This window comes from Microtus oregoni, unplaced genomic scaffold, assembly GCF_018167655.1.
Source record: "Microtus oregoni isolate MIOR12 unplaced genomic scaffold, Mior012 000147F_ref0000457, whole genome shotgun sequence".
NCBI lineage: Eukaryota > Metazoa > Chordata > Mammalia > Rodentia > Cricetidae > Microtus > Microtus oregoni.
Window position 1 is genome coordinate 69,848 of NW_024544797.1, and position 142,729 is coordinate 212,576.

A 142,729-nucleotide genomic window follows, 5' to 3' on the forward strand; every position below is an offset into this window, starting at 1 on the left:
TGCCTCCTGGTTGCTGGGATTAAAAGGCATGCACGCACACATACCTTGGAGGCCAGAAGAAGGCATCGAGTCCTCTGGTTGAGCAGTACTCTTAATCACTTGCCGTCTCACCAGACTGAAAACATCTTTCGAGTGTGGGTGAAGGGGCATGTATGTGCACAGCGGAGGTCTTCCTCTCTAGAGGATAGAGGTCTTCCTCTCTAGAGGATAGAGGTCTTCCTCTCTAGAGGATAGAGGTCTTCTTCCTCTCTAGAGGATAGAGGTCTTCTTCCTCTCTAGAGGATAGAGGTCTTCCTTTCTAGAGGAAAGAGGTCTTCTTCCTCTCTAGAGGATAGAGGTCTTCTTCCTCTCTAGAGGAAAGAGGTCTTCCTCTCTAGAGGAAGGTTTTCCTCTACTGTTCTTCACTTCATTTTGGGAGACAGAGTCTCTCTGAACCTAGAGCTCACCTTTTTAGCTAGACTTGACTGGACTAGTCAGTGTGCTTCAATGATCTACCTGGCTCCACCTCCCCAGCTCCGAGTTTACAGGCATGTGCTACCTTGTCTGGCTTTGGCATAGGTGCTGTGGAGTCCAAACTTGGGTCCTCATAATTTCTTTTTTTGTTTTTGTTTTGTTTTGTTTTTTTGGATTTTTGAGACAGGGTTTCTCTCTAGTTTTTGGTGCCTGTCCTGGAATTAGCTCTTGTAGCCGAGGTTGGCCCCGAACTCACAGAGGTCCGCCTGCCTCTGCCTCCCGAGTGCTGGGATTAAAGGCGTGCGCCACCACCTCCCAGCTGGGTCCTCATAATTTCATGGCAAGCACATTACTGACTGAACCATCTTCTCAGCCCCTGAAAATTAACTTTTAACAGCAGTCAACAGTTCAGCATTGTGCCGGGCGGTGGTGGCACACGCCTTTAATCCCAGCACTCGGGAGGCAGAGGCAGGCAGACCTCAGGGAGTTCGAGGCCAGGGAGTTCGAGGCCAGCCTGGTCTACAAGAGCTAGTTCCGGGACAGAGAAACCCTGTCTCGAAAAACAAACAAACAAACAAACAAACAAACAAACAAAAACAGTTCAGCATTGCATTTAGATAGCAATTGGAAGTCAGGGTACAAATCTCCAAGGAAAATGTACTTCCACCCTAGACAAGCAAAGGGAGCCCTTTAGTGATACTGAGGATGCTGAGGATGGACCAGGGCCTCGGGGCCTCTCCCATGCTAAGCACGCACACACTCTGTCAATACACCACACCCCAGCCTCTATCCTATATAAAATTGCCATGACAACTGAAAATCCAAGGCCATACCCTTCAGATGTAAGTTTTTTCCTAAATTTCAAGTTTCAGGTTTAAGGAAAATCCTAACCTGATTCATTTTTTTTTTTTTTTTTTTTTATATTTATTTATTAATTATTTATTTATTATGTATACAATATTCTGTCTGTGTGTATGCCTGCAGGCCAGAAGAGGGCACCAGACCCCACTACAGATGGTTGTGAGCCACCATGTGGTTGCTGGGAATTGAACTCAGGACCTTTGGAAGAGCAGGCAATGCTCTTAACCACTGAGCCATCTCTCCAGCCCTAACCTGATTCATTTTAACACTGTCTCTCAGCTCTGTCATCTGGCAGAAGGAAAAGAAAATATGTAGCTACCACCCGTGTTGCTGAAATACTTGGTTGGGCTCAATTAGCCTGTTTACTGTCTGCACTGGTTTGAAAATATGTACACAAATTCTTTGGTACTCCTCCCTCCAAAATGTGGAGCCCAATTTTCCTCCTTGGAGTTGTGAACTGTATTTAGTGACTCACTTTTAATAAATAGATTGTCGCAGAAGTGACTGTGTGACCGCCAGTAGTAGGACATAAAAGGCATTACAGCTTCCTCTTGGCAACCTGGGGGAAGCTTAGCGGTCAGATGACCGTGGAGAGAAGCACAGGCCAACAGCCCCAAGAGGGAGCCATCTTGGAAAACACATCCTGAAGCCCCTGGTTGGGTCTTCACATGACATCTCGGTAGCAATAGCATGGCATGATAAGAGTCAGAACTGCCTAAATATGGGGCTCATTATTCCCTGACCCCTAGGAACTCTGGGAACTAGATCTGTGCTGTTTTGAGTCACTGAACAGTAGGGTGCTGTGTTATACAGCAGTAGTCAGTCTTGCATGTGGACACTTGGCTTCCACCCATTTTTCCTACCCCCACACATGTATTAAATGTTATTTCTTTTGTTTGTTTGTTTGTTTTGATAAAATCCCTCTATGGAGCCATGACAGTCCTGGAACTTGATATGTAGCCCAGGATCACCTCAAAATACCAGAGCTATTCCTGCCTCTGCCTTCCAAATGATGGAACTAAGGGAGCGCACCACCACACCCAGCTATCACACACATTCTACAGCGCTGAAAATAGAATTTCATGCACACTAGGTAAGTGCTTTTTTACTGAGCCACATCCTCTGCCCTTCTAGGCCATTCTAATAACTTTGAAACTGTTTAAGGCAGTAGAGAAGCCCTCTTCCAATCTTTAAAGCAGGAACGTTACCAACTTTAAAAAATTACACTACATTTCTCTACTGTGTGCACGTATGAGTGTGGGCATACACATGCATGGCATGCTAAGGATGTCAGAGGACAGCTTGCAGGGGCGCTGACTCTCTCCTTCCATCATGTAGGTCACAAACTCACGCCCTCAGGCTTTACAGCAAGAAGGTTTTGACTCACAAGGCCATCTCACCATTCCTTCACCATCTTTTTCCCCCTCAACCTCGAGAGCCATTTCCTAAAACCTTGTGAGGAGTAACCTACATCACATGGCTGGGAGTGAGAGAAAGGAGTGAAGGAATGGAGCAAAATCAAGTTTCCCGTGACTATAAACTCAGAAGCAGAGGCGGTGAAGCAGTTTTAAATAGTTCTTTTGATCACTTTGCAGTTGCAAGTCGGATCTCTGTAAGAACTCATTAGCATTTCACTTACTGCGAGGAGCCATTCTTGAGGGGAGAGTCAAAATGAAAGCAAACACACCCAAAGTCTGAAGAGGAAGCAGGATCATTCATTTCTGGAGGAGGTATGCCCCCGGGTGCTGCTTGCTGAAGAGGCAACTTCCTTTCCCTCCTTCTTGGTAGTTTTTCAACAATTACAATGATAAAATGTTTGGTGTGTGACCTAAATGACTAAGATTGTTTCCTGTCCCCAGAAGGGGCACATTACAGAGTCAACTTAAGACTTCTCACTCCTGTCTAGTCACTCACATGAGACGAGAAGAGATAAGGACAGAGAAAAGGAAAGAGAGAGAGAGAGAGAGAGAGAGAGAGAGAGAGAGAGAGAGAGAGAGAGAGAGAGAGAGAGAGAATATCATCCACAGAAGATTTGACAAACATGGGGATTTGGGTTCAGATCCTCATCACCCAGGTAAAAACCCAAGCATGGCCACGACTTCCTGAAGCTTGCCGGCTGAATCACTAAATTGCATCACTGAGTGAGCTCCAGGGTCAGTGTCAGTGAGAGACCCTGCCTCAAAATAAAGTGGGATATGTTTTGCTTGTTGGTTTGTTTGTTTTTTGAGACAGGGTTTCACTATGTAACCACCCCAGCTGTCCTGGAACTCACTTTGTAGACCAGGCTGATCTCAAACTCAGAGGTCCACCTGCTTCTTCCTCCCGAGTGCTGGGGTTAAAGGCATGTGCCACCACCACCCGGCGGTGGGACACAATTTAAGGTGACACCTGGCATTGACCTCTGGTCTCCACACACACACATGTAAGCATATGTGCACACGCACCCACACATATATGTACTCACCCCATGCACACGTGTACACACAGGAACACATATACATCCACACACAAAATGAAGGAACCTACAAGTACATACCTGTAATTCTAACACTCAGGTGGTAGGAGGAAGACCAGGAGTTCCAAGTTATCCTCCAGTACCCAGAAGGCCAGCTGGGGCTTACATGACAATGTGTCTCAATAAGCTAAAAGCAAACAAAACAACAAACCCCACAGAGTCAGGGAGGGGCTTTTCTTGTTTGTTTTTTAGGCTGGTAGTGATGGAAGCTAGGGCTTTATGCACGTTGGGCAAGTGCTCTATCTCTGAGCTACATCCTAAACCCAGGGGGAGTCCAGGGAGGCAATGATAGGAAAACCATTGGGATGGTACTTTCTTCTATCAGTTTGGAAACACCCAATATTCATTCATTTGAATGATATTTATTGAGCAACTATTGTAAAGTAGAAGTTAATGATTCAAAAATATGTAGGCAAGGGGGTGTGGCTCATGAGTATAGTGCTTGCCTGGCAGTCCCAAGCACAAAACAACCAAGATGCTCAGAGTGGAGTAGAGTGTGCTGTGCAACCTAGTGTTCTAGCTACTTCCACAAACGTCTTTGGAGCCAGGTATGGTGATATATGTCTTTTATATGAGCATTCAGAAGACTGAGGCAGAAGGATCAGCAAGTTTGGGGCCCAGTTGGACTACCGAGTCTCAAAAAGCAAAAGGCAGGAAACCAGAATTACAAACATATCTTCTCCAAGTCATGGCTTATACTGGCACTGTTGGTAATGACCCCAAGCTAGAAACTGCCCAACTGCCTATCAATACCAGGATGAGCAGAGAAACTGTGGTGAGTTCATATAATGAACTACTATAGAGCAGTGAGCGCCAACAATGGACACTGGCACACTACAGCGTGAGGAATCCCTTCGGCATGGCATAGGGTGGGAGAATCCAGACTTAAGAAGGTAAGTACTGTATGGTTTCCCATAGACAGGGTTTAAAAACCAAGCCAAACTGCCCCATGCAGTCAGCAGTCAGGAAGATGGTTACTTCGATATAGGGAGGGACAGGATGAGGAGGCGGCCACTGAGGGAGCCTAGGAGTCAGGGAATGTTCTGTTCCTTAACTGGGTGCTGCTTATGTCCAAGTACAACAAGTCTCTTCAGTTTATGAGACACCATTGGTAATACCTGCACTTTCTACCTCTCTTCAGTACATCCATAAAATGTGCTTTTTAAAAACCCACAAAGGTCCTCCCTTGGCTGGAGGGGATGGGTCAATGAGGAAGAAAAGAGGGAACAGGGCGGGAAGTCTGCATCCTGCAAAATGTGATGAGTTCTTGGTTTTTGTTGTCGTTGGTTTGGTTTGGTTTGTGTTTTTTGTTTGTTTGTTTGCTTGTTTTTGAGACAGGGTTTCTCTGTGTAACAGCTCTGTGTGTCCTCGAACTCACTTTTTAGCTCAGTCTAGCCTCAGACTCAGAGATCCACCTGCCTCTTCCCCGAGTGCTGGGATTAAAGGTGTGTATCACCACCAACAAATGGGCAATCTTTTATGATTCACAGTGTCCGTTGTATGTACCACATCCATCTCAGGCTTGGTCTACACCTTCCTGTGTAGACTTTAGCCCAATACATAGATGGGTAAATAAGTGTTCAAGTAAGAACTGAGGGACTGGAAGTAGTCTAAGGAAGTAGTCTTAGGAACCAGAGGTTAGGGAAGAAAAGAGAGCTGTGGCAAACACTTCTTAGCCCTTCCTTACCAGCAGCATTTGGCAGTGCAATCTGGTCCAAGTACAAATGCTGACCAAAGGTTGACCTTTAGCTAAACCCAGTGTGTACAGAAAATATCCAGTGCGTCTTCCTTTTAGGGTCTGGATGCTGATGTTGCATGCAGAAGCTTCCCAGGTTCCCTCCTCCAAGATGACTCCAACCTGAGTCAGCTCCCCTACAGAGACCTCATACCATGTTTAAACCTCCACCTTGGTTCATGCTATGCATAGCAAATGCTCTGAGTTCCCGGGTTTTGTCTCCATCAGAGCACACAGCCCACTCAGTTCGAGCTTTTTGTATTTGTGTCTGTCCTTTCTTCTTTCCTTGTGGCCCAAGTTAAGCCAATCTCTAAGCAACAAAGGTCCTGGAAAGGACATGATGACATTTGAGTTCAAAGAAGCTCACTTCAAGAGTGACGGCAGAAGCCATCGGTGGCGGCACAAGCCTTTGCTGGAGAATCTCTGAGTTCAAGGCCAGCCTGGTCTATGGAGTGAGTTCCAGGATGGTCAGGGCCACAGAGAGAAACCCTGTCTCGAAAAACAAAACAAACAAAAATAAAATAAAATAAAAAATGGCAGAGAACTGAAGACCTAGAACTTTCCTAAATGTGGTCTGGGTAAGAAGAGAGGTGGGGTGGGGGAGGGGCAGAACAGATGATTGTAAGGGGCAAGTCAATGGAAGAATGAGAAGGACTCTAAAAGCAGAAAGGAAAATAAAATAGATATTTTAAAGCTTCTGCTTACACATACAAAAATACAGTGTCTTTAGCTTTCTATAAAGACGGTGTCCTTGAATTCTTAAGGATGGGATCAACCATCAAAGTGATGCCCCGATTTCTCTCTGAAATGGATTCTTACCTTGGCATCCACAGCTCGAATTCAGGAGACTCTTGAACTTGAATGGCAAACATTTTTTCGTTTTCTTTTCATTACCCTCGAATTGCAAGTTAACACTCCCTTTGGGGTATACCGTATGCAGCAACTACAACCATGGCAGAAGTGCCCCAGACTTTATTGCCACTCAAAATCACCAAGATTTTCATATCAGTTTACAATTGATTCAGATATCGAAATATATTGATCACATGCATCACTAATTCAAAATTACGATGTTTGCTGGGCCTGTGAGCTGATCTTATTTAATTTAGAATCTTTGCAAATTCCTTAAGTGTTTGTGGTTATCTGCTTTATGTAACAAAGTATCCTGCAAATTTAGGGGCTAAAACAATAGGGCTTTTACAATTTTTCTTTCATACTTTTTATTTATTCTTTGATAATTTCATGCATATCTATAATGTATATGAATCCTACCCATCCCAATGCACCCCTCCCACAGTCTGTGGTCTTCCTCTTCTTCTTCATCTTGTAACACCTTGAATCCAATTAGTGTCACTTGCTGGAATCTTGACTGATCTTGTTGGCTTGCTGTTGAGCAGATCTTGTGCAGGTGATCATAGCAGCAGTGACTTCAGGACTACAATGGTCAGGTTATATCCATAAGATGTTTCAGAATGGGCTGGAGAGATGGCTCAGAGGTTAAGAGCATTGCCTGCTCTTCCAAAGGTCCTGAGTTCAATTCCCAGCAACCACATGGTGGCTCACAACCATCTGTAATGAGATCTGGTGCCCTCTTCTGGCCTGCAGACATACACACAGAACATTGTATACATAATAAATAAATATTTAAAAAAATAAAAATAAAAAACGATGCTTCAGGGTACTCTTCCCACCTTCCTGCTCTCATTTCTTCTCAACCCCCTTTTCCTCCATTGTCCCTGAGGGGTTTGATTACAGATGTCCCGTTTAGGGTTAAGCATGGAATGGTCACTTCCATGACCAGTTCTGAGTCTTTGCAGTCACTGCTGCCCACGGCAGAAAGAGGCTTCTCTGACCAAGGTTGAGAGCAGGTCTCTGAACGTGCACATGTATATTTAGAAGGCAGTTTGTCAGCATGTTCATTTAGCAACACCACAGCGGTAGGTTCTACACTAGGGCCTATGGCCTCTTGGCGTAGGGTTTCAATCAGGTTTATTAGTACCAGGTATGAAGTCCCTCTTGTGGAGCAGGCTCCAGATCCAATCAGATAACAACTGGCTGTTGTTGTAACCTTTATGCCACATCAGTGGACACATCTCGCCTGGCAGGTCGGTAGTGTAGCATGCAGAGTGCAGCACCGACTGATAACCACTGATAGCTTTTCACCCCAGCGGTCTGCGCGGCACCTGCTGACACTATGAAATCCAGCCACTAGGGAAGACGTTTTCACGTCAGTTCCAGCTAGGTTTCTCTGTGCTTGTGACCAAAGTGTGCTATCCTCAGCAGTAGTCTTTTGCTGCGTGATTACGGTGGGCAGCCAAGAGAAAGGCCGATAGCTGCTGTTGTTCTAGAGGTCACTGGGCCCTCCTTGACTATTCCTAGGGAGGTAGCCTACACGTGGTACTGAAATTTTCATCTGATAACTCATGCCTTCTGGGAGAAGTATGTTCCATGCATACTTGTGTTCAAAGTCCTTTTGGGAAACAAGGAATGTATTGACTCTGTATATAAACTTCCGACAGTTTGTGGGAAAATAAGAGAAATGACATTGTTAGTTGGTTGCATCTATAAGCTTAAAATTGATAGAGGAAAGCTATGAGCTCAGTGAAAAAAAAATTAACCAGCTCCAGATTTGCATAAACAGTCTAAAGATTTCTCAGCAAGCCCTGGAAAAGAATCTTCTCTCTAGCAGACAAAGAGCTTACGTTTTAGAAAATTAAACCCAAGCCTCATGATAAGATTGTTTAACCTACAATGAAAATTCAAGTCCCAGTCTCAGAGAGTGTTGGCAGCTAAAGTAAAGGCATGGAGTGGTAAGAGGGATCCTGTAACTTGGGATGGAGATGTGTGGGAGGACCATAATGAGACTTCAGATTTTGAACCTTCAGATTCCAATAGATTTAGCTCGTCTGAGGATGTAGTCCTTCTATTCCTAGCAAAAGATACACACACACAGACACACACACACGCACGCACGCACGCACGGAGTGGAAGGGGTGTTTTTTGAGACAAAGGTCTCAGTATAGCCTTGGCTGACCTGGAACTCACAATGTAGATCAGGCTAGTCTCAAACTCATAGAGATCTGCCTGCTTCTGCCTCCTGAGTACTGGGATTAAAGGAAGCAAAACATAACCATACCTCCCCTCCCCCAACCCTCATAAAACAGGGTGGTGGTGGTGGCGCACAACTTTGATCCCAGAATGTGGGTGGCACATGCAGGTGGATCTCTGTGAGTTCAAGGCCAGCTTAGTCTACAAAGTGAGTTCCTGCACAGTCAGGGCTACACGGTCAGATGTTGTCTCAAAGAACCTAGGCTGAAGAATGGTAGGATATTTCCTTTCTGCTCCAACAAACATTAGGGGCCTCAGATGGGATGGCCCAAGTGATTGGGGTGGGAGTTGGGGTTGGGAGCTCTTGGAACATTTCTGCCTCTTTCTTTCTCTTGACAATCTTCAGACCTCTTCAAGTCCTCTCGTTTTCTTTTAACTGGTGATGTTAAGGATTGAATTCAGGTCCTCACACATATTGAACAAGTCCTCAACCAGAGCCCTGTCCTCAGTCCCTTTGTTTACTAGCTCGCTTTTTGTTTGGTTTTGTTTGTTTAAAGCAAAGACTCAGTTTGTTACCCAGGCTTTCCCACAACTACTGGGTTCAAGTGATTCCCCTCACCTCAGCCTCCATAGTATCAGACAGAACATAGAATTCTAAGGCTGTAGGCCCTGCTGCCTTGGGGAGATCACAGCTCTGAAACTGCACTGGGCCTCTTAACTCTAGAAAGACTCCGGATAGTTTAATTAACTCAAAAACAAAGACAAATGAGTAAAAGGGGTGGCATTTGTGCACTAGGCTTCCTGGAGGGAACAGGAGCACATGTCTTCTCTCTTTGCTAACTAATGACAATTCCACACACGAGACAAGGCTTTCCCCCAGCTGGGTCTGGTACCAGGGCCCAGGGGACACAAAGAAAACTCTCAGCCACCAAGATCTCCAATTTAGCAACAGACAATACAAATTCCTTCAGGTAGGTTGCCCGGGATACGAAGTAGCCAGTGTACAGAGAGTAACCCAGGGCAAAGAGATGGGATTGTCTCTCCCCTTTAAACTGGCAATTAAGAAACCCAGGCCAAGTCTGTCCCCATCACTGATGGAGGGCCCATTGTGCAGCAAGGACTGAGGAGACCTTGGTGCCTACCTTCAGGGAACTTAGGACACCCGGAGAAAGAAATGTAGGGCACCTGGAACCAGAAAAGAAAGTGGACACAGCTTTGTGTGGGTCTCTAGAAGTTTCATTTGAAACATGGAATTCTTTTCTTGACAGAGTTCCACGATCCCAGGCTGGCCCCAGAGTTGCTAGGTAGCCAGAAATGACCTTGAACTCCCAATCCTTCCAGATTAGAGCTAGAAGCCCAAGCTCCAAGACTCTCTCATACTATCCACTGAGCTGTGTCCTTTGCCGCTAAACTTGCAGAGGCCTCAACTGCATCTCACTTCGTGTTGTTTATTTTCATTTTATTTATTTATTTATTTATTTATTTATTTATTTATTTATTTATTGGTTTTTCGAGACAGGGTTTCTCTGTGGCTTTGGAGCCTTTTATTTATTTTTTTTTATTTTTTATTTTTTTTTTTTTTTTGGTTTTTCGTGTTGTTTATTTTCAGAATGGTGGTGCTGAGTCAAAATGAGAGAGAAGCAGGTTTGGAGGTGGAGTGCAGGAAGAGGGGACTTTTGGAAACATTCCCCTACGTGGCTGGTAGCTGTGCTCTGTATGACAGAGAACTTTGGAAAGGGGGCTGGAGAGATGGCTCAGCAGTTAAGAGCCTTTGCTGTTCTTGCAGAAAGAAGACTGGAGATGGGTTCCCGGCACTCATGTCAGGGGCCTCAAAACCTCCTGCAATTCTGTATCTAGAGGCTTTGGCGCAGATGGCTGGGGGTCGTGGGTGTATTACACTACCCGGTCTCTCTCCAGCTGTATATTTTTGTTTTTGAGGCAGGGTCTTGCTGTCTGGCTTGGTCCTTGCAATGTAGTCCAGCCTCAAACCCAAGCTTGTGCTCCTACTCCGTACTCCTGAGGTTGAGATTACAGGCCTGTGTCACTACCATGGCCTGCCCTTATTATTTTGGTGGCTGTCGTTACTATTCACCTGTTTGTTTTTAGCACTCAAAGTCAAAGCTCTGAACGACAGATAAAGCATGGTATTGGGCTAGGCATGGTGGCACCTACTGGTCTCTGTCATCCCAGCACTTGGGAGGCAAAGCAGGAAGATTTTGAGTTTAAGGCCAGTCTGGGCTCCATAGTGAGTTCCAGGCAAGACTGAGCCACAGAAGATCCCGTCTCAAACAAGTCATCGTCAGGCATAGTGGCTAGTCAGGATTATATATATAGTCAGAACTTGTCTCAAAACTAACGTGTTTCACATGCTTCACCCAGTTGTTAGCCAGTCCCAACCAGTTGGAGATGGGGTAAAGGAGCCTCCAGAGTCTAGAAGCTTCTAGTCTAGAAGATTTCAGCCAGTCCTTGCACCACTCCAGCTGACGCTTAGTGGATCAGAGGTGAGCTGTCCCCGGGACAGCTGCTCAAACTGCAGCTTCACAAGCAAACAAATTGTTTCTGCTTTGAGACATGAAGCTCCTTTTAAACAAAATCTTTATTGAGATATAATTCACATACTGTAAAATTCACTCATTCAGTTGTGCAACTGAGTGGTTTTAACATATTCACAGGGTTGGGAAACTTCATAGGGAACTAAGGACACATCACTGCTCTTCTGAAAGCTGAAGGTTCTCCGTGCCCTCCGCTGGCTCCCCACTCCCTGGGACTTACCAGTTGGCTTTCTGTTGTGCATTTCCCTGCTGCAGACATCTCCAATCAATGCTTTTCCCTGCTCTGTGTAGCTGCTTTCGCTCAGTGTGCTGTGAGGCTCACCCCTGTGGTAGCGTGTTCTTACTCGAGTACTTCTTTCCTTTTTATTGTTACATATTCTTACTTGCATGGCTACACCACACTTTTTTAAACCATTCATTAGACCGATTTAGATCATCTCTCTCTCTCTCTCTCTCTCTCTCTCTCTCTCTCTCTCTCTCTCTCTCTCTCTCTCTCTGTGTGTGTGTGTGTGTGTGTGTGTGTGTGTAGGCCAGGGGTGGACACTAAGTGTCTTTCTCAGGAGCTCTCCACCTTGTTTTTCAGTTTTTAATTATTTGAGATTTATATTTTGGATATATGGATGCTTTACCTGCATATGTGCCTGAGCACTGCATGCATTCGTGCTGCCCAAGAAGATCAGAAGAAGGAGTTGGATTCCCTGGAAGCAGAATCATGAACGGTTGTGAATCACCATCTAGATGCTGCAAATCTAACCCAGGTCCTCTGGAAGAGCAGGCAGTGCCTTTAACCACGGAGCCATCTTGCCAACCCCTTCCTCCCTTTTTGACAGGGTCTTACTGTATAGACTTAGATGGTCAGTGAGCCCAAAAGGACCTGCCTCCTCAACCCTGGTGTTTACCACCATGCCTGTCCCAAGATTTGTGTGTGTGTGTGTGTGTGTGTGTGTGTTTTGAGACAGGGTTTTCATAGAGCAGGCTTTGAATTTGCTGTGTAGTAGACAAAACTTTGAATTCCTCCTGATCCTCTTGCTTTCACCTGGTTATGTGGTGCTGGGGAATCAAACCCAAGACTTCAAGAAGGAACATCCCCAGCCCTATTTTTTTTAAAAAAATATTTCTCTTTATTTTGAATTATGTGTATTAGTGTGTGTCTGTGAGTGGGCATGTGCTCATGCGTGTAGACCTGAGATGCAGGTCCCCTGCTCATGTGTGTGGACCAGGCGCAGGTCCCCTGCTCATGTGTGTGGACCTGAGATGCAGGTCTCCTGCTCATGTATGTGGACCGGAGGCGCAGGTCCCCTGCTCATGTGTGTGGACCGGAGGAGCAGGTCCCCTGCTCATGTGTGTGGACCGGAGGAGCAGGTCCCCTGCTCATGTGTGTGGACCGGGCGCAGGTCCCCTGCTCATGTGTGTGGACCGGGGGCGCAGGTCCCCTGCTCATGTGTGTGGACCGGGCGCAGGTCCCCTGCTCATGTGTGTGGACCGGGCGCAGGTCCCCTGCTCATGTGTGTGGACCGGGCGCAGGTCCCCTGCTCATGTGTGTGGACCGGGCGCAGGTCCCCTGCTCATGTGTGTGGACCGGGGGCGCAGGTTCCCTGCTCATGTGTGTGGACCGGGCGCAGGTCCCCTGCTCATGTGTGTGGACCGGGCGCAGGTCCCCGGAGCTGGAGTCGCAGGCAGTCATCAGTCCACATGCCTCCTTTTCTTGCTTTTACATCATCACTAGCTAGTCAGAACCACATTAAGAATGTAACGTGGTATTTTGCCTATTTTTAAACTTTATATGAATGTGTCACATTATACGTATTCTTCTGCAATTTGCCTTCTATTTTGGTCGCTATTATGTGTGTGACATTTCTTTTCTGGAGTGGTGCAGCTGGGATACAGCATCTTGTTTCACTAAACGCTCATTTCTATGTCCACTTGTCTTAGTCAGAGCTTCCCTCTCTAGGTCCCTTTCCTAACCCCAAAACTTACCTAAAACACAACATTTTCAGTCTTTTCCCCACCCTACCCCGTTTTCCCCTTTTCTTTTGTTATTTTGGGAGAAGGCCTTAGTCTGAGCTCAGGCCTGTCCCGAATGTATGTGACACTGGTAACCCGCCCCATGAGCTTTGACAGGGCAGGCATCTAGAAGGGAGGGAGAAAGGTGGGTGGAGCTTCCAGCCTTGGTGCCTTCTGAGGGAAGAAAGGAAAAAAAAGATGAGTAGGGAAAGTCTCAGAAGGCAGTCAACATAGTTCTTAGAAAGGTCAGCTGGGCTGAGGAGGATTCCTCAAGCCAAAGTAGCTAGGCTGGACTTGTATCCTATCTGGATGAATGAGTTGGGCACTGGAAGTGATGGTGGGCGAGTGGCCACGCCTAGCTAAGAGTGCTGTGACCCTACTATGGTGGTGGTGGTGGGGGGGCAGCCTTTCTCTAGTAGCTGGCTTCTGCGGTCCTGGCTTTAGTGTGTTCATGAGGACCTTTCTGATCAGGAGTAAATCTGGCTAGTTTAAACCAGAGTGCACTAAGAGGAAGGCAGCTTCAATGTGAGAAAATACCCTTCCCCCAAACCAAATTTACATGGAAACTTTGAACTGATTCTGAACTCTCTCTCTCTCTCTGTCTTTCTCTCTCTCCAAGGTGTACCTGGTGTGCTCAGAGGTCAGAAGAGGGCAGCGGATCCCCTGGAACTGGAGTTGTGGATGACTGTGGGCCAGGATGGAGATGGTCCAGTGGAAGAAGTTAGTGCTCTTAATTGCTCAGCTGTCTCTTTAGCTCCAAGAATTTAGTGTCTTTATTTCAGCTTCCCATTTGGATGCAACCACATCAGTGTGTGCATGGGGTAAAGGAGGTGTTGAAAGAACAAGGTCATAAAGGAACTTTGGTGTTGACAAGTTTTCTTTCTCCTTCCTTCCTTCCTTCCTTCTTTCCTTCTTTTTTTCCTTTCATCGAGGCAGGGTTTTTCTGTGTAGCCTTGGCTGTCCTGGAACTCACTCTATAGACCAAGCTGGCCTTGAACTCAGAAATCCTCCGGCCCCTGCCTTCTGCCTTCTGAGTCCTGGGATTAAAGGCGTACGCTACTGCAGTGTGATGAGTTTTCTAGTGGATTCTGAACTGGGAATACTTACATGGGTGTAAAACTTCCAAAATGAAAACAGGACATTTACATGAGTTTTTATTTTGTTTATTATTTATTTTTTGTTTGGTTGGTTTCTTTTTTGAGACAGGGTTTCTCTGTGCAGCCCTGACTGTCCTATAATTCACTTTGTAGACCAGGCTGGCCTCCAACTTCCAGAGATCTACCTGTTTCTGCCTCCCAAGCATGGGGATTAAAAGGGTGCACCACCACCACTTGGCTGTTTTTTTTTCTTCTTCTTGTTGTTGTTTTGTTTTTGAGACAAGGTTTGTCTGTGTAGCCCTCTCTGTCCTGGATCTCAGTTTGTGACCAAGCTGGCCTTGAACTCCCAGAGATCTGCCTGCAGAGGAATGCTGGGATTAAAAGCGTGCTCTACCACATTCAGATATGAGATCTTTTTATTACCTATGAATAAGACCTCAGCCAGGTGGTGGCAGATCATGCCTAGAGGCAGGTAGATATCTGTGAATTTGAGGTCTACAGAATGAGTACCAGGATAGCCAAGGCTACACAGAAAGACCATCTTGAAAAATCAAAAAAGTGACTGTGTATCTTACAACTATTTACTCCCTGTCTGCGTCTAGTCCTGTCAAGGTTTGTGCTCTGTGCTGTTGTCCTTTCTTTTTAGCCTTGTCTGATCTAGGATATTCTCCCCTCCTTAAATTTCTTTCCCATGACACTGATTTTTAAGGAAGGAGAAGAAGGAGGAGGGGAAGGAAGGAGGGGAGGAGGAGAAGAGGAGGAGGAAGAAGAGGACAGTGACGAAGTCAGCACATGGTGTAGGAGGTCCTTTTGTATTTGTGTTGCTTTCATTGGTTATTAAAGAAACTGCCTTGACCTAGTTGATAGAGCAGAACTCAGGTAGGTGGGGAAGACAGAACAGAATAGAACAGAATGCTGGGAAGAAAAGCAGAGTCAGGCGGACACCATGAAGCTCCTGCCTGCGACGGACACAGGTTAGAATCTTTCCCAGTAAGCCACGACCTCATGGTGTTACACAGATTATTAGAAATGGGATAGATCAAGATGTGAGAGTTAGCCAATAAGAGCCTAGAAATAATGGGCCAGGCAGTAATTTAATTAGTACAGTTTCTATATGATTATTTCAGGTATTAACTAGCCAGGTGGGACAGAACAAGGGGCCCAGCTCCCTTCAACAAGCATAGATTAAGAAGCAGCCAAGCTAGTTGTCTAACAGAATGGCTTACATTCTGGGTTTGTCTCCTCAAAACCTGATTCATGTCAAACATTTCCTGACAAAAATCCTTTCTTCCTTCCTTCCTTTTCTTTCTTTCTTTTCATTTTTTTGAGACAGGGTTTCTCTGTAGCTTTGGTGCCTGACCTAACTAGCTCTGTAGACCAGGCTGGCCTTGAGCTCACAGAGACCTGCCTGCCTCTGCCTCCCAAGTGCTAGGATTAAAGGTGCCAGAGTACAACTGCCTGGCATCTGGCTCTTTCTTAATGGTCACCTCAGGGGGCATATGGACCCCAACTGGCCAGGCTTGCCTGTGTGTGCCCTGCTACAGACTTAGGGTTAGCTGTCTACAAAAGCATAAAAGTGTTGACAGTGGAGATTAGAGCCTGGAGACCAAGAACCTGGTCCGAGAACTCTTACTGCTGCTGGGCTGTCAGGGTTTCTTGGGCACTTTTTTTGTGCTTGGAAATCTTGTTTATTTCTGAACTCCAAGTCACCTGTGGCACCCTAAGATTCTTTCTCCTTTCCCTACATTCCCTATGAGCGTGTCCCCAGTCACAGCAGCTCTTATCCCCATCATGTTGAGTACTTGCTCTGCCTTATAATGTAACAAAAGACATTTCAGTAGTACAATACAAATACTACTCCAGGGCCAGCACAGTAGATCTGTGCCCTTGTCTTATTTTGTGCTTTGATTATAGCCCACCGAGGATTAACATGCAAGAGTGCTATGTTCTGGGATAGAGATGTAGCTGTTGGTAGATGCTTGCCTTTGAGTCTACCATGAAACCTTGAGTCTGATCCCCAGCACCCCAGGGCATCATGGTACTATAATCTCAATACATAGGAAGTGGAGGCAAGAAGGCAAGTTCAAGGTCATCCTTGGGCTACATTACATCCATTCTCAAGCAACAGTCATCAATTAAAGTACCCAACAAGGTAACAATAAAGAAAAAAGTACCGTGTTAGGAGAGAGGTAAGCCTGGAAACCCAGCACTACAGTGCTGACTCGGAAGGACCACAGTGGTAAGTTTGGAACATCGGCTATGTCTTTCTGCCATGTCATCAAGGTGACACAAAACTTTGTTTTAGCTTATAGTCAAATTTGGTTTTTGTCTTGGTTTCTCTATTTTCATCCAATATCTTTTTTTTAAAAAAAATTAAGCATTATTATGGTGAGTTTTCGCTTCAGCAGGCAGCACTGGTGGGCTGGTCTCGCTTGCTAGCCAATTCTCTCCCTCCCACGCTTTGGCCCTCTTATCTACAGTTTAAGGAGACTCTAGGTAATCAAATCTTATCCGTTTGGAGTGGGGAAAGAGTACTCTGTCGAAAAATGTGTGACAATTTGCTTTCATGATTAGAAAAGTTCACCAAAATACAACGAACAGAAACCTTACTTGCTTGTTTTCAATACACATTGTAAATTTCACTTGGCAATCATCTTCCTAACAAAAATTTCTCACTCCCAAGCATGCGTTGATTGTCTTACCCGTCAGGCCACGCATTTGTAGGCTTCCCCATCACAGGGTACTGAAGACTCCACCTGATAACCAGATGTTGGAATGCTATGACAGTGACTGGAAGTGTCTTCTCATAACCCATCTTCCTGTTTTGATTGTTTCTGGTGTTGGAGGGTAAAACCAGCTGCAAGTGAACCCAGTAGTTACAGCTTTCCAGTCTGTCTTTAGGAGGATGGACTAATTGTTAATACCAGTAGATGGTTCTAGCGAAAAGGAGAAGTAGCACAAAAGCTGAAACTGTAAGACTTGCTGATTAGGGTTTTAAATACAGCAATAGAACGAAAGGAGGCCTAAGGGGGACAGACGTGACAATAAATACAGCATTTCAGAGAAAAACACTCCGAAAGGACTAAGGGCTGGCAATGGCATGGGACTGCAACTGATGAAGGTCAACAGCAATACAACTCAGCTTGGCAATCAAAAGAGCAAGGGCAACAGAAGAGCTGAGAGTCGGATGTGCCAGTACATGTCTATAAACCCAGGATCTCAGGAGGGTTGAGGCAGGAGGACTGAATTTGAGCTCAGGACGAAAGTGAGCACTGTCTCAAAAAGAGGTGGGGTGAGGCTCAATAGTAGTATAGTTGCTTAGCATGTGAGGCCTTGGGTTTGATCCTCAGTACCTCAAAAAAGGATCAGAGAGATAGATCTAAAAATCAGCGCTCAGAGTGGGATGACAGATCAGATTCTCAGCACAGTTCCCCTGAACTCTGTATTCTACCTTAGTTTACAGAAACAAAATCGGTTGCAAGTTGGAATCCATCACTAACAGTTAAAGGAAACTAGTAACATTCTAGAAATACAAAGGATGTACTGCAATGTGCTCCTTTCCTCAACAGGTTTATTGCCTTTTAAGAAAATTTTTGTAAAATATAAATACAAAGGCAGAGAATTTACTTACAAAGTTAAAACACAGATCTCAAACATAAACACACAATTCAGAAAATTTTAGTTTTATGTGCATTTTCAAGCAACCTCAACATATTATGTTAGTTCTCAATATTTTACAGGGTACAGAAAAAAATAGCTCAAAGTCTTCTTTAAATAAGAGCATAAAATGTTTAAACATATAAACAATCCGGTTTGATGTGTGAAAAGTAATTTCACAGCTTTTAAATTAGGATACAAAAGTTTCATACAATTAGTTGTTGTGTGTGGATATCGTTTGAATTTATATTACATACTACTGGATTGCCTCCAATAGCATTTACCTGGCATGAGCAGGTAGTCTGTAAACAAAACATAAAGGTACATTGCCACCAAGTGCCTTTGCCCAATCCACTCCCCCAAACCAACCACACAGTTCTGACCACATGCTGCGGTCATGGCCTACCACCAAAGCTTTGTATGAAATTATACAATAAAGTATGGGGCTCCTTTTTCTTTTTTTCTTTTGTTTTATTTTCTCCTTAGAAAAGAAAAATGTTCCAAGTAAAAACAAACATACATATCTCAAAGCATGTGTGCACTGAAAAATAAAGACATTTGAACAGGTTCATAAAAACTGACTTAAAAGTTTAGAAAGAAAACACAGACTTCTAGGTTCTTCTGACTGGAGTAACTTCTCTTATATAAAGAAGAGATATTTTAATATGTAATAGTGTCCTTTCTTTACAGAAATCGTCGTATAATGACATATATGCACAAGGATTAACACCATAACACACTGTACACAGTGGCGGGCAGGGCGGGCGGCTCACCAGTAGCCCTCAGGGACTGTGTCACTAGGGTGGAGCCACTCCACAGTGGAGCCCAGCAAAGTCTGGAGCTCATTTGTGAATTCTACCAGATCCAACAGTTCCTTGCTTTCAGAGTTGAAGGCTTCCAGGTCCTTGGGGCAGGAGAACAAAAGACTTGCAGAGACCTGTCGGTAAAACTCCGCTTCTGCGATGGTGACAATTTCCATATTGGGAAAATTGCAGCGGAAAGTCCGGGAGGACATTTTCAACCTCTTGAGCACATCTGAGAGCAGTAGCCAGTTTCGTGGCCTAGAAGATAAAAAGGGATGGGAGTTAGATTTCTGGAAAGGTACCTCTGTACCCTGACTAGCTGAGTACTAACCAGGGCCAGGGATCTTCTAGCCAACTCTTCTGCCCTGTCCTACCACACCCCACCGCTGGTCTTTAAGATAAGAAGAACCACAGCCTAAGAATTTGGAACAGATCTGCTTTTTATAAAGAGAGCATCTACTAGAATTTGCACAAGCTTCACTGTGCCCACCGCCATGGATGGAAACAAATGGGGATAGTCTTGCACACCTAAAACTTGCATCATGCTTCTCCAGTGGACCCTGTACTCAGTGAGGAAAACCAGGCCTATATCCCAACCTCTTTGACCTCTCTGAGGACCCTCACCAACAGATCACTAAACATAGAAGGCTACCTCTCCTCCCCTTTCCCAGTTCTATCCCCATCCTTCAGTTATCTGGGTTGGGACACCTTTGAGAAGGGATGCTTAGTAAGTCTTCTGAGCCTGACACAATTTAGAATTTCTGTCACTGTTAGTAATGGCATACGTGTTTATACCTTCAGAGCAGAGGAGGACATTACTCATTAAACACCTTTGTTAACACAAAGCACAGCAGCTTCTTGACATGGACACCCCAAAGAACTGATTATTAAGGTGCAGTGGCACACCCATAGGGAAAACATGGGATCTAACCAAATCTGATGACACATTAAGGACTCCAAGTGTCCTCCTAGATAATTGTCCTATTCTTAGGTGAGGAGGTAGTTTATCACTATAGTCCAATTATATCTCAAGTGCCTGGGGGAGACCGTAGGCTGACTCGTTGGGGGATGGGATGACAGCTGCTAGGGGAAGACTCATTTCTTCACTGTTGGCTGCTCTACTATCCAAGATGGCGGCTTTTCCGTGACATTTCAGTTCCCGGCTTCAATGCCCACTGGCCCCAAGAATGACTTGAAAAGATACACTTACTCACGAGGGCAGTTTGTACCATGTTATAGGTAAGCTCTACCTCCACTGGGCATAAATAACTGATCTGGACCCTTAGCCAAGGTCTGAGGACAGCTAAGAAGCCACCCACCATTCACCTGCCTAAAGGGACAAACTGCTTTTCAAGCAGCTTGGTAATTTGTTCCACAGAGAGCCATGCTTACCCCTGAGCGACGGACACTTGGACATTGTAACACGGCAAGAGAGAGTTTTCCGAAAACTCAAACTCAAACAAATCGCTGTAGGCATCCTCCTCCTCATCTTGGTCTTCCGGCCCTGGGGGGTTAGCCAAAACGTCATACCCACTTTCATCGTCTGGTTCTAGTGGAAGGCAAAGGAGAGAGGGGGCAGTTAGCTGAAGAGTATGAGCTGGCTGTGGTGACAGCCAGAGCAACCAAATCATTGTGCCAGTGCCCATCCCCTGCCTTCTTCACCCAGAGCAGGCAACAACATTCTCACTGGAGCACGCACGAACAGTGATGCTTACCACACACACAACTGCCATAGAACTCCCAAGCGCCACTGGAGTCATCGTCACTGCGACCCTGTAGGTCATTTAAGTAATCTGCAGAGAGAGGGGGCGACAGAAGATAAAATATACTGGCAAGTTCTGTGGGGTATCACACAACTATAATCTCAGAACTTGAGAGGATTCTACCTTTGAGGCCAGCTTGGGCCATACAATGGGATCCAGTCCCCACACAAAACACAATCCTATCTGACAAGAACAAATGTTAAAGCAGTTAGGATGCCTTTTCCCTAGAAATTCGTAATAGGCTGGTTCGTGACTGTGCCTGCAAGTCACCTCTCAGTTTTTAGAAGCCCTCTGTAGTTCCTGACTTGCTGAGGGACAGGCTACCCTGGCTTACCAAAATGAGAGCAAAGAAGCTTGGGAGGCTTATAAAACTGAGGAAGAAATGTATTTTCCAACTTGTCTCCAATCCACCAGACAACTTCTTTCAGTAAGCACTACTTAAGGTGGGCATGGATGGACCGTGAGCCAGCTGAAGGAACTCTTTGGCAGTGTCTGATGAGGAGCTTAACCACAAGGGTCCGACAGTCACGAAACTGAGCTTGTTTTCAGGATCTTATAACACCGGGGGGCTTCAAAGATGGGTTTATCCTAAGACCAAACACCACAGCGCAAAACTGCAAGCCTGGGAGCTTGGGTAATTTCAGAGACTTGCTATGTAAACCCATGGGCCATACTTAAGTGAAAAATGGATTTGTAGAAAATGAAACTAACTATGTTAAAAAACAAAACAAAAACCAAAAAACAAACAAACAAACAAAAAAATAAAGCCAGGCACGGTGGAGCACGCCTGTAATCCCAGCACTCAGGAAGCAGAGGCAAGCAGATCTCCTATGATGTTGAGGCCAGCCTGGTCTACAGAGCAAGTTCCAGGGCAGTTACAGTCTGTTACAGAGACAAACTCTGTCTCAAAAAAGCAAAAACCAAATCAAAACAACAACAAGAACAAACAGAAAACTTTAAAAATATTATGGTGAAGAAGCCAAGTGGCTTCACTACAATAAGATTTCCCCATAGAAAAACCTCTGCTTTCGGCATAGTCACACTCAAATCTAAAATATGCAGTTTCCATCTCTGCCCTTTGGTGAAGCCCAGGGTTTCATACATGCTCAGTGTTCAACTGCTAAAGGCACGCACACGCGCACCAGGCCCAACCTAACCCCCCCCCCCCCCAACAGCCTTTGATAAGTTAATCAGATGGCCTTACACATTCTTATGTTCTCAGAGTACCTAGGACTGGAGTTGAGCACCATATGCCCAGGTGAATTAAACTTTTGAATAAGATCATCCATTGAACTCCATCATACCTGTTAAAAACTTCTCCATAAGTTCACTGTGGGTCATCTTCATGATGGTTCTACCTGAGTACGTGGCTAAAGTGGGGTCAGCACCATAGGAAAGAAGCAACCGGACAATTTCTAAGTGGTCATTCTCCACAGCATCATGCAGAGGCCTGGAAAGAGACACACAGTGGCATTAAGCTTGTGCACAGCATACTTATCTGATCTAGAAGCAGGGAAAACAGAATACATGCACGCCTCCTACAGTGAGCATCCTGGGTACCACTACATACAGAAGAAAACCAAGGCACAGTGACGGGAGCAAAGTCTAAACAAGCAACTGTTATGGATAGCTAACCCTCAAAGGGGCCAGGGAAGGGACTACCTCAGGGTCAGTTCTCAAGTATACACCTATTTTATCCTTAGGCCTAAGGAAGATCTTAAATCTATGATGAAAATATCTTCAGTGAAATGAGGTACAGACAGTAAAATTTCCACCACTGTAGAAGCCAGTGCAACAAGCAATTGTTATACAAAAACCCCCAAACCAACAAAAAGCCAGTCACCTTTGCTATTAGCAGAATTTGCTAAGAGAAACATTCTCTAAGTCCTGCTCCAGCACTATCTGTCCGGAAGCCAAGTGCCTGGCAGTGGCATATTCTCAGGAGGACACATACCATCCCCAGGCCCCTGAGCTAATGCTATTATCAAAGTATGACACTCAGGAGGCAAAGGCAGGTAGAACTCTGAGATTTTAAGGCCAGCCCGGTCTAAATAAAGTTTCAGAACAGCCAGGACTATCTAAGAGTGACCTGGTCTCAAAAGAAGAAAGCGTGAAAGATCCACAGGTTACCCTTTGGGTGTTTCTGACCATCAGGGGAACCAGGGTCCTGAATCCCAGAGTGTCCTGTCACAATGTCAGCAAGATGCCTGTGCTGACTCAGATGTGAGTCTTATTGATCAAACAGAGGTCAAGACAAGGTGACTATTAGGGCCCGGATGGATGTGGGTGATGACCGAAGAACCAGTGGAAGGAAGCATAGATGGCCTTCAGTCTGTCCCAAGGGGTGTTTCAGCTCACAAATACTTTGAATGGTGATTTCATAGATGGCAATGAACAGCTCAAGGATCTATAAGGCAGTATTTGTCTCCCTGACTCATGGATGGCCATGGCCTTCTGGGAGGCTTTGGTCTGTGGGAGAACTACAGAACTGGTCAAGACTGGGAGGTTTTCATCACCTACCAGAAAAATCTGTTCAATTCAGTTCTAGGCTACAATCAATGCAGGTGCAATTTGCTCTCCATCTTTCCCCCCTGGGGTTTCTGCATTCCCTGAGAGCTACTGTCTGCTTGACAGCAATGCCAGGAAGCAGGAAAAACAAGATACACCACTGACCTGGTTCCATCCTGGGCACTGCAGTTGACATCAGCGCCATATTCAAGGAGGTGGCGAACGATGTTGAGCCACCCCCTGGCACAAGCTTCATGTAGTGCACAGTAACCAGCATTGTCACGATGATTCATGTCACAGATCTTGTTCTCCAGGCAGTATAAGACCACTTCCTGTCGGGAGGGAACGAGAAATACCATCCGATCACCACACAGTCACCTCATAAGGAAGACTTCTTCATAGTTCTAAGACTATAAGCTGAGGCCTGAGAACCCACTGTGGTTTGGGTGGTGCCTGAATGTTTATTGAGGGGCCTACAGCTGGGCAGCCCCAATCAAATGTGTTTTACCTTCTCCCAAGTCTCCATAGGCTGTTTATGAACCAAAACACTTGTCTCATTACTGAGGGAGTATGTGGAGACCCAGCTGCAGAGACTTCAAAAGGGCTCATTGTTAGGCACCTGTAATTCCCAACACTCAGAAGGTTGAGGCCAGAGAACCAACATGAGGTTGAGGCCAGACTAGGATATAGAGTGAGATCTTGTCTCACCAAAACAAGTCCGAGGGCACATTCATCTGTACTATGGCATTTATGCTCCACCAGGGTCACTACAGATAGTAAACAGCCAAGTTTAGATAAAAGCAAGGATGATCAAAGTGAAGCAAAATGGAAGAGCGCCATAACACCCTGCAACCCAGAGCAGGTGAGGCAGATGGTATCCCTGTGTGCAGACAGAAGGCAGAGCTCTAAGGGGACTCTTGTCAGATATCTCAGCCCTCACCAAGAGATGAAGCCAAGGGAGGTGGCATACACTTGTAATTCCAGCATTCAAAGGACTGAGGCAGGAGGATGACTTAAGTTTTAGACCAGCCTTGATGGTAAGCCTGCGATACAAAAAGCAAAAAGCAAAATGCCCTCTTAAAAACAAGAAGTTGGGTGGTGGTGGCGGCAAAAACCTTTAGTCCCAGCACTCAGGAGAGGCAGAGGTAGTTGAATCTCTGTTGAATTCCAGGCTAGCCTGGACTACAAAGTGAGTTCCAAGACAGCCAGTACTGTTACAAAGAGAAACCTTACCTCAAAATACCACCAACCAACCAACCAGTCAACCAGCCTGAACAGACAGGTGGGAAAAAAGAGACATGAAATGGATTGGCACAACAGTAAGTAGCTCAGCAGTAGAGCCTTGGCATGGGTTCCATTCACACCACACACATGGACACACGGACACCAGGGCCTCAAATAACCGCACCTCTCCTCCCTTTTCCCTCTACTAAAGACTGAATCCATGCAATACACGCTTATTTACTTAAGTCAATGACAGGAATCAGATAGATCACATACTAGAACAAAACAGAACAAGTGTGCCCCTCCCTCAGCAGAAGGCATTCAGTGTCAACAGTCTGCATCAGAATCACTATTGTTAATTAATCTTACTTCTTTAGCATGTTAAAATATTACCATGAACCACTCCTAGTAAGCACAGCAGTAATTTACCCAATGTCTTATTACCATGATTAAGCAAGTTTTCAAACACATTGAACAGTATCTGTCACCAGGAAACAGGTTACACTATCTTCTCCTAAGACATGCCAAGCAAATTGTCACTAACTTCTAAGAATGGGGCTAGACAACGCAGGGTGGCCTACCATTTGTGACACCGGAGAACTCGTCTGCTAGACATAAAATATGGGTGGCTTCTTCTGGCCACCCATAGACGTGAAGTGGGTTGTGAAAAATCTCTAACGCCCTTTCTAGGACAGTTCAGTCAAAGGTAAAGGCTCACTTGGGTGCTACTTAGGATGTTCCAGATGCTTCCCTGTGAGACTAAGGCTACACACTGGTAAATCTGACCATCCGTGCCCTGTTGCTTCAGGTCGCCACAGCAGCTCCCTTCTAAAGCAAGGGGAGGAAAAGAGAAGGCATGCTTGCCAAGGCATTTCTTCCGTCAGGTCCTAACCTACCAGAATGCCCACAATCCTCTGAGCCCCAGTATCCAGGATACTGCATGCAGCTGCTGCTCTTTTAGCAGGTCTTCACTAGCCAGACTCGAGTGGACGGCTGCAATCTAATGAGTTGTGTTCCCCAGCCAGGACGAGACCTTGTCATGTGACTCTGGGATTGGCCCTGAGCACCACCGACTGCTGTGCAAAGATCAATTTATGTGGATCCCGGCAGTCTGCCTGGTGTCCTCTCAACCCAGGGTTTATTTGTTCTGACAATTATGGCCCTCACCTGGAAACCTTCATCACTACAGGGCTGATCTGAGGGAACCTAGAAATGAAAGAAGTCAGAGCACAAGACTAAGTCGATTCTCTCTTGTCCTGGAGGATGGCGGGAAAGGCAACAGTGACCACACACAAGGTGAGGCGTTTGCCACAGTCTACCCTCATTCCGCTGCACTGGTGTTACTTGGCCTGAGATCTGCTTGTCTGCTATTATGTCCTACACTACTCTCCACAGTCTGGGAAACAGCAGGAAGAAAAGTGGGAGTGTTTTCATCCAACACTTAGGGCGACTGCGGAACAGAGGGGCAAGACTCTCAAGTCTGCTGGGAAGTCAAAAAGCCCAGTAAAAGGTTCTGGCTGGAAGGCTTTGATCCAGCTGTCAAGAGCATCCTTCTGACCCTCTGCTGGGCTCAAGCAAGCTAATATCACTCTCCTAGCTGGGAGAGTGCTAGCCTCTTTACAGATGCCAACTGCAGTCCCCAACAGAGAAGGGTGAAGACGTGTGCCTGCCCAACACATTTCTCAGTTATTTTTTGCATCAGAAATGGGTGTGTTTGAAGGACAGCCCACCCATTCCCAAACAAAATCAAACTGTTTTTGTTGGACAATTCCGTTAAGAGGCCATAAGCTGAATGCCATTAACCGCAAAATATAACCATAAAGGCCATAAACCCGACATTGTTAATTAATTAAATGCCTCATTAACTTTTTTAAAAACATGATTTATTTAATTCATAGAAAATTTAACCATCACCACTAAACGCACAAGCATGTGGTTGCATACTGACATTTTAGCTGGAGCAATGGAAGCCTTCTTAGCAGGAGCCAAGCAGCGTGAGTGTGCCTGGCCTGATCAGCGGTTAAGACAAAGCTGGAGAGAGGGGGCTGCTGTGAACCCCTAGACCCACATTAGCAGCAATAGAATGAGGCGTGGGTGACAGGGAGAGCCTTTTTATTGCACACAAGGCATCTTTAGCCAAACAGGAAGCAACAGTGTCAAAGTTCACTCCTGGGGAACTCTTCCATAGCTGTGTGTTCAAGCAGTCCCTTACGAAACTATGGAAACTGTCCTTCACTCAGAAAGCTCGAAACCGCCACATCTGAATGACCTATCATCCAACATCTTAAATTCTGCTAAAAGAAATGCAGGAAAGTCAGCCTCTGGGTAAGAGGAATGCTTTAATATTAACAATTAAAACACTGGGCATTGAAATTTACATATTGAAAATTATGTGCCTGTGTGTTGGAAGACAAGTTCAATAAATATTCCCTGGGACAAAGGAACAGAGCCTACAAAGTGCTTCTTAGTCCAGGCCTCAGACCTACTGGCTGTATAAAAACTCTTCCTTTAGAGAAGCCACAAGGGTCTCTTGAGCCTTGCCAACTCTCTTTTGCAAAGGAATAAGACCTTTGGAAATGATGCGAGATCAAAGGCTAGGATAGAAGCCTTGTTTCTTTATGAGCAAAGCAGCCTGCTGCCCTTGAGGGAAGCCTCATTCCTTCCCTGTCTCCCCTGGTGAGCTGCCGGAAGCCACAGCACAGCTGAAGGGAAGCCCCTGGAAGGAAAGGACGCATTGCACACAGCCTCACCCTTCTAGGTGTTGATGCTCAGCTTGTGGGAAAACATCGGCAGTCACTTGTACCTAATCCACATTAACTGAGCTAACTACCAATCTTTCATCTAGTTATTTCTGAGATAATCCAGAGATCTAAAAAAAGAAACACCAGCGCACCCAAGAACCATCCTTGCCTCAAGTTTTCACCCACAAAGCCACAATTCTCAGGTTGGGCTATGGGTCACTAGCTAGCACAGGGCTGGGTGATCCCACCAGGAACTACAATGGCATCACAATGAAGTTCAGGCCGCGGGGGTTCTGGCTAAATCCTGCCGGCCCTACCCTGCTGTGGGCCAGTAAGGATGCTGCAATGTCTTTCCTTCACACCTCCACACTTGCTGAGCTGCTTTTTATTTTCGCCATCCAACTCCCAGAGGGCTGATGTCAGAAAAAAAAAAAAAAAAAAAAAAAAAAAAAGCCTTTTGCTTTCACAATTCCAACTGGTAAGTGTGTGCGGGGTGCACAAGGGGGCAGAAGGAGGCAGTTAGCACCAGGAGGTTCTGAACTGCAGGAAAGGGCCCAGTACAAGAAGAGGCTGAGAGGTGCCAGGGAAGGTGCCGGGCCGGACTGAGCTGAGCAGTACAGGATCACTATCTTTCAGCTCTTCCGTTCTCTGCAACTTTCCTCAACAGAAAGTGCAGATAACAGCAGGGAGCAGACCAAAGGCGGTGAAAGGGCAAATTGAGTTGCTGTGGACCACACGGGCTTAAGAGCAGAGGTACACTGGCAGCCGTGAGCTTGGGGCAGAGCCCTTAGGCCACCATTGCCCCGTCAGTGCTGCCTTCCCCACCTCAGTGGGTCCATGTCAAGCCTCCCTATAGTCACTTATTACCCGCAAAGACCACCTTTCTACCAGCAATAGCATAAGCCACCCTAAATAGAGCTAATCACTTCTCTACACCCTTGGTAATCAAAAACCAAATGAATTCATTAAAATTTGCCCCAGGCGCCAAGTCCTAGGTTATGTCAGACTCTGTAACGGACATAAGTGAGCAAAAGCCTGGTCAGAGAGGCCTACCTGAACATCTGCAGCCTCTACCAGGTGGACCTAGCCAGAGACAGCAGCCAGAGTGGGGCTAACACAAACATCCTGCTGGGTCTTGGAACACCTCCTGATGTAGAGGGGGCTGGGTTCTGCTCAACAAGCCCCTCCCTGAAGCTGCTGCCCCCAGCCTGGAGCAGAGGTTACTGAATGTTCCCAATCCACGGTGCCCACAAGTCCGCTCACCTCATAGCCTAGCCGGGCAGCCCGCTGGAGGAGGGTCTCGCCAGCATTCTTGTTGACAATAAGTCTCCGAGCCTCTGGCGGCATGGGGCGAGACTGGGTGGTCTCTTGAGGAGAACTTGAGCGTGGCAGCTGTGTGGCCTGGGAGGCCGGTAGCAATTGTTGTAAACGGTCAAAGGGCTTTGGCTCCTGTTTGGCTGGCGACAAATCATAGTCTGTACTGGGCTCAGGTCGTTTTCTGAATCTCCGCACAGTCATCTGTCACAAGAGAAAAAGGTATGCACAGGTAAGGCTGTGAACCTTCAAACACATCCACCGCTTTGCTCTAGCCTCTTCCTAGACAGAATGGCAAACCCATAGAGAAAGACACTTTCTTTTCCTTCTTAGGAAGGGGAGGGGCTGACAAAGGAGGGCTGGGGATGGGGCCTCGCTCTAGGTTTGAAACTTCATGGCCATCCAGAACACATGCCCCTCTAGGACAGAAGTGATGTGAAGGGGAGAGGGGGCTCAGTCCCGGAAAATGGGAGTTTAGTCCATGAGAAGCAAGCCCAAGGCGGGAGCGAGCAGAAGGTACCTTGCTGTCAGTGCTCTCCACATAGTAGTCTCCTGTGATGGGCAAGCTCCTCCTGGGCTCCTGAGGTATCAAGTGCTTGGTTTTGCACAGTCTCTTCCCGGATGGCTTCTCACTGTTGTCAGTGTATTTCTGCAGCGGGGAGGCAGCCTGGCAATCCTCTTCTTCATCTATGCACAGCACATCTGTCTTCTGGCTTTCTTTAATTTTCTGCTGTTTGGCAGGCAGCCTCGAGGCTGGCGTGCAGCTTGGCTGAGTCTGCTTTTTGCCACTTGCATTGGTGGATGAAAGGCTCTTCATGGGCGGAGAGCCGGAGAACACAGGCAAGCCTAAATACGGAGGGGGCGGTGACGGGCGGGGGAGGGGGAGAAGAAGCAGGCGTTACACAGTTTTAGCCCATGCAGAAAGAAAAGCCCATTGTTAGCACTGATCACTGGAGCGGCTTCAGTTTTTAAAGATATACCAATTATGTTTTCAAAGCATTAATATTTTAATTATCCCACATTCAAATAGCAAATAGGTTAACCCTCAAAATGCCAAGAGCTAAGTTTCTATGAAGGGCCGGGACAAGAGGACAGAAACCGGCTCTTTCTACTCTTCCCCATCCACTGGACTAGGGTGCCCAGAATCCGGATGACCAAGGCAGCTTGAGCCTGGAGGGACGGTGTTGGCGAGGGTGTGCGGCCACCCAGCCTTCTCTTCCTGACCAGTCATAGACTGGGAAATAAGCAAGGAAGTGGAGAGAATCCAGAAATTGGGTGTGCAAAGACATGCACCACCTACCACACAACCCAGTCAGAGTCAACTGGGATGCCTCAAGGTCCCCTGGCTCTCTCCAAAGGCCCTCTCCCATGGAAGGAAGGCGCAACCCAACCTCTAGGGGCAGAGTGGATAATCAAGATGCGGCCTCTGCATACCTTGTTCATGGTCAGTGGGTTTGAGGGACTCTTCAGACCAGCCTCTGTTGCCTTTGGCCTCTGCCTTTTTCCTGCCAGCCCTCTCTTCAGTGATGTTAGTCCCCTGGGAGGTGACCTCAGGCTGAACAGCCTGGGTCACTTCCTTCCTGCTTTGGCGGCCAGGCTTGCTCTCTGCTGCCGACACCTGCTGCTCCCAGCGTTCTCTAAGGTGCAGCAAGTGGCGTTGCTTTTTAGGATGGAGCCCTGTTAATTCAATGCACACCTTCAGGTTGGTCAGCTCACTATAATGTGGGTCTTCTAAGTGGTTAGAGGAACTGTTTGTCATTTCCCTCTCAGGCCAGTCATCTAATGGAGAAATAACTACAAATTAATCAAAAAGCCCCCTGGGGAGGGAACAAACTGTCTTACATAGCACCAATGGGGTGGGGAAGGGGGAGGGTGTGGCCACTGTCTCTGCTTCCACAGGTCACTTATTTTCCTTTGGCCGCCTCTGGGTTTGGAGGGAGGGAAAGTGGGTGCCACCTCCCCAGGGCTTCAGGATGTGTCATGGGAATGTCAAGGCTGCACCAGATACTCATCCGCTGTCTATGGGGGGAGGGGAGGGAACAGGTGCTGCAATAACCCCACTGTGTCCCACTCAGGGGTGCCCTCTGCGGTTGCATGCACAGGCCTCCCAAGCAGGCAGTGGAAGCTGGCCAAGCTCACCTTTGGAGATCCGTCGCCGCTTAGCTTTCAGAGGGTCCTCTGGCAGCTCTTCCACAGTGGTCTCAGTGTGGATGCTGTCACCTGATGCTTTACGTTTCTTATCTAGCCGAAGGGTGGGGCTGTGCGGCATGTCCACCACCCCCTGGTCAGTGGGTGGCTCGCTCACAGGTGGCCTCTCCAAGAAATACTTTTCCGCAGGAAGATCTTTGTCCTCTGGGGCTTCAAAGAGATCATGTTTGTTTCCAGTACTATACTCGCCTGTGGGAGAAGAAAAAAAGAATGCAGAAATGAGGTCCAGGTTCTCCAAAGGAGGCGGGATAAGGGGAATAAGCAGGACTGCCATAGCCAAGGCAATCAACACCCGAAGGTCTTGGTGGACAGAATCTTCACCCATCAGAATCATTGCTTCCAGAGGAGGGCATGCCAGAACGAGTCAGCAAGTATAGCAGAAGGCAAGGCAGGAGGTACCTTGTCTTCCTGACTTTTTTGTAATTGGGGCCTAAGGTACCCACACTCTCAACCCAGTCTGGTTAAGCTTTAAAAAAAAAATCTCCAGGAAAGCATTTGTTCAAGTCATTATTATGAAATACAGAGGGTTAGAGGGTTGCAGTAAAAGACTAAACATCCCTAAAATGTCATGTACCCAAGGGGCAAAATCTATGTTTACTTAAATGGACAGATAGAAGATGGTGAAAAATGAGGAGCGCAGATGGGAGTGTTGAAAGAAACTAGGACCTTGATGGGCAAGAGGGGGCAGAGAACCCTGCAGACCCAGGGCTGCTGGGAGGAGGGGCCCGGCTTAGCCAAATGCAAGGGTTCCTTAGAGACAACTTCAAAGGGTTCAATCCGATGGCTGCCTACAGAAATCCCTATCACTAAATCAAGGAGCTGCTCTCATTTAATGTCCAAAATAGGGGATCCCCATGGGGACTCGGGTCACCTAACCTGCACTCTTTCTCTCAAGCAAACATCTCTAGACAAGACCTCACCCTTTTCACAGTTGGGTCTTTTGTAGCCAGGCAAGCATTAGCAAAAGTGCTGGCTCCAGCCCCTCCCCCCACACCCAGGGCTGCTCCTGTTCTCCAAGAAGACCAGTAGGCATCTCCCTTTTCCCTGAATCAAAGCCCAGCAACAGTACCTAGTGTTCTAGCTAAGAACTGCCCCACAAATTGTTCTGGTATGGCAGATTTTCTAATAAACAACAAGTGAGATGGTTCAGCAGATAAAGGTACCTGTTGCAAAGCTGAGGAACTGAGTTCCATCTCTAGAAACTACCTAGAAGGAGAACTGGCCTCTGACCTCCGTATATGCATTAACTGTGACATGTGTGTGCACGCACACAAAATAAATCCTCTAAACAAAAAAATAACCCACTATGTAACCATCACCATAAGGGTCGGTGCTTACCCATGGACCACTAAAATGATCCCACATGTTACTGGGGATGTGGGTCTGGCTTTTGGGTAGCGATGCAGAAGTCATTTTGTAGATAAAATAAGCATGCCCCTCATAGGCTGAGCTCAATCCATTTCAAATTCCACCCTTCCTTCCAAGCAGCTAGGCCTCATCAGCTTCTCTCAAGGGCAATCCAGTATTGAGTGGCTGTCAGCTGCGAGGTGAGCAGTACCTTGGGCATGGAAAGCTGGATCCAATCTGAGCTAAGGAATGGCCACACATCCCCAGCCGTTCCTCCTCTTCACGGTGGTACACCTTATAGACAACAGCCAGCAGCCAGGCCCCTGTGATTCTGAGTATACCTAACTCAAGGACACAGTCAAAGCAGGCCTCTGGTAATAATGGCAATATTCTGTCATAAGGATTGACAGCAGCCAGAGAAGACAAGCAGGCTGCCATAGACCACTGCACTCAGCTTGGCAGGGTCTCACTTGTGCTAGCTACTCTGTGACCCTCTTAACGGCTCTGGCACTAACAGTACCACTTTTACAACTTGGCCACGCTGGGCTATAAAGTGGGAACATTATGACCAGCTGCCTCTCATCCAGGGATAAGCTTCACCAACTCAGGCTACTCAGGGCAAAGGGAAAGGCCAGAGAAATTACTTATGCAGGATGCTAAGATTGCACTTGCCCCAGCATTTTAAAGTATACTTCACCTCACCCTTTGGTAGGTGAGGTGAAACAAAGGTAGCAGGCAGCATACTCAGTGTGGAGCCTAGCCCAGATTGCACTGCCTCACTTACCCCTTTCCAGCATCACGCTCCCTCGCTCTAGCCAATCTCTAAAACTCTCTCTACACCGAGTGTTTTACATTGACTTCCTAGTCTTGCAGTTGAACTCTAGGTCTCATGTAGGCACCTGTACCACTGTCTAAGCTAACTTTCATGGGGAGGTTTTCATTTTCAGCTTCTCTGCCAACTCCTAACAGTGAAATGCGGCTTATCTCAATCATGTGACCCTTTGCCCAAACTGCCCTCGAAAACCACCCATTTTACGGGCTGGCCTGTCTGTTCCTCACTAAACAGGGGCATCCCTACAAAACCAGGGGTTTTGCTATCTCCTTTTCTTCTGGGATTTTACCCTCAGGGCAAACTTGTACACAGTGGGTAGAAAGGTGTCCCCACCGCTCCATTACCATCCGCTTCTCATTGACAGGGAAGCTGGCAGGGAAGAATGGAGAACACATTTGCTCACTAGCTCCTTCAACTCCCCACAACTCATCCATTTGGCCACTGGACTCCTGAGCCTTGGGGACTGTGAATCACTCTATGGCATGTCCCCTTCTGCCTTATCCCAAGAAAACGCCAGAGCAGTGCCCATTGTTATCTCTCCATTCTAAATTATCTTCAAGAACTCTCACTGATTAGTCTGGGGTTTACACTAGTCCACAGATCATTAACGTAGCTGTTTTTTCTGCCATTCTCCAAATCTTAATGAACTGGGTGGAACCCCCCCCCCCCAATGCAAGCATCTTAGGGCAACAATTCCTATTCCCTTCAGAGACGTCCCAAAAATCTGCACCAGGGTGACCTTCCAGGAACTAACAACAATCGTGAAGCAAACCTACCCCTACCTGCCATCAGCCATGGGATGCTTCATGTCATTTCCATACACTTTGACTTAGACCTCCTTAAATGGGACCAGACTAGCCACTACCTACAAGATTACCCTTAAAGCAAATGAGATGGGCGGATGGAAAGAGACAACAGAAGCCCTAACCACTAGGCTCTACCCACTGCTTGTACTGGCCCCCTGGTCATGCCATGTGGGCAGATGAGAGTGTGGCTGTGTTTGATACTTGCTCCCCTATAGCATGGTCATATGACTTGCAGCACATATATCCCATAATCTATCATGACTGTGCTGCCATACTATACCTCATAGAAGCATCACCATGGCAACATTTACAAATCACCACGGCAACAAAGCAACTTCATCACTGTGGCAGCCATGCCCAGAGAGCACTAAACAAGATGGGAGAGTTTAAGACTTCTGAGGGTTGTCCTGGATGTCAGTCCCCTCTGCAGGTCTGTCACCCACAGCAGAACAGACCAGGTGACTGACTGATGCCAAGGCATCTCTCTGCTCCAAACTCAGAGGAGTTCATAAAGCATGCTGCTGCTGTCCTGGGGGAGAAATTCCAAGGGACAAGTTCCCACATAGCCCCTTGACTCAGGTTTCCTCCAATTCCTGCTCAGGCTACCAGTTAGTAGGTACCAGGTCTGTGTCACCCAAGAGACTAGCAAGGGACACAGTAGTTTATGTTCAAGAAAGACCAGGCTAATGCTTCCTCGTCCTTCTCCATTTCTAAAATGTCACTGATAATTCCTACCTACGAATTGTGCAGAGAAGTTGATTCATTTGATCAACTTCTACAATACTTAAATTCAGCCACTGTACCAAAGAGGCCAAAGAAAATCCTGACCATGGCCCCTTCAACCAGATGCACCCACCATCTCAGAAGCTACGTCTATTCTGGGAGCAGAGGGGCTGCCTCAGGATAAGGGAGGGGAGACTGGCAGCATATGCCTATAATTGCAGCATCTGAGAGGGTGAGGCAGGAGGACTAAGGCCAGCATGGGTTACGTGCTAAGATTCATGTACGATATGCCTACCAAAAACCAAAAAGAACCAACCAACCAAAAACTGTAGGAGTAGGTAGAGTTTGGAATCCTGTGCCCTGTACTCCAAATCCCCACCCTCGCTCTCATATGCAAACAGCTTGGCTCTTGCCTCTGGGACATCTATGAGAAGTAAAGGAATCCATGAAAAGCACAGGCTAAACCCACCTGAGCTATGACGGCCAAGAGGGCTCAGTCAGTAACGGCTGAAAAAATCTAGGAGTCCTTGTCCTCTTATATTGAGGAAGTAATGAGAGCGAGTACAACAGTTCTTTCAGGGTGTCCCTGCCAGTGAGCCACAAACACCAAGTGCCCAGATAAGTATGAGTATAGTAACATAGTTCCTTCTTGAAAAACAAGCCTCTTGTACATCACCTGCAGAGCACTTGGTGACAATTTCTGGCTCTTACGAGTGGCAGGAGCCCTGTCCTGGTGCTCCAAAATAGCCCACTGTCTTGAAGGAGCCTCTCAAGCCACTCCAATTTCTTGTCACTAGGGTCAGCAGAGGAGAAAAAAAACCAACAACAAACCAAAACAAACTGGGAAGAAGGTAGACCTCCCAGGCAGGTAGGTGGGTGGCCTCTGATTTTTATCTGAGGGCAGTAGCCACTTTGTGCCTGACTATGTTACTTGCAAACTAAAGAAAGGGCCAAAAGGCTGGAAGCTGTCCAAGTTCCTTCCCACCTCTCAAGCTCTTCTTCCATTCACTCAGAACAAAGGGGAACTCCCACTTGTGGACAGCTCCTCCCTTTCAGAAGCACCTTGCCTACTTCTCAGTTCTTACAGGCCTTGCCAAGATCTGTGGGCTCACAAGCTGCTGGTGATGGGATTGCTTTGTGTTCATTCTGAGCAGACTGGAGGAAGGCTTTCTTTGCTACTTCACCCAAGAGCAGCCCAGACCCATTACTGCCCCATACACGTCTGTTGATGAGGAGTGTAAGGATACTCGTACTCAAACCCATTGAGAGTCCCTTAGGGAAGAAAGGGCACTGTGCTTGCCATAGAAACTACTTTTCTTTGGGACTAACTCACAGCAAACAATCTTGGTCCTGCCTGTCACTACAGCCTGACCAGACAGACCATTGGTGGGACCTTAGGGATGAACTGGAGGAAGTGGAGGAAGGACAGTGCTCTAGAGAGCTAACCACATGTTCCTGGACCAGAACCCCTCAGATTCCATCAGGCACTGAGGAATTATATTGCGTGTGCTACATCTTCAAGGGCAGCAACCCAGGACTCTCAAACATTCAACGTCACTGCCTGGCTTGTCTAGGAAGTTTCTGCATCTGCCGTCTTCCATGTTCACCTAGGCACCCTAATTGGACACAGCCGGCCTCCAACCTTAGGCATGCACACTTGAGGAATCCAAAGACCTTCACCGAGTACTGCACACCCTCAGAATTCTCCATGGTTCAGAGCAACAGGGGACCCGCTGTTGAGACTCAAGTATTCGCATATTCTTAGAAAGGCATTTTAGGCATTTTCTTCTTCCCGTATTTTACCTCCAGAACATAAGCCACCATCTGTCTGGTGGACAGAGATCTTTCACATAAACCACACTCGGGGTCTATTGGTAACTCCCAATAACAGCAAACAAACTCAACCAATGCTTGTTCCCATCTTTCTGCTACCTTGGCCAACCTGATGGAAAAAACCTGAGTAGTTTCCATTCTACATTAGCCTGTCACGTGGGAGAGGAACAGGGCTAGAGCATCATTCTAGCTGCTACAAAAAAGAACTGACCCTCACCACCCACTTCCTACTGCTACATTGTATTGGGCTGTCATTCACTTTGAGCCTGGTGTTTCTTTGAAAACAGAGATGATGTCCCAGAAAAGAATCCCACAGACACACAATTCCCTGCTGTTGCAAGCAGACATCACTGCACTAATGGCCAAAGCGACCCCTTTCTCTGAGCAATCCCCTACTGGAGCCAGGGCCATTATCCACAAATCGCTCTTCCTCTCACCATCCCAGGCTTTGGAAGCAGGGTGGCCCTGTTCTCACAGGGACATGGTACTACAAGCCAACTGCTCGGGTTACTTACATCTCTCACTGTTGTTCTGATCAGCAATGGCCTCTTCCAGGGCGACTGACTTTGGCTTTTTGTCCCGACTTCCTTTCAACCTTTCCCAGTCGGCTGGGCTGAATTTGCACACCTCGGAGTCTTTGGTTGCTGGGTGGCCACCTTCTCTTTCTTTCATCTCCAACTCTGAGAAGCGCATCATTGCACGCTAGAAAGAGAACGGAGATGGAAAAAAAAACATCTTACCATAAAGGCTATTTCATGTGCCTTATACTATAAAAGAAAGTGTTTTCAAAGAAAAGCTTGCCCAAAGCCAACCACAACTTATGAGATACAACTCAGATATTTTAAAGTTTAACAGATAAAATTTAAGAGTGTCTATGTGAGTAGTCACATTCTTTATCCATAAAGTCATGTGTATATAGATACAGACGCAATGTATATGTATAGCCATACATACACCATTGCATAGAGACAGACATTCTCTTTGAAGATTATAAATAAAACAAAACAAAACCACAACGCAAAGAAAACAAAAGAAAAACACAACAGAAAAGAAACAAAATGTACAATGAATAAAGACGACCATGGCCCACAAACTTCCCTTTGTATATTTGGAAATGAAATTTAACTCAAAAGGTTTATGGAAGATTCTAGTAATAAAAATTTGAAGAACTGACCTCACAGTAAGCAGCGGGTAGACATAAAATACTGTCCTCTTGTAATCCTTCCATCTATGTAATTAAAATGGGCACTCAATGGATCATTTAGATAACTTCATCCATTTTTATCAGCATAAACCAATTTTTTTCTTAACATTGCAAAACAATTTGGCTTTATTCATCTTTTAATTAAAATTAAAATATCTTAAGGAAATTCCTATACAACATCTATCATAATTCACTAGCAAATTAAATACATACTCTATCCCTTTAAGCGAATTTTTTTTTTTTTGGTGAAAAAAATTGCACGATTCCCACAGACATGCGACTGCTACACATCTCCACCACGCATCAAGTAAGGTATTCTAAGCAATGCTTCTAGATATATTTGTTATCTTACAGGCAGAGACATCAAAGCAATTGCTAGGCAAACGTCATGCAGTCTTTAGACATCCTTCATAATAATTACAACTTGTTATCAGCATTCCAGTAGAGTTCTCATATAATCTACAGACTAGCTTAAAGTATCCAGACACATGAACCTTCTAAAAGCTACTACTGCCATCCCCTTACTGAACACATTTCATACACTGCAATTATGTCATTATCCAAATCTGCCTGGTGCTTGTCCTACCACGTTCCCCCCAAACCCCTTTGTACATTGCAAAACTGATAACTGATAAAGTCAGTGAAATTCGGGTGGGGGGCTCACCTGCAATGCCCGTTGCTCTCGGCTGAGCTGACTGGAATCCGCGTACAGTTCAGTTGTGACACACTTGAATCGGTCGCCCACATAACCTGCCGAGTTAGCAATTCTTTTTGCCAGCTTGGATGGCTTCGGTTTCAGAACTTTGCCATCGTTGGACTCTGCCTCATCAGTTCCATCTTTGGTATAGGTGGGGGTGACATCCATGCTCGGTGGAGCGCTGCCCACACAAAATGGTTTGGGATCCTCTTGGGTTTTACCAAAAGTCACAGCAGGGCCCTCGCTGCCCAGAGCTGTCTCCGAGAATGGAGTTGCCACCGGCACCCCCAGGTTCTCTTTGTTGGTTCCCGCTGCAACACTGTCCTTGCCTAAGCTGAACACTGGCTGGCCTGGAGCCTGTTTGAAAGCGTAAGATTCATGGAAGTCACTGATGCGGCCCAGCTCCTCTCTGAGGGAGATGAAATCACGGTGTTGCGGGATCACAGGGTCGGCGGCGGGCTTAGTGGGCTCTGTACTCTGGCTCACATTCTCAGCTACAAGGCCTGGTTTGGATGCTCCTGCATCAGCTTTAGAATCTGCTTCTTCTCGAAGAAGGTCTACGTAGACTAGCTTGTCGCTTTTCACCCCAGTTTTCCCTTGATTCCAGCTAGGGTTTGCCTTTAGGTTCTTGTCAGTGGGGATTTCCGGGTGTAGTTTGGCGCTGCTAGCTTCCAACATCTCAGAAAACCGACTGCGAAGGGTTGGGTCTTCATAGCGGGCTCTCTCATGGGAGCGGGACCGTCTCTCCGGCTTCTCCTCTTTTGTGATCTCCATGGGCGTGTGTGGAATCAACATGGGATGTACCATGCCCAAGCCCAGGGCATCTTGGTAGGCCACAAATTCTGGCCGGCTTGTATGCAGCCCATAGGGCAGGCCAGGCTTGGGGGCAAGGTGCCCAGGAAACAGATTGCCATTGGGTAACAAAACTGGGTGAGGGTACACAGGTCCTTTGCCATGTAAAGAGAGGGGACTTAGAGCAATGCCTTCTGGCGCTGGGTAGGGGAGGTAACTCCTAGGGTAGGGAATTGGTGGGGACCTGAATGCTTCATTTGGAGATAGAAATATTGAGGTTGGCGGGAGGCCATTCTCGCTTGCTTTGAAACTTGGTTCTGGGTTGCTGGCTTTGGCTCCCTTGCTGCTGGTGCTGCCACTGTGTTTGGCAGGCATGGCTGGGGGCTGGCCCACGTGCTGAATAACTGATGGTGTGGTATCCACAGAGCTCCTGCTGGTCTTGGTGCCATCTGCGTTAGCATTGGGGGCTGGTGATGTGGAGGCTGGGCGTCCTGAGCTGGACACCGACCCCGAAACATTAGCGATCACAGCTTCTGTGCCACCCATACGAGGACATGAGGAACTCCTCTGTTGTGGTATTGCCCAGTTCAAAGCCTTGTTTTTCAACGACATGCTCTTGCCACTGTTCTCTTCATTAGGACTTGGCCCTGGCACCACCCAGGATGAGGGAGCAGTGCTGATGATCTCTGATCTATAGATAGCACAGCCATTTCCTGGAGGAGATAATGTTTCTTTTGGAATCTCACTCCCGGAGAGCACTAACCCACTTGCAGCCCGACTGTGAACCAGGACCGTGGGAGCCATCTTTTTCATGTGGTCAGCTTTGGAAGTGTCTCCGTCCACTACTTTAGAGGACAAGTCTAGTGGTTTATCTGTGACGTCTTTGGTAACAGTCTGCTTTTCCAACAGAGGTGGTGAACCCCCATCTTTTCTGTCTTGAACCGTTGTCTTCCGGGGATGCCCAGGCATGGACTGGGCACAATCACCCCCATCTGGGACCTTGGGGTACTTGCCATTGGACAGCCTGGCTGTGGGGAACTCGCTACTGACTGTCATGTATGGCTTTGTCAGGGTGACTGACGGGGAGGTGGAGATCCTGGGATAATGCTTGTGGAACTCAGAGTAGGTCTCCGCAGCAGGCTGAGCGGGGAGGTGGACACGGGGTGAGGGCCGAGGTGAAGGGGGAAGCAGGAGGGCTGTGTCACCCGGCAGACCACTGTTGACTGCCTTGGCAGAGGACACCCTGGGTTGTTTACTGTTTTGGATGTGGGGGTAATTATGAGAATCAACAGGGTTCCCAGGGCTGACACCCATCTTCCATGGGAGGCTTTTGTCTGAGCAGTGGACAAGAGGTGGGATGGCCGGAGAGGCTGAAGGTGTGGAAAGTCTCATGGGTGAAGCCAAGGAGGAGGGGATGTGGGGGTTAACATAGTGTGGGGGTGGCAGGTAGAGGAAACGTTCCCCACTGGTGCAGACAGGAGAATACAGCGGCTGGGCCAAGCCGTAGGACTGCTGAGGTAGCAAGGCCTTGTACATGTTCAGTGAATACTTATTTGGCGAGTCAAGGAAAGGGTAGATGGCTGGAGTGGCCCCCTCCATGTAAGGGTTGACCCAGGGCAGCCGCAGGTAACTAGCACCGTTGATGTTGAGAGGGCTCTGTTTGTCGCTGGCAGGCCTGTCCAAACCCAAGCTTTCTGCTGTGGCTACAGCACTTTTTTGTATTCCAGGCGGTGTTTTGTATATAGCACTAAAGCCATTTGGGGGTTTTCCAGAAACAGCAGAAGCCTCCGCTGTCTCAGGAGTATTCGGTTTGAATTGCATCTCTGGATTTCTTTCTGAAGAAAACCCAAGGCCACCGAGAGAGCTTGAGGCAGCCTCCCGACCCTTTTCTGGGCCCAGTCCACACAAGCCAGAATAGACGATGTTTCCAGGGACCCGGAGCCCTTCCCGGATGAGGCCTGTGCGGTCCATGCTCAGTGCTGCCAGGCCATCAATCCGATGGGCTCCACTGGTGTCCACCTTTGTAAAAGAACAACACATGTTACTTGGGGCACCAGTCACAGTAGCAGCCCTGGTCCCGAAGAAAAGCCACCCACTGGGTCACATGATATCACCCACAACACTTTACAGAAAAGGTTAAAGACAGCTTTGCTGTGTCCAGAGGCCCCTCCTCCCGCATCTGTTCCACTAGTACCCTGCGAGTACTCAAAGTTCTACTCAGACTAGAAGCCAACACATTATTTTGTTCAAATCTTTGTTGCAGCAGACAAGATCAAATACAACACTCTCTGCACCACTAAGGGTACATGACTTCTACTACTCCTGTGGAGCCTGTTGAGTGGGGTGGGGTATTCATTTCTCCTGGAGACAGAAAGGGATCATTTAACAGGACAAGAAACAATTTTCCATGGGACAACGGGTATGGGGAACTTTAGCTTATCCCATTTCTTTTTTCTTCTTCTTCTTCTTTTTTTTTTTTTTTGGTGCTTATCTCATTTCTATATCAATAAAGGGGCCAGGGGTCAGAGTGCGGTTGCATCTTTTGACTTCCTCCCCTTAGTGTCTGAAAGGACAGTCCAGTGTTTCACATTTTACTGGCAAAGTAGAGCCTCAGGAACTACTTTGGTGACAGGGGTATTATCCAGTTTTGAGCACTAATGGGGCACACAGTTTCTGGAAGCCACATGCCCCACCAGTGAATAAGAGATAAAGAACTGAGGCGGGGGCAAAGGATGTTAAAAGCAATACATAGTCAGGCCCTGATGTTCTCCCCTCCCCACACTGAATGTACATGCGTGTGTGTGCGCACATACACACACACACACACACAATACCTAACTGTATACAAACTAATGCACAATTGATTACAGATCACTGATATTCAGCCATCCTATCAAAAGAAGCCATTCATCCCTTACCACGTTGTGATTCAAGGGATTCTCCTCCCTCAGTTCCAGCCTGGCTTTTGAAGCGTCACCATCATTCACAGGAATTTTCCTATTTAAAAGGACACAACAATTTCATGAAAACAGTTCTTGCTGAATATGTCTTTCATCTATCTACCTGGACCAGACCAGTTTCTACTAATCTCATTTATTTTTTTGAACTCTCTCTTAACCCTCCCTGCCATGACCTATAGTGAAAGTTACTCCCAAATGGTGATTCAATATTACCGTGGCAGAACAAAGCAAAGGCAGGCCTTTCATGTGTGGGGACATGAATAACACATATGTCCCAGAGGTGGGCAAGTCTGAAATTAAGCACACTTCTCTCACGTGACCTTTTCTACAGAGGCCAAGTGCTGTCCTAGCTAACCCTTCTGAGCTGTCCTGGAGGGCAGGAATTAAGTAAAATGGGCACGGACCAAGTGAGCTAGAAGTCTACAGGCTAGACCCTTCACCTACCACATCTGCGTTAACCCTGAGGGCATGCTTTCAAAACTTTTCCCCAAACAAAGTTAGGGAGCACATCCATAAGACTAGTTTCCATGGTGATAGCGAAGCTATATCTGTGTCCTTTTTCAAAGTGATGTGATGTGTGTGGATATACAATAGTAACAGAGAAAAGAAATGTCAGCTACTCCAGGCAGAAGAGGAAGCTACACATCTGTGCCAGGCTGCTGTTGGCTGTCCCAGGACTTGTTATCAGAGTATTGATAAAGAAAGTGTTCTATGCCAACTTCCAAATACCCAGGATAACATCGCTGACAAGCAGGACACGCTTCACCATCAACCCAAAGCTACTTCAATCATCTGCTGTTCAGTTGTCTCTACCCTAGTCTACTGATTAGAAAGCCTAACTGAGCTCGGCAGTGATCAGAATGGGGCAAAGAGCCAGGCGGGAGAGGGCAACCTGAAACCTTGGGTTGCACCCAAGCAAAGGGTAGCCATCTCCTCATTTATTACTAAGCAAACTATTTGTTTTAAAAGCACATCGAATGCCGGTCCACCTGGGCCCACACTCCTGACATTTAGAGTTAAAGCAGCATATAGACGGGGATTAATTCTCCTTCATAAATATGAAATAATAAATTAAGGACGAAAGTGCACTGAAAGGCCGCTTCAGGGGCTAATCTTTTAAAGGGCGGCAATGCTTCGCTGAGCCAGGCTGCCTGGTAAAACTGTAAATCAAGGGCCACCAGCTAGGAGATCTCTCTTGCCCAGACCTTTTGGGTCCTTCTCTGACTGTGAGAAGGCGAGGGGCTTGAGCATGGGTTCTGCTCAGAAGTGTGGGGGAGGAGCCCATTCACCTGTCTTCACTTGCTCCACACATGCGGACCCGTTCGCTGTTCATCCAGCTGTGAACGTTCCCATACAGGGGAGTGGCTGAAAGCATGTCGTCTGTTTAAAAACAAAAACAAAAACATACTGGGTCCAAGAGGTTAGGGAAAGGAGAGGCACTGGGGAAACAGAGAAGGCCTCTTTCAAGGCAAGTCATACATAGGATGCAGCCTGTGCCTGGGGATTGTCTACAAATGACCACAAGCCAAGAACACATCTGACCCCCAGTGATCGAGGGAACAGATTCAAGCTGACAGGAAAAGCCCATCCAAGTCACAGCTCTGTACCCCCACCCCCACACACCATAGGAAGAAGCCATATTTGAGGAGGGACTAGGGAGACCCGGGATGCTAGATCGCTGGCACACTGATCCGTCTTGGGGTGGTAAAAGGAGTAACAGTGAGGTGGCAGTGGAAGGTTTGTGACTCAAATCACAGCACATTGTTAGGACTGAATTTTCAAGCTGTCCTGTGTACGACCCAAAGATCGAGGGTGAAAGACAGAGTCCAGTGGGCTGGTGAACCTCTCCACTGAAGCCCTGGATTAGATTAAGCACCTAACAGGGGTGGTTTTGCCTGGGAGCTGCAGGGGGAGGCAGCTGAGTAATTCAATGACGCCTGTTCACTGGGGACAAGAAATCATTAGCGCATAAGTCTCTGCAGCCAGGGCTGATGCTGATGGGCTCCGAGTAGCTGGCACATAGGAACAGGCAAAAGCCACCCATTTTCCACCTATGGGAGGGGCGAGGATGTGTGTGTGTGTGGGGGGGGGAGCAAAGGAGCCCAAATCACCTCCCCCACTTACCTTCTCAGCCCACCGCCCCCACCCCCACCACATTCTAGTTTGCTGCATGAGTGAAGGGTTAGGACAAGCTGCATTTTATTAACAGGATTATCACGGCGCGTGATTTATCCTCGCGCAGGATTTTAATTGCTCTTTGGAGGTTGAGCCGTTTCTTTTGACTGCGCTTCAGCCCATATCCTGCTGTTAAATGCTGGGTTAATAAGTAGGGGAGCCTTTAATGCCTGGGACCGATGGCCCTCGGCAATTCCCTGCTCACAAACACATCTCAGTTTCCCTTGTCCAGGACAGACCACGGCATTTTTTCACGGGACCCAAACTTGAGTGTGAAATAATTGGTGTGCAGATAGATCATCAGGGGAACTTTTCTTTCTCCTCCCTCACACACCCACCCACACAGTTTCCGAAAGCCCAAATGTTCCCTTAAGTCGACACATTTCCTTTGTTAGCAGGAGAAAATATGCAAATGCTTGCTTTTACACTTTAGCACACTGCCAGGTCGGTTGGGTGGAGGCACCCCGTCCAGGGACTCTTCTGCCAGGGACTGGTGTGGGGGTGGGGAAGGCTTGGGAGGACTGAATCCAAAAGCTCAGCCATGCTCCTTTCTTTGTCCTAACTAGGTCTTTTGTCCACCAGCAACCCCCACCAGCCCCCAACCATAGAACAACACGCACCAACACACCGTGCAGTTAAGAGCTCAACAATGAAGTGGGAAGGGGAGGAAGGACCCTGGAGAGACTGTAATCTGTGAAGGCATCATGGGAATGGAAGGTCTTTTCCTGGGAAGAGTCTACTTCTTCTGACATGAGAACTCCAAATGACTTAGCCACAGTGCATGGGGAAACTGATTGGGGTGCTGGGGAAGGTTGTGTGGGGCTGCATCTTCCAAATACACAAAGCAACCAGGGAACACCAAATCACCAGTGCTGGGAAGCCCCAAGACCTATTCCACATAGTGTCCCTTCCCAGCGGATCTGCTGCCTGTTCTTACAAGAAAAGAAAGACATTGTGGGTGGCCTGATTAAGGAGAGTACCATTCTGTGGTGCAGGTGTCCTGGACAGCAGGTGTCCTGGACACCATGCCTTCCTGGAGTGCAGACATCGCGTTGGGAGAAGAAGGACCCCAAAACCAATACCAGGAAAAAGAACCTGCCTAAGAAAAGTCAAAACTTCATGCTCCAGTTCCTAAGTCAGCCTTTCCTTGAAACCCAGTGGCCTCCCCAAAAGTGGCCCACCTTGGGGAAAGCACCTCAGGGAACCTCAAGGAGGAACAGAATCAGCTTAGAGAATGTCTTTCCCCACAAAAGCACAGGAGCATCTTAGTCCTTTGCTTTCCCCCAAAAAGGCCACCCAGACTGTGAGGCACCTGGACTAGACCAGACATTGGTCTCTCTGGGGCTCGTTCTTCAGGATTTTCAATATTACTGTCACAGATAAATAGCATCAGCCATCAGGCTGGAGCGTCACACACAGGGTCAGACTGAAGTGCATTTCAGTCTCCTCTGTGTGTGGTTGGGGGTGGGGAGGGGGCTAAACCAAGGGGAGTTGCACTGTGGACGATCCACGCATGTGCATGAGTGCTTGTGCACACTCGTGCACACACACTTACAGTCTTTAGCTGCTCCGTGAACTTTTTGTGAACTGTTTAAAAGTGGAGGTCTGTTGAACAAACAGCGGCGCCACTGCCAGCCATAATTTCATTGCAACAAGCTAAGGACTTTTAACTCTTCAGGTGCCTGGCCAGAGAGGAACAGAGTAGTGAGGACCAGTGACTAGCGGGTCCTGCCTGGCAGGAGGCCCTTCTCTAGGGTGACAAACAAGGGCAGTCCAGGAACATAATCAGCCTAGCACTGAGATTCCACTAAACCATTGCGGAGCAGGGATTATCATCACACAGAATCACAGGTGAAGAACCAAAAAAAGACCAAGAGGCAGAAACAGCCACACTCAACTTATCCCATCCAGTTTCGAGAAAGTGCTGGTAATAGTTGGGGCTTTGCTTTCTACCTCTAAGGCAAGGTACTTCAGAACTGACTTTGCTGACCCTTGGCTGTGGGGTACAGTAGAGAGAATACCGAATACCTCAAGGCACATGGCTGCTATAGAAGGAAGAGGCTTACTTTTTGCCCCATTTTCCACTCCTCTAGGAGTGCCAGGATGTGTGAAGTCACTTGTGAGAAAGCACTTTATAAGCACCAGCCTGTCCCGAAGGCGAGCTGCTAGCTTTACCTTGGCTCTGGGTTTTAACCCCTTTCGCCAGTTGTGGAGGGAAAAGCAAGGGCGAGAAAGGAAATGCCAAGAAAGGAGGGCTCAGGAGAGCCAGGCAAGGAAGGCTGACTGATTCTTATGGAACAGGTTGATTACTAACTACAGTACCTGCCTGCTGAACACAGAGATCTGGGGGAGCGTACATGCATAGCGACACATGGTATGTGGTTACAACTCCCGATACTGCATGTAACTGGAGTCATCTGGAAAGGCGGAGCAATCTTTTGCTCTAGAGCCAAAAGCTGTGGCTAGAGAACCCAAGCTTGGCCTGGACACAGGGGAGACGGGCCTGTCTGGCAGAAGAGGGTCAGAGGGATCAAATTAGGTGCTGTCCCTCCACCCCGGCATCCTTGAGAAGACACGAGATGATCCCCAAGGAGCACCTCTTAACGCCATCTCATTCATCCCTGCCAAGACCACACTGCAGATCCAGCAAAAGGACACACTTCTCTTTTTTAAAGACAAGGTCTTACTGTTCTGGCTAGCCTGGAAATCAAGCGATTTATGTATCTTTGCTGGGATTAAAGTCACCACCATGCCCAACTTCCTTGCTTCTTCTTTAAGAGCATCTAAGATTCACCCTGCAGACAACAGGGAGTAGTAGGCTGAGAGAAGAGAGGAACAGTGAAACACTGGGTTCCTCATGAGAAAAGCCTCTCCTCCCATGGCTGGTTCTCTTATGGTCATCCATCTCCTGGCTCCCGCTCTTACCCTCACCCACCCTGTGTCCCTGGGCAGGTGGCCGAATCTCTCCAACCTTGGGCCCTCTGTAAATATTTGGCACTGTGTTTTCCAGAGGCTTCGGCTGCACTATGGACTCGAGTTTTGCCTGGCAATAGCTGGAGCTGGCCATGGTTAACCCCAAAAGCATCTGAATCCATTAAACACATTGTCCCAGAATGGCTGCAAGGTCTTTACCACGGGTGCAGTGTTGAGGAAGGAGATACAGAGGGCCCACGCTGGGGGGACGACGACGACTGGTGTGGATTTTCCCCAAGCCTATAAAGCTAGCGCCAGCCCTTCCTGGGGTTGCTCCAAACCCATCCTGAGTCACAGCCGCACCACGCTCTGGGTGTCAAGGAAGGGAAGGGGAAGAAGTTTCTATTTTAGAATGTTGGGGGGAGGGCCTATGTGGGGGTGGGAAATGAAAAGAAAATACTTTCCCGGATGTGCAATGCAGGGCGGGTCCTCCTGGGCTGCTTTCCCAGATGTCATATAGCTGACGAGTAGGGGACCCTTAAATTACTCCCAGGTCCTGAGCCACCTTAACATCTGAGGTGTGGGGTTGGAGGTGTGATCCATGCTGCCACTCCAAGCCACAACCACTGGCTCTGTGGGTGTGACCACCCACAACCCCCAATTTCATACCAGTAACAGACTAAGTCAGGGAGCAGAAGGCGAGAGGGACAATGCTTGCACAGACCTGATCTCCCCAGCATCCAGAACCTCCCCCAACTTCTTCTTTCAGCTCCTGGGTCACAGCAGGGAACCACTAGGGTGGGAATAAACTTGGCCCTTGGTGGCAGCAGTGGGGGAGGGGCACCCCTTTCACCACACCTCTGCCTGTGGTGATGACTTTGCAAGGAGTCCCCTCAGAAACTCTAGCAACCACCCTCCCCCAAGACCCTAGTCAACCACTGGGACCCTGTGTTCTTATGAGAACTTCCAGGATCCCTCTGCTGGAGCCTTTACTACTTACCAGAAATTTCAGACAAAACTTAACTTCTGAGTGGGTTCAGGCAAATTGAGCCCTTGAGGGCTCTAGTTTGTGCCACACCAACCTGTCAGTGAACTACAAGCTCCCAAGCCCGCGGTAGAATCAGGACTACAAACCTTCCTACCTTCACTGTGGGCTCCCTTCAGGTTGCTCCTCTGGACCTTCCCTGCTAGGAAGATGGGAGCCAAGTATAGCATACAGCAGTGTAGAGCCCTGCATAGAGCGAGCCACCCCTGACCCTGGGAGCCTATCCAAAAAGGGCCGCTGGTCACAAATCCTCTCTACCCTAGCCAGAGCCCTACCCAGTTCCCAGGACCAGATTTATCATTGCTCCCCCAAATCAAGGACAGAGAGGGACTTCCCCCTCTTCCTTCTACAGGGGTGGCCAAAGACTAACTGGCTTTGTTCCTTTCACTTTCCTCCAGGTTGGGCCACACCAACTAGTCAGTGAACTATGCACATCCAAAGTACAGGAGGAATGAATTTAGAAACAAGGACTCCTTAAAAAGAAGGCAAATTCAGCACCCAAAACCTAGAAGAAAGCCAGGAATCCTCCTTACATGCTCCCATTCCCTATTCTTGGTTGGCCTAGTGCAACAGAGCTTAGTCCCCACCCGGGAATCCATACAACTAAATGCCTCCCACCCTCCCATCCCCGGCAAGGCCATAGTAGTGTAAGGGTCTCCACTACAGCTTTGCATAAGTATAAACGAAACACAGTTAATGTCACTCCCTGCTACAGAAAGTCACAAGCCACATGGAGGGCTATCCCTGGTAAGCACAAAGAACTTTTTAAGGAATTAAGATGTGAAAAATGCAAGGGTTCTGAAATTTGCATGCAGGCTTCTTGCTGAATGTGCGTGCAGAGCCTGGAAGTCCTGGGAAGGCTGGGGGTGAGGGCTAGGAGAGGGACATTCACTTTCTTTACAAGGAACAATAGGAATTCCACGTCTGCTACTCAATCTCAGAACTCAAAGCACCCCAAAACAAAGCCATATAGATGGGGACCCACGAATTTCTGTGGCTGTTCAGAGCTTAATTACTCCTCCTTGATCCATGGGACTAGACACGACACCGCCAAGGTTAAAATGCCCCAACAGCGCTGAGCAGATGTGAGCGAGCTGGCAGACGCGCAAATGAGGCCTGCCTCGGAGCCCGATAACAAGTGACTAATACATTGCATATCGTTGAAAGAAAATTATTTTTCTCTAATTTGCATTTGCTTGGGGGGAAAAAAAGCCAACCGAGTCCCTCCTTACACGCAGGAGTCTAATCCTGGAAATACAGCCCGGCTGCTTTAAGAGAGCTGGAAGGAGGGAAAGACTGCCAGTGTTTTGGCGTTGCAGGCTTGTTTATCTTTCCGCCTTTCCTCCAAGGCGAAACTCGTTTTGCAAGCAACATTCCTACAGAAAATGGCACACGTCATAAAAAGAGACCAATTTATAGAACTGGCAACGAAGTTCATGTATCACTCCAGAAGCATCTTCCAGCTCCCCAAGGGGAATATGTAAAAGTCCACATTAAAACTCGGCGTGTTTATGTTACCTGGGGGGTGGGGAGTCTCTAGACTCAGACATCCTGTAGGTTGTCCACCCAAGGGTCAAAGTCACCCAGGAGGGGAGAACACAGAATTAAGTTAGCCTGAAAAGATCCTCTATCTCCCATGGACAGCAGGGGCTTGGGATTCCTGGGGTATTGGGGTGACGACGACGACCTCTCAGTTTGTCCCAGGCCACCTAAAAGACGGACCCAAGTTCTTGACCATCTATTCATCTCTAGGACTGGAGGGGGTGACTGTCACCCCCAACTGTTCTCCTTTCCACCCTGGTGCCCACAGAGCGAATGTTCAGCTGCTGCTGCCAGCAGGCCTTTTGTGGCTGTAGCTGAAGAGGGAAGGTTACAAGTCAACCTGCAATGTACACCCTCTGGATCCTGAACCCACACATTTGCATTTCCATTCCGAGGAACAGTGCCCAGTGCCCAGAACACAGCAGCCGCCCATCTCTAACTTGTCTGAATAGGGCCATTGCGCGGGGGGGGGGGGGGGGGGCACAGCCTTCAGAGACCCTGGAATCCCCAGAAAGCCTTCAGTTAAGAACACATTCTCTCCAACAAGCTTACTTAGAGCTGCTGGTTGTTTTCCCAAATCTTGCAAACTCTGTCACAAGCAGCTGAGGACCTAGGTCCATGGATCTTGGCCAAACCCCTCCAGACACTGACACTCCAGGCCCCCTGGGCCTTCTGACACCTCTGCCTAACAAGTTCCCTAAACCACAACACATAAACCATTCCACACCCTCACTCCACCCTTGGGAAATCCTTAAGGTGTGTGCTGGGGATTGATTGGTGACGGGATGGAGCCCAGCGACCAAGTGGTGGCCACCTCTGCAGCTCCTCCGCGGGGCCTGCATAGTGCGCGCTTTGTGTGAGTGCTGAGGAGGCGCAGTGCTGCTCGCGCGCCAACAGCTGTCACATTATTTGCACTGGCTGTAAACAGCCTTCACATTCCCCCCTTACCACATAGTTAAAGCCAGACTAACAATCCACAGTTAGAGATCAAACCAACAACAGCAGCATTGTGTCTGCCTTCGCCTTCACACCAAGCCCAGCAGCTGGCAGGTTTCTCTGGAACAAGGGACCCTGGCTCTCCCCCGACCCCAGCCCTCCGGGCTCTAGCCAAGGCCAGCTTTTCTTGGTGCAGTTTGTTAAACCGAGAGCACCGCCATTTCGCAGAGATTTCGCGGTGGTTTAGCAGCCCTCTCCCACCCAGAGTTTGAGACTCTTTCTGGTAGAGTCTGGGGATGTGTCGGTGTGAAGAAGACATGGCTGCTCACACTCCTAGACCACTGGGCCAGATGGCCAGGCTGGGTCTGTGACAGAGAGGCCTGCAGCGCTCCAAGTTGTCACAGAGGCTGGGCATGTCTGCCCTCTGTACAGACCCACAGAGGTCCGCCTCTGGTCCTTCAGAAATTGCCCAACTCATTGAATACTTACTGGTCGCCCCACTGATCAAAATGTCTCCTTTATGATTTTTGGTTAAGTTGAACATTTCCATAATCGTCATTATTAGCGCAAATTACACGCCTAATCGGTCCTTAAATAGATTTTAATTAAATAATCATACAAGGCTCATTTTATGACTTAAGAAAGGCATTACTTTTCGTTAGAACCTTTCCACCAGGATATGGAATAACGACAGACCAATACTTGTTCTTCGAAGAGCACCAATCACCGAGGGACAGAGTAGCCTACAGTAGACATGGTTTTTACCTTCCAAGTGGAAGCTGGGCGCCGACACATTATAGAAGCTCAACCGTGCTCCTAGGATGGGAGGGGAGCGCCTTCTCTTCGGTACTACTTTTGGCTCTTTTTTTGGACGGTAGAAATAAACTGCCTCTCCATCTGGAGACATCTCTCCAGCTAGTGGGTTTGTAGACCACTTTCCCCCACCCCCACCCACTTTCCACACCAGTCACTGTGGAAAGCAGGCAGTCTGGGCTTGTTAAATGCTGTGTAAAATGCTGTTAATAAAATAATAAATACAAAGGATGGAGGCTGCTGGGTCCATGGTGTTTTGACTGGAAATGCCTTGGCACTTGTCATGTGTTTATGGGAGGGCAGACAACTCCAAGGATTTACATAGTTTGAACATTTTTGTACTTCATTTATCCTTTCCTAAATGACGTAGGTCTTGAGCTATTTCAAGTTCACATTTGTACAGAACTGTGAAATGCCTAGGAGTTTCTCCAATTAAAGCAAGTTCTGAAATCAGACTCAGAGCTGGGACATACTCCTGCCTGTGTCCACCCTCAGCCTCTTGGGCTCGAGAAAACAAACATCCTCGAAAACAATCCTGGGTCCTCAAGCTCCCCACCTCTGCCTCCTCGTGAATGGGCCCCTAGGGCAAAGGTTACAGGGCGTTCAGATTGCAGGCAGCTGGGCTCCACACTGTGGCCATCATGGGGCAGTTAGAAGGAACATCCTGTCCGTCTGTATACTATCTCTAAAATAGTGAGCTGAGATGGGGGCAAAACTGCTGGCCTGGTAAAACACCCCGCTCACAAAACACTGTCAGCAAAGGCTGTAAGGCATTCTTTAGAGGGACCAGGGATTCGTGCCTAAAGAAGCTCTTTCAGCACAAAGGCTTTTAGGGAAAGAAGGGAAGGGGGGAGAGGGAGGGAGGGCTCCTGTTTCAGAGCAGGCATCCCCTGAGAGTCAAGAACCAAGTGTAGCTTCAATCAAAAGCTGACTTCCCCTCTGGGAGTCCAGGAGGAAACCTGATCACAGTAGCTTCCTACAGCCCTGGATCCACACAGGTCTGGTTTTCTTCTCATGCTAGTAATTTTTTTTAAATACATATCGATATAAAAGAAGCAATCTCTGGCTGACTTTATTGAAAACCACATAGAGCCTTCATAACATCCGGACTTAATCCCTATCAAACCACAGCACCTCTGGCCTCTGCAGCAGGCCATTCCTTCACCTCTTCCAACTAGGACTCCTCCAGCAGCTCCAGTCCCTCGCCTGAAATCCTGGCTGGAAAACTTGCCAAACAGCACCTAGATAGCAGTTCTGGAATCAATTCCTAACCATATAATGATCCCACTTAGAGGGGAAAAAATCCAAGTCGTTGCATATGGAATCTCTTAAAGGCATAAGGCAAAGAACTCTAACAAAGGGAGAGAGGCACCCACATAGGCTGACCCAGAGAAATGCCCCGGGAGGGAGCAGCTGACCTGCATACTTGGTCCCTGGGACACAGGCCTAGCAGGTCTTGGGGGCTATAGAGAACTGAGGAGCAACTTATAGAAACATAGGCGGTCATTCAGGGCAATTATTAACCCTCTGGCCTACTATGTGCCAAGCATTGTCTTTGGTCCTAAAGGTAGATAATTATTCCCATTCATACAAATGAAGAAATGTACTGAGGTTCAGAGGCCATAAATAACTTGCCCCCAAGGTCACACAGCTAGTAAAAAGCGGGCCATGGTCAAACTCGGTCCTGGAGTTGCGGAGAGGAGCCAATTATAGGTCTAATTGTGTCATTTGAAATCCCCCATCTTCACATATTGTCTTCACCTAAGACAAATTTGGAAAGTTTCTTGGGTCTTGTGTATCAAATACAAGGTAAAGAGGCGGCTCATGAGCCTTATGTAATTCATCCAGTATGAGCCCAGAGCCGTCTCCCCAAAACATTACTGCAATCTCTAAGGCCGCTGAAAAGGCTTCCACAATTCCCCCTACATACTACAAATCTCTCCTGCGGAGATGCCCTGGTATGAGGGCCAAGGCTCCCAACAAGGTGCCACATTCCCTTAGGGTGCTAGCCCCGCAGCAGGTACCAGTAGGTGGCCTGGCCTTTCAGTTCTCAGGGAAAAAAGCTGACTGCTGGTCTTTCAGCTGAGATTTCCACCCTGGACTTGGCACATAGTTGGAGCAAAAGGCCTTCGGAAGGTACACCTATGTCTATCTACCTTTTCTAAGACTCCAAGAAAACACCCTAGGAACCTCGGTGAGGTGGGAGAGAAAATATCAGCCAAGTGGCTTGCTTGCAAGATATCAGCCCTATTGGGCATTTCAAAGTCCCCATCAAAAGCCAACCACCAAGGCAAATAGGAAGACTTTGTCCTTTCCCCAACCTTTCCTCTGAGGATATGGCCTCCAAACCTCGGTGCACTGACATCTCCCCACCTACTCCTAATTTCTAGGCCTACCCCAGGCTTTCAGTTGCTTTTGGAACTTTCACGGGGAAGGCTTAAATCTTCACCTTTGCTCGGTGAGGACTTGTTCGGGCACTAGACACCTGGTGCCTCTGCCAGTGTCTGCAGCTCTGCTTGAGGAGAGCCTCTGAAATAGACCTGCAGAGAGAGTAGGAGGAAGAGTCCAGGTGGAGAGAGACAGCACACTCCCTCTGTTCCCCAGCCGAGTGGCCAGGCAGCCCAGCTGACCTGGCTCCCAGCCAGTGCTCTGCAAGTGGCTTTCTTTCTCTTTTTAAAAAACTTTCCAGTCTTGGCTAGCTGGCGGAGTTTCCAGGTCCCGCATGCCCCGGCTCAGAACTGGCCTAGCACGCCAGAACCTCTCTAGGCAACCTCCTGTTCCTGGCCGTAAGTAGGCCCAGAGACACCTTCTCCCGCTCCAATGCAATCATCCACCCGAATTCAACACCCCCAACATCGGCCACCTGGAGTCCGCGGCTTCCCGAGCAATTGCCACTCAGCCGAGCTTGCGAGCAGAGAGGGCATGCTTAGCCCCTAACACATTCACGCCCACAAGGTCTACAGCAGGAGGGGGGGTGGGAAGACAAGGCAGGAAGGGAGAGGGGCTGCTTTTTTTCTTCCTTTCTCTTTAGATTTTGGTGTCCCTGGCTGAGCAAAGGCTCGAGAGAGCCAGAACAATAGAAATGGGAGGTGGGGAGTGCCGGAAATGGTGCAGGAAGACCCCCTATAGCCCTATAAACCTCCCCTCTCCTTTATAGTTACCATTAGCATTAAAAGACCTAGGGCCTTCACTGCAATTGTATCTTTTTATAACTTTTCCCCTAAACCCAACTCCCTCCTCACATTTTGAAATCACAAGGTAAAGATATCCGGGAAAGTTGTAAACTGCCCTCACCCAAGCTCTGAGAGCCTCTTACCTGCTCTGCCCCTGGTAACCTAACCTGACTCACCTCCCTCCCCCAATAGTTCCCCTGGTTTGCACCTAGACAATAAATTTAGTTTAATTTAGCTTCCGGTCTTTAATTTTAGCAGGTCTCCTTTTTGCATGCAAATCAATATGGCAATTACCATCTAAAAGCTCGCCCAGCCCCGGGTCAATGTAAATTGATCATTGTCCGCCTTCCACAAAATAACACCGGGAGTCTGTGGTGCATAATGAGATTATACTGGAAACTGTCTTTTAGATCACAAATTATATTTTATGCTCTCAGGATCTTCTCTGAGTGGACTTCTCCATTTGTCTAATCGTGGGGAGTCCAGCCTGTGGATGCAGGCTAGCCATCCTCGGGCTCTGGAAAAAAGAAGTGGGGACACACCACAAGAATCTGAATTGAGAAAACACAGAACTGAGCTTGAGCCCAGAATGGGAGAACCTCCAGAAACACCCCCTCATGAGCACCATTAGCTACCCCACAACATGTCACATGTCCATTCCCGAGGAACATGCTGGGGACTGAGTTTGGGAAGCTACTGGAGAAGAGGCCAGTGCATGCCTTGGGCCAAGTGCTTGAGCTACCAACGGAGGTGGACAGAAAATCTTACAATACAGCTCTTTTGGATTTCTCAGCTTCACCAAGTAGGTCTTATCTCGGCAAAAAAGATGGAATACCGTTGGCCATTAACACTGACCAAATTCCTCCGATGGTGGCCAGCCAAAGCCTCTCTAAGTGTGGGAGACCTCACTAGACCGGATTCAGACTGTTCCAAGAGACTCCTTGGCAAAAACTACCGCATTTACTCTCTTCAGCGACTCCCAGGACACCCCTAACAAAGGGCCTTTCCTAGCTCCTTTACAAGAGCGGTGGGTCGCAGTATTGATAGCCCATGCCATTCTCCCACCCTGTCTGGCTAAAGAGTCCTCGAGGAAATCCAGGGAGGCATTGTTAAGGGTTGCTGGTAGCTCCTGAGGGCTGTATTAAGGTTGGGCAGCACTTGAAGCCTTCTAGGAGGCTGCCAGCCTTTCGCACAGCCCAGCCCTGCCCTGCCTAGCCTGGGCTCCACCCAAGTGTGATCTTCCCTATAAAAACTGGAATTCCTGACTGGGCTTAAACAAAGAGGGAGCGGGGCAAACCGGTGCCCCGAGCAAGCTAAACCCTAGCAGGAGTTTACATGGCCTTCTAGGGGCGCCGAGGCGCCTGCTAATGCACCCAGCATAGGTCACCCCAGGCATGGTCTCCTCCAGTGGGTAGGAAACATATATACTAAAAGCATAGCCACTCTCTCCTTTTATTTCTCCCAGAGGGTGTGCTTCTTTTGTGTTCGACCTCAGTCCAAACCCGACACCACCTTCGCCCAGAAGACTTTACCAAAGTCTCAAATCTTTCTCCCTGCCACCCAAGGTCAAGAACTCCCAGCCTCTTCAGAATTCCTGCTCATCAGCAAGGGCAAAAACTGGAAGTAACCCCAAACAAGGGCCATCCAGCAGCTTAGGAGCTGCTTTGCCATTTTCTACTGCCCAAAGACATTATTTCCGAGACTGTGTCAATGTAGTTGCCCGCTCTTACTTTCAATTGGGTCTCACCAGGCGAGAAGTCTTCCTCAAGGTAAAAGGGAGGTCCTGGCAAATTGGCCCTTATTTTAGGGCAGGCATGTATACATATGCGTGCCTTTTGTGCTCCCCCCACCCCAGTGACCCTCTTCACAACTTTAAATTCATTTTTTTTGTCTTTGCAACACAGAAATTCTGCCTCAGTTTCCAGATTCACATCAGTACTTTTTCTTTTCGAATATCACTATACGTTTCTGCGTTTGCATGCCCATGTTTATATTTCTCTTGGCCAGTTCTTTAATCTCTTGTTCCATTGGGGCATAGGGATCAAAGTGTCTTGACTTGTCCCAGCACAGGCCATTCGGGGTATATCTTAAACTGAGCATTCCTCCCTCCTACTATTAGGTTCTTTGACTATCCCTATAAGGCCATTTTCTGGCCAGACCATCATGGCTTTACAGTTTAAATGTAAATAGAAGAACCTTAGACCACAAATCTTTAAGAGGAAAAGAGGGGAAGGAATTTATAGGCGGACCCACCCATCAATATCCAGCTCTGGAGAGAACTAATGTATGTTGAGTTATATTAAATTTCAGACCATCGATACAAATGATAGATAGATTTCTCTAAATGTCCAGACCATCTCCTATTTAGATTGTCTCCCAGCACATGTCTGAATATAACTGTTCACAAGTTCATGGTTAAGTGTTTATGTATGGACAGCTCAAGGAATGTTGTGTTCTCCCTCCAGAACTTACCGGCCTGGCATCTCAGGCTCAGGGCCTTTAATTTGCAGCAGCCTGGGTCAGAGCCTTTGCCAACTACCTTCTCTCACTTTGAGTTTCCCCTACACACGCCAGTTCCTCTAGGAAACAGGTTTTCATAGCCCTGCTTGCTTCTAAACTCAGATCCTCATGGGAGGGTGCCCATTTTGTGTTCACAGTTCCCCCAGTAAGAAGCACTGGATTAAGCTAGTTACTCTGTCTAGCAGCTGCATTCCATTTGTGAACGAATAGGCAAATGCACACCCAGAAGAGAAAGGAAAACAGTAGATCTAGACCTCAGTCTCCCACCCCTGCAGACCACACGACTTCCAGTCACTTCTATTAGACTCATAGTCCCTCTTCCCCCATTAAACTCTTTACTGTACTTCAAGGGTTAAGAGGACCACCGCCCCCCCACACACACCCCGCAACCTGTCTTCCACCCGGCTTGCTGGGCCCACAGGACCCGCAGGCTAGCTTTAGCTTGCTCCCTCGTCGCTCTCGGGAGTCTGCTGCCTTCTCTACTGCCCCCACCCACTCCGTCCTTCAGCCGGGAGGGAGTCTGCATGCCTGTCTAGACCCGCACACCAACAACACCCGCGAGAGCGCGGAGACCCTGCTCAGGTCCCCCTGGCCCGCACGGCGTGCGTGACAGCGCCTGCGGGGAAGGGGGTGAGGGTCCAATAATAATCTGACCGCCTCGAGCTCCGTGCTAGTCTTCCCCAGACCCTACCCCCTGCGTTCGCACCAGCCCGGCTAGGCTACATGGGCACAGTCACAGCTCTGCGCGCTGGGCAGTCCTATTTTTATCTTGTCTAATCCCAAACTGGGCGGGGAGCACAGGCGTCGTGCTTAGAGAACAAGAGATGGGCGAGGGAGGCGGGGAGGAGCAGCCAGGCAGCAAAGCCAGCTAGAGCGAGTTAAAGACACAGTGGAGGCGACCGCGAGCAGGAAGAAAGAGCGGGCTGTGTGGACCTCGCGGCGCCGCACGCAACGCGCCGCCCTGCGAAGTTATATTGGCCCGCCAGCTGTCCCTCACTGACCACCCCTCCCCACTTCCCAGCGGCACTCTCCGCAGCCCGGAGCGCGGGGGCCGGGGCTGTGTGGGAGGCGGAGGCTAGGCCGGCCCTGCAAAGGACGGGAGAGAATCGCTAATGAGCTGTGCGTCCCATTGATCCAGAGAACACTTCCTAATTAACTCTCAGTCACCTACTGGTGACAGCGCCTCAAAGGACAGCGCTGATCGAGCCCAAGTCCAGACCTACCCGCCCAACGCCTGGTGACCGAACCTCGCGTGATCCCCTAACCACCGCAGGCAATTCCTGTACGTGGTGTACACCCTCGCACTGAAGGCCAGCCACAGAGTAAACCTGGGCGGCACATTAATCACCCCTCCGCGTAGCTCTCTACACGACAAAATCCAACCCAAAATAAACACCAGAGCCAACACTGCAAACCAGACCAGGTAACAAGTCGGGGGATGGAGAGGGAAGGAACGAGAAGCGAGTATTTCCCAAATGTCCACACACAAGCGTCTCTGAGGTCGACAATTAAAATGCCGTCCACACAAGCAATTCTGTTGGCAAAACCGAATCCAGCACCTTGTACAGGTCCATCTCTCCTGGTGGTGTCCGTTTCTAGTGCCACAGGAAGTGTCAGATGGCTAGAAATACACGAGTCCGTTTACTCCAAACCCACCACTTTCTGGGGTGGGCTATTTCCTCATTATTTGTAAAGTCCAGGTCCATTTTTAAGGATGTTCTTTTCGCCCAAGGGACTAACCTTAGAACCATACAGCAGTACTCCTCCCAAAGCCTTCTCTGAATAAGGATGCGCGGAGAGGGGGTTACACAGTTAAAACCCCGGACTGTCTAGACTCAACCAGGCAGTACGATTACCTATTTGAAGAGCACTGGTTTCTTTTTGAGGTTTGTTTTTAAATAAACATAACCCTCCTCCAGTTCCTTCTTCGCTTTCCCATTTCCCCAACCCCCATCCCCTAGACGCCGGCGGCGCGCGCCTTCGCGCGCGGGCACTCACGACGTCTAGCTGGAGGTCGCAGACTTCTGGAAAAGATTCATTAGCAGCAAATTAAGCCTCGCTCGGCCTCGGCCTAAAAGCGGACAGGCTCGGTCGTCTTCGGGACGTGGGTACGTGTTCCCGAGAGCAATCGGGCAGCCAGAAGTCCGCCGGGACTACACGTGCCACTAGTCGCCCTAGTACAGGGCGCTCCTCCGCTCTCTTCGTAAACAGCAGGCGCTCGTCGCCACCGCCCTGAGCCCCCGGGTTGGTGGTGGCTCTGCAGCGCAACCTCCCGCCTGTTCCAAGCGCTGTAGCCCAGTGCCGCCTCGCCCTCCCCGCCTCAGCCGAGGATAGCGCCCGGTGCGCAAGTTCCTCTTTGCCCAGAGCCTCCGCGTCGCCCGCCCTCCGAGTGGGACCAACTTCCTCCAGCCACAGACTTTCACACGCCCATCAGGGCTTCCCACCAGGCTCCCCAAAGCCCAGCAGAGGGCTGGGGGAGCTGCTCGCTCCCCCGCCCCGCCCCTGCTCCCACGCAAGCAGTCTACACCAGCTCTAGGGGGCTCAGAATTTAAAACCTACCCTAAGGACGTCTCCCAAAGGGAGGTGGCAGGAGGTCGAATTAGAATCTTAAAAGAACATTTACAAAACAAAGCAGCTGACCTGGCAGGCGGGCGGACTGGCCCAGTCCGAATCTCCAGCTCTCCACGGATTCCTAGTAGTTATTTTTTTTTCCTCCTAAATCCACGTGATCCACGCTTTGGGGCAAGCCAAGGGAAAACAAAACAAAACAAAACAAAAAACCCGGGACTCCCCACCGGAGTTGCGCGACGACGGCAGGTAGAGCTCGGCTCGGTCCGAGGCGCCCGCCGTGCACACTAGCGCACGCACAAGCCGTCGTTCCACTCGGAGGCACCACCGGCCCCTGGAGAGACCAGACGAAGCGGCGGCGGCTGGGGGTTTTTACAGTTCTTTTCCGAGTCGAAAAAGAAAGCAGACGGGAACCCGCCGCCTCCCCTTCCTGCTAGCGAGGTAACGCCGAGCCGAGCTTCCCAGCTCCAGCCCAGCACTCCCCCCCCCCCCCCGCGCCTGACTCCGACGCTCGGCGACGACCGCGCTCCCGCGCAGACACACAGAGGCTGCAAACTTCCACTCACTGAACTCCCCGTCCTCCAAGCCCATCAGGAGACGGCTGGTCCCCTGTCGAGTTCCTCCCTCCCCGGTGCCCACGCGGGGGACGCTTAGCTTGGCTGCATTGTTAATAACTTACAGCTCTGATGTAAAACGAAAGCGAGCAAGGTAGCTAAACCTCCCGACGGGGGTCTACCGAAGTCGAAGGAGAAACCTTCGGAGGGTGGGAGTCCCGAGGGACGGGATCGGCTGCAGTCCCCCGCGCGCCAGCCCGCCCGCGGCCTCCCCGGGGAAAGGTGTTCCGGGCACTGACCTGAAATCCCCAGTCGGGAAGTAGGCAAGGAGCCTGCGATCCGGCGCTTTGAAGTTTTCCCCGGAGCCGAGTCCAGGCGTCGAGGAGGATCCGGGGGCGGCTTGCTGGGTGGGTGGACGTGTGCGGGGTCGGGGGAGGGCGGCTACGTTAAGGAGAGAAGGAGCCGGGCAGGGGAAGCGCAGCGAACAGCAAAGTTTGCCTTCCCCGGGTGCCCGCAGCCCGCTCCCGGCGCCGCGCTCGCTCGCCTCCGTCTCCCTTTGCAGCCAGCCGGCTGCCCTCCGGGTCGGCCCGGCGGAGGGGTGGGCTCTGGGCCGCGTGGGGGTGGGGCGGGCTGCGAGCCTCCGGGCAGGTGGTGACTGCCCCGCGCGGTCCTCGGCTCCCGCAGCTGGACTGGGCTCGGTCAGCCTCAGCAGCTCCCGCGCCGCCGCTGCCGCCCGCGCCCGGGCAAGAGCCCCAGCGCCATGTTGACGGTTCGCCGCGAGCGCCCGCTCGGGCTGGGTGTGTGTGTGAGTGTGTGTGAGCGAGTGTGTTGGCCAAGTCGTCCCTGCGCGGCGACAGCGCAGCTCGGGCTCTCCGCCCGGCGGCTCGCGTGCTCCCCCTTCGCCACCGCCTTGCTCCCACTCTCGGTCGTGCTCTGGGTTCCGACCGCGTCTCCCCCTCGGCCGAAGAGCTCAGTCGCCGTTCAGCCCGGAGCGCGGCTCTGCCTCACCACGCCGCTGGGAGCCCGGGCTCCGTCTGCCGCCGCACGCCTCGATCCCAACGCGTCTCCCCTCCCAGGTTCCCTCCTCTTCCTCCTCCCCCTCCCTCTGCCCGCCCTCCCTCCCTCCCAACAGCCGCCTCCCCTCCCCCCTCAGGCGCAGCGCTTGGGCGACAGCCGCCCGCCCGCCGCCGCCTCCAGCTCTCCCAAGTTTGAGCTCCCCAGTCTCCGTTCACCCTCCGCTGCGGCGCCTCCGCGGTGGGGTTTTGGGGGGGGGGATTCCTCGGAAAAGGTTCGCCCGACTTTCCCCGGCCGTCACCGATTCCCACCCGGGTGCATTGGGGCCTCGCCGCATCCGAACCCCGAACCACCTGGGTGGTAGGGTCGTGTCGTGCCGTCCCCCCCCCCCCCCCCCCCAGCACACACACTCCACCGTCCTCTCTGTCCCAGCTCAGGCCGAGTTGGCTATTGACGCCTAGCCGGGGCTCCCGTCCTAGGGGAGTGCAGACCGACTGGGGCGGCGGCGACGGCTAGGTCGGCCAAGAGATCCCCAGCCCGAAGACTGGGGGGCGGAGGGGGCGGCTTCCCCTGCTGCGCGCCGAGACTCCCCTTGCTACCCAGAAGGCCAGTGGAGGACCGCAATTACCATAAAGCGCCTAGCACTCCTCTCAGCCAAAGCTGTCAAACCCCAGAGGCAGGCGTCGCTGCCGCCACTCGCCACCAGCGCTGTGCTCTCCGGGCTTCGCGTCCCCTCCGATACCCAGCCCAGCAGAGCCTGAGTGCGCGTGGGCGTCCACCCAGCCCACCTCGCCCCTTCTTCCCAGAGGAGCTACTTCCCCTGCAGGCGCAAAGAGCTACACGTAAACACCACCACCGGCAACGGTGGCCGTTCTGCGCCCTAGCTCCCCGGACGTTTCAGTTGTGTGGGAATCGTCGGAAGGGGGGGTGCTACTCCTGGGGGCACAAGGTGGTAGGAGGGCCATAAAGGGAACTGGGATGCGCCTGAGTTCCTCCCAGTTCTTGAGCATTTCCCGGTCCGGACCTCCGATGGATAGCTGGTGGGTCTGCCCTCGTCTCTCACCTCGGCCTCGTGAGAGTATCTCCCGCGTTTTATTTTACTTGGCCAGGAACAACTTTTGGCTTCATCGTTCAGCACATAAATTTCCACTGGGTAACGTCGTGCAGATCCGGGCTCGGCGGCGGCGTACAGCCTGCGCCCGCAGCAGTTCAATTCAATTGACACGTATTGAGCTTCTACAGCGCACCCGGAGCAGCTCTGGGTGCCAGATGGGGGGGGAAGGGGGAAGCCGAGAAGCGAGGTTCTGGCCTCCGCCGAGCGCAGAGCCTCAAGGGCGAACCCAGCTCCACTTCGTGAAGCTGGCTGGAAGGAAAACCAGGGCACCCAGGCTGGGGGCTCGGGCACCGAGGCCAAAGTTGACCCTATTCGGTGGTTCTAGGGGGTCTTTTGATTCTGGGAAGGGGGTGGAGTATCTCTTCTGCTTAGGGACAGGATGGTGTGCAGGCTTGATGAGAACCAAAGTCCGAAATGGAAGTGGCTAGTAAACCCACGCGGAAAGTTTTAAATATCCTAGAGCGTCTACATGCCAAAAAATAATCAAAAGCATCTCAAGTTGATTACTAAGTCAAGGTCAAGGCCCAAATCATCTCTAGCTAGAAGATATTTTCCCTTTTAAAAGTGAGGCCCACTACTGACTGTGGGACTGATATTAGGTACGATTTTTTTCATTCTGTTTTAGTTCTCAGCCCATAGTTATAAAAACAGCCCTTCTCAAAGCAGAAGTGAAACATCTCTACCGTTTGAAACCCGAAACTTGGAGCAGAATTAAATCTTCATGCTCCAGAGCTGCATGTAACAACTGATGCAAAAGACAGGCAGGCAGGCCAGTGAGCTGTGCCTAGCCATGCTGGGCTGCTAATGTGTCCAGGACCCGCGCCTGCAGAATGGAATGCACGCCTTTTTCTTCCAGGTCTTTCTGGGGGGTGGGTGTCTCTGAAAGCTAATCTACACATTTTTTTCATCTCCTGTAACAAGCAGAAAGACACCTGGACTATTATGCTGTAAAGCTATTTTTTATAAAGACGTTTTAAGGCTAGACATTAAAAGTTATTAGAGTGAACGCATGCGAGTTACAGACACAGCTGGGGGAAACGCTGGTTGTGTGTTGTAGCAACATTTCTTTTTGAAGCGACTCCTTTTATTCAAAACAAGTCTAAAATAACCTGGAAAGCTGGAGTTGGGTATTTGTGGGGTAAACTCTGAACGCGGTTCCAGGCAGAAAGGCCGCTGTGCGGCTGCGGGCTGGGCGGGAGGGCTGGCTTGGGTGAGCAGCAGAGGCAGTGCCAGGCTCATCCGGCTCGGTTAGGCCGCACCGCAGAAACCCTGGCTCGATGCCCAGCCACCTTCTCTCCCCCTCTTCTCACCTCCCAACTCTCCCAGGAACAGGCTTTTCCCAGAGTCCGAGTCACATTAACTGTCCAGAACTTTCGGAAAATCCAGGACCCGAGAACGGAGCCTGAGGCCTCTCCCAATCCTAGGGCCTCCCGGGACTGCTGACAAAGAGGTCTGTTTGTCTAACTTTAAGTCCTAGTGCTAAAATGAATGGGAGGGGGTGCTGTAAGGGCGAAGGGGCCTTGGAGAGGGCTGACTGCTTGGGAAATTTGATGCTGGAGACAAACAGGCCAGTAAATTTGCCTTTGACGTAATTTGTGGCAGTCACCCCCTCTCCTTTAAGGGCGTCTGTGGACTCTATGGTGTTCTCCAATGGGCTGGTGGGATTAAAGGCTTTCTCTACCATCTCCTAGGGTGCATTTCCCAATTCCATGGGATTTTAAAAATATTAAGGGAGTACTAAGAGACGCACGCGCTGTGTGTGTGTGTGTGTGTGTGTGTGTGTGTGTGTGTAATTCACTGAGAATTAAAATGTGAGATCTTCCCAGGTCCCCTAAGTGGAGAAGGATCACACCTATTGGCCTGGTTAGTCGAACCGTTGCCCGTGTAGAGAAAGCTGTCGAAAGGCGGTCCCATTTTGTGTCCTTACTCAGGGGGTTGCTACCAGATCCTTAAGCGGCGCCCGCCCTCCCCCCATAGGGGGGTACCTCAGATGCTCAAGGTCTGGCTTTTCCTCGGTGCTGGCAACTACCCTCCTCCATGTCCCTCTGGAACTGACCCAGGTGTCAGGCCACCAATATACCCTGACATCCGAAAGGGGAGGATTTCAATGAAAGTAGAAGAATAGATGGAGTGGACCCGCAAGTGAGCGCAAGGGAAGGGAGGCCCCTTTACCAGCTGAAAAATAAATCAGCAAGGAAATGAGAAGTTCTCCGAGGTGGAGCTGCCGAGTCTGCCCCTCCCCCACCAGCTCCAACTCCCCCACCCCCAAAAAAGGTCTTGTGATTATAACATATGGCTGGACTTCGGAATCCCAGGCCTTCTCCTGCTGCACATTCTAAGCAGACTCTGAAACTGGGAAAGCAAACTGGAGCTTCTGGGAGCAAACTTGAAACCTGCCTGCCCTTTTCGGATTATGCTGGCTACAGACCTGCCAGGCTTCTACCAGTCTGGCTACCCCTAGGCCTGGAGTAAGGCCGTGCATCCTGTCATGAGGTCCTACCTGCGATTAGGGGCACCGATGGGTTTTCAACTGTGTGTATGGTGGGGGTTCATTTATGATAGGTATGTGCAGAGTGGAAAGCCTAGTTCTGTAGACGCCTCAGCTGGTGTTTGCTGGCCTATGACACTAGATAGTGAAGTTACTGGAAGAGGCCACACTTGAATGGTAAAAATGATACATTTTAGCTTATGTAAGAGAAAAGTATCCTGTTAATGTTAAAGTGTTTAAAAAACATACAAATAGCTACAGTTACAATCTTCAGTCAGGGAATGCCAGGCTTATCCAATGGCACTTGAAAGAAAAAAAAAATCATGGGCTGAGATGGGGGAGACGGGGAGACCAATCTAGCTTATGCTCCTGTCTTCCTTTCAAAACTCAAATGAAGTAACAATTGGAAGTCTATCCTTGACCCTAAGAATTTTACTAATTGTGAAATATTTAAAGAGAGCTGTCTTCCCTGGGCAGAAAACTGTTGGATTTGGGATTGGACAGGTTAATTACCTTTGGAAAGTTCTAGGCTGTTTGGAGGTGGAAGGCCCAAAGATTAGAACCAACATGGTTCACAGAAACAACATTAGAAAATTCCTGGTCTAGGGTGACATTTATGTCAGGCCCTGCACTCTGGAATCTCAAAAGTCTACACTGCTGTTGCCAAAGGTTGACTGGGTGTTAACCAAATGGCATAAACATAAGGGGCTTTGGGGAGCTACCTAGCCCCTCCATCAAAGCTGAATACTCCTGCAGATCAACCCTGATACTACCTCTAGGCCAGGGTTCTTGCTTAGCAAGGCTCTCTAGTGCATATCTTACCCTGTTTGGGGACAGGGTGAGTGGGAGCATCAGGAAAGGGGGAAGCAGGTAGATAGCTGCTCTTGCACCCAGCATAGCTGTTTCCCTCCCCAACCATTTTTAATTCAGCTTCTCTTCTCTTCCTGGGGGTCACCCGGGGAGCTTCCAAAGCTGCCATCACCAGTAGCTGCCCGATTGTAAGAAAGGACTACAGGCCAACAGATAGAAAAGCACAACTAGTGTAGCTCTAAGCAACTGAAAGCCCTCACAATACATACACACCCAAAATTAGGTCCAGAAGTGATTGCTGTGGGGTGGTGGTCACCGTGGGGTGATCGCAGCCAGGACCACAAGTCTGGGAATCTCAAATGGTTTAAGTTAATCTATGCACATTTTACCTGATTCCCTTTCTCCCTAACGTCCATTCTGCTGTGCCTTCACCCCATAACCTAGCATCTCCTGCCTGTTAGCGACCCTCCAGTCCCCTCCCCATGCCTCCATTGGGGAAACAGGGATGGAGAGTGGTTTGCATTGCGAGGCAGTGGGGCAGCGGTGGGAGGAGGCTGATGCATAATGCACAGCGCCTGGAAGCCTGGCCATTAGCAGCCTGTCGGTGACACAGACAAACGACTGAGAGGGAGGAGATCCAGCAAGCTCTGGAGTTTAAATATACCAGCGTGGAGGGGAAACGCCATGATTTAAAAGTGTGTGTTTGCAGACACCCGCATATATTTTAATGATTTCCAGCAGACTACACGTCCTAGCCTTGCATCCTGCCCACCACCCCACCCCCCAAATGGAGGATATGTGTAGAAGAGAGGATGATGAAGGAAAGAGGTTGGTAAATAGGATACTGAGAAAAAGAGGCCTTAGGAAGCTGCCTAAGCCAAAGCCATACGGGTTTTTGTTTAATTCTTTTTTTTTTTTTAAAGAAACCTGGGCATGGTGCCTTCCAGCTGGAACTGGACCCTCTACACTGTACAAGAAAGGCCTAAGAAAAAAAGAAACTGTCACCCTTCTTTCCCCCAGGACCCCACATTTTTGAATCTTCCTATTCTACTGACAATCCAGAGACCTCCTTCCTGCCCATTTAACACACCAGTGTTTTTTAGCAATTAAGGCGAGAAGGGGGTGGGGATAAAGATAAGCCAATTTTTTTTTTCCGCCGTGCAAGTGTGAAAGATAAGATAAGGCTAAGCTGGGGCAAAGCGGCTGCTTACAACCTCCCCTCCGCGATTTTGATCGGTCACTTATCTCGAAAAAAATGCTCCTTTCGAAAACTGCAGAAAGAAAGAAAGAAAGAAAGAAAGAAAGAAAGAAAGAAAGAAAGAAAGAAGCCGAAGGAAAGGATTTTCATTTGGAAGTGACATTTAAAATCCACCTCCTTTCCACCATCAACCCCTCTCCAATGCCGAGGACCCCCAGGAAAAGTCGCACCTCTACTGCGGGGTTTCAGTCTTTCTCGTGGGGGGCAAAATTTCTAGTGTAATCAAGCTGAGTAAAACCAGGGATGTGTGATGAGGATTTCTTCTGCGTCCAACACAAGCTTGCAAAGGCAGTTTTCTTCTCTAAGTTACGGGTCTATGTTTGTGTTTCACCATTGAGCCGATGTGTTGAAACTAAACAGGTAGCTATATTTGGGAGGGTCATATAACTATGTCAACAATGAGGTGGGTGCTAACTGAAAATAATAAGAAACTCAGCGGGCTTTCACAAGCCCGGTAAGGGGAGGAAAAGGCAGCCTAGACCCTGAGAACTCCCAGCTAAACTGGACTCTCCCGGAGTTTTAGTAATCCTTTTCTCCTCACAGGGATCTCACTGAGGGATTTCCGGAAGACTTTCTATTTGTTGAAGGTTTTGGTATCAAAGTTCCTGCACCCAGATGGTCTGCAAATTCCCCCATCAAAGTGCTGGCCCCAGATCGCAAGCGGCGAAAGAGGCCGGTCCCTCAGGCCAAGCTCAGCCTTCGCCCACCACCGGCTCCGGGGTCTGAGGCACCTTCTCCGCTCGGCACCCTGGAGCCCGCTCGGGGCCAGGCTCCAGGACCCAAAGCCCAGGGTCAGCCGCAGCCGGATTGTCCCCAGGGAGCCGAAACCACCGGTCCGGGGAAACCCCTCCTCTTGCCCTTCCCCGAAAAGCCTGGTCGCGGCGTCAGCGCCAAGCGAGCGGGCATCTGCTGACAGCCGGGCCTCTCAGGAGGCCCACACGCGTCCCATTAGTCAGCTCGAGTTCCCCTCGGGCGAGCCGTCTGGCATGGCCTCAAGGCCCGGTTCGGGCAGGGAGGGGGTGCGGGGCCGCAGCGAGCTCCGCGGGGCCTGGCCCGACTTGGTTCCGCGTTCCTGGACCCGTGGGGAAGCTGAGGCGGCGGGCCAGGCCGCTCCCCGGCGGGCTCCCGGCGCCGAGCTGCGCTTCACGTGCCCGCCATAGCGGCGGCGCGGTGAGGAGGGGCTGGGAGGCGAGCGGCCGCTCCGGCAGGGTCCCCGACCCCCGCCTCCCTGTGGGGGAGCTGGGCGGGGACCACCCTGAAGCCCCGATCTCCGCACAAGGTGAAGGCGGCGTCGCCAGACGCCCAGAGGCTCTGAGGGCGCCGCTCCGAGAGCTGCGCGGCGGCGGCGACAGCCAGGGGAGGGTGCTCCTCGCGGCCGCGCCGGGAACTTCCCGGTCGCCCCGCCGCCGCAGTCATGGGGACCGGAAGCCCTCCCGCCCCCCCGAAAGGCCTGCTCTGGCCCCCAGGGCAGTTCCAGACGGAAGCTTGCCTCCTGTCACCCCAAATCTCTCCTGGCTCCAGGCGGCTGTCCGCACCCTGGGATGCCCCCCTTTAGGCACGGAGGAACCTCCCGGGAGACGTCCGGTGAGACGCCCCTCAGTCACGAGCACCAACGCGCCTCCCCCCACTCGTCCCCCGGCCCCGCAGCTGGGACAGGAGGGGCGCGGAGCCGCCACTCCGGCCAGGCAGGAACACCTGCTCCGGGCCCTGCAGCTGGGCGCGTGGTGCTGGGAGAAGCTGCTTAGTGTCGTGTACGGGAAGCACGGAACAGAAAATGGGGCTCCAAAGCAGTGGGGTAGCATTCTCCCCCGGTTCCTCCTCACTCGGGGCGGTCAAACGCACAGCTTGCTGAGGGCACTGGTCTCCCAGAGGGGCTGAGAGCGACAACACCTGAGATCCAGCTTCTGGCCTTAAGAGGTCGTTCGCAATCACATGGGGACAAAATGCAGTTGTGGGGACCGTCCCCAATGGTCCATCCCCGCTCTTCAACACGGACACTCATCTGCCCCGCGCATTCTCGCCTCGTGCGGGACCGGCAGTAGGTCGGGATGGCACCAGCCATCTCCCCCCCTTTCCCGAGGGACAGAGAGTCTGGTACGGACCTCCGGCTTTGCCATTGCTCGCGGGGGAGGGCCAAAGGGTCCTCCCCTTCTTCTGGATGCCCGGGGTCGGGCGGCGGAGGCAACCTGCGTGGCTGTCCCAGCCTCACCCCGCCCCCGTCCGGCCCTCTCCTACTTCCCTGGCCCAGGGCCCGGCCGGGGAAGGCGTTGTTTTGCCAGCGGGAGCGGAGCGAGTGCGCGGAGAAAAAGCCACCCTGCTCTAATGAGAGTGCACACCGCGCTGCAGCGAGGAGGAGGATTACCCGGCGGGCGGGGGAGGGGAGAGGGCCGGGGCCGCGGGCGGCGTGTGCGGCGGCCCCGCGGGCCCGGAGTCCCCGCCTGTCTGGCTGCTAATCGCACGCTTTCTGCTGTTACGGAGGCAGGCAGGAGCTGGCGGTCGAGCCCAGCGCCGGCGACTCGGCGGGTGACACGGAAACATGGCGCAGCGCCCCTCCCCCGCCCGCCCTCCCCGCGCTCCCGCCTCCCGCCTCGCACTTCCTCCCGCCCGCGCGGCTTTTGCAGTTCTAATGCTCTGCTTTCGGCCTGGCACCATTACGCTAGCAGACGCTTCTCTGCGGCCTCTCGCGTCTCTTTCCCCCTTTGTTTTCAGGGTCTATAGAAAAGGTTTGCTTTTCTATAGAGCGCTCTCGTTAAACCAAACTTGTGGTGGCAACGGAAGGTAGTGCGGGCGGGGAGGGGCCAGGGGATTTTGGCAGCAGCAGATCAGAGCGTGGTGGAAACTTCTCTCGCAGGGTTCCCCGCCACTGCCTTCCTATCCCCACCCCCACTCACAGACCAGTCGCCCCGTCGACGCTTCGCTCTTGAGAGGCCCCAGGGCTCCAGAAAGGAGGCCTAGGACTATGACCACAGGCCTTCGAAGCGACGAGGGTTCGTGTCTGTGACCCCAGACTTTTGGCACTCAATGACCTTGCTCCTTGGCTGCTTTTACTTGACTTGGCTTTCCTTTGGTCATTCGGGGCCCTGTGTCTCGGTCGGTGGGTAAAGAAGAGGAGCGAAGTAAAGTGTTCCGCGTGTGGTTATTTTTAAAGGGCTCGCTGTAATCCAACCCTTTACTGTAGGCCTCCTTTATCGGTGCCTACAAAAGGGGGACACCGACTCTACGGACAAATGATAGAAAAGCTAGTGCTGGTGGCTGGCCACCTCACCCACAGCCACTCAGCGGGCCCCCCTGGAAGACCCAGCAGAGACGAGGGCCAGAGAACTAGCTTCCTCGGTTCAGGAGCGGCCAAACCTTCCTCTCTCTAGGCGAGAAATGAGAACAACCCCCTCCTCCCAGGGCGCACTCCCCAGACCCAGACCCATGCATATGTTGTGGCTTTCTGCACCGGAGCTGCTCAGGCGGCAATTTTTTAAGCCTGCAATTAAGCGAGGCGTCGCCGTGTCCTCGGCTAGTGTCGATCCTGTCAGTCGCACATGGCCTTGGTGCTCCGGTCCGAGGCCCCGCGATTAGTCACAGGCTCGCTTCGCTCCTTCCCTAATCCGCCTCTGCAGGCAGCCTGGGGACGCGGCCGACTAGGCGGCGCTGGCAGGGAGCCACCGCACGCGGGGCGGGCCTCCTGGTTAGTGCCAGCCCCACTGCACCCGAGCCAGCGCGGGCCCCGAGGTGCGGGATTGACGCCCCCCCTTACCGCCCCCTGGTGGGGCGCCGGCATCCCTCCTCCTCCCGCCCCTCTCCTGGGCCTGCAAGATCTATTTGTGTGGTGTCATTTGCATAAAAATAGGACAAGTGTTTCAGTGCGTTCGAACGCGGGAGGCGAAATCCTTATTGATGTGTCTGTGTGGAGCCTCCGGTTGTCGGAGCAGTTTGATTTAGGGTGTTTGTGTTGCCTTCTATGAGAAATGAGAGGAAATCCTGTGCAACGCTTCCCGCGGCCGGGGCCCCCTGGAGCATCCCCCCCTCTGCGGCTGGGAGTAGTGCACTGCTTGGGCCCCAGCACTCCAAGTCTACAACGGGCAGGTTGAGGGCCAGGCGGGCGGCCTATTATGACTCATAAAACCGGGCAGCCTAATCACCAGCTGCCAATCCATTTACATGTGGCGCTTCCAAATGCACCCTTCTTCGTCCAGGCCGGGCCTCCCGCGGGTTCGCCGCGGACACGGCTAGAATCTCCCAGTGGAAGCTAACCAAGCGGTCGTTCCTTCCCGTCGGTAGCCCGGTTTCCCCTCCTAGGGGACCCCCGCTCTCTAGGCCTCTGCACCTCTTTCCAGCAACTCCAGCTTGGACAAATAGCTTGCGAGGGCGCCGGCCTCTCGGAGCCAGTAAATCAATCATTAACTCCCTAGCGAGGCCAGGTCAAGGGAGGGGGCGGTGGCCAGAGCCCAGTACTGGGGGGGCAAGAGCAAGGCCCCCAACCCTGGGGTGAGCGCCATCCCCCGCGACAGCGAACAGGATGCTCGAGGACAGCTCCTGCAGGCCTTCCCTGTATCCTCCAGAAGCCTAAGCCCGCTGGGTCTTTCAAGCTGCACCGTGCCTCGCCGGGCAGGTTGGGTTACTGCGCAGCCCCCAGGCTTGAGGCTTCGCAGCCTGCTGTCCATAGGAGAGTGTGCCGCACCAGGGCAAGTGCCCCGGACCCAGCGGGCCTTCATATGACTCCGGCTTTGCCAACCTAGCCAATCGGGTGGACCTGACTCCCAAGGCATGCCCCCTTGGAGCCCTAGGTGGATTTGGCACGCAACGGGTTAAAAAGCCCCAGTTCGTCCTGGCTCCTCGGTTGCACAGAGGAAATGCTGATCAAAGTGCCTAACGGGGAAGGAAACACAGCACACTCGGGGCTTGGGGTCGAAGGAGAATGACTGGAAACGACTCCCGAGTGGCCTGCCTCGAGCCGCTTCCCACACTACCGGCAAGGCGGCGGCGGCGGCGGAGGCAGCCCGCAAGATTCACCCCGCGAAGCTCTGCGTGCAGGGCCTGGGGAAGGAGGAGGGACAAGGGGGCGGGAGGCGAGCCCGGGCTTCGCGCCAAGAGGCCCGGAGCCACAGATTAGTCACCGCTCGGCTCGGAGCTCACGGGTGCGCCGGGGAAAGGGAGGGCAGGCGGCGGCCCAGCTCAGCCGGCTCCCGGGGCCTCGGCGCCGCTGCCCCCACCCCTACCCCCGCGTGCGCCAGGCGTGACTCTCCAGGACTCTCGCAGCGGAGATCCACTTGTCAGTTCAAGGGCAGGACAGAAACTGCAAGCTGAGTCTTGCGAACAGGAAATTTCTCATTGACAAGGTGCTACGCGCCCCCCTTGCATCTCATCTCCCCCGCCCAACCCCGGCGCGCAACACGGCTTTAAAACAAAACCAAACCCCAGCGCGAGCAGCCGGCGTGCCCACTCGGCCTCAATCGCCTTGGCGTCCCCCGCCCCTTAGAGTCCCAAGCCCCGGGCCAGCACACTGGCTCAGCCAATGGCTTCGGCTAGGGGCCCCACGGAAGACATAATCATCTCTGCAGGACCCGAGTCGGGGCGCCGGGCCCCGGAAGCTCTGCGCCTTCTCGGGTAGTTAACCGGGCCGAAGAGCTTTTTGCTCTGGATGGCCGCCGGGTCAGCACGGTCTGCGGGGAGGAGGAGCTGGGCGGCTGCAGCGAATATCGCTGCGGGATCCTGGGAGGGCTGCGAGCTCGGCCTGGCAAAGTTCCTGTGGAAACTCCATGTTTTGAAACTCCAGCGGCGTTGCGGAAGGAGGGGGAGAGGGGAACGCGCCGAGCGCCAAGGCGGCCAGCACCCGCCTGGCGCTCCGGGGGAACCTCTCTCCCCAGCCCGCTGCACGTCTGCAGGGCTGGGAGAGCCGAGCCCCTGGAGCAAAGTCTTTTGTGTAGTCCCCTTTTTCCTCCGCTCTCCAAGGGAAATTCATTAACCCGTTTTATTTACTGAGACGAAGGCAGCCTTTTTAGGGGCCCTGATATGCAGGGTAATTTCGTATTTGACACGTGTAAATACTTAGTACTCTCAGGTAAGGTCAAATTATTTATCATCTTAATTTATATTTCAATAGGCCTACAATTTAGAGTCGAGAAATGCCTCCTTATGAATCATTATGGTCTATTAGAGGAACTAATGTCTAAACAGCACTATTTGGGAGGGAATCACTTATGTTGACATTTAAATGGCTCTTCAATAGTTAAAAAAAGAGACATTCAAGTGCCTTTGATTAAATATACAATTTACAAGACCATCAGCAAAACCATCAGGGCTATAAATTCTAGGGATTTTTATTTTCAATTTTCCCAAAGTCTTTCAGGTCATATATGTCATCTCCTATGGGAAAAAATACATAAATTTCTGACAATTCCACACACCCCCACCCACCCACAAGCTAACGTCTTATCAAGGGCCCCAGATCTTGTATCTTTGTGACAAACTTAACCACTTTTTAGCACTATTGCAGGTAACTTGTAAAAGCAGCTTACCTGTCTTGCTGAAAGCCAACCATCTATCCTGATGTCACCACAGCACCCAGAACAGCCTGCTGGTGCTTTAAAGTCACCTCTATACCTGCTAATATAAACACCAGTCTCTTCCTAGCTGTCTCCTGTCTCCAATTCTAGAAGGCTCCATTATGACTCTGTAGTGTTACTTTCTCCCCTGACACATCTTTCGGGGCCTCAGATGACTTCGTGTATCTGTTTTCTAAGACCAGGCTAACATCAGAGATCCGCCTGCCTCTGCCTCCTTAGTATAATGATTAAAGGCCGGGGCTACCACACCAGGCTCATTTCCTTCCTCCTATTTGTTGGTTTCCAAGTTTTTTGTTTGTTTATAAACAAACATAAACATATAAACAAAGCATAGGATTCTAAACAATGTAATTAATTGTGTATCAACCATTTGGATCCCCCCTGCATGAAGAGTTCAGCTCTGTTTGGGAAGCCAGCAGAGTCTGTGGTAAGGAGAGAAACACACTCGGCTTTGTGCATGGTTATGTTGCAGTTCTTGTTTTTGTTTTTTAAAAAAGCATGGGTTATGGTAGCTTCCCCTGAGGGTGGGTCATAGACCTCCAGCAGTGCCTATGCTCCAAATTTATTAGCCTAAACTATTCTGTTCTTTATTCAGGAAAACTTAATGCTACATCTTGCAGCTGCCAAAATATGCGTGGGGGGGGCTGGTTAGGTTATACAAACTGGTTTCAATTCCTGAGCTCAAGCAATCCTCCTGCATCAGCCTTCCAAGCAGATTTACAGGTACAGACAGTTAGCGTATGACTTCCTATCAGCTTAGGGAAATGGTCCTTGTTTGTGACTATATAATACATCATCATTTATCACACCATTCTAGCCATCCTCCCTAGGTATTCTGCAGAAAGAACTGGGAACCAGACACATCCTTCATGCTGAGGCAGGGAGTGTTTGTTTTGTTTTTCGAGACAGTGTCTCTACATAATCCTGGCTGTCCTGGAACTCACCATGTAGACCAGGCTGGCCTCAAACTCATAAGAGATTTCCCTGCCTCTGCCTCCTGAGTGCTAGAATCAAAGTGTGCCACCACCCAGTTTTTTCAATCCATGTCTTCCTTAACTTCCCAAAGGCATGGCTTCCTGGTGGCAGAATATAGGGCATTTTTTCCAGACTGAGAGTCCCTTTCAGTTTCTTTCTGGGCTCTTGTCTCTGCTCCTCCGATGGTCTTGGGCCTGGATAACCCCCGACGGACAAATTTCATCCCCGTTTATGACTTTAAATACTCTCACTTGGTGATTCTTGGTTTGTTCTTTCCCAAGTTCCAGGCCACCATATCAAACTGCAGACCAGCTAGCTCACCTTGGCATCCATATTCAGCTTAGTAACCACAGCTAACATTTGCACAGTGGTTTTTAGGTAACCAAGCACACAATATAAATTGTCTATGAATTCTTGCAATTATTCAGTAAAGCAGGTAGTCACTATCCACGGGTCACATATAAAAACTGAAGTAAAGGACTTCAGAACACTCACGGGAATTTGTGCCAACAGGATTCGAACATAGGCAGCCCTCTGTCCAGAGTCCCATGTTCTTAATCACCCCCCACTACACAGCCATACACAAAATCCTACATGAGAATAAGTCCCCTCCTTCACCTTCTTCCTTGCTTCTCTGAAGCACTCTGGTAAATACAACTAATTGTACTTTCGGTATTCTACCTAAACTTCAACTTTTTGCAGTAACTATAGGCCAGACCATCTCATTCTCTTGCCTGGATGACCTAGGGTTCTAATTCCAGGTATCATTTCTCATGCTCCTCCAGTCCATCCCCTACATAGCAGCTAGACAGGCCTTTTTGTAACATGCTGCATCTGGGCTTGGTGGTGAGCACCTGCAATCCCAGTATTTAGGAAGTAGGAAGGATTATGAATTCAAGGCCAGGCAAAATCACGTTTCAAAAGATGAATCAACTAGGTGCTGGTGAGATGGCTTATCGGCTAAAAGTACCTGTTGCCAAGCCTAATAGCCTGAGTTCTAGTCCCATGAGCATCGTGGTGGAAAAAGAGAACTGACTTCCGAAAGTTGTCCTCTGACCTCCACATTCAGCCTGTGCTGCATAAGCACTCAGGGACACACATATAAATAAGTGAATTTTAAAAACTAAAATCAAACACGCGGCGTGCCAGATAGCACTACCTTCATTAGTTCCTGTCACATTTGAAACAAATCTCAAACTTCTTAGGCAGGTGTGCGGTCACATCTGTAACATCAGTAGTTGGGAAGAGGGAAGCAGGAGGACCTCTAGTTTCAGGTCAGCCCGAGCTACATATTGAGTTCCAATCCAGGTTGAGCAGCATGGTGAGGTCATGTCTCTAAATAACAGACCAACAAACCTAAACTTTCTGACCTAGCAACTTGTTTTCTACCATTTCACTGCTTGCCACAGACTGCCTCATCATTTGAGCAGGCCTGCTGGCGGCTCCTGAATAAGCTCTTTCTGTTGTTAGCTTTCTAGACTGTACCCTCCTAGCGCCAATCATGGTACCTAGCACATGCATACTATGTATAACTTGATTACAGCTGAGAATGGCAGTACACTCCAGCTGGTGTTACATTGCTAGACCTTGCCACAAAAACAAACCAGGGCTGGGGATGTCACTCACTCGTTACAGTGCCCTGATTTCTACCCCTAGCAACCCCAGCAATACACTTTTAAAAAATTGGGTGTGGCACACTTCTGTGATCCCAGAACTCTGAAGGTGGATGCTGGAGGATCAGAAATTCAAGGCCCCTTTAACCTCAGCACTCCAGAGGCAGAGGCAGGTGAATCTCTGTAAGTTTGAGGGAAGACTGGTCTACAGAGCTAGTTCCAGGACAGTCAAGGTTACAAAAAGAAACAACTCTGTCTCAAAGAACCAAAAGCAACAATAACAAAAAAGAAGAAGAAAAGAAAAATTCAAGGTCATCCTCAGTTGCATAGAAAGCTGGGAGCCAGCCTGGGCCATTAGAGACTCTGTTTCAAACAACAACAACAAAACAAAGACCCAGTTTGATGGTGCACTTAGGAGGCAGAGGCAGGCGACACAGCCTACATAATGAGTTCCAGGCAGGCATGGTGAGACTCTGTCTCAAAAACAAAAATGAAAGAAAGATTGAATGAAACATAAATGAATGAATGATTGAATGCCTGATACATTGTTATTCTGTATGTAGCACAGGCTGATATTTGAAGCAAGTTCAAGAAAGCAAGACAGCTGTAGGGGTGGTGCTAATGTGCAGGGAGTGGATCTGTGGTTCTGGGGAAGACTGAGGCAGAAGTAATTAGCTAAGTCAAGTACAAGGCAAGAAGAGGAAATACCATCTGGAAAGACCCACGGGAGCATGAGATGAATATACACAGCTCTTTCTTGGTCAGAGGAGCCAAGTGACTTACTTGGGTGCACATGTTTCTGGAAGATCCCTAGGAGGCCCCTTAGTCTTCCCAAGTGCAAAATATCATCTCCAGGTGACATCAGGAGCCCTTAGCCAAGATCAAGCCAAACCCCTTTAGTATTCCTTGCCTATTCCTGATCACTCAAGACAGGGTCTAACTGTATAGCTTAGGGTTACAGGTACACACCACCATGCTCAGCTAACTCAGCTGTTACCTGGTGCCAAAAATTGTAGGCTCTTCCTCCTCAAGACCCTCAGGGCCCATCAATGTGGGCTCTGGTCATAACTGGTACTGGGCCACTGAGTCTTTTTCTCCCAGTTCCATGCCTTTGACCTCCTAACAGGAACTATGTCGCTGTGCTATTCTTCATAGCACGAGAGTCTGTTTGAATAATTCGTATAGGATAAAAATAGCTACTGTTTATTGAGGACCTTCGCTCCCTTCCAGTTCTTTACTAGGTACATTTCCATGCAATCTCGATTGTGCCCCCTAATAACCCTGTGGTTACACACTACCATCTACTTTACAGCTGAGGAAACTAAAGCTCTTAGAACTACCCCTCCTCCCCCCCAAAAAAACCCCAAACCTATATATGGCTAATCTAGGACGTGTGGCCACAGGGATTCCCCTAACTTCGCACCCCTCTGGCATGCAACATAGAGCGAGTACATGGCTTCTCAGTCAGGCATCTGCACTGTTTCCGCAGACCAAGTGCTTCTGGGACCAAATCCTATGCAGCTTCTCCAATCACATCTTTCTTGGGTCATCCTGGCCACTTGCCAACTGCAGTAAATGTCATACAAGGTATTTCTTTGCTTTCAGGATCAGCAGGTGTCAACTGATCCATCTTGCTCACCATGGGAACCTGAGCAAATGCATCTCCATGAAGACTGAAGAGTGCCTTCCTCTCAGGAAACTCAAGGCAAAGACTTACTCCTCAGACAAAGCAAACAGACCCTGGAATGAAGTTTGAAAAACCTCTCTATTCTCCTTCCTGATGATACTAAACTGTGGCTCTGCAATGGATGATATTACGACCCGTTTTGTCCGTTCCCACTCCTGGGTAAGTTTCTTGGATTTTAAGCTTCCATGGACATCATCACTCTTAGGGCTGGCTGGACCAGATCCAGCTTGCCAGTAGAGCACTTATTGAGCATGTGTGACGTCCCTAGGTTCCATTTCTAGCCCTGCAAACAAGCAAAAAGTCCTTGTCACCACTGCTACAATGAGAGAGAGAGAGAGAGAGAGAGAGAGAGAGAGAGAGAGAGAGAGAGAGAGAGAGAGAGAATGGGAAGGGGTCCCCATGCCCCTTCCACCCAACTCCTCTCCTGAAGCTTTTGAGATCTGGGGAGCAGATTAACTTTCTTCAGTTTCCTAAGGGCTTTCTTTCTGTCTGCCAAATACAATATACACTGATCTCATTCCTACAGAAAACTACAATCACCATTTCACAGATGAGGGAATGAATGCCTAGAGACTAAACATAACGGTTTGCCTGGATACTCACCACCTGATTCCCCCAAACCCAACTGCTACCCAAGTCATTGCTTCCCCTGTCCTCATGGTGGGACATGGGCAAGTAAATGTCACACTTTCTAGGACCCATGGACAGCGAATTTGCTGGGCTCATCATAAACAGGCTCTGATGTCAATGTCCTTCACTGCATCCTGCCATGCAAATGATGTCCCCTAAGGACATCATTGTCCTGCAGTGAATTTATTTGCCTGGTCCCTAGGAGAAGCCTTTTTTTTTTTCCTCCTGTGGCATGAAAAGCCAAGGATAAAGCTGGCAGAAACTCCAGAATGAAGGCTGAATGCCTTCATGGGTTCGGTGCCAGTGGCTACACTGGGACCTTCCTGGCCTGCTTGCTGGCACATAGAATTTGGAGGAGAGATCAATCTTGAAGAGAATTTAGCTTCTCTCTTTTTTGAAGTAGCCATGGTCCTCTTCACTAGGTCTGCTGGCAATGGTTAACGCCGCATGCTTTCTCCCCTCTCCTCTGCCTCTTCCTTTCTTTAGGGTTTATTTTCCAACCATTGCCACAGTTTCTCTTCAGAGCAGAGTAAATAAATATTCAGAGTATACTGGCAGAGCAAACCCCTCATGCTGCTCTGACAGAGCCCCAGGTGGCAGATGGTACCAGATTACTCCTAGAGGGTACTGCTACTGTTTATAGAGTTCAAGGCTAACCCGCCACTGCCGTCAATTGAGGCCTAATCCTTTAATTATTCTCAAAATGCCAAAAATAAAGATTGCAAGGAAGGTAATTAATAGGATCATACGGTGTATTCCTCATTTGTAATTATATATTATTATTTTTCTCCCTACTTTGTTCCAATAATGATTTAAGGCCGTTTCCAAAGATACACAAACCCAAGCAAAGATAAATAAAAGGAGTGGGATGTGAATTACAATGTCATGCCTGCTCGAGACATCTTTGCCCCACTCCACATAATAGAGCTGAATTCATAACGCCTTTCAAAAATGAGGTAATTTAGTTCTTTCAATGGCAACACTAGGCTCTTTGTCAAGAGAAAGGGTGTCAGGCAGTCTGGAAAGGACTCGGAAAGGACAAGGGGTCTGTTCTGTAAGGCTGGCAATTTCAGTGTGTGATCCTGGACAAGCTGTTTGTGTTGGTATAACAAAATACCTGAGATTGAGCAATTTATAAAGTAAAGAGGTTTATTTGGCTCATAATTCTGATGCCCAGAAGCTTCCAACAGCATGGCATTGGTGTCGTCGTGAGGGCTGCATGACAATGTGGCAAAGAAGCAGAGAGGATAGTAGTTGCATAAAGAAGGGGACAAGAGAGAGTCAGGTAATGACTTTTGCTTTGCAAGAACCCAGTTTCAAGAAAGCTAATCCACTCCACTGAGACTTGCATTAATCTCTTTAGGATACAGTCACCTAATCACCGCTCACCAGATCACACCGCCTAAAGTTGTCACCACCTCAACACAGCTGGAAAGCAAGCTTCCTGTATGTGAATCCTTGTGTGTGTGTGTGGGGGGGGGGGATTCGCACCATGCTGAAGTCATAGCATTCACCCTCTCTGGACACTGGACTCTGGAATCCCCACAGGTCTCTGTAAGTCCTGGAGGTGCCCCTGGATGTGGGAGGCAGAAACCAACAATGCTCCTCTAGCATGAGGGGCCCCTGTAAGAATCCTTTTCAAGCCAAGCGATTGTGGCACACGCCTTTAATCCCAGCACTCAGGCGGCAGAGACAGGCGGATCTCTGTGAGTTCGAGGCCAGCCTGGTCTACAGAGTGAGTTCCAGGACAGTCAAAGCTACACTGAGAAAAGAAAAAAAAAGAAAGAAAGAAAAAAGAATCCTGTTCAAGAAACCACCTGCAGGCCCCAGAAAGTCCTCTCTCCTTCATCTTTTGCTCTCTGTGTCTCTGTTTCTCCCCTATTCCTGGATGACCCAGACAGTAGAACTTGAATTGTCTCCTATTCTGTGGCAATGATTCCACTTCCAATCCTTAGGCCAGAATGGCGTGAAGGAAGGTCCCCGGGAAGGAGCAAGGTACTGCAGTTTAAGCAGTGCTGTTGACTTTAGAGGCCCTTTATCTCCTCTTCACTCCCATTAACCACAGCTTCCACTTTGAAATCCCAAGCAACACCTAACACAAAGCTTAGCCTATCACTCCATTAAAAAGACTGATAAGAAGCCAGGGGTGGTGATGACACACCCATAATCCCAGCACCGGAGAGGGGTGGAGGAGGCAAAAAGGAAGGTCAAAAGTTCCAGTCCCGCTGGGCCGTGGTAGTGCCCACTTGGGAAGCAAAGGCCAGCCTGGTCTACTACAGAGTGAGTTCCAGGATAGCCAAGGCTACACAGAGAAACTCTGTCTTGAAAACCGCACACACACACACACACACACACACACACACACACACAGAGAGAGAGAGAGAGAGAGAGAGAGAGAGAGAGAGAGAGAGAGAGAGAGAGAGAGTCCAGTCCAGCCTGAGCTACATATAGTAAGAGTGGGTCTCAGAAAACCCTGGAACTTATATTCTCTCTGTCCCATTCAAAGTCACAAGGGACCCACTGCTGCCTGTATTTAGCCTGAGTTTCTCTGAGTGTACGCCACAAAACAGAGCTCCTGGGGCTCAGCCCTGCCTGCCGAAAAACAGAAGCAGACAGCATGGACGCATCTAGCATACGAACTGCAGTACTGCGGAATCCCCTGCTATCCCCTCTGAAAGTGCCTGAGCGTTAGAAGTTGGACTAGGAGCCAGGCAGTAATGGCACACGCCTTTAATCCCAGCACTCGGGAGGCAGAGGCAGGAGGACCTCTGAGTTTGAGGTCAGCCTGTTCTACAGAGCGAGTTCCAGAATAGCTAAGGCCACACAGAGAAACCTTGTCACACACACACACAAAAGATTACACAGTGAGTTGAAAGGCAGTGTGAGCTATGCACAGTGTGAAACCCTGTCTCAAAAAAGAAAAATATACCCCAAAATCTCGTGAACAGAAATACCCTTTCTTCTCAACAGTCTAGCCAGGCTGATTGGAACGGTGTGCCAAGCAGATGTTACAAAAGCCTCTGCTCAGGACAGAACACCAGATCTTTCTTCCCTCCTCTAGCCTTGCTGCCTTTCCTGCAGGGACATAGGGACATCCATTGCTGCCCACAGTGAATGCTCCAGTCCATACGTTAGCTATGTAACCCCACTAGTCACAATTGCTAGTGGTATTTGGGGGTGGGTCTGTGGGAAATAACATGTGTTTGTGTCTCACCTCACGATGCCTCCACCACGTTGTCCTAGAGCAAGGAGACCCTCACCAGATGCCTGCCTCACTCTGGAACTGTAAGTTATGAACCCCTGTGCTCCCTTCTCCTCGCCTCTCCCTCACTGTCTCTTCTTTACATGGTGGTCAGATTTTCTTTCCTTTCTTTCCTTCCCTCCTCCCTCCCTCCCATATACTAAGCACCTCTATTACTATCCCCTCTCGCCCCACTCCTTACTCTATAGCCCAAACTGACCTACAACCCACGCTAGACAAGGCATTTTCGGCAAGCTCCCTGCCTTAGCTCCTTGAGTGCTGAAACTACAGGTGTGAGCCATCATCACCCCTAGATTAAATTTTTAATCTTTATCTTTTAAAGAAATTACATTTTCTTTGTTTATTCATTTAAAGTGTGTGTGTATCCTCTGTGGCCCTTGCGTGGGACAGAGGCCAACTTCCAGGACTCAGTTCTCTCCTTCCACCATGGGGGTCCCAGGGATCAAACTCAGGTAAGTGCTTTTACCTGCTGAGACATCTTGGGGCCTATTTATGTTCCCCTGAGATAATGACTCAAACTGGTCACAAGTTTGCTATATAATTCATATTAGCCTTGAACTCCTGATCCTTTGGCTCTCGCTTCCTAAATACTGGGATTAGAGGCATGCCCCAGCATGTCCACCTTAAATTTCTATTTATAAAGTCCTGGTCTCTAGGCAGCAACAGAAAATGGCCCTGGAGTTGCCACTTTCCTCTGTCCCCCTTCTACCATTCAGTAACGCAGCCTGGGCAGGAATCCTTGATCTTGCCAGCTCACTCCACTGCTCCTCCATCACCAAATCCTGCATTCTTTGCTCTTTGGAGCATGATTCTTCCATTGCTTGTCATCCAATGCCCTGCTTGTCCAGCACAGCCTCTTGTCAATGCCGTGGCAGTGACTGCCTGGCTGCTTTCCTTTTTCCGTGTCTGCCTCTTTCTGGTTTACTCCCTACGCAGAGGCCTGTAGGTAGCTATACTGCACCTGTGTGCAAAAGCCAGCCCAGGCACTATGTACCCCATGGGGAGATACCAAATGGCTGTCCTCAGGGCATCTGTGTTCCAGCAGGCCAGACAGCAACTAAACAATTAAGGTAACAGGTCATACAATGATCCAAGATGGTGGACAATGGACAGAAGAGAAAAAGTGAGAGCCAGTGAAGGGCATCTAAGAAGCAGAGTGGGGAGTCGTCTGCATGACCCCTAGGTGACCAGGGGTCAGAGCCTTGTGTGAGTGAGAGTGTGTGGGTACATGTTAGCCACAGTGCTCGTGTGGCAATCAGGGGACAACTTGCTAGAATGGAGGGATTGAATTCAGGCCTCAGGTTCCGTGGCAAATTCCACTGTACACTAGAACACCTCACCAGCTCAAGGCCTTTTAGAGACAGAAGAGGGAAGGAAAACTTGAAAGGCGGTGAGGGGTCAGGCAAGTGGACCTGTCTCTGCAGGAAGGGTGTTGGAGGCACAGGCATGGGCAGTGTGCAAAGGCCTTGGGGAAAGAGGGTGCCTGCTCTGTGTAAGGGGGAAAAACAGGATCCTAGCATGGCTAAACTACAATAGGAGAAAGGATGTGGGTTATAGGGAAGCAGGTTCTGTGGCAGGCCTCTATGAAACTCCAAGGAGCTTCAGGGCATTCACTGTAGAGATAAAGATGAAAGACCTCAGCTGCTCTCCAGGCCAGGCTCAGGCCTGGGGTTGTTTTCAATCCCTACTCACCTTGGGGCCCACCTGGAGGCTGTTCCTGTTTACTCTACCTTGGTCCCCTTTGTCCAAGCACCCAGAGTTCTGAAGAAAAAACTCCCAAGAACCCTTCTCCAGACCACGGTCCATGCCCTGGGTAAGGGCTTCACCATCTCAAACTGTCCCCAATCCTTCCCCCACAACCTCCCTCCTCTCAGTACATGGTAACTTAGCACCACACCTATGATCCAATGATGGGCTCACGTGGCTTGTGGCATATTTGAGGGTTCATTCTTCTGCACCATGAGCTTCCCTGGATGCTAGAGGCCCAGTGGTGACCTGAACCACCAAGAAGCTTATCCCTAGGAGATGGCCACACAAAAAGCAAATAAAAACAACTTTGGGAGATAGTGGGCAGGTTTACACAGATGACCCAGGGCACTGTGAGCTCAGGTGGGCCAGAACACCTTTAGTCAGGGTGACCAGAAGTCAGGAAACAGCCGAAGGCTGAGAAGGCAGCAGTTAGATGAGTCTCTAACAAGGATCGCTCCAGGCTTAGACAAACTACAAGTACACAGGCCCTGAAGGACAACTGACCTTGGCTTCTGTCCTGGTTAATTTTCTGTCAGTTTGACACAAGCTAGAGTCATCAGTGAGGAAACGCCTCCACAAGATCGCACTGTAGGCAAGCCTGTGGGGCATTTTCTTAATTAGTAATTGATGGCACCTTTGTGGGTGGTGCCATGCCTGGGCTGGCAATCCTGGGTTCTATGAGAAAGCAGGTTGATCAAGCCATATGAAGCAAGCCAGAAAGCAGCTCCCCTCCATGGCCTCTGCATCAGCTCCTGCCTCCAGGTCCCTGGCCTGAGTTTCGATACTGACTTCCTTCAATGATGAACAGTGATGTGAAAGAGTAAGCCAAACAAACCCTTTCCTCCCCAATTTGCTTTTTTGGACATGGTTTCATCACAGCAATAGAAATCCTAAAACAGGGGCTGGAGAGATGGCTCAGAGGTTAAGAGCATTGCCTGCTCTTCCAAAGGTCCTGAGTTCAATTCCCAGCAACCACATGGTGGCTCACAACCATCTGTAACGGGGTCTGGTACCCTCTCTGGCCTGCAGGCATACACACAGACAGAATATTGTATACATAATAATAAAATAAATAAATATTTTTTTTTAAAAAAGAAATCCTAAAACATAGCCGGGCAGTGGTGGCACAAGCTTTTAATCCCAGCGCTCGCTCGGGAGGCTGAGGCAGGTGGATCTCTGTGAGTTCGAGGCCAGCCTGACCTACAAGAGCTAGTTCCAGGACAGGCTCCAAAGCTACAGAGAAACCCTGTCTCGAAAAAACAAAAAACAAAACAGAAAAAATGAAAGGAAGGAAGGAAGGAAGGAAGGAAGGAAGGAAGGAAGGAAGGAAGGAAGGAAGGAAGGAAGGAAGGAAGGAAGGAAGGAAGGAAATCCTAAGAGAGTTCCTCTGAGGAAGTAAGGCTAGCTCCTAAGGCTGAACCAGAGTGACTCTTTCTAGGACAATGATTCCACAGCCAGGAAGCCTTTTGCATTCCCCCTGTGGCTATGTCTATCCCTCAGGCTAGCTCAGCTGACGGACAGTGCTTTTGTGGAATCTGAAAGTTTCAGACACAAGGGTTACCAAGACGGTTCTGGGAAAAATGCTTGCTACGAAAGCATGAGAAGGTCAATTCAGATCCCCAGAACCCTCATAAGTCAGATGTGGCTCTGCATCTTGTAATCCCAGCACCTGGAAGATGGAGACACGAGGATCCCTGGGGTTTGCTGGCTAACTTCTTTAGCTGAAATCGGTGAGTTCCGGGTTCAGTGAGAGACCCTATCTCAGAAAACAAAGTGGCAGCAGGGCAGTGGTGGCACATGCCTTTAATCCCTGCATTTGGGGGCAGCAGAAGGTGGATCTCTGAGTTCGATGGCAGCCTGGTCTACAGAGTGTGTTCCACGACAGTCAGGGCTACAGAGAAACCCTGTCTCAAAAAACTAAAACAAACAAACAAACGAATGAATGAGTAAAAAGTGGCTAGGGGCTGGGTGTGGTGGCCCTTGGGAGGAAGAGGCGGGCAGAGCTTTTCAAGTTCAAGAGCAGCCTGGTCTACACAGCAAGTTTTCAGGTCAGCCAGAGCAACATGAGACCCCGTCTCAAAAATAAATAAAACAAAATTCATAAATAAAACACAAATTAACAAATGTAAGGCTGGATGTAGTGGCTACATAGTGAGATCCTGTCTCAAAAAAAAAAAAACAATAAGTAAACCGTAGAGGGATAGAGGAAGATGCCCAGTGCCAACCTCTGCTTCACACACACAAACACAGATACCCAGTGCCAACCTCTGCTTCACACACACATACACACATGCCCAGTGCGAACCTCTGCTTCACACACACATACACACATGCCCAGTGCCAACCTCTGCCTCACACACACATACACACATGCCCAGTGCCAACCTCTGCTTCACACACACATACACACATGCCCAGTGCCAACCTCTGCTTCACACACACAGATGCCCACTGCCAATCTCTGCTTCATACACGCACAGATGCCCAGTGCCAACCTCTGCTTCACACACAGATGCCCAGTGCCAACCTCTGCTTCACACACACACACACACACACACACAAACAACACACATACTCACATTTCTGTCTCCTTCTTCTGTCTTTTATTTGGTTGAGGATGGATGCAAAGGCCTTGCAGATGTTAGCATGTATTTCCCTCTAAGCTCTACCCACAGACTCTGAAGGCATACGTACGTATAAACCCTGTTCTGCTCTTTTGTTGTTCTTTACTTTGGTTTTGTTTCGTTGGTTGAATTTTTTGTTTTCTTTTTCAAAACAAGTTGGCTTTGAACTTCCGAGTCTCCTGACTGCATCTCCTAGTGCTGTATCATCGGTGTGCACCACCACAACTGGTGTATGTGGTGCTAGGGATCAAATCCCAGGCTCTACCAGGCAACTGGTCTACCAACTTTCCTCCTCAGTCTTCAATCTGCTTTCTCCGCAAGCTTGTCCCAGCACTCTGCAGGCCTTCGAGAACAAACGCTAAACCCTAATCCCAAACTGAGGTCATTACTTGAATCCTTGGGCAGCCCAGGCAACCCTGAAAACAATGTGAAAACAGTGTTCTTGTATATGCAGCCTCTTTGCTCCTCAGAGAGCCTGCGAGAGGATCAAGACGCAGATATTTGTGGAATGTTCCCTACTTTTTGCACCAGAAGAAAAAGGGCTAAATGTTGGAATGGCATATCCAGGGTCTGCCTGGCTCTTGTCATCCAGCTCCTAGGCCTCAGATACACCTGGTCTAGCTGCTGGTGCCCTCTAGACGGCTGGCCTTCATTTTAGAAGAGATGGGCACGGGTCTATGCTTTTCCAGGTTTATAGACCTTGAAGGCAGGATCGGGTAGATGCTTTTTCATGTCCTGTCCTCACTCCCATGTATGTCTACATACCTCTAGCTCCATGAGCTAGGACTTCACAGGAACCTCCTTCCTCCCATGTCCGAAGGACAACAGAAGCCACCACACTGGGTACCATCTGGCTTGTGTTCAGGCTGGCTATTCTTAGCAGCCTTCGGTCACCATCCTGAGAATTCAAAGTCCCCTGTCACTAGGGCTTAGTTCTTTCCCCACCAGGGCAGGGGAGTTTTCTATTTCTAGGCACAGAAGTCAGAGTAAAGAGTGACAAGGAACGTGCTGATTTAGGAAGCCCTGGCTTTGGGACACAGCCCAGCGACACACTTAGCCTGTTGCTGCCCACCACTGCCCCGGGCCTGACTGACTGGCCAGACTGTTTGGAAAACATGTTGTGGTTTAGCAAAGAGGCATGGTGGGGGCTCTGGCCACAGCACAGCAGTTGTCATGTCTGACCTCATTGCTGGGGCCTGAGGCAGCTCTGAGGAAAGAGCCCCACAATAAGTCAAGCAGCAACACTGAATAAGGGGTGCGGGTGCGGGTACTAGCAATTCCTGGCTGGGTCCTCTCCTAAGAACACCTGGCAAACTCCCCCTCTGGATAAGACCTTGTCACCATTGTGGAGGGACTATCTATCGTGTGTGGCCTGCCATCAGGTTGCATCAGTAGAGGGGCTCTAGAGACGGCACTGGGGGAGGCTGAGAGATGGCGGCTTGCTCCAGCCAGCTGAACACGTTGCAGGAGGAAGGTTTCTGCTGAGCTACTATCGAAGCCTAAAGGAGTTCAGAGATAGAAGGCACGTGGAACCCAACTGCCTGACAAAAGTGAATCCAATCCAGGATCCAGGAAGTGCTGGCTTTTGTCAGCTTTACTATTGGTGGTGCCACCAAAGCCACTTCCCTCAGCTGCACCCTGGGCTTCCAGAAGTGGGACATTTGAGGTCCCACACTCCGTGCTGGTTTTTGTTCACTTCCTTCCTCCCTTCTCATTTCTCTTGCGGTGGCTGAGTCTGTAAACTGTATTTGTCCTTGATTTGCTTGGCTCCAGGAGGAGCAGAGCAAAACCTGAGAGGAGGTGGAGGCTGGGATGGGGGACAATTGGGGAGCGGAGTATTTACAAGGATATGGACCAAGCAGAAATGGTACCTCTTACTAAACACCTGTGATTCCCTCACACCTGTCACCATGCCCAGGTAGTGGAGGAAGGAGGAAGATGGCAAGTTCCAGGCCAGCTAGTAAGCTCTTGAAACCAGTCACCAAACCAAATTCCAGGCAAGCCAGCTCACTCCCAAACCAGTTTTCCTCCAGCCCACAGCAGGTTCAAGGTCAAAACCCTATGTCTTGTAGGGTGGACACAGTAAAGAGGAGCACTTACTGAGGCGCTGGAGAGATGGCTCAGTGGTTTGCAGCACTTGCTGCTCTTCCAGAGGACCTGGGTTCAATTCCCAGCATCCACATTAGGCAGCTCACAAACAGCTGTAACTCCAGATACTGGGGATAGGATGCACTCTTCTAGTCTTTGAAGGCACCCCCACAAACATATGCATACTCACAAAGAGATACATGTGGCATATGCCTTCAATCCCAACACTCCAGTGTCAGAAGTAGGAAGATATTTGAGTTCAAGGCTAGCCTGGTCTACATAGAGTTCCAGGACAGCCAGGGCTAAATAGAGAGACCTAGTCTCAAAAATAAAAATAAAATATTCGAATGAGCAGCTGTGGAATGGGGAAGGGGTAGGGCCTTGAAGGGAGGCTCTGATTTGAAAGATCCCCCTCATGGAGGGGACAGAGAGATGGGCCAGCCAGGAAAAGCACCTGCTGCCCAAGCATGGTGACCTGAGTTTAATCCACAGAACCCACCATGGAAGGGGAGACTGAACACGAGCAACGTGCACACATGTATGTGCCCACGTCTCCCACACAGTGCGAGCGCATGGATGTGCACACACACATGCGCAGAGAGAGAGAGAGAGAGAGAGAGAGAGAGAGAGAGAGAGAACAATTTAAAATTTAAAAACAAACAACAAAAACCAGAATCCCCAACAATCATTTCTGGGCTTCTGAACTAGGGCCTGAAAGGACCATGAAGACTGGGGACGAGTTCTCTGTAAATGTCTTCTGAACATCCCCTATGTCTGGGAACAAGTGAGATACTCTCCAAGGAGACTGCCCTGGAAAGACATTTGACACCTTGGGGGAAAGGAAGTCAGATGGAAGATGGAGAGCTGGACCCAGGAGGTGACAAAGGCAGGTGTGGCCAGTCTGCCCTGTCTTGTTCTTGAAGGCCACCCACACAGTCCACTTACGGTGAGATGAAAGGGGGCAGGGAAAGACAAGTGACAAAGACAGGTGAGGTGGTCCCAGAAGCCACTGTGCACCCAGCAATGACATCTTAGGGACAGCAGCCATTTCAGCAGCTGAGGAAGGAGCCTGTTTACGGGAGAAATTGAAAATGAAGGATGAGGCCTAGTCCGAGTTTTTTCTCTCTAACCTCCAGGTGAACAGAAGATATAACAGCAGTAACAGTTGTACTAGCCGTGGGTCTGTTTGCACCCTGACAAGGTGAGACACTGGGTCCCCTCAGAGTCCCTCAAACCCAGGCATAGGTCCTTGACAGTACCTGCTACCAAGGTGGGGACCAGAGTATGTTTTTACGTTTATGCTGTGGGTCCTCAGAATGTGACCTTATTTGAAAGTAGGACCCTTAAAGAGGTGATTAAGGTAAAATGTTGTCACCAGGGTCGACCCTAATCCACTTTGACTGCTGTCTTATGGGAAGAGGTCAGGATACAGACAAAGACAGGGAAGATCATATGAGGGCACAAAGAGAAGGTAGCCGTCCACAAGGCCAGGACAGGAACGTCACAAAAAGCCAACCCCACTGTCACCCTGATTTGACTGCCAGACCACAGAATCATTGGTTATGAAATTCCAATGGGATTGTTGAAATTCTGTTGATGAAATTCTGAGCCGACTAACAGGGTATACCTATAGCTCTGGCCCTAGAATTTGGACAGGCCTAAAACGTGCTCTGAACAACATCTGTTCCGAGAAAGTGGTGGATAACTTCCGAGGTGACACCTTAAGAGGCCTTCCTGTAGCTTTTCTTTGCCCTCTAGGACAGTTCTGAGACTGCCACATAAGCAAAGCCAGTCTTGTAACTAGATGACCGGGGAAGCCACCGAAAGAAGGGCTGCAGTCCCGTCCCAGCTAACAATGGGCACCAACTGTCAGGCTCTTCTGGAAGCCATCTTGAACTATCCTATCAATGATTCCAGCTCTTTGAGCTAGCCCTGCTAGATCCAGCTGCAGAACTAACCAGAAAGCCACTCAATTGTGAAGGTGTGTCCACGTCTTAGTCCATTTTCTGTTGCCATGGATCATGGAATATATTAAAGAGTAGAAACGAACTGGGTGTGACGGTGCGGCCTTTATTCCCAGAGGCCACGGCAGAAGGATCTCTGAGTTCAAGGTCAACCTGGTCTCAAAATGAGTTCCAGGCTAGGCAAGTCTGTACAGTGAGATACTATCTTGTGTGTGTGTGTGTGTGTGTGTGTGTGTGTGTGTGTGTGTGTGTGTGTGTGTGAGAGAGAGAGAGAGAGAGAGAGAGAGAGAGAGAGAGAGAGAGAGATTTGGATTTAATTATTGCAGTGTACCCAAGGCAGTTGAGTCAACATGTTCCTGAGAACCAAATCCCAGCCCTCTGGAAGAACACTTATCACCCTTAACCACTAAGTCATCTCTCCAGCAACCCTTGCAAGCTTCATTTCTTCCTTCCTTCCTTTCATTTGTTTTTGTTTTGTTTTGTTTTTCCAGACAAAGTTTCTCTGTGTGTAGGAGGTAGACCTGGCTGTCCTAGAAGTCACTCTGCAGACCAGGCTGGCCTCGAACTCACAGAAATCTGCCTGCCCCTACCTGAGTGCTGGCTTAAAGGCGTGAGCCACCATCCATGTCCAGCTCTCAAGCCCCATTTTTGCCTCTGATAATAAGCAGCTGCCAATGGAAGTCAGCTCTCCAGATATCTATAAATCAAACACTGTCTCAGGAGCTCGGGTGTAGCTCAGTGGTAAAGCAATTGGCTGGTAAACACAAAGCCAAGTCCAATGCCCAGCATGGCAGCAACAGCAACCAAACCCCCTCTGAATGCACAGCTGTGAGCCAGTAGGGAAAAAGCCTTTGTTTACTAATTTCATTTATGCCACTACATGGTAAACACCAATGAAGTATGAGGCATATAGTTAATGCATTCTTTTATATAACTTTCATGAATGTATGGTAAAAATAAGGCTCAGCCATGACCCTATTTTATAGGTGATAGAACTGAGGCTTAAGGCCAGACACAGTGGCTCATACCTATAATCCCAACACTCGGGAGTCTGAGGCAGGAGGACCATAAATTCAAAGCCAAGCCTGGCATGATGGCACACACATTTAATCCCAGCACTCCTGAGGCAGAGGCACGTGATCTCTGTGTGCTGAGGCCAGTATCGTCTGCATATCAAGCTCCAGTCTGACCAAAGCTGCATAAAGACAAAACAAAATTTACAAAAAGAAAAATTCAAAGCCAGCCTGAGAGATATAGGAGTTCAAAGTCACCCTCCACTGTAGCTTCTCAAAACAGTTTCTCAAAAACAGAGACAGAGAGGCCCTGGGGTTTAGGAGCTGTCTTGAGGTCACAGAGCTAGTGGACCACGCAGCATTTCCTCTACCCTACATATGAAGCTAAGTGCTTAAATTCGGTTCCCACTCTGGCCTCTCAGCCTCTCCTTCCAGATACCTCTGGTCCCTTTCTACACTCCCGCTTATGCCAGCCCCTAACAGCTGGGGACCAACCTGGTTAAGGGCACCTCACATTTCCTTCTAATGAGAAGAGCATCTCCTTACCCTCGTTTTACAAGTAAGGAAACTGAGGCATGGAGATGAGCATAGGCAGCCTGCTCTGTGGCCCGGACCTGTTACTCCATGCCCTTGGGAGGCCTCTCCTGGCCCTGCCTTTCCTCCCATGGATTCCTTGATTGCTTACCCTGGGACATGTGGTGTGTATTTATCAATGACAACACAGAGGGCTGAGGATGTAGCTCAGTTGGTAGAGTGCTTGCCTAGCATGCATGAAGACCTGGGTTCAATTTGCAGCATCGCAGAAAACTGGGCATGGGGGATGGGAGATAGCTCAGTTGGTAAATGCTTGCAAGGCAAGCATAAGGAGCTAAGTTAGATCCCCAGAATAAACACACACACACACACACACACACACACACACACACACACACACACACAGAGCAGGCTTGTAATTTCAACATTGAGGACACAGAAACCCATAGCAGCAGATCCCTATGGCTCACTAAGCCTAACTGGCAAGGCATTCTAGGCCAGAAAGGGGCCCATTCTCAAAAAAAAAAAAAAAAAAAAAAAAAAGAGAGAGAGAGGGAACAAAATGCCTCAACTGGTAAAGACATTTGCTGCACAAGCCTGGAAACCTGAATTGGAGCCTCTGAACCCATATAAAGGAAATGGAAGGAGAGAATGGGAGAAATGACTCCAGGAAGTTGTCCTCTGAACTCTAAACACGCACCCTGGAACATACCCACACAGACAATAATAAATAAAAAATGTAAAGGTAGCTGGTGCCTTGAAGAATAACTCACGGGCACGTGTACACACACACAAACACACACAAATACTCGGGATGGGGGGCGGGGGAGGACAGGACACCGACAGACAACAAATGACAAATACCAAACACAGTGGGGCACGCCTGTAATTCCACCAATCAAAAGGAGGGTCAGAGGTTCAAGGTCACCATCAGCTACTTAGTAAGTTTGAAGCCAGTTTGGGCTACAGAAGACCTCAACTAAAAAAGAACACACACACACACACACACACACACACACACACACAAAATCCAACCATTTACAGCCATCAGGGCTGTGCACTGTGAAATACAAGGAATACACATTATGCAGGGGAGGTTAAGCATCCATATTGCTGTGAGTGCTTTCCCAGGCAGCTCTGCGTAAGCCAGTTGCTAAATGTGATGCCAGTGGAGGAGGGGTGCTGGCGGAGCAGCTGGAAAACCCCAGGAGGAAAGGAAGCAAACAGAGAGCAGTTTCCTCAGAGCACCGCACACGAACTCTTTTCTGCCCCTTCCGAAGAGGTCAATGGCACCCCTGACAAATGCGAGGCCTGTCATGGCTTCTCCCTCTGCTGGTCTACCTTTCGGGGTACATTTCTGCCCACTCTGGCACTGCAGGAAGCCCCAGCTTCCTCTCCCTGCAGCCTAAGAAGAGGCCTGTGAAATGTAGCCCTGAGGAAGCAGCCATGCCTTCTTCCCTGGGCCTGCCCCCAGAGGTCTCTGCCTGACCTTCCCTCAGGCCATCAAACCTGGAGTTCAGAAAACAAGTTGGAAGAGACCAGTGAGGCAGAAGAGCCAGTGCCAAAGCTATTCTCTAGGAGTCATCCCGTCACACGTGGGTCCCTGCATGTCTGAAGTCTCTCCTCCAAGCCAAAGAGCAGCCAACTGAGACTAGGCGTAGGGGGTGGATGGGGTAATATTGGGGTCCCAAGGAACCAAGAGAAGCTTCGTGGATCTGATGACCCTCTTTGGGGAGGGAGTTCAGGTGCTCAGTGTCGGATAGTGTCCCATTGCTACCTTGAACTCTATCCAAAGTGATTAGAGATGACCAGGAACTGAGAAGTATTGACCATTCTCTCTATTTCTATGGCACCATAGACACCCCCCACCCCCCAACGGGAAAGGTGATGCATGGTCCTGGCTTTGCTGTGAGCTCCCAGGCCCCAGACTAGAAGGAGACGTTCTGCCAGCCTAAGAGTTGATGTCACCGACTCTGCCTGACGGCTCACGACATACAGCACTGCTCTCAAACATGCATGTGTGTGTTGGCAGCCACAATCTTTCACCATGAGGTGGATGATACACCTTGAAGCCAAGTTGGGCTTTTAAGTGCTTTCAATGACACTGTGAATAATGGCTAACTCAGGAAATGCCACACGGTTCCTTCTTGGCTTTCTTGTCCCCTCGCCCCCCAGTATCACTAAGAAGTCAGTTCTCAATGGGCATGGTAGTTAGCACACACCTTTTTTTTAAAGATTTATTTATTATGTATACAACATTCTGCCTGCATGTATGCCAGCACGCTAGAAGAGGGCATGTTGTTTGTGAGCCACCATGTGGTTGCTGGGAATTGAACTCAGAACCTCTGGAAGAGCAGCCAGTGCTCTTAACTCCTGAGCCATCTCTCCAGCCCTAGCACACACCTTTAAACCCAGCACTTGGGAGGCAAAGGCAGGTGGGTCTCTATGAGTTTGAGGCCAGTTTGGTCTACACAGGGAGCTCCAGGACAGCATAGAGAGTCCTTGTCTCAAAAGGGGGAAAAAAGATGCTTTAATGGAGTTCTGGGCCATTTTGTTGCCCACCACAATAGATCTATGTGTCAAAGGTAGAGTTCCGAGTCCTACCCCAGGCCTACTGAATCAGAATTCTCAGGCATGGGGCCGGAGCTCCACATTCTAACCTGGCATCCCAAGCAACCCTGAGGTCACTGGTGTGTGAGCCAGCCAGGGGGCCCTTCTACTCAGTCACGATATTTGTAAGACAAACAGAAGGGACCAGAAAGCCGCTCATGGATTTGCACATCAAATTAAATGAAAACCTCTTCTTTTCTCTTTTCTCTCCCCCTTTCCCTTCCTTTGTGAGATGGAGTTTTACTGTGTTATCCAGGCTGACCCAAGAACGTGTAGCTGATACAAGTGTGTATTGACACAAATGACAAAATTTCCTTGTCCGGACGCTGGGAAGTCCTTTTTACTCTTACATGACTAAGAGACAAAATTTTTGGATTTTTGTTTTAGTGTATGTGTATGAGTGTTTTGCCTTCATACATATCTGTGTACCACATGCATGTAATGCCCTTGGAGGCCAGAAGAGGGTGTTTAATCCCCTGGAACTAGAGTTATAGACAGCTGTGGGTACTGGGAATCGAACCCAGGCCTTTGGAAGAGTAACCAGTGCACTCACTGTTGAGCCATCTCTCCAGTCTGTTTTGTTTTTGGATTTTGGTTTTTTTGCTGTTGCTAAGTAGTGGAGGCTGGCCTCTACTTATAATCCTCCTCTTTTCCCCTCCCAAGTGCTGGGATTGCTATGTGCTTCCATTCTGGCTTAGGAGACAGAATTGGCTCTCTGCTCCCTGCCTTCTAAGACTACCCAACACTTAAGAGATTGAGGCAGGAGGATTTGGGGTTCAAGGCCAGCCTGGGTCAGCCATGGCTCTGCTACTCAGTAAAACTAACCCTTTGTCAGAAAGCCATAAACAAAGCAAACCAAACAAACCATATAACTGAACTAAAGCAGGAACTTAGATAGGAGGCCTTTTAGAACAACACAGTGTAAGTTTGTGGCTGCGACAATCAGCACAAAGATAAGAGAACCTGATAGAATAGTGGGTGTCAGAAGCTCGGGCAGAGCTCCCCAGGGAAGCTAACACCTGGAGTTAGAAATTAGGGTGAGTTGGGCAGGGTGACACAAACCTTTAGTCTCCTTACTGGGCAGGCAGAGCTCTGTGAGACTGAGGACAGCTTAGAGTTCCAGGCCAGCCCATCTCAACAGAAAACCAAAACAACAAAAGCGAGGCTGAGCAGGACTAGCACTCCAGTGGGGCTCTGGATGGACCTTGGCCAAGAAAGCATCGGCCAGCGGAGGCCTGCGTGCACAGGGAGGTCCTGCTGCCTTGTGGACATGAACTGGGCAAAACTATTGGAGTGGGATGGGGCAGGGACAGACTATGGAGGAATTAACCAGACCTGGATCTTTTTGGTTTGTTTTTCTTTTCTTTTCTTTTTTCTTCTTTAAAGACAAGGTTTCACTCTGTAGCTAAAACTAGCCTGGAACTCACCCTGTAGCCTGGGCTTCCCTCAAACTTGCAGCAATCCCCTTGCCTCAGCCTCCCAAGTGCTGAGATGACAGGCATGAGTTGCTCTGGGTTTTCATTTTCGCTACTGTCACTAAAGATCACGGACCAAATTTCTGATTTTACTGAAGATTCCCAAACTACAGTCCCCCGTTTCCCAGAGCATTGGAGAACATTTCCCTGGGAGGATGGGCTTGTGGGAAGTGGGGTGGCCTGGAACTCACTATGCAACCCAAGTGGGTCCCAAATTCACCGCAATCCTCCTGCCTCAGACTCTCAAGGGCTGAGGTAGCACAGTTTGAGAGAATTTAAAAACAAAACTTTAGCATTTATTTATTTAGCTGGTTAGCGCACACGTGTGTGTGTGTGTGTGTGTGTGTAGGTCAGAGGTCAACTTTCAGGAATTGGTTCTCTCCCGGGGATCAAGCTCAGATAGCCAGGTTTGGTGGTAAGTGCCTTTATCTTGATAGCTCAGGAGTTTTTTGTGTCTTCGTTTTGGGATTTTTGTTGTTGTGTTTTGTTTTTTGAGGCAGGGTTTCTCTTGTGTAGCCTTGGCTGTCCTAGAACTCACTCTGTTGACCAGGCTGGCCTTGAACCTATGTAGATGTGCCTGCCTCTGCCTCCTGATGTGTGCACCACCAGCCAACTACAGGGTTTCTGGGTGTAACAGCCCTTGCTGTCCTGGAACTTGCTCTGTAGACCTGGCCGTCCTCAAACTCACAGAGATCCACCTGCCTCTGCCTGCCTCCCAAGCACCTGATATCAAAGACGTGTGCCACCACTGCAGGACCATGGCTCAGGATTTTAAAAGAAGAAAAGCAAGAGATTTTCCACCTTGGAACACAGTCTCACTCTACCCCAAGCTAGCCTGGAATTCCCTCTCTAGTGAATTTCAAGGCTGACCTTGAAATCACAGTCCTGACTGCTAGGATCACAGGTACTGGCTGCCCTGCTCAGATCTGCTCTGGGACACTTTTCGGCTTATCTATGAATGCTGAATATAAGGCTAAGGGCATAACTCAGTGGTAGAAAATTTATATTCAAGGCCCTGAGCTCAGTCCTCAGTACTGCATAACAACAACAAAAGCTGACAGATCCTATGGCCCTGACGACACAGCAGAAACATAGAAGCTATGGGGCACTACACACGTTCGCAACCATGTTATCAGTAATGGCTCCAAAGCAAGACTGTCCAAATGTCCGTCAACAGAGAAACAGAAAGTAAATGTGTACTCATACAGCGGAATATTATACAGTAGGGAGAAGGGACCAATCGCTCTACACACAATATGTACAGATCTCACAGACATAATGCAGAGGGGGAATAAGCAGACACATAATACACTCCTGTATATTTCATTTCTACAAAGTACCAAATCAAGGGAAGCTAAGTGATACCATTAGAAAGCAGGACAGAGTGGCAATGTGCCTCCAAGGTGAGAAGGCTCGCCAGGTGTGTGTGAGGAAGGCTGAGGCGCCTGGTTGGAGGCCTGAGGAGGGCTTGGCGGTGCTGGCCGTTCTGACTTCCGATGTGAGTCCCAGCTCCGTGGGTGTGCTGCTATCTGGCTGTATGCTAATGATGCATGCAGGTTTCTGACCAGCCACTGTGTTTCACTAAAAATAAAGATTCTCCCAATCCCGTCATCGTCGTCTAATAGGGAAAGGAGGCTGAAAGCACGGGAGGCCTCTGGGAAAGAACTACAAAAAAGATTTATCCTGGGGGGCGGGGCAGAGGGGTCAGTTAAGTGGGAGAGCTAAACAGTGCTAAGTTCAAGGTGAACCATAGGAAATCAAACCCGGGTTGCTGGTGAGCTCAGAAATCAAGTTGCAGTTGTGTGGACTCCTCAGCAAGTTCCGTCGTGATGGTGGCTGGTTTGGAAGCGGCCCCATGTCCACTTCCAGGCTAGGTTTCCTCACAGGAGGCCAATCACTTCACGTTGACTTTGAACACCCAAGTAAGAGACACTCAGAATCCAGAGAACTGGTAGAAGCCATGCCTGCCCCAGCACCTCACTTTCCCTGCTTAGAAAGGAAAACTTAGATGCCTTTCCACCAGGTGGATTCCTCTGATTGCAATCACTCCAGGCTTCGGTGATTAGATTCCATTAGCTGTGGGAATCAATTGAACAATGACCTTTCCTAAAGAAAAGGGCCAGCTTCCAGAGCTTTGGCTGGCTGTGGAGCCCAAGAATTCAAATGAAGACATGATCACTTTCTTCTTTCTTTCTTTTTTTCTTTTCTTTTGGTTTTTGATACAGGGTTTCTATGTGTAGCTTTGGAGGCTGTCCTAGCACTGGCTCTGTAGACCAGGCTAGCCTCAAACTCACAGAAAGCTCCTCTTGCCTCTGCCTCCTGAGTGCTGGGATTAAAGGCGTGTACCACCACCGCCCACAAGACATGATCACTTTCTTAAAAATGCTGAAGAGATCCTTTCCACACTACTCAATGACAGCAAGACAAAGACAGGGTAGGTGCAGGGAGCAAGGAGCTACAAAGAACAACTGAGATCTTTCATACCTGCCCTGGGTCCCCTGGGCAGCCATGGAGACCAGCCTGAAGGGTTTGTTGGCAGCAGAGCAACAAACAGGTTAGTGCCATCCCGAGACGTGCACAGAGATCAGCGGGGACAATTGCTGGCCTTGGGGTCTCCTCTGTTTTTTCCCCCACCTCTGCTCTCTGCATGACAAGTCCAGGAGGTAAGAAAGGTCTCCCTCAAGACACTTCTCTCTTGACATTGGCAAAGCCTGGGGCTTGTATTCCCAGGTTTCCCAAGGCTGGCAGGAATGATCCACAAGCCACCTTAGGGATGCTGATGCGTAATTATCATATGGGTTTATTTAAATTTAATCTAAAACACAAGATTCCACCAAAGGAGGTTTTATCATTTGATATATGTATTTGTATATATAAATGTCATAGCTAGAGACACACAGTTTTGGTTTGAGCCATCTGTTTTAGATTGGGCTACTCCCCATCCAGCCCACTGCCCTGAACTCCCTCCCTATCTGCATCCTGGTGACTCTGCAACTCATTCCCTAGAGCTGAGGCCTGCCTCCCCAATCCACTGCTATCAGATCACAGAATTCATTGTAGCCAACAGGATGTGAGCAAAGTAACAGTGGCAACTTCTGAGCAGGAGACTTAAGAAACACTGTGTTCTCCTCTCTCATACAGTTTTGCCTTGCCCCAGCTGGGCTGCTGGCCGCTCATCCAGAGGATGAAAGACAGAGCTAATGTGGACACAGCTCTTACTCGAGCCTCTGTGCATTATCCAAACCCACGTGACCAACAGACATTTCCACAAAAGTGCTTACCTGTGCTTTGGGTGATTTCTTCCACGGCATCATTTCAGCAAGAGCTGACTGACACACCACCTAACCATATTCCTCTGCCTACTCAAGACTCACAATGCACTACCTACCTTTTAAAACAATATTATCTCTCTCTTGTTCTTACCCTTCTTAATTTTTCTTTAACTTAGCACAACTTATAATATTCTCCTTTTTGTTTTTATTCTTCCTTTGTAATAAAATGAAATTTTATGATATACAAGACATTGTTCAGTAACCAAAGCATTGGTAGGAGAGTGGTAGGCACCAAGTAATTTTGTATAGATACATAGGCATAATTCTTTTTCTCCTTAAGTCTATTGTCCAATTTATGGGGGAAGCTCAAAGACTTTATGGTAGGTGAACTTGAAAAAAAGAAAAAAGCGTCTTCTTTTTTTTTCGGGGGGGGGGGCTGTGATCTCTCCAGGTGTGGTGGTGTATGTCTATACACTTGAGAGACTGGGGCAGGAGGATGGCAAAGTATTCTAGGCCAACCTAGATTACCTAGCAAGTTCAGCAAGTTCAAGATCAACCAAAACCATAAATAGTGAAACTCTGCCGAGAAAGACACACACACACAAACACACACACACACACACACACACACACAGAGAGAGAGAGAGAGAGAGAGAGAGAGAGAGAGAGAGAGAGAGAGAGAGAAACAGACAGACAAACTGACTGAAGGGTACATCATACATTGTTTGTATTAGCATTCAACTTCTAGACTCAAGTGATCCTCCTGTCTCCCCAATAGTCCAGACAGTACGTAGGTACCTGCCACCTCACCCAGCTAAAACAAAACATTTCTTAGAAGAAAAAAATTCAGGGAAGTTGAAAATGTTGGAAATGCTGATAAAATTCTGCGCCCCATATCAGGGACTGTCTTCAACCTTAGTGGCTTTGTCTATGTGTTAGTGGGGTGCTGGGAGGGACTTTAAAAGGATTTAGGTGGCTTCCAAGAGCTGTCAGAACGTTTGACTCTGACATGGTGCCTGCATCACATGTTAATTAAATTAGATGGCAGAAACACCACAATGTCAAGAGCAGATATTACAGCCTTCAAAGCCTAACATTAAGTGAGGTGTTTTCCAGCACAGAGCAAAGTATACCTCTAAACAAACTCCTTTGTCTTCGCTCAGCTCTCAAGACATGTACCAGTCAACATATCCTATGAGAGGATAGCCTGGACGACTTTATCAGGTGCAGGGGGTGCACCCCACAAAATTCTCTAACTTGCAGGACAGTAGGAGGTTCATGGAGTCATACCTGCTTCCTCCATCTGACCCTCGACTTTGGTTTTGTTTGTTTCTGAGAGTCTCACTATGTAGCCCTGGTTGTCCCGGAACTAGCTATAGTAGACCAGGCTGGCCTTGAACTCAGAGAGATCCGCGTGTCTCTGTCCCCTGAGTGCTGGGATTAAGGGAGTATACCATCACATCTCTAGACATCTCCCTGGGGGAAAAGATCTGGCTTTCTTTATGTAACAGCAGCTTCTATCTTCTAAGATGGTTCTAGCAGCAGGGCAGCAGTTGGTATAGAATGGCGGGATTCACGTGACCTTCCCCCGTCATTCCCCCTCCCCCTTTCAGCACTGGGATAGAACCCAGGACCTAATACAAGCTAAGAATAAGATACCACTCTACCTACCACTGAGCCACAGCTCCTACCATCCAAATGTCGCCATTATTTTTAAGATAATAGTCTCATGTATCCCAAACTGGCCTCAAACTCACATGTACCCTCCACCTCTAAAGTGTTATTACTATGTCTATTTTCTTTTAATTATTGTTATATTTATTTACTTATGGAGAGCATACGGTGGTACCAGTTGCCACAGTATGCATATAGAGATCAAAGCACAAATCGTAGGTGCCAGTTTTCCTCTGCCAGATGTGTCCCGGGGATAGAATTCAAGTGTTCAGTCTCTGAGGCAAACCCACTATCTCGCTAGCCCTATGCCTGGTTTTTAATGTAGTGCTAGGGATAAAACTCGGGGTATCATGCATGCTAGGTAAGTACTCAGCCCCCTCCAATGTCTTAAGTAGGAATGCTGAGGGTTGAGGATTATTGTCTCAACACTGCAGATTGGAAGAAGTATGCTGCAAACTGAGGGCATCACAGGCGAGTACCACCGCCTATCTATTGCGGTTAACAATCAAACTCCCAAAACTGTTAACTCAGAGGGGCTTATGCGCAAACAGCACAAAGTTGAACCCAACCAGATGTGTGTGGTGTGGCTCAAGTCTCCCCAACTCCCAGTGAGTGCTTTCTGGGTGCTAGATACTATTTTAAACCTGTTATGCCCGCCAACTAATTTAATCTCCTCACCATTATGAAATGGGCCATGTCGATATTTTCTGTTACACGGCTAAGAAGCGAGGAACCCTGGCTGAGTGAGAGTAACTACCTAGTCACACAGCAAGGCAACTGGTGGAGGCAGCTTTTGAGCCCTAGTAATCTTGCTTCCCCAAACTAACTTCTATGTGGTCTTTACTTTTTAGATGTATTTACCTTTATTCATAGTGCACATGCGCAACTATGGAGGTCAAAGGACAACTTCCAAGAGTTGGTTCTCTCTTTTTACCACCTGGGTTCTGAAAATCAAACTCAGGTTGTCCTGATGGGCAGCAAGCTCCTTTTCCTACTGAGCCATCTCAATGCCCCCCCCTTTTTTGTTGTTGTTTCTCTTTTCTTTTTTTACGTATTTATTCATTTATTTAATGTATATGAGTGTTCTGTCTTCATGCACACCAGAAGGAATCTGATCCTACTACAGATGATTTGAGTCACCATGCGGCTGCTATGAAATAAAGTCAGGACCTCTGGAAGAGCAGTCAAGTGCTCTTAACCACTGAGCCTTCTCCTAGTCCCTGTTGTTTATTTGTTTTTGAGACAGGTCAGCACAGGCTGACCAAGAACCCACTTGACAAGTGAGGATAACCTTGAACTACTAATTCTTCTGGGTCTCCCTCTTTGATGGGTGATTAGAAGTATTCATCACTGTACCTATTATTTTGATTTGTTGTTGCTGCTGAGATAAGGTCTCAGTCTGTAGCCCAGGCTGAACTTGAACTCATGGAGATCCTCCTGCCTCAGCTTTGAGAATGCTGGGATTATAGGCATGAGTCACTACACTGGGTAAGGATGAGGGATAAGAAACTGCTGCATCGCTGGGCAGTGATGGCGCACACCTTTAATCCCCCGCACTTGGAAGACAGAAGCAGGCAGAGCTCTGTGAGTTCAAAGCCAACCAGGGCTAAACCCTGTCTCGAAAAAAAAAAATTTAAATAAAAAAGAAAGGAAAAGAAAGAAAAGGAAAGAAAGAAAAAGGAAAAAAAGAAATTACTGTATCTATGAGGTTAATACATTCCTTGGTAACAATTTAGGATAAATGTAACAGTTTAGGATAAATTTAAACTAATTCAGACCTTTGAAAGGCTTTTGAATTCTTTGCAATAGGCATGTCAAATAAATAGTGTACCTTCGAAAATGTGCCTTCCAATATGGGTGTTTGTGACACTGGTCTTTTAATTTTTCTGTGGGTTTGTACTTCTTCAAGGTAAAATTCTATTTGTTTCCAACCTCCTCTTTTTCAGGACAAATTAAATCTTTTTTTTTTAATCTTCTTAACTATCCTGAAAAGTTGAATTAGGAAACTAAAGGGAGCAGCAATCTTGCAGACAGGTAGCTAACAGTTGGATGGGAGAGGCCTACACTTCTCCCCCAGCATCCTTTGAGATCCTTGGAGTTTTTTGCCATGTAGCCACCATCCTGGCACATATCAGTAACCCCAGTATTTAGTAGGTGGAGACAGGAGGGTCAGGAGTCTAAAGCCAACATCAGCAACATGAAACCTTGTCTCAAAATAAATACTGCTTCCCCATCCCCCGCCCCTGACAAAAAAATTTTTTTTGTCATGTACAGGTATTACCCCTAACATCTGCAACCAACATGATCTAGTTGTCTGGGTGGGGCCTTGGGGAAGAAAACCTATTTAGCAGACTGTGCTGAGGGCATTTGTGGCAATCCATCTTTATGTAAGTGGAACATGGGTTAAAAAGACACCACACGCTGAAATAAGACAACTGTTGGAGCCCCTGTCTTCCAGGAGCTCTGGGCATCGCAAGCCCCTGTGCAAAGCGTACACATGAACTGGCCGTAGTGGCGTCCACCTGTAACCCAGGACTCGGGATTTAGCAGGAGTTCAAGAATACCTGGCCTACATATTGAATTCCAGGCCAGGCTGGGCTACCATGTCTCATACTGCTCCCCCTACTTCATGTCTGCCTGTCTGTTGTTCTTGCCCACGTGCACGTGCGCGCGCGCACACACACAGACAGACAGAGTAAAAGCACAAGCTCTCCGCTTTTGAGTGAGAAAGCAGATTCCTGGAAACCATGGCTATTCCTCCTGCCTCCCTTGTACAAGCCATCAGCATGGTATTGAATAGACCAAAGAGACTTGAGCTAAAGGATGATGAATGAGTGACTGAAGCACTCTCCCTCGCTACCCATGGAGAAGCACGTGACTCGACACCCACCACCCGCCCCCTAGTTCTCTGTATAGGGAACTTCCCCTTCCCAACCTTGACTTCCGCAGACAATGATCACATTTTTCTGCGGTACAGGCTCTAAGTCACCAAGTGTTCACAAACACTCAAGTCCTGAAGCTAACATGCAGGGACTCAGGCTATCCCAAGCCCCCCCCCCCCCAAGCCATCTGATGAAGGGAAGGGACCCTGCTATTGGCCAACTCGTTCAGTCTTTTGGGAAGCTGTCACAGAAGCCAGGAATTAGCCACCTTTAAACCTGAATGGGGAAGTACTGTTCTGAGAGGCCTGCAGAGTGGCAGTAGGGCTTCCTGGGACTTAAGCTAGCTTCAGGGAAGGGTGCCCAAATTTGGGGGCAATGAGGTCTGAGTAGTGGGCTGGAGAGGGCACACTGCCAGCTCTGGCTGGCCTGGAGCCAAGAAGTCTGACTGAACTTGGGCCAGCCCTGTTGGCCCACAGACTCAGTAAGCTCACAGCTCCAGCGTTCCTTGCCTCTTTGTTTGCGCTGCCCTACAGTTCCCTGGTAGTGTTTAGGAATGCTTTGAAGGTTCCAGCAGGTTTCGCCAGTGCTGAGGGAAACCAAGAGCAAAGGCTGGGCCCAGGCCAGGTGGCTTGAAGGAGGGCACCTGTGATCACACTGCAACACCCCAACGGGCAAGTGGAATCTAGGGGGCACAGAGGGAGTGTGCCCAGGGGAGGGAAGATATATTTAAGCTAGTTCGAATTCTCTACTAGGAGACTCCCCTCACAATTCGAAACCGTGCAGATTCACAACTTTGTTTTGTTAAGGGAGTCAGTATTCCCTTATCACATGTGTGGGGTGTGTGTGTGTGTGTGTGGGAGAGAGAGAGAGAGAGAGAGAGAGAGAGAGAGAGAGAGAGAGAGAGAGAGAGTTGGGGGGGTGGAGCACAAGCTATTCTTTTCTGTTGGCGGAGGGCAGCAGCACAGGCTAGTCCTGACTAGAAAAGCTGCCTTCTTGATTTGCATCAAAATCTCTGGCCTGCCCCCCCAGGGGAAATAAAGTCAGGCAGGCTTCCCAAGGAAGGGGAAGTAAAGGGCCCGTGTGACCTCTGCCACCATCAACACTGAACAATCTGGAAGGCCCTGGAGTTTAGCCCCAGCGGGGTGGTTCACTTCAGATAGGCATAGAGGGGCTGGAGAGATGGCTCAGAGGTTGAGAGCATTGCCTGCTCTTCCAAAGGTCCTGAGTTCAATTCCCGGCAACCACATGGTGGCTCACAACCATCTGTAATGGGGTCTGGTGCCCCCTTCTGGCCTGCAGGCATATACACAGACAGAATATTGTATACATCATAAATAAATAAATATTTAAAAAAAAGAAAGAAAGAAAAAAAATAAAGATACAGATAGGCGTAGAGGTTCCTAGTCGCCACAGGCTGCCTGTGGCCTAACCTCCCTTCAGGAATCTAGCTGAAGGCTAGGGGTAAAAGTGGAGCTCTGGAAGAGGCTGACTTCCTTCTCAGTCTCAGCTCACTCACTGTGGGCCTTTGTTGTCCTCCACAGAAAAGGTAGGAGCATTTTGAGGATTCTAGCTCTGGTGGCCCCAGATGCCCAATATACTGCTTTGCATACAGCAAGTCTTAAAAATGGCTAAAAGTTTCGCCCAGGAACAGCAGTTTTGTCCAATCAGGAGTTCCTTTAGTCCTCTAACTCTGTGTCCTTGGTACTTGGGTTCTGGTCTTACTTTTTGTCACAATGACCCAATGTTTTCACCCTCAGAATCAATTTCCTCCACTGAATTAGCCAGGGTTCAAAGCCCCAAGGCCTTTCCAGGTCTTTGGCCACCTTTCTTTGCAGGCAGCTCTGATCATCTGGATCCCATGTAGGGGCCAGCAGCTTTGGCTGCATACTCTCCTGTTCCTTCCGCTCCGTGTAACTTGACCATACACTCGATCCTTGGGCTCTTTGACACATCTGTTCCTTTCTGTCTCCACAGCCATTTATACAGTTCCAGCTCCGGAGTACATAGGCCTGTATAGCACGTGAGCGATGACTCCAAAGCCACAAGGGCACTTGGGTCATTTTTTTTTTCTCTGCAGCTAGCATTGTCTAGAGCTCTGATAAACCTCCCCTCGCTCCCAGATGATGACACAGGCCTGGTTTAGGGACATGTGGTCTCTGGATTTTCCTTCATTCCCATTTCTACTTGTTTCGGTATTGGCATTGATGTGGCCTCTGAAACTCTGCTTAGGGTAAACAAAGTGATCCGAGGGGTCCCTTTCCTCCTACTCTCAGAAAAGTCACTTTCCCTGCTTAAGTAATGACCGCCTTTTCCTTCCAGCTTCCTGTCAGCCTACGTATATTTAGTGCAAGCTGCCCTGGGTAGAGTTTAATTAGGTACCAACTCACCCAGGGGCAAAAACCAAGGACCCCTCTCAGGTTGAACAAATGGGACCCAGGCCTGATGTAGGAGCCTGTAGTCAGCCTCCCCTGGTTGGTAAGTGACTGGCGGCCAGCAGGTATAGGGCTATCCATTCGCAGCTAATGATCGCCTTAGGCACCAAATGATGGAAAATCCAGGCCGGCTGGCAAGCTGCAGGGCGCAGCCAGGGACAATTGTACGGACCAGTTTAAGGGCGGCTGCAGGGAGGGATGGCAGAAGGAACATAATGTGTGTGTCTGTGTGTGTGCGCGCGGGTGTGTGCATGTGTGTTTTCTCCCCCCAGCCTCCCTGCTACCTTTCCCCAGCTTATGCTCTTTTCTTACATTTTTCTCTTGTTTCTAGCCCACGCAAGTGGAAATTAGAAAGGTCTTTGAATCCATTTATTTGTTTTAATAAAGACAGCATTTTAAGCAGCATATTTGCAGCAATTGAGTGTTAAACTAAACACCAAGCCAGCTAAATGTGTTAGGGGGAATGAAAAGTCAGTTTACCAGAAACATATAATTAACACGTTCTTTGACTTTTTCTAAGCCTTTGTCTGGCTCAGGACAAGACAGAAGAGCCATGATCAACTTTAATAAAATGAAAGATCACATTCAGGCAAAAGGGGGTCAGGAAAGTTCCGAGTGAAAACAAAGGCAGAAGAAGGGATTTGGGGCATTAAAAGATATATGCTTTAAAAAGACATCTTTTGTTTCTCTACGTTAGTCAACAGCCATTTTCTCCTTCCCAATAGGAAGACTCTAGCTTGGACTGTACCTGTGAACAGTCACAGAAGCACAGTCCTGGAGGGGAAGGGGGGGGGGGACACAGTCCTGTAAGGGGAGAGGAGGGGGGACTGTACCTGTGAACAGTCACAGAAACAGTCCTGGAGGGGGAGAGGAGGGGGAACTGTACCTGTGAACAGTCACAGAAACACAGTCCTGTGAGGGGAGAGGAGGGGGGACTGTACCTGTGAACAGTCACAGAAGCACAGTCCTGGAGGGGAAGGGGGGGGGGGACACAGTCCTGTGAGGGGAGAGGAGGGGGGACTGTACCTGTGAACAGTCACAGAAACAGTCCTGGAGGGGAAGGGGGGGGACACAGTCCTGTGAGGGGAGAGGAGGGGGGACTGTACCTGTGAACAGTCACAGAAACAGTCCTGGAGGGGAAGGGGGGGACACAGTCCTGTGAGGGGAGAGGAGGGGGGGACTGTACCTGTGAACAGTCACAGAAACAGTCCTGGAGGGGGAGAGGAGGGGGAACTGTACCTGTGAACAGTCACAGAAACAGTCCTGGAGGGGGAGAGGAGGGGGGACTGTACCTGTGAACAGTCACAGAAACACAGTCCTGGAGGGGGAGGGGGAAGGTGGAACAAGGCACCTGCAGGAAATGCGGGGGGGGGGGGGGGGGGGTTGTCAGGAGGCTGGGAAAACCGGGCTAAAGGAAATTCCCATGACACAAAACGGGAGTCTTCCCATGGCCCGACTTCCAATAAACTGTTCCCCTCCTCAGCCCTTGGAGAAAGTGAAATAAGACATTAGACTTTCAATAATCTCATATGGTGATGATCAATCAAAACCCAGAGGAGAATGCCAATTTATAGAAATTGTATCTGCTTCACTGGGCGGCTGGAACCAGGGAGCTGAAAAGAACACTGTGGCCGCCTTTGATGTGTGAAGTTGCTCCCAAATGACAAACGCCAAAAAGCACTGCCTGTACACATGGGGTCTTTTCAAAGAGAGGGCGCTCCACAGAGGGCTGTCCTGGGCCTCTCAGTGTGGGGACCTGTCTAAAGGGGAAGCACATGCTTAGGCCACGTAAACGCTATTAGTTTCCATTAGCTGCTGCTTATTTTAAGCCGGAGTTGCCATCTTTCTTATTTGTTTTATCGCCACTGAAGTTTATTTACTGAATTAACTTTTAATGGACCCTCGACTTTGTTCTTCAGAGTTAGCTTCTAATACTTGGGCCTTTTTAGCTAGGCCCCCTCCAGGCTTTGTGATCAGCTTGCCTTTGTGACCCTCAGGCCCTGTCCCCTCCACCCCAATCCTGGAGGTGAAGAGCTCAGCCTCTGTTAACTCCTTGACTGCTGGTGTCTTTTTTGTGTAGCTACTAATCACCTCCTTTTGATCACTGCCAAGTTCTCAGGTTGAAGGAAGGAAAAAAGACCTCTTGACCATTCTGACTGGCTTTCCACATGAGCCTGAAAATGTCGACAAATTTGAAACATCTGCCGGGCTGCTTTGGTCTGATTGCTAAAATATGCCGACCTCAAGCCCCCTCCCCCCGCCCTTTTTAATCTGTTTCATATTCACAAATTAAGCATTTAGTCTGGGTAATAAATCAGGGCGGTTTACGAGGCTCACAAGAGACAAACAAGCGAAAAGGGCGCAACACAAGCCCTTGGAAGCGGAGCTGCCAGAGCCGGGAACTCCACGCACTGGAACTCCTAGGGCAGCCCTGGTGCACCCCGAAAAGACTCCCACACCCACTCTTTGGCGGGTCGGGGGGCCTAGTAAGGTAGAGGGTATAGATGAACAGCCCTAGCCTAGGCCCACACGCCTGGAACCTTCCGCGATAATCTGGAGTACCTGGCCTGCTCCAGCTCCGTGCAACTGGGCACCCTTGCCCTGCAAGGAAGCTGCTGCTGGCAAAGGTGAACACCTCACCCCACCCCACCCCGCACACACACCCTGTAGTGGGCCCATTAACCCACAGAGATACTGGGTTCCCCTCCCCCACCCTCTCCTATCCGGCTGGGCTCAGCCTTAAAGATTTCCAACCCTACACTAACCAAGGAAGAAAAAGAGTCCCTCCATGCCCACACGTGACTGCCACCAAGCCTGGGCATGAACCTCTCTGGGCCCGCTCCCTCCTCCCAGGTTTCAAACCTAAGTAGCCACAAAGCTACTTTCAGATTCAAATGCAAAGCGGATGGCGCCTTTTGAGTGGATCCAGGCTTTACAGAGGAGCTGGAAAGAGGACCAAAGACACAAACGGGACGCGTCCAGCCCCGGTTTTAGTGGCCACGCAAACTCGGGGGGGGGGGGCTCTTATTTGTGCGTTTCCCGCCTTCCCTGGATCAACCGTGAGAAGTGGACCTGGACCAGAGGTTTCGGACCAGTCCCAGTCCAAAACCTTGAGAGACCTCCCTCAGAGAAGAGTGGCTCTGGGGTCACCTCGATTGGGCCCTTTGTCGCCCTGCTATATACTAAAGTTCCCTAACGACTGATGTTCTTGATGCTATCACGGGACGCGGTGGGGCGGGAAACCGGGGATCCTGGCTGTACAGCCCACCCCGAACCTAGGGAGAGGGTATAGGAACAATTCCCCCAACCCGCAACATAGCACAAACGTCGCCCTTCCTCTTTCCCTAGCACACATTCCAACTGCGAAAGCCATTACCGCCGGCGCGCGAGAGACTTTTAAAATATTTACAGCCCGCTCTCCGCACGGTAGCCTGATCCATCTTGTGGGCGCGGAGGCGGGGCGCTCAGGCGGGGGAACGGAGCCCGGGTGGGGAGCGCTAGCTGCTTCTCCCCACCCGCCGTCCCCGGATCCTCTCGCTGCTCCCACTTCGTAACCCCGGGCTGGAGAGGCGACCCGAGCTTGTGCGCAGCGCCCCCGGGGGCCCTGGCCCGGCCGGAGAGGGCGGGGGGGGGGGGCAGAGTCCGAGAGAAGGGAGGGCGGGGAGGCTGATTTAGAGGTTCTCACCGGGAAGCGAGCAAGGCACAGACCTGAGAGCCGCCGTGCGGTGAAATCCGAGGAGCTCTCTTGGCGAGGAGGGGCTGTCAGAGGCCATTTATCTCTCGCCAGAGTGGAGGCTCGGCTCCCACACCGCCCGCGAGTAACAATGGCAGCGAGCAGCAGCTCTGCACGCGCTTCAGTGCATGAATGGATTGCGGAAGATGCCTGCGCTCCGCTCCGCTCCGCACCCGCGGCTCCTCGAGCGCCCCTCCCCGCCCCCGCCCCCGCCCCCGCCCCCGCCCCCGCCGCCTCCCTCGGCCCCCATGGGCGCCTCGCCTCTCGGGGTTCACAAATTGGGCCCTACGGCGTGGTCCTTCTCACTCAACCGGCGCCTCCCCCTCCTCACCCCGGTTCCCCCAAGCCGTTCCCAGGGCCTTGGCACCTCGCCATCGATAGTCATTAGGGGCTGAAACTTGACACTAGCCTTCCCAGCCTCCCCGACGCAGCCACCCCCGCCGGCTCGTTCCCTTTCTCCCGGCCCTGGCAGCTCGCGGCAAGTTTACTTTCAAGGAGTTGGACCGTGTTTCCGCCGCAGAGGCCGACCGCCAGCGGACCGGAGGGGGGGGGAGGGGGGAGAAGGGGTGTGTGGGGAGGAGGGAGTCGGGGCTCCGAAGGGTGTCACCTGCCCTGAGGCCTAGGGTGTTCCCAGGTGTTCGCTGGCTTTCAGCCCAGTCGCCACTCCCAGTCCGCTGATCCACAGCGGGTCTTTGCATTTGGCACGTGCGCATGCACTCTGGGTACTCGGACCCCAGCCCACATGTCCCGCCAACTTTCCGATAGGCAGCAAAACAGTGTGCCCAAATTCTTCACGGCGACTAACAGTCTCCAGAGTGTTGGGAGAGGTCAGCCGCAGACGTGTGCCCCTTCGACTCTGCATAGGAGGTCTAATAAAAGTCCCTCGCCAGTTTCGGCTTGGGTTGGAACGAAGCAAACCCTAGCCCTCCGGGGTTCGGATCTCATAGTCCTGCCAACAGTTTCTAAAGACTGGAGAACCCTCTAGAAGTGGATACCCACAGCGACCTTAAGGCAGTGCCTAGTAGCCCGCGGGAAAAGGCCAGGTTTCAGGAAGCCAGCCACACGTGCGCAAAGGCGCACGCAGGGAGGCAGAGCGCGACCCGTGGACCCAGGAGACTAGTGAGGACAGGCGAGAAGCTGGCAGTGAGACAAAGCCAGAGAACGCCAGGAAGGCTCAGCCGCAGACCCGGAAACACAGGCACAGCAGCCGCCACCAGAGCCCATCGCGGAGGCGTGCGCAGCCAGGCCCTGCCCGGTACATCTCAATTCATGTGAGAACGCGCACTCGGACTCTAGGAGGGCCCTGCTGCTAGGGTTAGTCTCTGTCTGTCCGGGGTAGGTCAAGTATATTTGGAACTTCCCAGCAGAGAAGGGGTCCCTGGGGCGGTCTTTAAGGCTCCAGGCCCCTCTGGTGTCCATCCACCCTTCTCAGAGCTTGGGACAAAGATAGTAGGTTAATAATAGCAGTTCAGCACATTCTCAGAGGAGGAGCATGGTCTTAGAAGTGCCAATGGGCTTCCCTATGATGGTATCATTGGGCACACTACCCATTTTGACTTTTAAGCAATTAGGAACCAAGCTGGGTTTCCCTCAACCACTAACCCTGTAATGCAAGTCGAGTAAAGATCTAGCATAGGTACCAAGGCTCTCTGGCCACAGCCATCATACTGGGCCAATCAGTGCCTAGCAAGCCTCAGTTCCCTTCCTGTCACCACGGGCTCCACTGCACTGGCAGTGGCTGCAAAACTTCTCCCTCACATGAAGCCAAGTGCTTTCCACTGCTGTTGGCTGTGCCCATAGACACTCCCTGAACCCACACACTGGAACACACTCATGCTTCTTCTGGCCCTTCTGTCTTCCTGCTGGTTGTCCTCTCAAAACCTGAGTGTCTAACCCAGTGAAGTAGTAGATGGCTGTCATGGAGTCTGGGTGGTCAAGTGGAGGCCACCGGAGAGTGAAGGCCAAAGCCTTTAAAGAGGAATGAACTTTTCTGTCTGAGAAAGAAGGCATCTAGGCATCTCAGCCTGATGGGATGGGGAAGCAGAAAGGGAAGGCCAATACCAGTCTCAGCCAGCCTTCCAAGGGAATAGTTTCTCTTTTGCACCAGTGGTTCCATCCATCTGTAAGGGAGCCAGAGTAGACAGCATTACCCGCGGTGGCAGAAGAGGAAAAGGGCCCCAGAGTTCAGCTGCTGGAATAGGCCCCGAGTTTCCTGCTGGAGTTCACTTTCCTGCTCAGGAGGCTGTGTGCTTGTCTGGGGTGAGTCTGTAGAGGGAAGGGTGACTCCTGGCCAGGAACAGCCATCCAGTTAAGGAAGTCCCTGAAGGAAGGACAGAGCTCCACACCTCTTCCTCTGTCCAAGTCCCGTACAGAAGTCCTAGCTCTTTACATTGAAACATGGAGTGCTCCCCCCCCCCCACTGCCCTTGGGCAAAGGCTTTAAAGTTCCTCCCTATCCCTACAGCAGGAGGTCTCAAGTCAGTCTTGGGAGGCCTAGCCCTCCCCTCTGACTTCCATCCCTGCCCACCCCCCAGCCTTGGCTGCAAGATGCCTCGAGTCCAACTGTGGTTTCTGGGCAATAAAACAACTATTAAAGTCACAGGCATGGTTGATGATTTGCATCACATCCTCTCATGCACGGATTCAATATTTAATATACAATATTGAATACGGATATTAAAAATCAATAGCTAGGGACCCCTGGGGAGATGTCACAAAGCGATCCTGCTTCAAGAATATAACCAGTCCCCCTAAAAAGACAGGAACAGCAAGTTCAGCCAAGCTAAAGTAGGCACCAAGGGAACTGAGGAGTCATGGCTGCATCTCAGCTTCCTGATATGTTTAAGGGTACTTGTCCTAAGTTGAGCAGAAGCAAAGCCAACTAAATGGTATGCTATGGACTTTGCTCGCTGCAGGACCAGAGCTTGTTTCTCTGCAGGCTGCCAGCCAGGTGCATGGAGCTATTCCGTAGCTGTTGGTACTTTCCTTTGGTTCGGGGCTGAGTCTTGTGTGCAGGCTCTCAACTTTTCCCACCATGATGGCTCCTTTCCTGAGCCTCAAGACATCCATCACCTCAGGCTCCGTGGGGGAGAGCTCCTGGCGTAAGCTTTCAGGGAGATGAAGCAGAAATTCCAGTGGCTCAGGATATTCTTCGTATGATAAAAAAGGAGAAGAAGAGGAGGAGGAATGCCTAAGTTGCAGGGTCTTCTGCGGTACCACCACCACCTTCAGACCTGTTGGTGGCTAGGAGCTTCAGGGGAGTGACAGAGGGAATGGGCCAAGAAAGCACATGCGCTTTGTAGTCACGATCAAGATCATCTGTTAAAGAGACAGGAGACAGCAAGCTCCTGGGATACATAATTATCTTTTCAGGCCTGGCAAGGAACACCAATTATTCTCTTCCTTATCAAAACATAGAAATATGCTTTATCAAAAAAAAAAACTAGGCATTCACAGACTGATTAGGTCTGTGAAAGAGAATAAACATTTTCCAGGAATTCCACCTCTCGCCCAGCTATGGAAATGGAAGAGAAACTGACAATAAGAGACATCAAGCTGAAGTTAACTGACTGAAAGGGTCTGGAGAATTTAAATAGATAGGAACAAAAACAAAACCCTAAGTGAACTTGACCTACTGAAGTGCCATCCTACACATCAAGTTAATGATAGCAACTCCGTGAATTTCCTTTTTATCATCGTTTAAACCAACATGGAACTAGTGAGAAGTCTTGGAAAGATCCCTCAGGAAAACCTCACAGTAGCCATTCAGGTAAAAGTCAGAAGTGAAGACCAGAGGTGTTGAGAAATTGCAGTAAGAAGCCTATGGCCTCCAGTCTTTGTTTCCTAACAGTTGTCCTAGAACCATCAAAGCCAGGGTGGGAACAGACACTCCTCTCAGAGCCCAAACAGGAAAAGCAGCTGCGGAAGATCCCCTGATGGTGGTTCACTCAGCCAGCCCCCTGAGAGTTTGCCTGTGTATATGCATGGACTTCCTGGCTGGAATTCCTACTCTTACAGCATTGGACCCTAGGCCTGGGAAATCCACTAGCCATGATTCTATGGGCATGTTGGATAGAAAGCAACAGAGCTGCGCCGTCATCAGCAAACGCTCCCCCAGCCTAAAGGAACTGCTCTCTAGTTCACTTGGCCGCAAGGCCAAACTCTGGCCCTCTTACTAGCCACTCCACTTCACAGGCTCAGCAAACGATTTGCATCCAGGAGGAAGGAGTGGCTAAGGCCAGCAAAGGCGCCCGAAGAGGCTGGGGGGGGGGGGGGGGAGCAGCACGGCAGGCTTGAAGCTGACCCAGCTAGGGAAGATTGCACCTCCAGAACCCAGAGAGTGGTATTTTTCCAAAACCTGCTTGATACTTCAACTCAGACAGCAAGCAGCTTCGTGGCATTTAGATGGCCTATACCCAAAAGTGGGGACGACCTCTGCCAAACTGTAGTGTAGACAAGGGTAGATAGGGGACTGGGTAGGACAGTGGGAATTATTTGCCTGCCTTTGCCACCCCACCCTTTTGTACAGTTTTCCTGTTAGGAAGGGAAGCCAGTGGATTTGTTCTTGGAGGCCCTCTGGACTGCCCGCCACTTCCTGGTGAAAGGCCGTGAGAATAAAGGCTTTCTGCCAAGAGGTCCCCCTGGTTTAACACCTAGAACCTCGAATCCTGGCGGGAATCCTCGCACTTCCAACAAGACTCTCTCTCTTACACACACACACACACACACACACACACACACACACACACACACACACCAAAAACTACTCCCAGAACTGCTGAGGTGAATGCAGAGCCTAAGGCCAGGGTCAGTGAAGGGACTGTCCCCATCACCAACTAGTTGCTGGCCGAGATAACAGCTGTGGGAGGGGGGAAGGGAGCCGCAGGCAGCCACGACTGAACGGTTGCGATCTAGAAAATTCAACAAGAGGCCGCCACAGTGGCGGCGGCTCCAATTAACTGAGCCAACAGGGAAGGCAGAGAGCGCGGCAGCGGCCCTGCCGATCCTGCCCGGGGCGAGCAGGCGGGAGGGGGCGCGGGGTCCCGGAGCTGCCCGGGCGGCCCTCGCACGGCCCCTCCCTGGGCTCACGGAGCGCGCCTGGTGTTTACATACTGTCCTTCCGACACGGGATCAAGTTTCAGGCCGCGCTGGAGGCGCCTGGGGCCGGCCACAGGCCGGGGAGAAGGGAAGAGCTGGAGCGGGATCTAAGGCCGCGCTGCATCGCCGAGAAGACCGGGCCACGCGTGACCGCAACTAGTGTAGCCCTCCCTCCTGGCCAGGGGTGAAAGTCTACCGTGTAGGGTGGCAAAGGCAGGTGGAGGTGCGGAGTGCTGTCCAGAGGGAAAAACACGTCTGGCTCGCGAACGAAGCCCGGGTCTGAGAAGCCACGGGGCGGGGAGGGGGCTCTCTGATTGGAACCCTTCGAGTCCTCTTTGTGAGCCCTCACTCCTCCCCCCAACTCCTTTGATAGACTACCCGATCCAGGCTATTGTTGGGGGCTAAAGGTCTGTGGACTGCAAAGACACACGATTGGGAGCGACCTCTCGCTTTTCCTGGCGCAGCCTGGCCCCAGTGCTGCGGAGTGCCCGAGGGTGCCCGGTGCTGTCAAGTGTGGGCAAGTGAGCTCCAGTTGCCGACACACTGTAAACAGCCGCGTGCGCCCGCCTAGCCCGGGGTGGGAGCCCCAACCCAAACACCTAGTGTCCTCTCGAGCTCCCAGGCGAGGTTTCTGTGGCAGGGACTGAGGAAAGAAAGCCCCTATGGCCTCCCCCAGCCCGCGCGCCGCCACCTGGATCCTGAAGAGAGTGTGGTCAACCTGCAGAGGCGCCAGGTGCTGCTGGGAGGGGAGAGCCAGCCTGTCCCCCTCCCCGTTGAATACTAGCTTTGTTCCCGTAAACAGGGGAAACATTAGGCTGCTGCCCCCAGGGAAACACAAAACTTATTTTTGAATCTCGGAAAGGGCGGCTGACTGAATTTCGAAGTTCCCGAGATCGGCCAAGGAAGGGAAAAGCCGAGGGCTGGGGGAGACCGGGAGACTTGAGAGACAGGCCAAACTGACGACGTGGGAGGAAAGCAGCTCAGGGTGTCCGGGCCGGAGTCTCAGGAACTCAACTCAGCGTGACGGTGCTTCGCGAGTTCCAGCGAACAGCCGGCTAGGCCAAGTGGTGCCTGGCCAGCCGACGGCTGCGCCAGCTTCCTGCCCTGCCCAGGACCGCGGAGCTGTAAGACACGCCACTTCTGGCTGAATTGGTATCCCAGGAGGATGAGGGTATACAAATAAACCCCGGATTTCAGCACAGTGCACACACCCCACCACCACCACCATCCGCAACACAGTAGAGCCAGGCCAGTTGGTGGATCATCCGCTTCAGGCTCTCAACCTGGGGTTTAAGGCAAAGGTGCAGTGATCTAGCCAGCGAGGACGGCTGAGTCAGTCTGAGATGTCTTAGATGTCCTCCGTTGACTGCCTGTCCTTTCGGCTCCCACCCCGTCTCCACCTAGCTCAGGGTACCACCAGGTTAGCGATACTAGCCGGCATAACAGGCAAAAGGATGAGTGAAGGCAAATTTGCTGTCATCCCCCCCAACTGCCACCTCTCATTTAACCTTCCCCACATTTAAGGAAGGGGTGGGCACTTAGTCTCTGTCCCTATTCCCCGTAGGACGCTCCCCTCCGTCTCGGAAGCTCAGACTGCGAATGAGGGTTTTCCCCCTTCCCCGTGGGCTCGCAAGGTTCCTAACTTCCTCTAAACCTCCCTCTTCGCTCCGAAAAGCCCCGAGGAGAGGAGCAGAGAGGAAGCCAGCCGCTAGTGTGCTAAATGAAGACCATGTGTGAGGATGGCGGCATCACTGTGCAGCGGCCGGGAAGGGGGTGGTGAAGGCCGGTGCGCGGCCCAGGGCTCCAGGTCCAGGCAGACAGCCTGGGCTTTGGGGACTCAAAGCCGCAGCGAAGTACTGCTAGGCTGGCCTCGTGGCCAGCCACGGTGTGTGTGTGTGTGTGTGTGTGTGTGTGTGTGTGTGAGAGAGAGAGAGAGAGAGAGAGAGAGAGAGAGAGAGAGAATGTGAGTGTAAGCGGGCGCGCGCGTGTGTGCCTGTGTGCGTGCGCAGGATCTGCCGCGCCGCGGGGGACGGGGGCGGGGACGCAGCCCTGACTTCCTGGGCCGCAGCTGCGACCCAGGGCGCAAGAGCAGATCTTGCTCCGCGGCAGTGGTGGCTCGGCCCGCCACGCTCGCAGCTGAGAATCAACAAAGAGAGGCCGCAGGAGAGCGGGGGAGGGGCGCGGCCGAGCGTTCGCTGGCTGCTGTGGAATAATAAAAAAATAATTAATAATGATAATAAGAGAAAAATCCGCCGTCTTTCTTGGCACTGGGTTTCCGCGTGGCTGCAGCGGGAAGCGCGCTGTCCTTGACGCGGCCTCCCCCGCCTGGTCTGGCTACCCCTCCCCCTTCCCCACCCCCTCCCCTTCCTGGGAACCGGGAAGAGAAAGGTCTGCAGCTGACAAATATTATCCATTCTCCCCATCGATCGCGGAGAGTACAGATGTGAGCGCTTGATGTGCCCGCGGAGCGGCGGATCCTCCCTGCTCGCTCCCTCTCGCCCAGGCGCCGCTCGCCGCCCCCCTCCTCCCCCTTTGTTCTCCTCCCCTTTCCCTCTCTTTAAATAGATTTCAGGGCGCTGCCTGTTGGAGAGCAGCTGGCGATCTCTCCAGAGAGAGAGAGAGAGAGAGAGAGAGAGAGAGAGAGAGAGAGAGAGAGAGAGAGAGAGCCCGAGGTGCCCTGTCACCAGCCTCCCCTCCCCCACCTGCTCTTCCCGCTGTGAGCCCACCTCCCCTTTTTTCAGTTTCCCAAACAGAAATGACCAGGAACACCCACGTCCACTGCAGCGCGAACCTCGGAGCCTTTGGACGCCTTGCGCTGTCCCCGTGCTGTTCCTTGTTTCTGTGAGGAAAAGGAGGAAAGCGCAGGGAGGTTACATAGCGCCCTGGCAGAAGATCCGAGGGTCGAGATCTTTCCCTGGCAGCAGCAGGGACAGTGCCCGGGTCACTAAAAGGGTACAGTTTACCCATTAGGGAAAAAGTCGGACAAGGCGGCCCCTTTATTCCTCTTTTGCAAATGGCAGATTAAGCCGGCAGCGCTCGGCTTCAAAGGGGCCCGGCCGCCCCGCAAAGGGTTAACCCTGCGGCCCATAATCGCAGACACACACTCACACGCGCGCGCAGCGCACCCTCCCCGCTCGCCAGAGCGCCGGCCACGGCCCGCAGTGCACCCGGGGCTGGGGGAGTAGCTTGGGGGGAGGGGCGGGCTTAACCAGGCCGCTCCACTGAGCCCGGGCCACCTCGCCGTCTGTCACTTAAATGATTGTCCTCCGCTCCGCTCAGTGCGGTCAGTACGGGCTGTTAACAGGCAGTTGCAATCAGTTTCCGAAAGGTCAGCCAAGGTCCTCCGGCTCTCGCAGACGGAAGGCATTACGAAACCGCTTTTGTATCTGAAGGCACTTTAGAAAACGAAGCAAAGAGGGGCTCACCCCAGCGCCGCTGCTGCTGGGAGCCCTGAGAGGGTCGTAGGCGGTGGGGAGAGGGAGTCTGCACCCCCGCGGACTTGGCTGGGCAGCTAGAAAATCACCGGCCGAGTGACCTAGGCCCTTCGTGTTCCGATGGGGAAGCGGAAGGTGGGCAGGCTGTAAGGGAAACAGAAATGGGAGGAAGTGGGAGAGACGTCTTGGTTCCTCTCCTTTCCCGGCCTGTGGCCCACACCCGGTCCTGGACCGAGGTGGGTGGCCTTGGGGACGGGGAGACCCCCACGGTCTCTCCTAGACTCTCCGACATGCATAGGTGATGAGGAGGGTGATAGGGGTAAAGACCCTCGTAAAGCCAGCGAATCCCCGCGCGGTGTCTGAAGACGCCGCTGCTGCCGCCGCTAGAAGTCGTCCATCAGCAGCCAGTCCAACCTGCCAGTGATAATGTGCGATCAACACCAAATCACCCCCGCCAGGCGCGATCCATCATCACAGCGCTCCGCAGGCCCGTGTGAGCCTGACTCGCGGCTGGGAGGTGGGGAGGGGTCCGCAGAGCAGGAGGTGGTCACCCAGCACACCCGAACTCTGCGGACCTCGCTGCCCCTCCCGGAGACATGCACCTTGGTGTTCATAACTCTCCAAGTTCCCCAGCTGCGGAGTGCAAACACGGTGGCTCCAGAGTTCCGGGCACGGTCACTTAGGAGCCCGCATGTCCTCCACACCCAGTTACCCTGGTCACACCCAGCAAAGCCATCCTTTCCTTGGCTTTGCCCTGCCTGTCCCCTCCCCCTCCTTCGAGAAAGCGTGGCTGGCGGGAAATTAATATTTAATATCGTGAAATTGATTAAAGGGCTGGAAGCCGGCGATGGGGTGGGGGAAGGGTAGGGTCTCAGCGCGTAATTAAAGATCTGGGAGTGGTGGCAGCTTCTGGTCTGCCCTGGCCCCACACAGTCTTTGTGAGGCCCAGGCGGGGTCGGGTGGGGTTGAGCCCGTAGTAGCTCAAGAGGCCCTAGGTTCTGGCACTCGCTGGGGGGCGCGCTCTCTGGGAAGTAGGTTGTAAGCCTAGCTCACCTAGAGATTACACCGAGAACTGAGGTCCCCTTCTCTGCACTGAGGTTCGAATGTTTCAGGTCTTAGATGTTTGCTAGTTACAGTAACTCCTTCAGGATCAAGAGGTCAAGGACCTCCTGGCGCTCTGTGTTGACCTTATGACGCCACCCCCAAGGCATGGGTCTTTTGGAACTCTCAAGCAGGACTTGTGGAAGAAGGACTCAAATCCTGCACCTAGGGACCCCTAAAGCTGGGCTTACTCGGGGTTCCTGCCGATTCTCTCAGGTCCAGGGTCTACCCTGGACCATTCACGCCTGGGGAGGCTTAACTGCGCTGCAGATGGGGCCTGCTGCTTCAGGCTGCTGTCTCTAGAGAGCCTCACTGAAAGCAGCTCAGCCGGCAACCTGTCTAAATGTTTAAGGTTATAGTGCTTCCTGGGAGGGACTGGGCTGGACAGGGACTAGGGGTGATGGTGCAAACCCCAGCTACCTGGAGAGGCATTGGGTAGGTACTAGGTCTGCATTGGGTAGGTTGGCTTTGTGGAAGCTTAAGAAATCCGATGGTTGAACTGGGCATGGTGGGACACAGCTTTGATGCCAGCACTCAGGAGGCAGAGGCAGACAATTTTCTGTGAGTTTGAGGCCGGGACTACATAGACCCTGACTCAAAATAACCATCAAACAAACAAAAAATCTGATAATTGGTTCCAGTGGTGGGAATGAACCCAACTCAGAGTCCAGAATCTTTAGTGTCTTGAGCTTTGTTTTGTACACGATTTCTTTATTTCTATGTATTTATTTTTGCAAAACACTATGTCTGAAAAGCATCAAGTGCACAGAGAAAGCACACTTGGAATCCAACAACTAGCAGCAGCATCATAGATCCTAATCAAGTAGGAGACCCTGAGGGCCAAGCTGACTCCAGGCCTACTGCTGGGAAGGTCAGGACCAGAGAGGATTAGGCTTAGCCTAGGGTTTATTGCTGTACTTGAACAAAGTGCCAGGGGCTGCCTAAACTGGGGCAGGAGAGAGGTAATTAAAAGGGGAACTGCCGAAGAAGGAAAGAGTAGCTGGCGTGGCTGCTGCAGAGGTGGGTGGAGGAAATGTTTTCCTTCAGAATAACAAGGCAGTGCAAATGTTATGCAGAACGACTTCGTTTCATCAAAACAAAACCCAAAACTTCACGTTCAGCCTCTCTTCTGAGCTGTACAACACGCTAACTTCAGACAGAACCTTGAGGTGGTAGGTGTCAGCCAACAATTTACAAAAAGTAATAGGGGAGCTTTTCGGGGTTCTTCAGTTCCTCCCATTGAAAGTCTACCTGCATCAGCCCCTCCCTGAAGGGGGGGGGGCTTTTGACCTCTCTACTTGAGCCCTTTGGGAGATCTCTCAGAATGCACCGCATTCATCAATGCCATTTCTAGTAAATTGGACCTAAGGTTTCTTAGTGTCCTAGGAGGAAGGCAGCCTACTCAGCGCGCATACCGACGTCTGAGCAAACGTGTGTGTGGGGGGGTGTGCTTATTCTGTAGCTTTTACTAGAAAATACTATGGATTTTCCAAGACATTTCTGATGACTTCAACAGGGCTGGGCTCTGTGTCTTATAAAGGGTACTCCGTGGTGGCTATGAATATTGTGGAACAGTGCTCCAAGGTTGGAGGAAACGACGCCTTGGGTGTGAAGCTTGTACCCAGGGGCCTGTCTACCAGATGTAACCTGGAATCCACCTCACGCTCCTTGTCCCAAGAACCTGGCCCTACCTTCTAGTAACAGGAGTATCACGATCATAGTGGGGGTGTGAGAAAGTATTCTGGAATGACGTTGAGCAGTGGGGCTGTCTGGGGAAGTGGGGAACAGCCCCGGGTCGCTCCTGCTGGAGGAGGTGCGACTTCCAGCCCGAGGACAGAGCGCGCGGTGGCTCCTGGCCCGGGGACTGCAGCCACCTTTCGCGGGCGCCAGTGGCCCGCGTGGCTGCGCGCCCGCCGCCATCTTGACCGGGAGGCGCGGATCGCGCTGCCCCCGGCGGTGGCTCCGTAGAGCCACAGGCTTGGCGGAAGGGACCTCACAGCCGTCTCCTAGCTGCCTGGAGCTGCGAAGCGTGCTGCCTGCGCTCCCTCTGGAACCCCCTCCCCACTGTGGGCCACGTGGGCCTTCTCCCTACAGGCGACAGAAGAGCGGCGACCCTCTCAGTGAAGCTGCCGCTCGCAAGCCTCCCTTGTCGAGTCGCCAGAGCGGGTTGTAATTCCGACAACCACCTCTTGTTCACGGATTCCTGAGATGGGCAGCACGTTAGCAACTCTGGGCACACAGTGCTCGGTCCGCATAGCCCGGAACTTGGGCCTCTGTCCTCAAGTGCAATCCTCTTAGAGAGCTGCGAGCGAGGGGGAGGAGATGTGAGGCCAGTAGCCAGGTCCCCAGCATTCAAGGGCTTTCCAAGGCTCGCTCTCAGGAGAGAGTATTTGAAAGTCACCACGGTTTACAAGAGCCCTTGATTAGCGAAGGATGGAACTTTATGTGCCCTTTTTTTTTTTCGGTGTAAAATGTGTTGAAGGAAAACTTAGTAAGGACTTAAGGGAATACAGAAGGGCAAAAGTGATTTTTTTTTTTTATTTTTTAAAAGACACTTCGGGTCTTCTAGCAATTTACAATCTTAGTGAAAAGGCAGAATTGCAAATGCCTAGACACAAATAAAAGGCCTGTGAAATCGACGCAAATCAAAGGCCTGGGGGAAGGATCCATTAAATTATTTTTAAAATCGCCTTTATTTCTAGAAGCGTAGATCAGTGCTGGAAAGGAGGATAAAAAATTACTAACAGGGGCTGGAGAGATGGCTCAGAGGTTAAGAGCATTGCCTGCTCTTCCAAAGGTCCTGAGTTCAATTCCCAGCAACCACATGGTGGCTCACAACCATCTGGCCTGCAGGCATACACACAGACAGAATGTTGTATACATAATAAATAAATAAATATTAAAAAAAATTACTAACAGTAAACCGGGTGTGGTGGCGTATGCCTTTAATCCCAGCCTTCAGGAGGCAAAGGCAGGTGGATCTGTGCGAACGAGGCCAGCCTGGTCTATAGAATGAGTCCCAGGACAGCCTGGGCTACATATACACAGAAAAACTGTCCTGAAAACTCAAAAATTAATTAAAATTTACAAACAGTGGATAGTTCCAAAGTTCCAGGGAATTTACAGTCTTCTGAAGGGCTGCTATTTAGGAGGAAGAATAAAAGTTTATTTAAACTAAGCAAAACACGAAGAATGAGAAACTCTGGTTCATTGCACAACTCCTGACATTCAGTATATGGTAAAGAAGCAATTTTCAATCAAAACATTCTATTTGAAATCAGTAAACTATCCCACCCCATTTTCATTAAAAATAAAAGTTTTAAGAAAATAAAACCAGCCGGGCGGTGGTGGAGCACTTTGGAGACAGAGGCAGGCAGATCTATGTGAGTTCGAGGCCATCCTGGTCTATAGAGGAAGTTCCAGGACAGGCTCCAAAGCTACAGAGAAACCCTGTCTTGAAAAACCAAAATAAATAAATAAATAAATAAATAATAAAACTAACAGAGGACTGAGTGGCACAAGCCTGCGATTCTCAGCACTTGACAGGCTGAACAGAGGGGTTGGTCTTGGCAAGTTTAAGGTCAGTCTCATCTATAAAAATGAGTGCAACATGGTAAGACAAAGATGTCAAAATGAATTCTATGGGGGCCAGGGTAGGGGCGGGGATATGATCTCACTAGATGGGACTAGATAACCCAGCAGTTTAGAGTAGTTGCTGCTCTTGCAGAGGACTGGAGGTGGGTTCCCAGCATTCATTTGGCCAACTCAACTTCAACTTCAGGTTCTAATGTCCTCTTCTGACCTCTGTGGGCACCTGAACCCACATGCCCCCCCCCACACACACGATAAAATAAATATTTTTTTTAATGTATCTTATGTGCACAGGTGTTTTAACGGCATGCAAGTCACTGTGCCATGTGTAAGCTTGGTGCCTGAGACAGTCAGAAGAGGACATTGAATCCCCTAGAACTAGAGTTAACACCTATGGTTGTGAGCTGCCATGTGGGTACTGAGAATCAAATTTGGGCCCTTTGGAAGAACAGCCAATGCTCTTAACCATTAGGTTATCTCTCCAGCACCAAATCTCTAAATATATACATAAAGAGAAGTAGGGCACAATGGGGCCTTTAATCCCAACATTTGGGAGGCAGATCAACACAGAGAGGCAAACAGACTCTCTGAGTCTGAGGCCTGCCTGGTCTACGGAGTGAGTTCTAGGACAAAAGCTGGAGCTGTATAGTAAGACCCTGTCTCGAAAAACAAAACAAACAGACAAAAAAGAAATGTAATCACCAAGATTCTTTTGTCTGAGCATGTTCTCTATGGGATTACACAATGTGACTGTGATTATAAAATATGGGAACAAAGTTAATAAGATATTGCGATCTCACACTGTAATAAGGACAGGGAGAAGTATGGAAATCTAAAATCTTGCTCTACCATCTGAAGACATCAATGGATAAAGCTGGCATGGATTATTACTCAAGAAGTAATAATACACGTCCACATTATTTAGGGATATCATGATACTCCACAGCAAGGAAACCAGGGGAATACCCAAAAGGGACTAATTTTTTTAAAAGATTTTTTTTAAATTTATTATGTATATAGGTTTCTTCCCTCATGTATCCTGCAGTACAGAAGAGGACACCAGATCTTATTACAGATGGTTGTGAGCCACCATGTGGGTGCTGGGAATTGAACTCAGGATCTCTGGAAGATCAGCCAGTGCTCTATTCCTCTGAGCCATCTCTCCAGCTAATTTTTGTGCCCAGCTTTTACTTATAATTTGGTTTCATACGCTTTAGGTAAATATGCCATCCTTAAAAATATTTTTTAATTTTTTTAAAGTTGAATAAAAACTTGGGAGAATGAGGTGGGCGAACCAGAAGTTCAAGATCAGCCTAGGATATATGAGGCCCTGGCAAAAACCAAAATCATGCCCAATCCAGGGAGGAAATTTCATTGGTAAAGTTCTTCCTTAGCATTTATGAAGCCTTGGGTTCAATCTCCAGCATATCATAAAACAGGTCCTGCATGTACAGGTACATGCTGTAATCCTACCTCTGATGAGATAGAGCCAGGAGGATCAGAAGTTCAAAGTTATCCTTGGTTGTGTAGGACTTTGAAGCTGGGCTACATGAGCTTCTATTTGAGAAAAAAACAAAAACAAAACAAACAAAACAAAAACTTGAAACGGGAAAGACCAAGCCTAAGTATTTAGAATAGTAAAAGTTTGAGAATTCCCAGTCACCATGGTTTAACTGATGACCTTTCAACATACCACACTCAACTTGCCCAAAGTCCTGGGGTGGGGGTTGTCCATGACATAAAAAGGGGCAGGCAGAGAACTTGCCTAGCACACAAGAAGCCCTGGGTACCGTCCTCAGCACAGAGGGGGTAGGGAGAGGCCAAAAGGACACACACACTCAGGAAACCCAAGAAGACGGTGGATGAACTTTCTATTCCTGGTCTATGGATTCCTGGTTATAAGGGCAGAATAGGCACTTAAAATTAAATTTGTCTTTCTCTGGAAAGACACGGTTATGGATCTATTGTCTGAATACTTTCATTTTAAAGTTGTGCTCATTTGTTTGTGGTGCAGTTTCTGGGGCCCAAACTAGTGCCTTGCACAGGCTAGAGTGGCATTCACTAAGCTCCTGAGTGCGGCTTGTGGGTTACAGGGAGTTTATAAGGATGTCAAACTCTATTATACCACCTTGTAAGGTCTTATACTCACACTTACGCAAAGTACACAAAGGCCTGTCATTAGCAGCACACGTTAAAGGCTACATGTTCCAAACCAAAGAAACTATCTGTCTCACCCCCAAAGTACCCAGAACCTTACTTTCAAAACAAGATACCTAGGTACAGTAATATACCTATCTTTGCCATACACACACACAGACACATACACCCGCCCTAAGACTAAAATGGTCCCAATAACTTAAGAACACTAAAGTCTGCAGATGGGGGCTGGAGAGATGGCTCAGTGGTTAAGAGCACTGCCTGCTCTTCCAAAGGTCCTGAGTTCAATTCCCGGCAACCACATGGTGGCTCACAACCATCTGTAATGAGGTCTGGTGCCCTCTTCTGACCTGCAAACATACACACAGACAGAGTATTGTATAAATAATAAATAAAAAAATATTTTTAAAAAAAAGTCTGCAGATGAGATGTGATCAAACAGATCAAGTGTGGGCCTACTGCACCAAGGAGCTGGCCAATATTGGTTTGGCTTGTAGTCTTGGGCTGATCTACTATGTTCCTAGGATGTCCTACCGTATGTCACTTTCTCTTTTCTTCTTGATCAGAGGTAGAGTGGGTTTCTCCTTTTGCCCTAAGTCACTAGCCTATCTGGTAATTTTGTTAGAATTAGAAAAATGTCCCCCTGAGTCTGAATTATAGCTATCACTCTCTGTCTTGGCTAGGAATCTTTGTGCAGCAGACTAACTACACAACCTGATAGAGTGACCCTGCCTGAAGTCAGCCATTTCAGGGGCTACCCACCCCCCAAGTGTTGCTTAGTTCTCGTCCACAGGTTCCTGCTGAATGTGAGTTCCTTTGGTTTCTAGCATAAGAACTAATCCAGCAAACCCTGGTCGTCCTAAGGGAACTGTAGAAAACCAGATCCATACTGGTGAGCACAACAAAAGGAAGATCAGACTTCACCTATGGCTTCTCTACTCAGTAGGGATTTTAGCTTCCATTGAAATCTAGAACATGAGCAGCAAAGGGCCCCCCAAGTCCTTGCTGAAAATGATACTTTTATCAGGGCTAGAAAGATGGCTCAGTGGTAAAGAGCACTGGCTACTCTTCTAGAGGGCCTGGGTTCAATTCCTACAGCACCCATAGGGCCATTCACAACCATCTGTAACTCCAGTTCCAGGGACTCCAATGCCCTCTTCTGGCCTCCAGGCATTCACATGGCACACAAACATACATGCAGGCAAAACATCCAAACACATAAAAAAAATTCTTGATGATATTTCCACTAAAGAATGGGAAAGCATCCCTGGGGGATCTTTTGGGTGTTCAAAAATGGGGGAAATGATTTAGATTTCAGATTTGGAGGTGTGTCATCTTAGGGGTGCTAGGGAAAATAATAAGCACAAATTCCAAAGCCAGACAAAATCATGTTTTTCCACCACATTTTTATCTCTGTCCCCTAGTCAGAGTCACAATGAAATAGCAGATCAAAGGCAGAGGCAAATACAATTATGCTGCCTGTGAAACTCCTAGCATGAAATTAGAAGTCAAACTCTCCATTCAGGGGTTAGAGACAAGGATAATGGGAACCTGGGGCCCTGGAGATGTACCCAGCCTCTTTCAGTCACAATACTATCCATGCTGGGTATTTAAAACCACACTGGGGGTGGGGGCACAAACATCAAGTATGCAAATAATTTCTTATTCATTTTTTCTCCATACTTACTTTAGGAAATGTGTTGACTATATTCCTAGCTTTGTACCATAAAGATATCTGTATACTGGGGTGTGGCGTTATTTGTAAGGCAATAGTGACAATGTGGCCTGAAACAATGGAGAATGGCTGCACATCGCACCCCAAATGGCAGGTGAAAGATAGCAGTAGACACGGGCAGTCTCATCCGTTACCTAGTTCCCTTTCAATGCTGAAATGCCAAGACGCTGTCTGACCTACCACTCAATTCTTCCTCAGTCCTTCCTATGCTTGACAAGCTCACAGAGAGAGCTGTCTTTTGATATTTTCTATTTTTCATAAAATCCATATTTGCCTTATAGCTGCATTTCTTCCACCCTGACCTAATTTTAGCTCTTTGCCTCCCCCTGCCCCTGTGTTATTTATGAGGCCTCTGGAGGGTATCAGTGTCTATCAGAACATAGACTGTTCTGTTTAGAGCTCCTGCTGATCAAGCTAAGCTCTCAAGAGTGCCTGCTATGGGGTTCCCCTTCCCCATGGTCACAAGTTCTTTGCCACTCTTCCTAAAGGGTATAGTTTATGTCCCTTCCCCTTGATGTTTCATGTGACACAAGCAACATAGCATGGCTTCTGAGGGCAGGTCAAGTCTCAGCCTTATTTGCCGGAGTACTTGTTCTTAGTACTCATTTGCTGGAATACTTGTTCTTAGTACCCAAGGCGCTGCTGGGGAATTCTTTCTTACCACTCCAGCCACCAGTGAGGAAGCCCAGGCCACAAGGGGAGTCTTGAGCTTTTGCTATGGAGTGAAGGTCAGGGTTCATTTAACAGCCAGACATAAGTAGGGTGAGGATGCCCCAACATAATTCCACCTCCACCTTCTAAACTGTGGAGTCTTTCCATCAAATTTCAGAGCTACCAAATCAGTAAGTAGAATGAAACTGCTTCTGTATTCAGAACATTCCCTGCAACCGGCTGCTGCACAGGGCATCGGTTTCCCAGCACCTTGCTAAATCTGTGGAGGTGGGACCTGCCACCTAACCTGAGGACCTGAATTTCATCCTCTCGACCAATATGGTAGAAGACGCACATACGTGCGCGCGAGCACACACACACATTCTCTCTCTCTCTCTCTCTCTCTCTCTCTCTCTCTCTCTCTCTCTCTCTCTCTCTCTCTCTGTAATTTTAGAACAGGCAGTGGTGGCACACACCTTTAATCTCAGCACTCAAAAGGCAGGTGGATCTCTGTTAATTTGAGGCCAGCCTGGTGGTCTACTTAGCGTGTTCCAGGACAGCCAGAGCTACATAGGGAGTCCCTGTCTAAACACCATCATCACTCAGCCAAACGTGTGTGTGTGTGTGTGTGTGTGTGTGTGTGTGTAGGGGGGGGGGTGCTCAGAAGTTAAAAGCACTGGTTACTCTTTCCGAAGATCCAAGTTTGATTCCCAACACCCACAGGATAGCTAGCAGCAATCCCTAACTCTGATTCTAGGGGGTCTGACACCTTCTTCTGGCCTATGAGGGCACGAGGCATTCCCATGCTGCACAGATAATACATGTACAGAAAACACTCATAAATGTTTTTTAAATGTGTTTCTTAAACTGTGACTTTTTTTTTCTTGCTTTGAGATAGTCTCAATATGTGGCTTTGGCTAGAGTCAAACAAATTAATTGACAAAATTCCTGCTTGTGCCTCCCAAGTGCCGAGATGACAGGCATAGGCCACCTCAGCCAGCTTACAACATTGTGATAGTCACAAAACCCCTGGAGAATACTGACCTATGTCTTCCTGAGATTTCACTTCCCGTTCCCTCTCCCTGTGAAGGAGGTCCTCCAAGACCCTGCGGTTTCCTCCTCACCTCCACTGGCTGCCCAGGCAAGCAGCAGAAAGTACCTCCCTCAGCGGCTTTTCCTTTTCCACCCACTCTCTTCCTCCCCCACATTTCTCTTATCTTCTGGTGGCTGAAGACTCAGGTCTCTCCGTTTCTGAGAAGAAAGGGAATGGCAGAGGCAGCTTCCACTATTTCCTTCCTTGATCCTACAAATGGATGCTTTTTTAATCCCCTGACCACACCCCAGTGAAATGAGTTTCCGCTGACTAGGCTAGGCCCTCCAGTTGAATCACCCCAAGGGGACTCTGCTCCTCACCCTTTCCCCAAGCAGGTGACCCACTGACCTTGGTCTTCGGTCTGTCCTCCTGGGAAAGATCTGAGTAGGGGACTACAAGATCCAAAGTGTAAAAGGCTGAAGAGGGGAATGCCTTCTCCACCCCACCCCACCCCCACCCCTGCCAATACCGCGAGCAGAGCAGCTAAGGAGCAAAGAACAAGAGTCAGCTGACTCAGGAGGCTGAGGTAGGAGGATCCCTTAAGGCCAGGAGTTCAAGACCAATGTGGGCTACCAAAGAAAGATCTTTTCATTGGGGGTGGAGGGTGGACGCGAGGGAGACGCCATCATCCAACCGTTGAGGACTGGAGTTCAGATCCCCAGAACCTACAGAAATGCCCCATGGGCCCGCAGGCCCACCTGTAATTCTAGCCTTTAATTCTAGTCTCCTAAGGAGGAGACAAAACAATCTGGCTAGTGAGACTAGCCATGTCTGCAGGTTCTGGGTTTGATTAAGAGTCCCTGCTCCGTGAATAAGGTGGAAGGGCAGTACACACAGAAACATGAGAAAATGGAAGGGGCGCTCAAGCAAGTGCTGGGGATGGAGCTCAGCAATAGATAGAGCATTTGCTCAACATGCATAAAGTTGGATCCCCATCACTACAAGGGAGGGCAGGCTCTTGTCAGGCATTCACAAGACACTGGGCTTTGATCCCCAATGCTGCAAGCAATACAACCTACAATGTGAAGGAGGAAAAATGACCGAATTGTGGGTGTCTGATGGGGATAGGGTGGGAGAAGATAAAAGACTGTGGGGGGGAGGACACCTTTGGTACAGGTTAGAATTCGGAGCAGCAGGAAAGAGAGGCAGACAACACCCACCCCTCCCCTGCCTAAGGCTAGTGGATGGAAGCCTCAAAGGTCAAAAACAACCAGGATGGACAGGCAGAGGTCGAGGCTAAAGAGTACTACTCCCTACTCTACCACAGAGGCTGGCCACTCTTCTCTGGCAGCCTAGCTTCAGGTCAGGAGACCTAGGGCTGGAAAGGCTCCTCCCAATTGTTCACAGCTTTGGGGCCACCTGGCCTGCATGTAGCTCTAAACCACACTGCACCCCACCTGGAGCTCACTAGCTAACCCAGGCTAGCTCCTGCAGTACTGAGATCACATCATGAGCCATCCTACTCGGTAAATGCACATTTGGAAGCAATTCCTCTTCCTTCTCCTCTTCCTCCTAACCATGTCCTCCGCCTCTCCCCCTCTTTTTCCTCCTTCATTTTTAGTGGTGCTAGGTACAAAACAACTCTCCCCAACCCCTCAAGAGTGGGCACCAGGACACTCACCGCTAAACCCCCAACAGTCCTAGATGCAGTTCTTTCTTCTAGTTCAAACCCCAAGCCAGTAAGACATAGACTCAGCTAGGAGCTACAACACACACAGCTTTCCAAACACTCAGTCCCAATCCTCCCTCTCCTTCTTCAAAAACAAGGGCAGGATATTTACTGAAAGTTTATTATGATCTCCCTGGAACTTCTGTGCAATTACTTCATCTGATTTTTTCCGAACTTCGTGGACAGAGGCATTCTTGTGCCCATTTTACAGATGAGGAAACTGAGGTCCTGGGGGATTAAACGCTGTTGGAGCAGAATTACTATGTTCCAGAAATATCTTGTTCCAGAGCTTTTCCACCATAGCTGTTATCGTCCACACATTTGAATGGCTTACTCTGTGCCAGGGTTTACAGATAAAACAGTTGCTGCCTTTGAAGAATCTGGAGTTAAGTAGGGGACACAGATTACAGTGGCACAAGGGATACTGTCCTAAATATTTCCATCTTTCTCCCTAACCCTCTTCCACCTGGTCCTTCCTTCAGGACTAGCTGCTGCCTTCCCTCCTATGCCTATAGGGACTGCATCCACACACCCAGCAGCCATCCTGGCACCCCAACTGCCTTGACTGGGTAGAATTTCTTGGCCTCGAAGGTACCAAAGAACCTGGCAACCCTGGGCTGATTTGGTTGAGAAATGGGCTCAGGGGCCCCCAACACCAGGCAGGCTGATAGGCCCTCCCATGGCTTTCACTGCAGCCTGTTAAAGGGCTTCGGGCTTCCTCTGATGAAAGACGTTTAAGTGCATCTGGTTATGATTACAGGGGAGGAGAAAGCCAGGCGGTCTCTGGGGCTTTGGACCAGTCATCTGGCCCTACCTTCCTCCTAGGAGAGCTGGCTGCTAGTGGGGCCAGGAGGCCAGGTGTGGGGGCAGGCAGGAAGCAGAGGCAGTCAAGACCCTCCAACTCTCCAAGGCCCTGGCTCCATCCCAGAAATAGCCTAGTGGCTCAGGGCCGCCAGGCTCTTTTGAGAAAGTCAAGTTCAGTGTGGCTGTGGCCCACCTCTCCCCAACAGCTCTTTACTGCTTTCTCCCCAGTGTTACTCTCCCTCTGCATACAGCCTTTCCCCTCAAGAATTTCTGAAGGAGATTTAAAAAGAAGAAAGAAAGGGGGAAGTAGGGAGAAAACATCCTAAGGAAAAACGCACTTTCCAAAAGTTTAAAAGAAAAACCCACCCCAACGTTATTTCTCCTTCTGAGCTAGCCTGCCATAATTTCCCATAAAACAAAAGGATAAACTTTAATTGACAATTATGCTCAAAAAAGGAAAGAGATTAATATGAAAACTGGATTGTCCCAAGCCGCTATGTGTCCCGCACCTGTCTCTATGTGGGCATAAAAAAAGCTCTTGGGGGACCGGATGGGTTAAACACAGTCTTCAGTCCTAGAAACGAAAATGTATTTTCTCCTTCCCGCCCTGATTTAATCCTGCTGCGTGTTATTATTGTCAAGTCTCTTCGCACCACCGTTTCTAAAAAGAAAACCTGTGGGGCTACACGGCCCTCTGCCGCCTGCTCGGCTTTTATTGTGCACGCAGCCAGGTCTGCGTGGATCCAGCACTTCGTGACCGTCTTGCAGGCGCTCGCGGACACCCTCGGAATGGCATTTCCATCAGAGCTAGGAGCATTGTCTCAGAGGACACGCGAGCGCGCGCGCGCGCACACACACACACACACACACACACACACACACACACACACACACACTCTAAAGGGTTGCAGACCCCTTAGCCAGCCCTCCACGCAACCCATAATTAGAGATGACCTTTGAGAAAGGCAATTAAAATATGGTAATGATCGATGCGCTTGCTTGTTTCCAAAGAGGCAAACACACAGGTACTGGCTTCAGCCTGCTCCACCTGGCCGAGCCCGGGAGACTCCTGTAGCTCATGAATGAACTCTTTCTCCAGAGAAGATTTGGTTCCCAGCTACCTACGCGAGCGAGGGTTCCACCCCCACTACTTTCTCTTCCCCTCCCCCACCCACGCTCTAGCAGCCTGGAGCTTGCTGTCGGCAGCGGGGCTTTGTCATCGCAACGAACACATAGACACGCACCCGCACGCACCGGGCCACAGCAGGACCGCGGCAGCCGCTGTGCTGTGTCCTTCCTCCCCGCCCCCTCTTTTAAAGAGCTGCTCGGGACCCTTTCTTCCATCCTTTAGATGGGCCGCGCTTTGCAACCCGGAGCAGTGGGGAGGAGGGCTTCCCTCGGGGTGCGGGATGGGCAAAGAGGACTCTGAACCAAACAAGAGGGGACAGGATACTCGAACACCACAGCATTGTTTTAACCCTTGCCCGTGCCCAGCGGTCGGCAGAGACCCCGCCAAGCCTACGGCCCACTGGCGAACGGGCATTGGAGAACATCAGCACTTCCTCTGGCGACCAAAGTAGACTGTGCTGTATCCTCCCGAATTCACTCCGGGTTTGGTCTGGCCCCGGTAGGGTCTCCCTGTCCACAAGTGGCTCTCCCCACCCAGACAAATTGCAGTGTCATTATGGTGGCTCCTGTTGCTTGAGGCCTCGGGGTTGCTCGGGCCGAGCGCGTACCCCACTTCTACACTGCGCAGAGGCAAAGATGGGGGACCCAGGGACCCGGGATCCCTGGGGACTGCCTGGAGGAGACACGGCAGCGGGCCTTCTTCCCGTTCCTCCCTGCTGCCTTCCGGGACCACGAGCACAGAGCCAGGGCGGCCTCTCGCCTTTCATTACCGGGCCTACGAAAGCAGCAGCCCAGGCAAATATGTAGCTATTAAAATTAATCGCCCTGCGTTGTCAGCTGAACATAATGCAAATTATTTATGGGCTGTCTGCGCAATATTTATCATCGTGCAGGCTCCAGGCGCTTAGAGCCTTCTGGCCTACCCCGCCCGCCCTGGCCCGCGGAGGCCGAAGATGAACGCCGACTGCAGCGGCCCTGGGGGAGGTCTGGGCACCCGAATTGGGCTTCCCAGGACGAGACTGTGTAATCAGTCTGCCTTACAGGCCGAGAGATTCACTTTAGTTTCTACCGTTCATTGCTAATTTTGGGGGGTCTACTACATGCAAAATTCAGAAGCCTGAGAAACTAGAGGGTGAAGCCACTTTGGACAATTCTGAATCAAACAAACAAGGCCAGACTCCGAGCCGCAATGCAGGCAGATCTCTGGCTGCCCCAGAAAATCTAACGTGGCTCAAATCAGTGCCCCAACCTGAGAAACGGATTTGCACGGGGAGAAACTATGGGCATCGGATGTGCCTAACAGACCCCGGCTCAACTGGAACAGGAATTCAGTATCCTCACAGACTTAAAACTTGTTTGGTGACCGCAGATAACAGATTAACTACTAATCGTCGAAATCCGCCGAGCGTTTAGTTTATCACTGCTGGGGGCCGTAGGTACTCGCTGCACTTTTTTATATGTAAAAGCAGCCTTGCTACTTCCTAAGCGGCTTTTGTTTTTCTTTCAAATACAGTGTTTTCGAAAACAGCAGCAACACGCCACCCCACCCCCTCTCCAACCTCGCCTTCTGGTTTAAAAAACACAAAACAAAACAAAAACCAGGAGGAAAAATAATCTATAAGACAATCCCCCCCTACTGGTCGCCTCTGGAGTAGGGGCTTTTTACGCAGATCGAGTCGCCCAAGACTGCCGAGGTAAACAGGCTTTCTGAACCGCTGCTAAATGAATCACGAATGGGAAGAGCCGAGACTGCCAGGCAGCGAAGGCCTGGGGATCCAGCTGGGGCGTCTGGGCGGGAAGGGCTTAGGGCGAAGGACAGTGAGGTGGAGGCTGGTTAGCCCTGGCCAGAGGTCGCGGAGCCAGGAAAGGGACATCCTGTGGAGCCAACCCGAGTGTCTCCACCATACCACTCCTACCCTCACCGCGCCAAATGCTCATCCTGGGTCTTCATCCCCTGTGCACCTGGCCACCACACCGGGCCAGACAGGTTACTTAAACCCTTCCGGGTAGGATTACAGGGCACCCGTCACCTCAGTTTTAGTAGCTCTAGGCCTCCAGGAAACAGAAGCAGGCCTAAGTCTTTCTTTTCATATTAATTTTAAGTAAGTCATCGCCTTGCTTCCTGGTCTTCACCCAGCATACATCCCTAAATCACCTTACAGTTAGTTGTTCAAATCTGTCAGGCCCTACTTCCGGGGCCCTGAGTGTGTGTGTGTGTGTGTGGTGGGTGGGTGGGCTATCCACCGGCATCTGCTCTCCAGACCCACATTAGGGGACAAGGCCAGGAAGCTACTTTGAATTTATATTCTTCCGGTCTTCGTCTTAAAATGTGGTTTAATCCATTTTAAAGGACTCTTTTCGTTCTCATTAACCTCAAATTTTAATGGGGAATTTTCCTAGAACATTCCAAAGATTCTCCCGTTCTTCAGAAACTTAATTTGAAGCGGTGTAAATGAAAAAGGGGGTCAGTATGAAGGTGCTTTTTGGCCGCACTGTCTCTTCCAGTCTTGCAGGGATCTGGGGGCAGGTTACACAAAGACTGGTTTTGCCATGTGCGGGAGAGAACACACTGAACACCGTGAACTGGACAGCCCAAGGTGCGTTTGCAAAGAACTCTAAACACTTCCATCTTCTTCAACCTACCTAACGCGACAGAGGAAGTGTTAATACTCCCATTTTACAGGTGAGAAGGCTGCCTCTACCAGCCCTCAAGTTTCCGAGTGTTTGTCTTCATCATAGAAACGAGGTCAGAGGCCAGGTGGAACCCCCACTCCTGTCCATTAATCATCATAGCCCGCGTCAGTGTGTCAGTGTCATTTTGGTAAAATGCTACAAGGTTTCTGGAATTTGCCTAGCTTTTCCCCACCTGAGGTGGTGCCCTTCCTTCACAGCCAAAAAAAAAAAAAAAAAAGAAAGAAAGAAAGAAAAGAGAAAAAAATCACGAATTGTCTGTTTTTTCACCACCACCACCACCCCCCCCAGCCAATTCTGCCTCTCGGCCACCGAGAACTATTTTAAAGTACTCTGCAGACAGACCCTCTGGCCCCTCCGGAAGTGTTTTATGGACCTGTGAGTCCATTTAATCCCAAGAGGCGAGGAAGGATTAGTCCGGGGTGTGGGTGTGGGAATCCTGTGTTTAGGTTTATCCCTATAGGAGTGGAGGAGGGGTTTGATGGCTTTGGCAATATGTGCCTCCTCCCCATGAAACTCGACATTTGAGCCAACAAAGATGGAGACAGAGGCCCTCAAGCCCCAGCGAGGAGGTGTGGGCTGGGATGGAAAAGGGGGGCACACTCTAGGCCAACACTGAACTTGGTGAGGAAACTCCAGAGCGCAGTGGTGTGAGCCGTCGTCCTCGTGTCCATGTCCCCCACCCCCGTCCCCACCCCCGCCCCGGTGTTATCCTTCTAGCCCTGTGGAAAGCAAGAGAGCTGCCACCCTGAAGGGGCCTGAAAGAAACAATCACCAGCGTCATGTGAAGACGGCAGCGGATCCCCTGGGTTTCAAGGCTTCAGGAAAGGTGTTCTGCCTTGAGGCGCAAGGGCTGCTGCACTCTCCCTTGCCCGAACGATCTCCCCTAGGCTCCCTAAACCGCTAAGCCCCCAAGTCCTCCTAGGCCACTCAGCTACACTGGGCACGTAGGAATGTCACACTGTGGTCAACATAAAGTGCAGGACAGACCTACTACCTTCGTGGGAGGTGGGATTTACTCCCCCATCCCCCTAATTCAGGCACAGGTCTATTTTTACTCCAGGGTCACTCCGTAACACGGATAGAATAGATCTTCGCCAGCAGCTGCCACTTCTGGGGGGGGGGGGGGGACAAGGGGATCCACAGGCCTGGCAGTGCGCCCCAGGCTTGAGCGGCGTATGCACATATGCGGGCTGGGGGAAGGGCAGCACAGCCTCCCCACCTGGACTCTGCGAAGCAAACAATCGCTGCGAGCTTTCGAAGCACCAGAGCAAGCCAGGAAGAGGAAGGGAAAGTGGAGGTCCGGAGCTTGGAAAGCGTGTTTGTGTGCGCGCGCGGGAGTGGGGGGTAGGGTAGGGGTGGGTCCTAGGGAACTAGTGGTAAACCCGACTGGGTTAAATGCTAACGACCAGAACCAGCTGTCCAGACCTCGAATGATGGTCTGGGCTCTCTAGCCCCAGGCAATGGAGTTTAGCCCAGGGCTGGCGCCTCCAGTGGAGAGAAACAGGGAGCTTCGGGAGGCACCACTATGCATCTAGCCAGATCCACGGAAGGATCCTAGGGGCACGCCTGGAGCCAGGGGACCTGCACAAACCAGCCACCACCGCGGGCAGCCGTTTAGCTCAGCCGCCCAGGACCACTGACGATGAGTGATAAGAAGTTCCTATGCAATCTGCTCCTCTCAGGCCCTAGTCACCTCCGGCGGACGTGACCGCCGGATGCTGTGTGGCTAGGTGGGCTAGGGGCCTTTGCCCTGCCTTCCTTGGCCCTTTCTGTGCTGCAGAGTCACGGTAGATTCTGTTCCCCGTATCTGGAGTTGTAAAATAGCCCAAACTGTGGGGCTTCTCAAGCCAGATTTTCTTTTGAAAGTGTCCAGCCAGTCCCCTTGAAACACCCCCTTAAATAAATCACATAGACTACGCTGTGGGCGAAGCAACACAGCCCTCTTTCTGGTCAGTCCACTCCAAACGTTGGGGCTTTGGGCAAGCTATTTAACAATTCTGGACCTCAGTATCTTCAACCTGTGGGGCAAGGGAAGCAGTCTTAGTGTCACCTCATAATAGAGTTGTTTCGAAGAGAATCTGCTTTTACAAATAAATGCTTAGGCCACTGCAAAGCCTGCCACACAGCCAGCCATTAGGATTTGGTAGTCCCTTACTGGGAGGGGGCACCTCTTCGTTAGAGTCCCCCAGGTCTATTCAGAGGCATCATCAGGCAAAGTGGAGGGAGAGCATTGTTACTGTCACCAGAAAAGTTTTTGCTTTTGTTTTGTTATGTATCCCTGGCTGTCCTCCTGGAATTCGCTCTGGCCTCAAACTCAGAGATCCGCCTGCATCTGCCTCCTGAGCGCTGGGAGTGCTGGGATGAAAGGCGGGCGCCACCACTGCCAGGCAGTTCCCAGAAAAGTTAATGCAAAAAGTCCTCACACTCTCTCTTAACCCTTTGTCCTTAAAGGCCTGTTTTGGCAGTGCGCAAGAGAGCCCCCCCCTCTACTCCCCTCAGGGTCTCTGCGTCCCAGGTAGGTGGGCCTGAAGTTCAAGACAATTCTCTGCCTCAACATTCTAAGTGCTAGGATTGCAAGGAGGAGCCTCCATGCCCTGTGAGAGTGCGCTTTAATGGTGTTCATTTAGTTTGGATTAATGTCATGGATCAGACATCATAGCCACACTCTCCCAGCAATCTTACAGATTTTCCAAAATACTCTTCTGCAGCCACCTTTTTTGATGATTCCAGGCTACCTTGTTCCTGGAGAGTTGGGTTAAGTTCAATTATCCTGCCATTGCTGGATCACATTTTACTGACACCCAAATGTAAATACTGCTTATGTGAACAGGATTGGCCAGAATCCTGTTTAAGAATCTCCTTACTATCTATGCCTGGCACGATATGGAGATGTGTGCCAGTGGCAAAGAAGGGCCTGACGGGTCAACTATAACTCATAACATAGGTTGCTTTTTCTCTTTTAGAAGACAAGGCATTTCTCATACGTGGCTACTCACTTAAAAGTGCCGGCGATGGGCTGGACTCCTAGCAGATTCTATCCGAGCTTTCTCTGAGCGGCCAGCCCAGAGAAAGACAAAGAACACAGACACCTCTAAAGTTTGCTCCTGAGAGCTTGGGTCACCTCTGGTGCTTGCCCCTGTACTCTCTCCAATCCCCTACAAACCCTGGCCGACCTGCCTCTCTGAAACAGTTTCTCAGACCCAAATCAGAATCCCAGTTCTCGAGCGCCACCCGGAGAGTTCATATTTCCCCTCCTCCGAGGCCGCGTGGTGAGCATTGAGTGAGAGTCCGAGGGCGGCAGCGGCGGCAGTAGCAGCACAGCTCGGTGGCCTCCTGCCCGCACCCTGCACCACGTCAGCAGGAAAAGAAAGGCAAGAGTAAACCCACAAGAGTGGGGTGGAAAAGCGAAGTACAAACAACCCGAGGCAGTCGTACGCAAGGAAGAGTAAGCAGCCTCAAGTAGAAACTATACCTAAAATATTCCCTTTGAGTTCTATTAATTAAAGGTTCTCGAAGGTGGAGCGCAACGGGGACTCCTCTGTCTTGACCATACCAAGACAATGGGGTTCATCTCAGACCCTCCAGAAGACACGATTCATAAGTGGACAGTAGGACAGTAAGGTTCGCCTCTACAGATTAACCTGTTCTCATCCTAATTTTACCGACTCAGTGTGTTTGATTGTGGGGGAGGGGATGGCGCTTGAAATATACACTGTGAATCCGTATTTAACTGGGATACGTTTCCGTGGCTGTCTGACTACATTTGTTTGGTTCCTTTGAGAATCCACGTTTTCTGGCCTCAAGAGGGGCAGGCAGCCCTCATGGCTCCTCCCTTGGCGGTTTCCTGGCGAGGCGCCCATCCTCCTCTAGCACCGGGAACAGAGGCAGCCACATTAATACTCCCAGGCAGCCAGTTCTGACCTATACTGTCATTTTTTCCATCGGTCAGGATCAGGCTGGGGTGGGGGTAGCGCTCCTCCGAGGGGCTTTGCACGGATCGTTGGGTTTTCCCCGGCGAACTTAACACGGAGGCAAAAGGGGCAGATGGAAACCAGGCCTCGGCTGGCCGGGCGCGCGTAAGCGCCTCACTCGGCAGCTCGACGCAAAGCCAGGGCTGGATTTTCGAGGCCCGGGCCCGGCGGCTCCTCTGGGCCGACGATATCCCCCCCCCCCGCCCCCAGGCTGAGCTAACACACTCTCCTAAATCCGCCCTCGGGGACAGCAGCTGTGCGGCGAAAGGGGCGGGTGGGGGAACCCACAACTTTCCCACCAGAAAAGTCTGTGGCGAACAGGAGTGATGAAGGCCCACCCCGATTTCGTGCACGTAGCGGTACAGCATCTAATCAGTGTCACTGCCAGAAATACGCTTCTGCGGAGGGCGACACCCCCGCCCCCTCCAACCTGCGGGGGAGGGGGGCTGCAAATGGCGTCTCCTGTCGGCCTGGACTCTGCTTGGCACCCGCTGCCGCGACCATGAGCAGACGCTGCAGCTAACTGAAGTGCAGCGTCTGGAATGCGAACTCGCCGGGGCCCGGGTGTCCCTGCAGGGTCACAGTTAAAGGAACTAGCACGCCAGTCCCAGCTTCGAGGCTATTCTCTCCTCCTTCACCTCCGGAAGAGCCACCCTTCCTCAACTGGGGTGTGTGGGGAGGAGTACAGGAAACTTTGCAAGACAACTGTTCTGTGCCTTCGCTAGAGGACCGGGGGTGGCTTTCTCTTCCCATGCCAGCCCACACCACTACACTCTTCCCAGGTCTCAGTCCTGAGCCTCGTGGACTCCTCTAGAAAGAGGAACGTATTCCAGGTCATTGGCAAATGATGACCACATCAAAGTGGAGAGTTCCCAAGAGTTCTGGCAGGTGACCAAGTTTGTGTCCTTAACCCTCCCACGCAAGAGTCTTTCGCGCCACTTTGAGCAAATGTGAGGCCCACTCCACCGGAGTGGTGCAGGTGGTTTCTCTCCAGCACCCCCCTCCTCGACCTCGAAATACTCCTGAGGAGGCCCATGGTGGCTCTTCTCTCTCCAGGGCGGGCATGTGTGTGTGTGTGTGTGTGTGTGTGTGAATTCGTGCGCGACACGGGCTCACATCTTGCTAAGCCATTTCTGTTGCCCTCCCCCGGGATAGCACTGCAGGACGCACTCTCCCCCAAGCGTAGTGGGGTGCCCCTGCGACTCAAGCAAGGATGGCGGTTCCGGTCGTTCCGGGATTTGCCAGAGAGAAGAAAACAAGGCCGGTGACTGCAAGAGAAGCGCCTCCCTGTTCGGGTCTCAGACATTCGCGTAATCTCCGCGTGAGTCTGGCTCTTGCCAGGAGGGAGCCCCGCTGGCGTCCCTCTGCCCTCACACTGCCCTCGGCCATCGTTCTCCCGCCCGGCGCCGCAGCACGCGGAGCTCGGAGCGCCCCGGATCCCACAGCACCCCTCCTTTAAGGCGCACGCCTCCCGAGCTCGAGCTCCGGGCTCCCCCAGCTCCTGGAGCCCCGACTACTCGGCTTCCACCTTAGGCTGCAAAAGCCGCCGCCCCGCACCACCCACGCCCGGCCGGGCCCTTGTCTTAGCCGGGCTCCCCGGCCAGCTGCACGGCCACCGCCGCACGTGACCCGCCCCCGTCGCGGCTTCCGCTGAGCTGCCTGTTCCGGAGCACAAATAATTTCTGCTCTGACGCGGGGTCTCTGGGGCCCTGGCGTCCTCTCCTCCCTGGCCCCTTTCCGGGTACGAGAACTTAAAACAACTCGCTGACCTTCGGGTGGACTAGCGCCGACTTCCACCGACTCCGGCATTCCGTTCGAACCCAGCAGCCTCGGCTTCTAAGATTTCACTCCACGCCTGGCTGGGGGGAGGGGGTGATGTCTCCGGGAGGGGGTGTCTCAGATCGAAAGAGCCACTTCACTCTCTTTCCCTTCCTCCGAAGTGAGTTTTTAGACTATCCGGAGGCTCTAGGGAAACTCGAGCGACCGCGCGCATAGGACCCCTCCCTCCCTCTGCGTCCTGCAGACCCCGCCTTGTCTTACTCTGACCCGATTTCCAGGGTTAGCGGCAGAAGGCCTGGCTAGCTGCGACGGAAATACCAAGTGGACCGGGGAGTTCTGGGGTGAGGTGACTGTGGTAATACTGATGACCTCACTCTCACGCTCTGTGCTAGGTAGGGCCTTCCTTTGCAGAGCTGGAAACTGAGGCACAAAGAATATGTAGTTATGCTGCTGGTTCTGTTACCTCCAAGTTAATGTGAGAATGTGAATCAAGCCAGTCCAGGTTGGTTAAGCAGCCTGTAGCAGCAGTCACCTTGTTATCCAAAGTCCAGACTCATCTAGAAACTTAGTGTTCACTCGATGCCGATTATATTTGCATGGAGCATTGTTCTTAGCATTTTGTAGGTGCACACTAAGTATTGAGAGAATGGGTGTCTGAACAAACGATTGACAAGCTCATTGGTGGCAAGTGATTTTACAGAAAGTACTAACCATTGTTCTTCCTAACAGGATTGTCCTGGTTGAATAAAACCTGCAAATCCCCCCCCCGCCCCATCTTTCTTTTCCTTCCTTTCTTCCTTTCTTTTTTCCTTCTTTAACATTTTTTTGTTGTTGTTGAATGTTTCCAGGTAACAGGAAATCTTATTCAAAAATATATTAACTTCTCATCCCTACCTTTGACCCCACCTCTACCCAGGTCAATCATCCTGGCAAGCAACTGAAGGCACATTCTCAAAGTTACTGCTGCTTGGTCTCAGCCTACTTCTGCGAGCGCGCGCACACACACACACACACACACACACACACACACACACACACACACTTTGCTGTATAGACTTTCCATGCTGAGATACAGGAAAAGCTACAGCTGATGATATTTCTGGGCCTAGTAAGAAAGCTGGAGGATACACCCAGCAATCAAGGTTCACTGACTTCCCTTCTCATAAGTGGAGCTGGGAAATCTACTTAAATATTGCAGTCTCATGGCTATTTTATATATTAGTTTTATGAGGCCGTCTCCCTCGGTAGCCCCGGGCTGGTCTGGAACTCATGACAACACTCTTGCCTCACTGTTCTGGGTGCTAGAATTACCAGTGGATATAAATTGCCACTCTCTCTGCAATGTGTTTCTTTTGTTTTTAAGATTTATTTTATTATCTTAAATTATGAGTATGTGTGTGTGTGTGTGTGTTTATGTGCACACAAGTGCTGGTACCCTCAGTGCTGAAGTGATATGTCTGTGAGCCTTCTAGTGTGGGCGCTGGGAACCACACTCTGGTCCTCATACTGATGAGCTGGTACTTGCTGAGCCATCTCTCTAGCCTATGGTTATTTTATTTTAGTAGATTAAGGAGCACACTACCCAGCTTGGTCATGTGGCAGTCCGCACCAGCTGCGAGGTCACATCTTCAGAAAGACAACCATCCGGTTTTAACGGACAGTGCAGCAGTGGGATGACATCTGGGATCTGGAGAGCTGCCATGGGTACTCAATGCTTTCCTGTTCCTTCCAGTGGCCCAAGACAGGATGCAGTTCCAAAACATTCTCATATTTAAACAGTGCAGTAGAAGGCATTTTTATAACATATCACACCCCTAAATCTAAGCAATTAACCCTTCCGTTCCACAGTCTGGAAGCTATGAAATAAGAGGAGATTTCACTTCTGGTTACCTGAAAGAAAACCTTCTCCTTTCTTTAGTAGTATCCTGCAGCATGTATGAATCAGAGCAGGGAATGGGAAAGATGCCTGCTCTGTTTCTGATTATTACTGTAATCCTCCCTCCTCCTCCGCATCTCACCCTCCCTTCCCACCCCTCCCTCTCTTTCTGACAGTTGTCTATTTTGGCTCATGTTCCTATGATTATTGACCAAGAAATGAAAATGTGTATTTTCTTTCTAAGTTACAACCCAATCTGGATTCCAAAGGCTGGGATTCTGGCTGCCTCTTTTACAGTCTGGTCTGGAATGGCCAACAGAACCCTATAACCTCAGTCTGAGGCGTATCCAGCCTTGGAAGGGTCTGAAATTGTCCAAGGACTTCACCAGCTGATGGTAGTTGAAAGCGGCTGTCGGAAAGACACTCATCCCTTGAGCGGAAAGTACACTAGCGAGCACTGAACCGGAGGTTCGAGATGCTAATTTGATTTATTATCTGTGTACAGCCTGAGGAGGAGAAAGGCTCATAAAAGTGTTCTAGGCTGGTCATTCTGAATGTGAGCGTTTATTTATCTGC

The 142,729-nt window shown here is 50.0% G+C and overlaps 1 protein-coding gene and 1 long non-coding RNA gene across 7 annotated transcripts; one reads left to right on the top strand and one right to left on the bottom strand.

Annotated features, from left to right (window-relative positions):
• Nucleotides 1-17,825: 17,825 nt before the first annotated feature.
• On the bottom strand, nucleotides 17,826-109,371 carry LOC121444906 (BCL-6 corepressor-like). 6 transcript variants are annotated; one of them, XM_041646838.1, is made up of 15 exons: nucleotides 109,350-109,371; nucleotides 42,967-43,057; nucleotides 41,636-41,714; nucleotides 37,893-40,736; nucleotides 37,199-37,252; nucleotides 36,540-36,726; nucleotides 30,415-30,672; nucleotides 29,710-30,054; nucleotides 28,796-29,121; nucleotides 28,225-28,479; nucleotides 23,162-23,328; nucleotides 21,793-21,938; nucleotides 20,441-20,518; nucleotides 20,118-20,274; nucleotides 17,826-18,983 (listed from the first exon to the last, which is right to left on the bottom strand). In XM_041646838.1, the coding sequence occupies exons 2-15, from the start codon at nucleotides 43,050-43,052 to the stop codon at nucleotides 18,692-18,694; spliced, it is 5,274 nt and encodes a 1,757-aa protein (XP_041502772.1). In that variant the 5' UTR covers nucleotides 43,053-43,057; nucleotides 109,350-109,371; the 3' UTR covers nucleotides 17,826-18,691. The 6 variants fall into 6 exon arrangements, with proteins under 6 accessions (XP_041502772.1, XP_041502777.1, XP_041502771.1 ...); XM_041646843.1 differs by lacking the exon at nucleotides 109,350-109,371 and adding an exon at nucleotides 60,216-60,349 and having other exon boundaries at nucleotides 29,710-29,952; XM_041646837.1 differs by lacking the exon at nucleotides 109,350-109,371 and adding an exon at nucleotides 60,216-60,349.
• On the top strand, nucleotides 77,496-79,660 carry LOC121444907. Its single transcript, XR_005973839.1, has 3 exons — nucleotides 77,496-77,591; nucleotides 79,426-79,508; nucleotides 79,611-79,660. It is a non-coding gene; the product is annotated as an uncharacterized LOC121444907 (long non-coding RNA).
• Nucleotides 109,372-142,729: the final 33,358 nt, after the last annotated feature.

Excerpts from the sequence above, each read along its gene's own strand:
- LOC121444906 (XM_041646838.1), bottom strand. The coding sequence starts at position 43,052 with ATGCTTTCAGCCACTCCCCTGTATGGGAACGTTCACAGCTGGATGAAC. Across the intron at positions 29,122-29,709 it reads ACCCACTGACCATGAACAAG|GCTTGCCTGTGTTCTCCGGC; the intron begins GTATGCAGAGGC and ends CTCCGTATTTAG. Across the intron at positions 20,519-21,792 it reads TATGGAGAAGTTTTTAACAG|ATTACTTAAATGACCTACAG; the intron begins GTATGATGGAGT and ends CTCTCTCTGCAG.